The sequence below is a fragment of the Carassius auratus genome, unplaced genomic scaffold (assembly GCF_003368295.1).
Source record: "Carassius auratus strain Wakin unplaced genomic scaffold, ASM336829v1 scaf_tig00215795, whole genome shotgun sequence".
NCBI classification, from domain to species: Eukaryota; Metazoa; Chordata; class Actinopteri; order Cypriniformes; family Cyprinidae; genus Carassius; species Carassius auratus.
Window position 1 is genome coordinate 100,771 of NW_020528247.1, and position 144,179 is coordinate 244,949.

Consider the following 144,179-nt stretch of genomic DNA (forward strand, 5'->3'; position numbering starts at 1 on the left):
AATAATTTAGTACAATGTACTTATTGTGTACATACATGTTTTTACATTGTACTCATATTTAAAAAAAAACAGTCATGTAATTACATATGTATTAAATTTCTGTAATTACATTTAGAATTACACTGTTGACCCATACTTTACACCTTAACCCACCCTTAAACTTACCCATACCTCCAACCCTCTCCCTAACCTTACCCCTATCCCTCAGTAGCAGCAAAAGTGTTTTACAATACAATATGAACACAATTAGTACATTGTACTTATTTTTTTATGTAAGTACATAGTAGTTAAGGCCACCTAATATAAAGTGGGACCAAAAAGATATAAAAAATAACATATAGAAATGATCAAAACATGAAGTTACATTCAAATGCAGAATTACACACATTTAAAGTTTGATTAAACACACAATATAAACTGCAGATACTCCAATTTATATGGGGAAACATCTAATGCACCAAAAAAGCAATACTTAATACATTGAGAATACATTTGAGTATATTTTACCATTCTCTTTCTAAAGCCCCTTTCACACTGCACGTCGGACCCGCAATATTTCCAGAACATTGCCGGGTCGCCTTCTGTGTGAAAGCAACCACGTCCCGGAATTGATTACCGAATTGAACCCGGGTCGGGGACCTAGTAACATTGCGGTAATCGATCCCGGGACGAGCGCTGTGTGAACAAAAGCCAGATCTAATTCCGTGTCGAAGTGATGACGCACGTTATCGCTCGACTCTTTTCCTGGCTGTTTTGAAGAAAGATCAACATTAGCGACAAAAACATATGTGCAAACTGTAATAAAGCAGAGATCAGTTAGTTCCTCACTTTCCGCGCTGACACCGAGATCGTTTGCTTTCTTCAGTGAAAGTATAACGTGCCTAGCGTTGTCGACTCGTACATTACACGTCACGCGCTGATGTCACATGTTGTTACGGGATCTTCAAGGGTTGTGTGTGAAAGCACGCACATATACCAGGTCATCACTGGCAGTGTGAAAGTGCCAAATCTAGCGACCAGGGAACAATTGCAGGAACACTTTACCCCTGTATTTGCCGGTATGGCAGTGTGAAAGGGGCTTAAGAGTTAGCTTTCCTGTCCTGTTTGTTAGCTCATAAAATTTTTACGACCTTGTCAGGAGTAGGGTTACAAAATCATGACTCTATTTGAGAACCTTAAAATGAGGAGAAACATCTCCAATTTGCAAGTCAGCAAAATTATAATCCTCGCATAACAAGGATTAACCATTTTATGCAACGCACAAACATATTCAAAATACATATTATTAATAAAATGACGAAGGTAAAGAACTTTAAGAAAGGTTTGTTTGTGTGTGTGTGCTTATGTGTGTGTGTGTGTTGTGGAATGTGTTTCGTTTCTCCTTTGAGGCTGCTCACGGGTATCCCTGGACAGTCTCAATAGGTGTAATAACTGTCACCCACAGCAGATGTTACCGACTTCACGGCACCCCAAATGGTGAATTATGTTGTAAAACGAAGGTCCTTGTTTACTCACGTTCTGGTCTTTGAGTGCAGAATGTGTTAGAGTCAGGATTCATTAATATGGAACAGATGGAAATACCATCAGCTCATTAGTGTTACACTTTCAACTTGACTGAGTCTTTTTGGATGATGAACCATTTAAACTGTTCATCCAAAGAAGCATCAACATTCAGTCCTTTCTTCAAAAACTTTGCTTGCTTCTTGTTCTTCTTTTCCAAGTACCAAGCAGATATGGTTCTGCTGTTGCAGCCAGTCTCTGATATTTTTGCAGAGGATCTGTGTCTCAGGCTCTCAGCAGCAGGGATATATTTAACTCTGTGTATGTGTGTGTGTGTGTGTGTTGCTGAAGGGATGGGTCCTGCCCTCTACTCTCTTCCTCTTTCTCTAGCTGACAACGCAAAATAAAACAAAGAAAGATAAAGAGAACAAAGTTAAATCCTAAATATTCTTATAATTCAATTTTTTTTCTTTTCAGTTGAGCTGATCTGTCTCTTTCCCAAACATTGAACAGCTTTACTATCAAAATCAGAAGGCCCACGATTCTAGCCACTATAATTCATAAAGGTACCTTTTACTTTAGCGTGTTTAAACGTTTTAGGGTTCTCGAAACAGCACTACCTTTAGCGCAGACCCGCCACTTTAAACTGCTCCTATTCTTACAACTTATAACTTTCCCACACTTTTCTAAGTGCGGCTTTTTAGTGAATAGTCAGGTTTGAGAGTTTAACCTGCCCCTTATAGCAGACTCGCCACATTCTACCACTTCTAATCACAGCTAATTTGCTAAATTGCATTACGGCTTATTCGCTTGAAAATTTGACTAAATGGCCTTTTACTCTAAAAGATCCACTTTTACCCCAGCTTCATTCAAATATCTTGGAGGTCCACCGATCAGAATGACTCAATAAGTTACATCAAATTAAATAACTTTAATTTAGCTATGTCTGACACATTTATTGGCAACACAACTGGTATTTTAAAATTACACAGTTCTTTTCAGCAGTTTTAGCCACCGTCTCAACATCACATATGTCATCAGGCAGACTTAGATTTATTTTTAGGAAAAAGAAAAATGTCTTACCTTATGAATCGTGATAATTGAGACAAATGTCTGAAATGGATATCCTGTTCTTTGACGCCAAATGTTGATCTAAAATCAGTCTTTGTCCCCTTACAATTCAATCACAATACCAGTTGCCTCGTCAGGCATAGGAGAGAAACTTGTTGTCTTTGCCAGCTGTATGTTCTTTTCTCCGTTTCTCAGTTTCTCTGAGGCTTTTACAGTGACCGTAGCTTATATACCGCTGACCAAATTCCTTACAAGGTACAGAAACATGTTTGTTTGTTTAAAATAGAATGTATACTTCATGCTTACATCAGTTGGTATATTTATACATACATGCATTGGTGGAAAGAAAATGCCACCCTATGCATCAGTGGAACACATTACATGTACATACGTTCCTTCGTGTACACATTCTGGTACGGTCAAAATTAGCTCCTCTCCCTGTGTTTGTCATATGATCCTACATATTCATGCAGACTTTAACTCATGCAGTAAAACTTTAACTCATGCACTAAAACTTCACAAATAAATATAAGTAATATTAAAATAAGAAATTTTTGGTCTACAGTTCTCTCTCATGCCAGGGTGGGCTCTCGATCCCAAGTTCAGCCCAGGGAGGGCTCATGATTCTTCGTTAAGCCCAGGGAGGGGCTCCTGATCCCCCAAGGTCAGCCCAAGAGGGGTTCCAGATCCCTGCTCCCGATTGCCCGTTATGCCAGGGGATGGCTGCCGATCCCGGGTTATGACCGGGGAGGGAACTAGGCCCCATGTTCAGCCCCCGAAGTTCCCCCAAGTGTTTTTTTTGGGGGGTGGGGGGGTTAGACATAGGGATCCAGCTATAGGGGCCTCGGAGTCAGTTCCGCCATGGCCTCCTGGGTCTCCATCTCTGCCATGGCCTCCCGTGTCCATCCTGGAGGACCTCCAGAGTGTATTTCAGTATTCTCCTGGGTCTTCTTGTTCCTTCTCTCCAAGTGAAGTATGACAGTTATATCAATATATAGAATTGTTCCCTATTCTAATAAGTTCAATTTATGGTTTTTAATTTATGAGCATATATTGATATTTCATATGGGGCAAACACCTCAGAAGACCACAGATGATGCCAACCCTCAGACAACAAACCAAACTACCAAATTTTGCTTTAAGTTTGATCGTGAGATATAATAATTGCTGCTAATAGTGTTCAGCATCTGTTTGATTGCATGACATTAACTAACTGCTTGATTTTAATCATACATGTCTGCCATATGTACATGAATTGGAGATAGTCACCACTGATAAGCTCTTACAAAATATATGTAGAAACTTACATTTTCTGTAAAGCTGCTTTGCAACAATTTGCATTGTGAACGGCCCTATACAAATAAACTTGAATTGAGATGAATTGAAAGAATTGAGTTCTTCTGCACTGTGTGCTTGATCCTGTACAACACGTTACAGAATACCAAACCTTAAATTACAAAAAGATAGACTCACTAGTAGTGTGCCATCTCCTCCTCCTTGAACAGAGGAGTTTCCTTGAGTATTTGGGCAGGGTATGGCGGTGTTTCCATCACAGCCTGTGACCCCAAACCCAGCCAATCATCACCCTGCTGCATGGGCGCTAAAGCCCACCACTAACGGAAAGCGCAAGCCCGCCACAACATGAGTCAAGCATTTGAGAACGCTTATACAACATATGTGTATGAAAGAACCATTTGTGGGAGAAAAAAAAAACAAACATAAAATAAATGAGTGGCAGGAAAAAAATCCCAAAAAATATTACAACCGGACAGATGCACATGAGAGCATGAAATCCACAAAAAAAAAAAAAATACCCAGAACTGTTAGATGTTAGCAAAACAAGGTCGTATGCAACATTCTGTCATTTTTGTTCTGTTGTTTTTAAAGTTGCTGATGTTGTTCTTAAAGTCACAATGTTGTTTAAAAGAAAGATGCTACTGCATTTCTCTTTCCAATGATATTGTATTAATATCCAAACGGAGTATCACAGATGTGTTACTGAAATTGAAATATGGCTCCATGCTCCTACAAAAAAGCAGCAGGTGTCTAACATGTATTGCACATGTTAGACACATGCTGCTTTTTTATCGGAAATGTGTTTATAGGCCATTATTTGTTTATATAGGTCATGTTTTTGCCAAAGCTCTACAAGTTTGCTTTCCAGTTCACGTTTCTAAATTTACCAAGGACCACCTGCGTTCCTCTTCAAAAAACAATGTACGTTTAATTTGATTGACCTTTCTCCATTAATACCACCTTCATTGAGATTGACTGGATTAGTTCCATCTTGTCATTGTGTCGCTCACATTAGCCTACGAGATCCCGATGCTAACCACAGCCGGTAGCCAGTGCAAGGATATAAAGAGAGGTGTAACATAGGCTCTTTTGGGTTCATTGAAGATGAGTCGTGCCGCTACATTCTGAATCATTTGTAGTTTGATTGTGCTTGATGGATAAATGGAGTGTTACTGATAATACCCTTAAAATTATAACTAAAGGTTATCTTAACTTAAGGTGGTTAGTTGCAGTTGAGAACTTCATTCTGCATGTTTGCATACAAAACCAGCTTTAAATATACTATTGCATAATCTCTGTCTGCTGATTTATATAATTAAGGTTGTGGGCAGAAATTAGCAGTCTCTTATGTGCACCTTATAATGAGCCATCTGACAAACAGAATGTGATTTGGAGATCTTGATGCAAGTGGGAAATGATGATAATTGCTGGAGCCTTAAGTGAGCCTGGGAGACATGACCATAACAATAGTTCTGGGTTATGAACCAGTTTTCTGGAAAAAAATATAAATTAATTCCAAACCACCCAACCTACCAACAAATGCATAAATAATATTATAAGATGTGATATATTATAAAATAATAAGAAATGGAAGGTTAGATAGGTTTGTCTTAAAATGTTTTAGGCCTGAAGTTAAAGGGAGGGGGGGATAAAATGTTTTTTTATGTATTCAGAGTTGTTCGCAGTGTTAAAGAGATGGATTCTCATGCTAAACGATCGTGGATCTAATGACGTAGACAAGAACTGAAGTCCTTATATGAGCATTTCTCCCGGAAAGGCGCGCCCACGCACACACATTGACCAGAGAAGAGCGAGACCGTGCACATCAACGTGCTTCAAAATTGTCGGCAGCGCTGCATGGGATTTGTTTGAGAATGCCTCCAAATAAGTGCATTTTTGAATGTGAGGGAAAGTTTACCGTGTTCAGCTTCCCCAAGAACCCAGTGTTACATGAACAGTGGATGCAGTCGACGCTGGATTTGGACATTGTTTGCTATTAAAACATGGAGACGTCCCTGTGATAAAAGACCCCATTCATATGTACAATTGCATCAGGTTTCTGTATTTTGTTGGAAATCAGCACATAAGTGAATATATGTTAATGGAAACCAAACGAAACATCAGTATTATAACTCCGCTCACGGCATGCCTCCGGAAAGAATTGGAAAGCTGTATTTTTCTTTTATAAGTATCAACTATATGAATAAACTAATAAACTAAACTAAGACTTTTTGGATATATGAAGGATGCAGTACTACTCTATAGGTACTCAAGATTAACATGAGATTAGGTGAAACTGTGTATGTTATGTACCCTTTAAACTATTTTTAAAGGTGTTTAAAAATGCTTTTAATATTTGAAATCAAAGGATCACACCTTTATCTTGATAGCCCCACCCCCAAATTCATGAACATGATATGCAACCCAGGCAACTCCGTCATCATGAGTGAACACGTACCTTACTGGTGAGAAGTGTGTTTTGGTGCTCGGTCTGATACACTTTCAACAGTGTTTTTGAGAAATTGCTTATTGCAATTTTAAACACTCTATTTATTATCCTCAGAGAGGTTGTTGAATTTTTCTGCAGAAAAATGCATTTTACTGCCATCCCATAGAGCATGTGACTTACTCTTGCCTTCCTTGTTCTTCCGAGTTCCCATTCCGTTTAATCCGGTTCTGTCTTTTGTTTTGTTTTGTTTGTCACCTTGGACTGTTTGTTTTTGATTTACCCTTTTTGTTAATAAACATACCAGCATTTGGATCTACCCTCTCCTTGTGTTTTCCTATAACACACCGTCACTGTTTTTTTTTTGTGGGTTCACATCTATAAACCCGATTCCAGAAAAGTTGGGACACTGTACAAATTGTGAGTAAAAAAGGAATGGAATAATTTACAAATCTCATAAACTTATATTTTATTCACAGTAGAATATAGATATCATATCAAATGTTGAAAGTGAGACATTTTGAAATGTCATGCCAAATATTGGCGAATTTTGGATTTAATGAGAGCTACACATTCCAAAAAAGTTGGGATAGATAGCATTAAGAGGCCGGAAAAGTGAAATGTACATATAAGGAACAGCAGGGAGGACCAGTTTGCAACTTATTAGGTCAATTGGCAACATGATTGGGTATAAAAAGAGCCTCTCAAAGTGGCAGTGTCTCTCAGAAGTCAAGATGGGCAGAGGATCACCAATTCCCCCAATGCTGCAGCGAAAAATAGTGGAGCAATATCGGAAAGGAGTTTCTCAGAGAAAAAATTTGAAGAATCTGAAGTTATCATCATCTACAGTGCATAATATCATCCAAAGATTCAGAGAATCTGGAGCAATCTCTGTGCGTAAGGGTCAAGGCCGGAAAACCATACTGGATGCCTGTGATCTTCGGGCCCTTAGACAGCACTGCATCACATACAGGAATGCTACTGTAATGGAAATCACAACATGGGCTCAGGAATACTTCCAGAAAACATTGTCATGACCACAATCCACTGTGCCATTCGCTGTACTGGCTAAAACTCTAAATGTCAAAAAAGAAGTCATATCTAAACATGATCCAGAAGCACAGCCGTTTTCTCTGGGACAAGGCTAATTTAAAATGGACAGTGGCAAAGTAAAAAAACTGTTCTGTGGTCAAACGAATCAAAATATGAAGTTCTTTTTGGAAAACTGGGACGCCATGTCATCCAGACTAAAGAGAACAAGACAACCCAAGTTGTTTTCAGTGCTCAGTTCAGAAACGTGCATCTCTGATGGTATGGGGTTGCATGAGTGCGTGTGGCATGGGCAGCTTACACATCTGGAAAGGCACCATCAATGATAAAAGGTATATCCAAGTTCTAGAGCAAAATATGCTCCCATCCAGACATCGTCTCTTTCAGGGAAGACCTTGCATTTTCCAACATGACTATGCCAGACCACATACTGCATCAATTACAACATCATGGCTGTGTAGAAGAAGGATCCGGGTACTAAAATGGCCAGCCTGCAGTCCAGATTTTTCACCCATAGAAAACATTAGGCGCATCATAAAGAGGAAGATGCGACAAAGAAGACCTAAGACAGTTGAGCAACTTGAGCAACTTGTCTCCTCAGTCCCCAGACGTTTGCAGACTGTTATAAAAAGAAGAGGGGATGCCACACAGTGGTAAACATGTTCTTGTCTCAACTTTTTGAGATGCCATGAAATTTAAAATCAACTTATTTTTCCCTTAAAATTATACATTTTCTCAGTTTAAACATTTGATATGTCATCTATGTTGTATTCTGAATAAAATATTGAAATTTGAAACCTCCACATCATTGCATTGTTTTTATTCACAATTTGTACAGTATCCCAACTTCTTTGGAATCAGGTTTTATCATTAAATACAGAAACATTTCACAGATGATTCCAAAAGGTTTGTGACCAAAGGTTTGTGAACCCCATATAACTCTAGACCCAGAAAAAAGTTCACCCCCCTCAAAGTGATTAGTGCTACTACACTAGTGGGGAGACGGATCACAAAACTTATCACGGATCCGTGGTTTAATTAAAGTCAATTTAATTTTTAAATGCGCTACTTTGGCTGGCTCTGATATCTGCCGCGCAGCCTCTCTGTATTCACCACTCTACAGACTTGCTCAATGTCCCGCCCACAGCTCTATCTGATTGATTACACCTCACGAGTAATACCCTATCAACACTTACGAGACGGTTGAAGCCGGTCCACTGCAAGTATAGAGCATCACAGTCCCGCCCACAGTTTGTGACGGAAGTAAAAATTCAATGCAATTTCTGCCTTGACATTTGGGGTATAAGCCATAAAAACGTAACCATACATGGTAGACTTAAAACCAGCTACGGCTGTACTAAGTGATAGTATATGCTCATATAAATGCAAAAGGATCATGGGGCACTAACCTTGTTTTGACATAAATGCATTTTATTCACAATGTCTTGGCTAAGTACTTCATTACCCACAATCCTGAACAATCCCACAATCCCACAGTGATGCATCTGATTGGTGGAGCTCATGTAACCATCTGGTTAAACCCCGCGAAGGTCCGTGAAGACTGAAGATCATTAAGAGAGTTTTGCAGGGAGGTTGGTAACATCAGTTAGCATTATCGTCAACTTTAGCTAGGCTACTGTAGCCTTCATATGGTATGAGTCATCAAGCATTTTATAAAGCCACTGTCAAAACAATATTTAGCCTAGCCATACCTTTTTGTGTATTTACTGAACATTTGTGTAATGGCAACGACATGTGTTGACGACTGAGCGGTGATTGCAGTCAGGTACAAAGCACTGCACCATGTTGCTGACGTACACGATTAATACTGAAAGAACTGCTATTACTGCACATTCACTATATAAAATAAAATTCACTGGAGGAAAAAGTTCGCGCGGGCGGCCGTCATCAGATTCGAAAGTCGCTCAAAAGGCTCGTTCGCGGTTGTGGCTTCAGTCGAATTCAGTGAGGCGCGGTGGTTTATAGGATGAGTAGTTCCTGCGCTCGAAATGAAAATTTGTACACAGGCTTGTACCTTTGACTTTTTTGGATTTTGTCTTAATTTTTTCACTTGAAATGATATGTTATATGCTTATGAGTTCAGCCGTAGCTGGTTATCCTCACACATGCTCTAAAACTCTTTAGATACGGATTTTTCCAAAAGTCAATGGGAGAAATGAATGGGAAATTTACTTCCGGCACCAAAGCTCTCTTGGGCTGTGGGCGGGACTCTGATGCTCTATAGCTCTCTGCAGGAAAGTAATGGGAGTTACCAGATCAAGGTGTTTTTACACCATGATACCTGATTGGTTGATGTAATAGTGACGTTAGGTTTAGGGGTGGGGTTGGGTAAGGGGGATCATTTAGATTGCATGATTCAGAAACACTCAGCAGTTTGAAAACTCCCACATGGTGATAAATGCCCACTTTTGCTCTACAGAGACCTAAGTCTCGTCCGCTGGGCAGTGGAGTTGCTAACTTGGCGTCTTTGTCGCTAGATTTAGATTTAGCACAAGCATGAGGTCTCTCTTTCCCAGATTAATGTTTGAGAGCTGGTTCTTAATGGACTGCGTTTCAGTCATTATAATATTAATTCCGTTGTCTGACAACAGAAACTTCAAACTATAGTAATAGAAACAGTTTTATTGAGAATTTAATTAAACGGCTAAATTAAATTGCGGTATGTGAGCATATGGAGGCAATACACTTTGAGGCAATGCACTTATGTCATAAATAAGCTAATTAGCGCATGACGTCATCTAGTTCATGTTCTCATGGTTTATTTTTATGAATTAAAATGTTTCAAAACAAGTTTTTTTTTCCACAAATCACACCCTGTATACTACGGTAACCACACCTCAAGACATCGATCAGAAGATAGGGATTCTTCCGGTTTTTGTTCTTAAATCAATATTGTGAGTAGGATTATTACATATGTAGCAGTATAATGCAGTTATTAATGAGATTATTAGAAAGAGAGCGAGAGAGACAGGGACACACAGAGAAAGAATGAGAGAGAGAGCTTGTGTAGGCTACCTCTGTGTGTCCCTCAACAGTGTTCTGCAGCAGCATCTTTAAATTGCACTGTTATTACCTCACTAGTGAAAAATTTCATGTGTACCAGTATTTACTTTAGGAAAATCATCTCATGTTGTTGTTTTGAACTGTAATGCGCTCAAGAGAGCTGCCTGGAACTACATTTGCCATGTTTTCCCCTGAAAATAACTGCACAACTCAAAACGTTAGTCAGCCAATCAGATTCAAGCATTCAACAGCCCCGTGGTATAATACTAATTATTTTTTACACAAGCTCAGGCATTTTTTATTATTCACTGTATTATACATTGTCTGTGTTTTCAGTGACTTAATCACAAAACTTTTTAGACTTTGTTTTCACCCGTTTTTGATGCTGACCACTTCTGAAAATTCATCTTAATATCAGATGGAAAAAGGTCCATCCATACACAACATACAGGTAGACCAGGGGTGGTGAACTCTGGTCCTGGAGAGTCGCAGCCCTGCAGAGTTCAGCTCCAATTCTAATAAAAACTCTTCTGCCTGTAGCTTTCTAATAACCCTTCATACCTTGATTAGCTTGTTCAGGTGTGTTTGATTAGGGTTGAAGCAAAACTCTGCAGGGCTATGGCTTGACGTACACCACCCCTGAACTAGAAAAATCAAAGGAGTCACCATGACACACGGGGCAGCTGTTACCACAATAAATCCTAAACAGATGCAGTTACTAGACTTTTCATGTGTCCTGCTGAGAAAAATAAAACATACACATCCATGTTCATTCAATCACCAGTCAATGCAAGGCCTGCATTTGAACCTCAAGCAAACATTTCCTTAAAAAAAAAACATGTTGGGGAAACCATGGGCCTGTACCATGAAGCCGGATTATTTGGCTAGCCAGGTAAGTTTCAGTTTAGTTTGCACCAATCCTGGGTTTTAGTTACCATCTAAGTGGCTTGGCTTTTAGCTGTTTATTGCCATAGTAACTTACACTCCACGGCTAACCTGCAAGTTATGTTGGTTAGAGATCTCAAACTGAAGCTGGACCAATCAGATGTGAGAGAAGTGACACATGTTTGACACAGTCACTCCAGTTTATCTTGCTCCAAATTAAAGGTCACTAATGCTAAAAAAAAAAAAAAAAAAAAAAAACAACAACAACAAAAAAAATATAATTACTGAGTCTTTTTATGATTTATATAATTATTGTGATTCATATTATTATTTATCTTTTACACACAAGCAATTTTACTTTAACAGTTATTATAAATCGTTTATTTTAAATAGTAATGTATACAGATAAGATACAGATCAAAAGATTGCACTATTTAAAAAATATATATATTTTCACTATATATTTTCAAATGTGTAAACTAGGTTAACGAGATTCACTTGTGACTTCACTGATAAAGCAAGATAATTTATTTTATTTGTCCTCCTTCATATTTCATATGACGTTTAAATTTGTCATGTTCTTCAATCTCTTAACCTTTAGCAAAACCTTTAACCTTCAGTTTTGAATCTCGCTGGGTCTCTCGCGAGAAGTAAATCAAACTTGATTTGTATTGCAAGGCCATGATTGGCTGTTCACCAGTGATGTCACATATTCATGTGCACGCGCTCCACAAACTCAGGATCAAAGCCTGAGTTGACAAAGAAAGTTGATGATCAGCGTCATGGTACCAACAAAGCCGGACTGGAGAGGTTTGGTTTTGTCCACTCAAAACTAATCCTGTAACTCAGAATTTGTTCAGCTACCATCATGGTACAGGCCCCAAATGTGTGAAAAGTGTGTTGGGAGAAGGAAGGGTGTTGGAAGTAAAATGGTATGTCTTCAGTTAAGTTTATTACATCTGTAAATATGAAACAATATCATATGAAACATATTAGAAAAGTAAAAAGAATGGTCAAAGTAACAAATAATAACTTTAATTATACTACATTGTAAAAAAAAAAAAAAAATAGAAGACCTAGTAAATAATAATAAAATATTTAGCTGCACACAAAAAAAAAAAATCCCTTAAAAAAAAATTCTGTAAGCTGGGGTCCCAGAAAAATAGCGTAAAATAAAGAGCACATTAAATAACATTAATTTTCCGTAATTCAAAAAAAAAGTTTTTTGCTGTAATTTTACATTAAATGTTCTGTATTATCTTCAGCTTTTAATGTTCAATAAGATGTTTTACTTAAATATTGTGGGAAGTTAAGTAAAAACCATTGAATTATCATAAAGTTTGAACAGTGCTTTAATTCAAATAATCAGCCGTAAGTGCGGAACAGTGTTTTAACAATCTATTGACCTATCTGCAAGAATATACAATCTTTTACTAATATTTTTTGTTCAAAACTGCAACAATATACCAGTAAATAGATTATAGCACTACTGCAACAATATTCCAAAGCTTTTTCCATAACTGCAATAGTATAAAAAATTTTTTTACAAACTATCTTAACTGCAACAATATTCCAATTTAAAAAATTAGTCCAAAAGTTAAAACTAGATCACAACTGCAACAACATACCAAATCAGTTTGTTCATAACTGCAATATTAAAAGAAATATTAAATATAAAAAAATATATATTTAAAAAATATTAAAAGAAATATCATAACTGCAACAACACACAATAAAAGGAACTGTTCAAAACTGCAACAATATAATAGTTTGGTAAACAAATAATTACATTTTTTTCTTAAAACTGAACCACCTGTGAACAGATTAATTAATTTAGACAGAATAATTCAACCATGAAAGCAAATAATCAGAAAATATTTCAAGTCTGTGACACTGACAGGAATGTCTGCTAGGCAATGTAGAAAGATCTGACACTCAAAGTTTTTACTCCATCTATTCATAGTCCATGATCTTATTAATCAATGAAAGAACCTTTGGACTGACTGCCAATTTCTTTCTCGATGTGATCTTCCCCATTTTCTATCCCTTCTTGGGGTTCATCTTAAAAAGGCATCTGTTGAATGCAAAACAATCCTTAGTAATAAAACATGGACTGTGAAGATGAATCACATTCAATTATGAATGCAATATTGCGTAGCATGTCAGTTAATTACAGCTCTATGTAGTAAATGCTGCTCCGTTTGAAAACCAGTGATGAATATTTACTACTAATCACAGGACCAGTTTTATTGAAGAGACACGCATGACTGTCTTCTGTGAGGGTTTTGTTTGTTTGGTGCCATGTGTTTTTTTCCTGTCTTTTCTGACCCCGCCCACCTTGTCACCTCATTATTGTTTAGTTGCTCCACCTGTGTTTCTCCCTTGCTCCCAGACTCATTACCTTCACTCTGCACACCTGTCTCTCAATCACACACTCAGCTGTTGCTCATTGTCTTGGATATTCTTGTCTCACACACTACTCTGACTGGCTGTATTATTTGTTGTTTGTTTATGCTGTGGTTGCTGGTTTCATGTCTTCATGTCTGCGGCATCCACTCTTGTTACTGCTGTTTTGTTTGTGTTTAGTTTTTTCCTGTGTTGGCTTTTTTTGTTCCGGTTTATAATTAATGAATAATTTCCCTGCATTTGGACCCAGACCCTGTTTCTTCCTCTGCACGTCCTACCGTGCCGTGACAACAAATGCATGTGATTAATCGTGCAGTCCTAGAAACATGTGAGGATGCTCATGTCAGAGTGTGTATGTGTAAGGATGCTTGTGTGGTCATGTATGAATGCTTGTGTGGATGCGTGTGTGTCTATGTAAATGTGTATGTGAGAGTGTCTGTCTGTGTGTGTGTATATATGTGAGGATGTTTCATGTTTGTATGAGGATGTGTGAGTTTATGTGAAAGCATGTGAACGCTAGGACGTGTTTGTGGGTGCATGTGACAATGTGAGTGTGAGGACGCATTTGTGAGGAAAAATGTTGTGAAAGTGTGTACTTGTGTTTGTGAGAATGTGTATATGTGTGAGTATTTGAGAGGGTGTGTATGAGTGTGATGGTTGATGGTTAATGATGACATATAGTGAGATCACAAGGATGCAAGATTGCTGAAGAACACCTACTGAGAAACAGCCAAAGTTCTCTGTGGTCAAAAGGGTAATTTCCTGTTGTCATGCATAAGAAAAAGAGATCAACACTGTGATAAACGTACTGCAAATATTAAAGAGTTTTCCTTTTAAAATATTAAATATATCACACACAATTATGTTTCTGACAGTTAGTAACTTGCAGAGACTCGCACTGTTACGCAGAAGATAACTGCCGATGATGGTGACGGTAAACATGACATTTAATGCATTGTAATTTCTGAACCGTAACTTGCAACCTGCTATGCAACAAAATGTGCCTTATTCATTTCTGTGTAACCCTTAATGTAGTATGTAACCGTTTAGAGTTTTCACAGAAACACTACAACTATTACAAGTGTAATCTGTAAACATATTTGCATTGTGCAACTCTCACCCTTTCAAGTTGACCTTGGTGGGTAAAAATACAATCTCTCTAACCACTAGGCCATGACACAAGGAAAGTTAAAAGATAAGGATTTTTATTTCCCAACAATTATGGCAACAAAAAAAAAGTCAAATAAACAGATGGTAACTAAAGCTCCAAACAAAAAAATTCAAAAATACAACTGACTTCCTACAAATGAAACAACGGGGACTTATATATTGGCTGATCAGACCAATTTAACACTACAACATAAGCTACAAATAAAAGCAAAATATACCTAAAACTTATTCCAAAAGGAATGTACTTTTACTTAACCTTAATTCAACAAAAGTACAATATAAAACTAAACCTAAAATATCTAAGGAGAGAATGAGCTACTCCCCCGGACATAAAAACAATGGTAGTGTCCAAGTAGGCCACCTCGCCTATAAAAATGCTCCAAATGCCACCTGTTTAAGCCAGGGGGCAGAGTTTCATATTTACTTGGCTAACGGACCCCCATCTGCTGTTAGCATTCCATTGACTCCCATTTATTTTGGCGTCACTTCGACAGCGAATAACTTTACATCTGAGGCATTTAAAGACTCCATTTGTCCATTAATTATTTCTAAAGAAACACGAAAATGTATAAAAGGCTCAATTACTTTGTATTTTACGTTATGGTGCCGTAGAAGCAGTTTTTGTAAAAAATAGGCTAATGATTGCGTCGTAACCAGTGACTCTCTGTCGCACAGTAGAGAAATTACCGTATGGACAGGAGGAGAAGCTCGCAGACAATCTTTTACTGTCTATGAGGAAATCGGTGGAGGCATAAAGTCAAGGGAGATAATTAATCAGAACACTTAACAAAATTTGCTCCAGTTCACACTCGCCTTCTCTGGAAGATTCGGTGGGTGATTCAGATTTCACTTGGCACAGCAATTACAAGACTTACAGGTTGCTCATGTGATATCTATTTCATCAAGCTCAGTTTGAGTCCGCGCAGTACGCCCGATCCCCAGGAAGTGCGTGCTTATAATTGACTTCACATGTCTACGTTGAATCTAATGGGGTCGCTGTGTCCATTTCTTTTACTGTCTATGCTTTAAGCCAGGCAACTTCCTGGTAGAGCTGTAATCGGGCCTTTAAAGTTAGGCCCGACAGGACCCGAGCCCGACAATTTTGATTGACAGCTTTTTAAAAGCCTGAACCTGTTTACAGCCCGACATTATTCAAATGTGCACACACACACAGCTCTTTTTCTAAAATTTATCTAAAATTTTTAGATACATTTTAAATTAAAATGGGTATTTGGCAATAACGAAATTTAGATAAAGGCTCCGCCGGATTTCCTTCGCCACTAGCAGCTGACATTTCATAAAAGAATAATGCCAACATTAGCGTAAATACTCTGTCCACATTATTGAGTGTTCGAATTGAGGGGGGAGGGCTGGAGGGACCCCCCATAAGGCCCAAAAAATGACCTCGGGGGGTCCCCTGGTTTTTCATTAAAACTAAAATAGAAACAATATTTGACATAGCCTTATCTATTCTTTATCAAAGTATTGCGCTGCCGCTCCCATTAAAAGCTACTTCAAATTAGATGTGAGTCTGAAAATACGCTCAAGTGTGCCACACACTGTTTTCTGAAGGAATTTACAGGCTGCGGGCGTGACGTCGCTGTGTGGACTGACAAGCCCCTTTCACACTGCAATTCCGGCAAATTCACGGATAAATTGTTTCAGCAATTGTTCCCGGGTCTCTAGATTTTGCACTTTCACACTGCCAGTGATTACCCGGGATATGTGGGCTTTTTACACACAACCCTTAAAGATCCCGTAAGCGAACGATCTCGGTGTCACCATGGAAAGTGAGGAACTAACTGATCTCTGCTTCATTACAGTTTGCACATATTTTTCGTAGCAAACGTTGATCTTCCTTCAAAACAGTCGGTAAAAGAGTTGCGCGATAACGCGTGTCATCACTTCGACACGGCATTAGATCTGGCTTTTGTTCACACAGCGCTCGTCCCGGGTTGAACCCGGCAATGTTACTAGGTCCCCGACCCTGGTTCAATGCCGGAATCAATCCCGGGATGTGGTTGCTTTCACACAGAAGGCGACCCGGCAATGTTCCGGCAATATGCCGGGTCCGACGTGCAGTGTGAAAGGGGCTCAATTGTTCCCGGGTCGCTACATTTTGCATTTTCACACTGCCAGTGATTACCTGGAATATGTGCGTGCTTTTACGCACAACCCATATAGGTCCCATAATGTCACGTGACATCAGGGCATGACGTGTAATGACATGTAATGTTTTCTTGGGTTAAATTCAGTATTTTCTTGCATTAATTTGCCTTTTGCATTGAATTTAAAACCCCTTTCTCCATTTAACCTTAAATACTACACTAATTATTTTAGGCTATACATAATAACGGAAAATAGGATACAATTTTACCGTTTTAGGATACAAAAATGGTTGATCCTGCATGTTTGTCTTCGGTGTAATAATCTTTGCATGTGTGTCTCACGCACAATTTGTGAGTTATTAACCCTGCTTTGTCATCGTTGACACAGAAAAAGCCTTCACCTGATGAACATGTTAATCAGTAATAATGTCCTTAATTAAATTAACACTGTTTTTGAGCAGTTAGGCCCTGTGTCCACCAAAGCGTTTTTAGGCAGCTGAAAAAGCCACGCCCAGCTGTGAGCACTTGAGAGCGCTTTTTGTGGCCTTCTATTTTTTCCGTTGAGACCACTGATCTATACCGTATTTTCCGGACTATAAGTCGCACTTTTTTCCATAGATTGTCTGGTCCTGCGACTTAACGCATTCATCCACATTTATACGATAGTTCATCGCAATTACCTTCAAATAAAATAGCGTTCGAAAATGCATGGAGAGAGGTTGCAACCGCGATGGGAAAACCCATAGATAAAGTAAAAACGGACTGGAAAAGTGCCCGTGACAAAATCAAATTACATACATTCACAAAAAGTGGAAGGTGGCGTGCAGAAGTGGTGCGGGGCAGCTAAGTTTCGGCTACCCAAAAATATTGACTCAACTTAGCTGGCTGAGTGAATTCATAAAGCATAGGACTACAGAATAAATTTTTTTGGTATGTAAACAACGTTGTGTGTGTAGCCTATCTAGAAGTCAATGCTGTGTGCCCTTCTCGAGAAGCTGAAATAGTCTACGACAGGGGAGAGAGAGGGAGGGACATGTGTGTGTACATCCAAATCCATTCAATTTGTACATTTAAATTTAAGTTATATTATATTTTATTATTTTGATTCCTTTATAACTCATTTACTGAGAATGGAAGGCTACTGATTTGGTCAGGACGTTTGAAACAGGAGTAGGCCTACATTTTCTTTCTGTGTAGGCAGGTGAGGGAGACGATGAGGGCCACGATGATAATGATGATGAGGAGGAGGAAAGCATTATTGCACAGGGAGATCAGGCACTTCCATCTACCCCCAATCCCGACTCATCCATATCCCAGTTTCCCCCACTTCTGACCCTCCCACCACCCCAACACTAGTGGCTTCGACCGTTTCTACACCATCTCATCCCCCTACCACCCCAACATCATCAGCCTCCCGTGGTGGTAAAAGGAAGCGCAAAAGCCACAGGCCGATTATGGATCCATGTGAGCGTACGCTCCTCGATAGGCTGCAGGAAATACAGCAGGAGAGAGAGAGGGAGAGAGAGAGAGAGAGGGAGAGGGAAAGCGAAAAGAGGGACATACATATGGAGCCAGAAGAGTCTCAATAAAGATAAATGCACACACTACAGTCACATATGCACACATAGGATTCATACATGCACACACATAATTCATAAATACACACACAGGATACACAAATGCACACAAAATTCACAAATGCACACACAAAATTTAAAAAGCACAGAAGATTCACAAATGCATACAAAATTCAGAAATGCACACAAAATTCAGAAATACACACACAATTTAGAAATGCAAACAACATTTACAAATGCACTCAAGATTCACAAATGCACAGGACAAGATTCAGAAATGTATTTCTGATGCACACACACATATATCTTGATTTACAAACTGCTTGCGGTCTGTGAACTTCACTGCATTTGTGTGTGAATTTTGAGACTCCCCTGACTTGGCTCGACACACAAATGCCTTTTTTTAAACAGGGAATGATCTGCAACCAATCAGATATCTCCCTTGTTTTAGCCAATCACAAGAATGCACCCCACGTGGGGGATTGTTTACTTATAAGCCAATCAGCGAACGACTCACTTTCCTCAGCGAACGACTCACTTACCTCACACAGCCGGCGACTCACTTTGCGCAGCGAACGACTCACTTTCCTCAAGAGTCACGCAGCGAACGACTCACTTTCCTCACCCAGCGAGCGACTCACTTTCCTCACGAGTCACGCAGCGAACGACTCACTTTCCTCACCCAGCGAGCGACTCACTTTCCTCAGCGAACGATTCACTTTCCTCACGAGTCACGCAGCGAACGACTCACTTTCCTCACCCAGCGAGCGACTCACTTTCCTCAGCGAACGATTCACTTTCCTCAAGCAGCGAAGTTGAGCGAACGATTCACTTTCCTCACGCAGCGATCAACTCACTTTCCTAAGCAAACGACAGCCGGAGACCCACTTTTCGCAGCCAGAGAGCCACTTTCCTCTCGCAGCGGACCACTGACTCTCTCTTCATGTAGGGACTGAATATTATAATTAAAGTGACTTCTATATTGCATCCAAAAGAATATTTAGATATATTTAAATATTCAAAAAGGTTTAAACATTTTTTTTTTTACTTTCATTAAAATATTTCAATAAAATGAAATAATTGCAAATTTATGAATCCATGGCTAACTTTTTTTCTGCAGTCACTGGGCTATATGTATTGAGACATTTTTAAATTTATATTTAGTAAAAAATAATAAAAAATAAACCTGAATTGTAATCTAAACATCTGTATTTTCATACAATTTAATACAATTGCTGTGTGAACATGTTCATGTGATTGGCTTATAAGTAAACAATCCCCCCACATGGGGTGCATTCTTGTGATTGGCTCAAACAAGGGAGATATCTGATTGGTTGCTGATCATTCCCTGTTTAAAAAAAAGCATTTGTGTGTCGAGCCAAGTCAGGGGAGTCTCAAAATTCACACACAAATGCAGTGAAGTTCACAGACCGCAAGCAGTTTGTGAATCAAGATATATGTGTGTGTGCATCAGAAATACATTTCTGAATCTTGTCCTGTGCATTTGTGAATCTTGAGTGCATTTGTAAATGTTGTTTGCATTTCTAAATTGTGTGTGTATTTCTGATTTTTGTGTGCATTTCTGAATTTTGTATGCATTTGTGAATCTTCTGTGCTTTTTAAATTTTGTGTGTGCATTTGTGAATTTTTTGCGCATTTGTGCATCTTGTGTGTGTATTTATGAATCATGTGTGTGCATGTATGAATCCTATGTGTGCATATGTGACTGTAGTGTGTGCATTTATCTTTATTGAGACTCTTCTGGCTCCATACATACACACCACTTTTTGTAATTACCTGTGCCATTTTCTACAAAATCTCCCACAGGAACAAAGTGCAATTTTGATGCGTGACATTAAACAGCTCATGCGGCAGTATGAGCCCTTTTAAAATTCGACTTAATTTGTCTACCAATTTTGTAGGCTACATGCTGTTACTGACGTTATTTGTTACTGACATTTTTTAGGTCATGTTCTGTGTAAAACATGTTAAAGTTCAGTAGCCTTCATATGAAAATGAATTACACTGTCACCATTTGGTTTTCACAATGCCATATTAGTTAAAATGTGTAATGATTTTCACAATGCCATATTAGTTAAAATGTGAAATGGTTTTCACAATGCCATATTAGTTCAAATGTGTAAAGTATTAACTAATTTAAAAAAATCATGCTTCAAAGCGACCTTTTATCAATTTATTGGTCAGTGCTACCCAATCGTAGCACACTGTACTGGTGGGGAAACACGCCAACATCTGATAAAAAGAAGTCAGCCAGCTGCTCCCTGACAAGTGCCGCTCTCCGGGAGGGTCTGCTGCTGCCGACCGAACACCGTGGTCCGTCGACCATGTTCTGGTCCCCTGCAACGTGCTGCCTCCACTGTCCAGGCTGGACCTCTCTTCGCATCCACAAAGGTGGCAGGCATATATCTGGCACGTTCAGTGGATGCCAGAAAGTTGTGGAGAGCCACGCACGCCTTCATGAGCTTCACCGCTTTTTCAGGTTTGCAGTCAATCGGGCAGCTGAAAATTCGGAAGCGAGCAGCCAATTTTTCCCGAAGGCATTCTCCACCACGCGTCTCACCCTGGCCTGTCGGTAATTGTAAATACGCTTCCTATCCTGCAGGTTTGTGCCTTTAATAATGAGAAGACAAATAATGTTATTAACTATAAATATATAACAATCTATAAACAAGCTAAGACCAGTGCATTCTTTTTCATTGCTTCTGGGCTATTTTATTGAGCAGGTCTGCTATCAATTATTTTTATTCTCACCTGGATAGGGTCGCATCAGGTTCTCCTGTAAGGGAAATGCCTCATCCCCCAGAAAAAAAAAAAGGACTGGGAGTTGTGGTGCTCGGTAGGACAGCAGGAGCAGGTAGATTGAGACTGCCCTGTGCCAGTCTGGATCCAAACGCACTGCGGCCCAACACACCTCCATCAATCTCACGCCCGAATGCGCCAACATCGACGTAAATAAATCTGTAGTTCGCATCAGCAGCTGCCATAAGGATAATAGAAAAAAAACTTTGTAATTGTAGAAGTCGCTGCCTGATTGTGGTGGTGCTCTGATGCGAACATGCTTCCCGTCAATCGCCCCGACACATAGGGGAAACTGCCACTGTCTCCAAAAGTCCTCCGCTATGTCTTGCCACTGACTGCTCGAAGGAAAGGCCATGTACTCCCCCTGAAGGGCATCCCAGATGGCACAACACATCAGACTCGTCCAGGCTTCGCATGGGAAGCACTTTGATCTCTTTTTTTATTTAAAGGGCGAACATACCACCATACCTATTTTTGGACTGATGCGACTTATACTCAGGTGCGACTTATAGTCCGAAAAATACGGTATATGATATCTATATTATACATCAGCGGTTAAGACGCGTTGGTTGCTATGATACAGAATAACCACTAAACTGTCTGTTTTGGTAAATCTTTTTTTTCTGACTTAAATTCTCTGGATGCTCAGAAACCAGCAATATTAATTTATATTCCATTTTTCTCGTTGTTGCGCTTGTTGACACATCGTTGTAACAAATAACAGTTGTGACAGTTGATCGGTGTGGAATTTGGCCAGCCCCTCCTGCACTCTGATTGGTCAGCTGACTAGAAAGTGACAGTGATGAGCGCAGTGTTTTATCCAAAGTCGAACAGTCCCGTCGGGTTCGGGCAAAGATCTTCAGCTCTACTTCCTGGATCTCTCACGGGGGTAGAATCCAACACTGGTTATCTCAGAAACAAATAGTTATACAAACAGAATGACAATCCAAAAGTAACTAAGGGTGCGTGCTCCCAAAAATATACTTCTGGATGGTCAACTAAATAAAGTATAGTGTATGTGAAATGAACTACGTGTCCTGTGAGTTATTTGTAACTAAATATTTACAGCAAATGTGTATGAAAAAGTATATAAAATAATCCTAAAGAAAAACCACAAAAACTCAAGAAAAATATAAGTGCATGTGTTTACCGCTCTTGAACTGGTTTTGAGGCCATGGCTGTGGCCATCACACAAAGCATTTACAAAGGAGATTTAAAGGATCATTTATCTTCCAAACAGAAAAGTTAAACACACCACAGAGGGATTAAAATCACAGAGATATTTTTTTCAAGATGCAAATAATGAAACTGTACAGCTGTACACTTGATAAAAAAAGAGGACTAAACCTCTGCAATTTCAAAGAAAAAATTATCCGAGTGTACAGTTTCATATTATTGCATCTTGAAATAAATATTTTAGAGTTCTGTATTCCTCTGTGTTGTGTTTGTTTATTTATTTTGCTAGGAAGATAACAGAGGCTTTAATGTCCTTTGTAATATATGTGCTTATAATTCAAGAGCAAGGCATGTATATTGTATAGCTATATTTATAAACTACTAATGACTATATTATTGTTGGGATAAAGCTTTAAAAAGGATGAACTGACTATCCAGACGCGCTCAACACAAAAGCCTACTCGCGCTCGTGATTCTTTAGCTCCGCCCACACGCCACGCCTCCAGCCACTCGTGTTTTTCCAGGAAAAATCGGTACAGACTATCTTTCTCTTATGAATATAATAAAACTAAAGACTTTTTGGAGTTATGAAGGATGCAGTACTACTCTATAGGTACTCAAGATTAACAGGATATTGAGTGAAAACAAGCATTTCACCCCCCCCCCCCCCCCTTTAAAGCTTACCTAACGATTCATATAGAGCAGTTATTATAAAGTGTTACCAGTGCAATGTTTACAAATGAAACGTTATTTTAATGTGTTACCAAAACCTTTAATTATTTATGTGTTATTTAACGATTTTATTAACCTTTAAGGATTTGTGTAATATTTTTGCCTGCATTATAGGTTAGTCTTTATCTGTGACCTGAGCTCAGGGGCGTAGATTACGCGGGGGCGTTTTATCATCACGGAAATTCGTCTCCCGCACTTTCTCGGGCAAATGTGTTCGTATAGAGGTTTTCAAGAAATGGTGTGAATAAATATAGATTTAAACTCAAAGAGACAGGATAGTCTGCGCATGACCTGATGTTTTTTCGGACCGAGAATGCGAGATGAACATCACAGAGCGCTAAACACTCAATGTGTGTTTCCCTATCATAGGTCACTTCGATGCTGCGGTGACGTCACCACGTATGGGAACACCTCTGGTGTGACGAATGTCTGAAGCCCTATACCATCCCGCCAATCCTATTGGCCAAATGGCGCATAGCACCACCCTGCGCATGCGCACGCATGATATACCTGGGTGCAGCGCGCCATTTCGCTCAGATTTCATTCCTTCAGGAATAGCGAATCATCTGTGCCCTATCGTCTCGCGTTCTCCAGCGATCTCTTCGAGCAGTGTTAACTCCTCTTCGCGGACGCGATGAGTTTTCGAAAATGTAAGGAGCCATGTACCAGGTACATCACGGCGGGGGACACTCATGACAGGTGCGTAGTATGTCTTGGTTTACATCACGCACAGGCGGCGCTTAGCGGCCTTTCTTCCTGTCCCCATTGTGATGGCCTGCGGCTCAGAGTACTGCGCTCCAGGGTGGAAGTATTCTCTAATGTCGCCCTCGAGTCTAACCCCCGTCAGGTCACCTCTGCGACTGCCGGGGCACCGCACGAGGCGAGGGCCTGGGGTGACACGTGCGACATGGATTTTGTGGACAGCGCAGCGCTGGAATATTCTCCACATCGCTCGCTCTCCCCTACCCTGCTGCAGAATAAAACTTATACTGAGCCCGTCGTCTTCTCTAATGAGGATTTACTTCCCACACCGGAGGCATGCGCCGCCATCTCCTTCGGTTGTGGACGCTATGACGACGATGTTTTATCCACCGCGGCCTCGGGGTCTGAGGACTTCGCGACCGACACTAGCCCTCTTCCTCCTAGCGGACAGGAGAGGCGTGTTTCCCCCTCCTACAGTGAGCTGTTGGATGTGGTTTCTCGTGCGGTGGGTAAATTGGGGCTAGACTGGGAGGTTGACAAGGCCGAGGCCCAACCTTCTTCCAAGCTGGACGACCGTTTCCTAACCAGTCGGACACCTACACAGCCCCGGAGGCCTTTGCCTTTTTTCCCGGACCTCCACCAGGAGGTTTCGAGGTCCTGGAAACAGCCGTTTTCGGCGCGGATTACTAACGCCGCGGCCGCGGATTTCGCCACCGTTTCTGATATGGCGAACCATGGCTATACTATGATGCCCCCGGTGGAAGAGACTCTCGCCGAACACCTTGCGCCTAGTTCGGCCGCGGCTTGGAAGTCTCGCCCCCTTCTTCCTTCGAAGGCGTGTCGAGTCACGTCTAGTTTGGTGGGTAAATCCTACATGGCGGCTGGTCAGGCGGCTGCGTCGCTCCACTCTATGGCGGTCCTTCAGGCCTACCAAGCGGAGTTATTGAAGGAATTGGATGAAGGTGAGGGCATCACACCGGAGGCAGTTAAAGAACTGCGTAGAGCTACGGATTTGGCGCTACGCGCTACCAAACATACCGCTCATGCAGTGGGCCGTACTATGGCCGGTTTGATTTCGGTTGAGCGCCACCTCTGGCTTAATCTCACCGATATTAAGGAGAAGGATAAATCTTTCCTTATGGATGCCCCTGTCTCCAGGGATGGATTGTTCGGTGAGGCTGTCACGTCAGTAGTGGAGAAGTTCAGGGCAGCGAAACAGCAATCAGCCGCTTTCCGCCAGCTGATTCCCCTCAGACCCAGGGAGGTCGAACGCCGGCAAGCGCCCGCGCGTTCTCGCTCAACCTCCTCTCACCGCCAGCGAGCAGCCTCTCGAGAGGAACCCACACCCATGGCGCCTCCTCGTAAGGACTGGGGCCCTAGGGTTTTTCCTCCGGCGCACCAGCGTCAACGTAAGCGATTGAACCTGACCTCGACGGCTAAAGCCTCTCGTTCTCGGGTGCTGAATAGCAGCTCCTGATCTTTTTGCTGCGTGCCAGGGACTGTGCCCTCTGCTAGAGAGCGCTGTCGGACCGCTTTCGCGCATCCCACACTCTCATTGCAGTCCCCATGCTCAAACATTGATTGTCTCGCCGCTAACAGCGCCTCGAGCAACATTGGATCGAGCTATAATAATAGACGCTCCCTCAGACACTCTGCGCAATCCTGCTTTTGGAGTTCGAGGGACGATTCAAGGACCCTGCACAAACGGCCCGTTTATGACGGCTCGCACAGCCGCCGCTTTTTCGCTAGCGGCAGAGCCCGATGTTCCATCTGTTGGCCTAATTCCTGCCGTGGACACGTTTCAGGATTATACTCAACGGAACGCAACGACTCTGGCGCATACGCTTCCCCGGTGCACGAACACCACGGGTTTTTCGTGTCTGGTCGTTTTAACGCGTATGACGGCGTTGCAGGGAGCGGAAGTTTTGAAACCGCTAATATTGTTTCGGGCCGCGTGGGAACGCTTGCCCGGCATTCCTCAATGGGTGTTACGCACGGTTTGTCACGGATACACCATTCAGTTTCGGAAAGGCCCGCCTCCTTTCCGCGGAATTCTTCCCACTACGGTGAAGTCTACGGAAATGGCGGTGCTGCGACAAGAAATGTCAGCTCTGCTGAGCAAAGGGGCTATAGAAGAAGTACACCCCTCTCAGATGGAGACAGGTTTTTACAGCCGTTATTTCGTGGGTACCGAAAAAAGACGGCGGGTTACGACCCATTCTGGATTTACGCCGTCTGAATCTTGCACTCAGACCGAGCAAATTCAAGATGTTGACGGTGAAATCTATTCTGTCTCAGATCCGACCAAGCGATTGGTTTATTACGATCGATCTGAAGGATGCGTATTTCCATATTCAGATCGTCAAGAGACACAGGAAGTTCCTCAGATTCGCTTTAGAGGGCAAAGCGTATCAGTACCGCGTTCTTCCCTTTGGCTTGGCTTTAGCGCCCCGTACTTTCTCAAAATGCATGGACGCAGCTCTGGCCCCGTTGCGGCTCCAGGGCGTTCGTGTGTTGAATTATTTGGACGATTGGCTGGTGCTAGCGCAATCGCGGACTCAAGCACACTCTCACCGAGATCTTGTGCTGAATCATTTAAACAGCCTGGGCTTACGAACAAATTTCAAGAAGAGTGTTTTAACTCCCTCTCAACGGATAACTTTTCTTGGAATAGATCTGGACTCTCGCGCGATGACAGCGAAGCTTTCTCTCCCGCGCGCTCAGTCGATTGCGTCATGCGTGCGGCACTTCAAAGCGGGTCGCACGGTGACAGTGAGATTGTGCCTCAGGCTCTTGGGTCTAATGGCAGCAGCATCCACCGTGATTCGTCTGGGATTGCTTCAAATGCGCCCCTTTCAGTGGTGGACAAAAAGGCGGAATATTTCACCCCGTTGTCTCCCGCATCGCACGATTTCGGTGACACGGCGGTGTGTGATGTCGCTAAAACTTTGGATGTCAACCGAATTTCTCCTGTCAGGAGTTCGATTGGGAATTTATGCTTTCCGAGAGACTGTCACGACGGACGCGTCTTTGACTGGTTGGGGAGCTGTGTGTCGAGGGCGACCAGCCCACGGAGTGTGGACAGCGGCTCAGCGCGGCTGGCATATAAACAGACTGGAATTTCTGGCAGTTTTTCTGGCTCTCCAGTATTTCGCGGATCTGCTGATCGGCCGTCATGTGCTGCTCAGATCAGACAACACAGCGGTTGTGTCTTATCTGAACCATCAAGGAGGATTGCGCTCTCGCCCCCTGTGCAGGCTGGCGAGGCGTGTTCTTCTGTGGTCTCGGGACAAGTTTCTCTCGATCCGGGCCATTCATGTCCCCGGACGATTGAATTTCGGAGCGGACCTGCTATCCAGACAGGCTCTGGAACAGGGAGAATGGCGATTACACCCCCAGACGGTGGATCTTTTATGGCAGATATTCGGCAAAGCGAAAGTGGATTTATTCGCGTCGAGCATGACTACGCATTGCCCGCTATGGTTCTCCCTACGCTCCCCATCGCCCCTGGGCGTGGATGCGTTAGCTCACAACTGGCCCAGGACCAGTCTGTATGCTTTTCCTCCGATTCGTTTGATCCCAGCGGTATTATGCAGAATACGGCGGGACAGAGTGGAACAGCTGCTGCTGGTGGCTCCGCGATGGCACACGCAGCCGTGGTTTGCGGATCTGATCAGTCTGCTAGCGGGCTCTCTGTGGGAGATTCCCATCAGACAGGATTTATTATCACAAGCACAGGGGCTGATTTGGCACCCGAGGCCAGATCTGTGGAAACTGTGGGCGTGGCCATTGAGCGGAGTGCATTAGTATGTCCCGGTCTTTCTGTTGAAACTACTGAGACTATATTGAGTTCTAGAGCAGCTTCTACGAGACGCTTATATGCTTTCAAGTGGAGACTGTTTACAGCCTGGTGTGGCAATCATAATGTGGATCCAGTTTACTGCCCAGTGGCTTCAGTGCTGGAGTTCCTCCAGGAGCGTTTCTCGGATGGCGTTACACCAGCCACTTTAAAGGTTTACGTGGCAGCCATTTCAGCTTACCACGAATACATAGGCGGTGCCTCTGTGGGGCGTCATCCATTAGTTTCTCGTTTCATACAGGGTGCGCGACGGCTGAGGCCTTTCCGCCCTGTGCGAGTTCCTTCATGGGATTTATCCATTGTGTTGTTAGGTTTATCAGGGCATCCGTTTGAGCCCTTGGAGACCGTCTCAGATAAAATCCTGACACTGAAGACACTTCTTCTCATGGCTTTATCCTCCCTCAAGAGAGTTGGGGATTTACAGGCTCTTTCTGTTTCACCCTCATGCATGGAATTTGCACCAGGCTCTGTGAAGGTGCTGCTGCGGCCCAGGCCTAACTATGTTCCTAAGGTCGCATCTAACCCTTTTCGCTTTCAGCAAGTGGTTCTGGAAGCTTTTTCACCTGCTGAGGCCGGGTCAGGAGATCTAAGTCTTTGCCCTGTGAGAGCTTTAAAGACTTATGTGGATCGCACAGCCCCTTGGCGTGGATCTGACCAGCTGTTTGTCTGCTTTGGACATAAGAGTAAGGGCCATGCAGTTACAAAGCAGCGCATGTCCCATTGGCTGGTGGAGGCAATTTCTTTGGCCTATGAGGCGCGCGGACTCGCTTCGCCCTTAGGGGTTAAGGCTCATTCCACTCGAGCTGTAGCTTCTTCTCAAGCTTTTCTCAGTGGCTCTTCTATGGATGATATCTGTGCTGCGGCAGGATGGTCCTCACCGAGCACTTTTATCAAGTCCTACAGTCTGGATGTGAGGATGGCCCCTGGCTCCCGGGTTCTCTCCGCTTGAGCAGTTGCTTCCTCGGATCTCAGTTATCAGGTACGTCAGGCGTTTTGGTATATCGTTCCCATACGTGGTGACGTCACCGCAGCATCGAAGTGATAGGGAACATCTCGGTTACGTATGTAACCTTGGTTCCCTGAATAGGGAACGAGATGCTGCGGTTCTGGCCGTTCCGTACCTTGATAACTCTTCATCTTCAGTCATGAAATCTGAGCGAAATGGCGCGCTGCACCCAGGTATATCATGCGTGCGCATGCGCAGGGTGGTGCTATGCGCCATTTGGCCAATAGGATTGGTGGGATGGTATAGGGCTTCAGACATTCGTCACACCAGAGGTGTTCCCATACGTGGTGACGTCACCGCAGCATCTCGTTCCCTATTCAGGGAACCAAGGTTACATACGTAACCGAGATGGTTTCATTCATACTCGAAGCCGGAGGCGCTCTCGCGCAGAAAGTCTTAACAGGAAACTCCTAATATGGACAACAGCGTCCAGCTATCGCTGCATGAAAACAGTTGTTTTTGGTTTTGTTTTCTTCAAGTCCAAAACAATCTTCACCAGGTGACAAAGTATATGAACAATGCAGTGCTAATTGACATAGCATTTATTGCGGTATATAAACTATTCTGCCTTATTATGTGATAACAAGTGTTTGTAGTATATAAACAAATCATTATTATTTGTTATTGTCCAGCAGTTTTGTAAGAAAACTGAAACTAAACTGAAACTGAAATCTTCAGATTTCTAAGCCAATTAAAATCTAGAAATTAGAGAAAATTTCAGAAATAATTCTGATATTCTGATTTGCTGCTAAAAAAAAAAAAAAAAAAAAAAAAAAAAAAAACTTGTATTAAGATAATGTTGAAAACAGCCGAGTATATTTTTTTCAGGTTTCTTTGATGAATAGACAGTTCAGAAGAGCAGCATTTATCTGAAATAGAGATCTCTTGTAAAATGATGTCTGTATCATCACTTTTGATCCATTTAAAAAATCCTTGCTAATACAAGTATTAATTTCTATCATTTATTTAACAAAACAAAACAAAAAATCACATAAATGCTGATCTGTGGATCCTTCTATTCATCAAAAAATGCTGAAGAAAATGTACTCCTCTGTTTTAAATCAGCAAATTAAGAATGATTTCTGATTAATGGGACACTGAAGACTGGAGGAATGATGCTGAAAATACAGCTTTGATCACAGGAATACATTATATTTAAAATATATTCAAATAGAAAACAGCTATTTTAAATAGTAAAATATTTCAGAATATTAATGCTTCTGCTGTATGCTTTGGACAAAATAAAGGCAGGCTTCGTGAGCAGAAGAGACTTCTTTCAAAACATTAAAAATCTTACTGTTAAAAAACTGTTGACTAGTAGACTATATAGATTACAGAAATGTTATATCGTAATTATATATATATATATATATATATATATATATATATATATATATATATATATATGTGTGTGTGTGTGTGTGTGTGTGTGTGTGTGTGTGTGTGTGTAATTTTTGTCCCCTCACTTCTGAAAAGATTGCTACGCCCCTGCCTGAGCTGATTTACTGTTACATCCGTTTGTGTAAGATCAGATGAATGTCATGTCACAGGAAGTCATAGGTCATCATGTCCTGTGATGGTTGAGAAATAGTTTAAAATAAAAGTTTTTTGACATCTTTGATGTCATCTGGCAGCAAATTCCATGTGTTTTCTGCACATCCTGTCTAAATGCATCGTCTTCTGGATGTTTAAATGTGTTGCTGCATAGTTTAAGTGTATATATAAGCCTGCATATAAATGAATCACATACCCATCCATGAAAGATGCTTAGGGCCCTATCTTGCACCCAGCGCAATTGACTTTGTACACCGACGCATGTGTCATTCCTATTTTGCACCTGCGCAAAGCGCGCTTTTCCCTCCACAGAAGCACGTCGCTAAACTAGTGAATGAACTTGCGCTCCCTGGGGGGTTCGGCGCAAAAAAGGAGGCGTGTTCCGGCGCAAACAATCCCTGGTGCTATTTTGCTGTTCCATTAAACAATTGCGCCACTGACCAGAAAAAAACCTAGTCTAAAGTCAGTGGCGCGTTGCGCATTGTTCTTTATGCTATTTTAAGGCCGCATGCTTGACCATAATGTATAGCGTGCGCAACGCGCATACACTTTGCTCATGTAATCTACACAGATGCAACAGTTATTTTTGCAAATCATAAATTGTTACACTAAAAAAATATTAACACATGAGATGACGGAAATCATTGTGGTGTATTTTGGGTGGGTTTCTCCCATCCCCATACAACACAACTTCTCTGTCTTTCACTGCTCTTACAAGAACATCAGTCTCCTCGGCTGTGAACCGCTCCTGGCGTGCGCCTGGTAAATACGCCATAATAATAGCAATCCATAATGGAACTTGCGCACCCGCTTTTAAAGGGAATGTTGGATGACGCTCTGATTGGTTTATTTCACGTTACGCCCAAACCACACCTATGAATAATGAAGCTACTTCAGACCAACCCATTTTAGATTTGCATCGGGCGCAAGAGCCATTTATCCTGCCGGGAAAATAGCAACAGCGCCGAGACCCGCCCACAAACTTACTTGCGCTTCGCGCTTTGACACTTGCGTTTCAGATCGTTAAAATAGGGCCCTAAGTGTGCTTGGGCCTAAATCATGCACAAGCAGCGCTTAGTGGCCATTCTTCTGGTCCTCATTGTGAGAACATTCGGCTTAAAGTACTGTTCTCGAAAGTAGTAGTGTTTTCAGGGGTTAAAGTGGAAAAAAATCCTGAGCCTGAACTTTTTTTGGGGGGAACACGTCTCTCCCACGTGTTCAGTCTCTCACATCATGCCTGCACTACTTTAAAGCAGGTCGATCAGTGACGGGTCTAATGGCAGCAGCATCCCCTGTAATCCGTCTGGGCTTGCTTCACATGTGCCAGTTTCAGTGGTGGATGAAAGCCAAAAGATTTCACCTCATTGTTTTCCGCATCGGATGATTATGGAGACACTGAGGTGTGTTATGTCAATAAAACTTTGGATGTCAGCCAAATTCCATCGAACTGGAGTTCGGTTGGGGATTTGTGTTTCCCATGACACTGTCACGACGGACCAGTTGGGAAGCTGTTTGTCAAGGACGCCCAGCTCACGGAGTATAGATGTCGACACAATGTGACTGGCATATAAACAGGTTGGAATTGCTGGCAGTTTTTCTAGCTCTCCATTATTTCTTGAATCTGCTGCTCGGCCGTCATGTATTAATCATGTCAGACAACATAGCGGTTGAGCCTGGAGGAGGGGGAATGGAGGTAGCACCCCGAAATGGTGAGCCTTTTATGGCGAGTATTTGGAGAAGCAAAAGTGGACTTATTCGCATCGAGTATGACGCATTGCCCGCTGTGGTTCAATTCAATTCAATTCAAGTTTATTTGTATAGCACTTTTTACAATACAAATCGTTACAAAGCAACTTTACAGAAAATTATGTTTCTACAATATTTAGTAGTAGCTTATGGTGGTGACTGTCAGTTTGTGCACGTTTGACAGGATTTTTAGAAAAAATTAATACAAGACGTAGTCAGCTAGATGATGAACATGAAATAGTATTAATTAATAATTATTTTATGATGCAGTCACACATGTAGCAATAATTGTTAGTTCTGTTTGTTGATTCAGGGTTAGCATCATCTGAGGTCCTCTGAGGGTCAGCATCATCTCTTCTCAGGTTTTCTGGATCCAGAATGGAGCTTGTGTATATCCTAGTACATCCCTGGCAAAAAATAGAAACAAAGTAGCGACATCATTAGCATAACTGATGATCCAGTAAACTAAAATTAGTTTAACCAAAGCTAATATATAAAAATGCACATTTGATCAGATGAAACTACACTCACAATTTAAGAGATACATTATTCGAATGCTTGGCGAAAGAGATGTGTTTTTAATCTATATTTAAACAGAGAGAGTGTGTCTGAACCCCGAACATTATCAGGAAGGCTATTCCAGAGTTTGGGAGCCAAATGTGAAAAAGCTCTACCTACTTTAGTGGACTTTGCTATCCTAGGAACTACCAAAAGTCCAGCGTTTTGTGACCTTAGGGTGCGTGATGGGTTGTAGCGTGGTAGAAGGCTAGTTAAATACGCAGGAGCTAAACCAAGGGCCTTTTAGGTAAGTAAGGATAATTTGTAACTGATACGGAACTTAATAGGTAGCCAGTGCAGAGACTGTAAAATTGGGGTAATATGATGATATTTTCTTGACCTGGTAAGGACTCTAGCTGCTGCATTTTGGACTACTTGTAGCTTGTTTATTGACGAAGCAGGACAACTACCTAGAAGTGCATTGCAATAGTCCAGTCTAGAGGTCATAAATGCATGAACTAGCTTTTCTGCATCAGAAACAGATAACGTTTCGTAGCTTGGCAATGTTTCTAAGATGGAAGAATGCAGTTTTTGTAACATTGGAAATATGATTTTCAAAAGACAGATTGCTGTCTAATATAACACCCAGATTTCTGACTATAGAGGAAGTAACAGTACATCCGTCTAGTTGCAGATTGTAATCTACAAGATTCTGTGTAGTGTTTTTTGGTCTAATCCGAATTTAATTGGAGAAAATGAATTGTCATCCAATCTTTAACATTTTTAACACACTCTGTTAGATTAGATAATTGAGAAGTTTCATCTGGTCTCGTTGAGATATATAGCTGAGTATCATCAGCATAACAGTGGAAGCTAATTCCATAATTTCTAATAATATTACCAAGGGGCAACATGTATATTGAAAATAGAAGGGGACCTAGGACGGATCCTTGTGGCACTCCATATTTTACTGATGATAAATGAGATGACACCCCATTTAAGTAAACAAAATGGTAGCGATCGGACAGATAGGATCTAAACCATCTTAGAGCCTGCCCTTGAATACCTGTATAGTTTTGTAATGGATCTATGAGTATGTCATGATCTATGGTCTCGAACGCAGCACTAAGATCAAGTAAGACTAGAAATGAGATGCAGCCTTGATCTGACGCAAGGAGCAGGTCATTTGTAATTTTAACAAGTGCAGTTTCTGTGCTATGGTGGGGCCTGAAACCTGACTGAAATTCTTCATACAGATCATTTTTATGCAGGAAGGTGCTCAATTGAGCAGACACAACTTTTTCTAAAATGTTTGACATAAATGGAAGATTTGAAATAGGCCTATAATTTGCCAGTACACTAGGGTCTAGTTTTGGTTTCTTAATAAGAGGCTTGATAACCCCCAGATTGAATGGTTTTGGGACATGACCTAAAAATAACGATGAGTTAATGATATTGAGAAGCGGCTCTTCGGCTACAGGTAACAACTCTTTCAGTAATTTAGTGGGTACAGCATCTAATAAACATGTTGTTGGTTTAGATACAGTGATGAGTTTATTTAGCTCTTTCTGTCCTATAGTTGTAAAGCAGTGCAGTTTATCTTTGGGTGCGATGGATGAAACTGAAGTGTTAGACGCTGTAGAATCTACATTCGCTATTGTATTTCTAATGTTATCTATTTTATCAGTGAAGAAATTCATAAAGTCATTACTATTTAACGTTGGTGGAATATTTAAATCAGGTGGCATCTGGTAATTTGTTAATTTAGCCACTGTGCTAAATAAAAACCTTGGATTGTTTTGGTTATTTTCTATGAGTTTGTGTATATGCTCTGCCCTAGCAGTTTTTAGAGCCTGTCTATAGCTGGACATACTGTTTTTCTATGCAATTCTAAAAACTTCCAAGTTAGTATTTCTCCATCTGCATTCAAGACTACGAGTTTCTTTCTTGAGAGAGTGAGGATTACTGTTATACCATGGCACAGTACAGAGTAATTTCATTTAAAGCAAAAAGTCTACTGAACCTTTTGTGTCCTCGTCTATACATGGGCAGTGGTCCTGACACAATGATCGTCGCCGCGGGCGTCATGCTGCGAACCGTCCCGATCAGGCTGCTGAAGTCCCTCTTCAGCGTCTCCGTCTGCAGCAGCGTGGTGTCGTAAACCCCGGCGTGAAGCATGACTGCTCTGGAGCTCTCGTCGGCCTTCAGGATCGCGGGTATCTGCGCAGAAATGTCGCGTCCTGTCTCGCGGAGGGGAGCGAAGCGGTTCCGGATGGAGATCTCGAAGGCAGGAGGGGGAGAAGTCGTCGCCCGGGGCCCAGCTCGCGTCCTCCGCTGTGGATGCACCCAGGGTCCGTGGTGTCCCGGCGTCGGAGTGAAGGACATCTGGGAAGATCGGTTCCTGGGTGCACCAGGCCTGTGCAGAGAAACACACGGAGTAGACGTGGTGGGACTTGTAACAGAAATGAGTCGAACCAGACAAATTAAAGAGTCTATCAAAGCGATGTTCGAAACACGAGAGCCGAATTCCTCAGGAAGTCATAAATCAGTTCTAGTGCCACAAGAACCAAGCAAGATGACCAACCAACTTGTTAAAACAACAGTTTTCAACATGAACACCACTAGAGCAATTATTTACAATTTCAATTAGAAGAAGAGATTGTCAAATTTGTTTTTCGTAATTGAAATGCAACGCTGGAGATCACATGAAAACCCATGAGAGTACTGCACAAGTCCCATTGACTCCCCCCCCCCCCCACCTAGCAGAACCAGACTGAAATTCCTAGGGGGGAAGGGCTTTAAACCTCTGTCTTCACAGAAAAGTCTTTTGTCAAGAGAATGGCAAAGAAACTTCTTTTGTACATATATATGGACCAGAATGAACTCAAAAAAACTTATAAATGAATCATTCCATTGCTTAACTCCATATTCATTTATGTGTAACCCACACATTTGACTATCATCTATAATCACTTATTGTGTATGTCTTTTGATAACTATAGGATACATAGTCATGTCTAGAATTGATATAATCAAATTTTCTTGCTTGATATTGTCCTGACAATCATTTATTTGTAAAATATATCATAATCGTGTTATAGGAATCATGTCCAAAATTAGACCCTACCAGAGCAGGAACATTCGGACCACATGCTTGGTAAGATAAACATATGATTTATGATACCCCCCTGAGCCAAGACAATATCTGATTGGTTAAGACAACATTTGAGGTGTGGCCAACAGGCCAGTTTAAATACCTAGGACATCGTAAAATCTTTGCTTTTAGTTCTAGCATTGCTTGTGCTATCAGTCATGCCTTGCTTTCAGTCTGCTTTTTAGTCCCTGCTATCAGTCATGCCTGCTCTTAGCTTGTAGCTTTGCTACCTAGCTTTAGCTTTTAGCTTCTAACCATGCTGTGTAGTCATCATTGTTCTTTGAGCGCGGTTCTGCGTGCTTCAGCCTGCACGCCTGCTGCTACTTAGCCACGATGAGAAGGAACACGACCTAGTCTCGTCAAACTTTATTTCTTTTCTTTTCCGTTTGAGAGTTTCATGTTCTGAGTTAAGTTTTGTAACGTCCGTTCAACTTCAACCAGCCCACACGACTCTGTACTTTCAGCCAACGCCCAACAACCACGGGCTTCCCAAGACGTCACTTCAGCGACTGAACTTCCAGCCAATGACCTCGGGATAGCCCTTTCACCGAGGCTCCTTCTTCACAGGAGATGCAAGTAACTTTACCTCCAGACTGTGACCTTTACTGGTGTATCTAATATAATTTTAACCTCATTGAGGAACTCAATGCGAGCGCTAATTAAGTGATTGATGGTTGTTCATGTCTATGCAATTTAACGTATTGCTGTAAACCTGGGATTCCATCTTTCCATTCTCTTCCATATTTCCAGTCTCTTAAACTCATCTTTCCTTAACTTTCGATCTTCCTGCAACTTGTGTGAATGTGTGAGTGCGTGCGTTTATGTGTTAGATTAGCTTATATGTCTTAGATTTATCTAATAAAGCCTTATTCATATTGAAAAGAGAAGTATCTTGTGTTTTGTGCTTACAAGTTAATGTCTTAAACTGCCGATCTTGTTACTGTGCTAATTGATAGTGTTTCACTATAGTGTGGATATCCGTATCCAGTGCAGATTTAATGTTAAATGGCTCGTTCACTGAATCGCAGGGCGCCTCAATGATCAGCCGTGAAACAGTGATTCTGTTCAAATTCCCTTTAAAATCTTAAATGATTCCCTTTGAGCTAAATTGACCTGTTTCCCTTACAGACTGTTAAAAGCATGCTGTATATTAACCCCGGACTTGTGAGCGTCAGCCCAGGATGATATATTCACATAAGCTAACAAAATAAAACTAGTGATAGCGAGGCGCTCCGATTGTTTTTGTTGTAGAATACAATAGAAGATATATTCACACGTTATATAAACGGGAACGATGGTGTATAAAATGTATTTTTAAGTTAAAAATAGTTGATAAAAAGAATATAGAGATGGAGCTCAAACGCGGTACAGACGCCGACAACAAACAGGAAGTGACATGCAGGTTCTCCCTATGCCTCCATCGCCCTTAGGCTTGAATGCTTTAGCCCACGATTGGCCCAGGACCAGCTTACATGCTTTTCCTCCAATTCCACCAATTTCAGTGGTGCTATCCAGAATACGACTGGACAGAGAGGAGCAGCTACTGTTGGTGGCTCTGTGGTGGCCCACGCAGCCGTGGTTTGCGGATTTGGTCAATCTGCAAGCGGGCTGTCCATGGGAGATTCCCCTGAGACAGGACATACTATCGCAAACAAGAGGAATGATTTGGCACCCACGTGGCCTCTGAGTGGAGTGAGTTAATATGTCACGGTCTTTCAGTTGAAACTACAGAGACTATAATGAATTCTAAGGCAGCTTTTACAAGACGTTTTTATGCTTTTAAATGGAAACTTTTTACTGCCTGGTGTGGAATTCATAATATGGATCCAGTTTACTGCGCTGTGGTTTCAGTACTGGAGTTTCTTCAAGACCGTTTTTCTGATGGAGTAGCACCAGCCACTCAAAGTTAACGTGGCAGCCATTTCTGCTAACCACATATATATATGGTACTTCAATGGGCTGTCATCCGCTGGTCTTTCACTTTATGCAGGGTTCGTGACGGCTGAGACCTTTCCGCCCTATGAGGCATGCGGACTCGCTTCGCTCTTAGGAATTAGAGGTCATTCCACAAGAGCAGTGGCTTCATTGCATACTTTTTTCAGTGGATATTCTATGGATGATATCTTTGCTGCAGCAGGATGGTCCTCACCTAGCACTTTTGTCAAGTTCTACAGTCTGGACGTGAGGATAGCTCCTGGCTCCCGGGTTCTCTCTAATTGAGCAGATGCTTTCCTTGGATCCCAGCTATCACAGGTACATCAGGCATCATGGTATAGGGTTCCCATATGGTGATGTCACCGAAGTATCAAAATGACCAATGAAAGGGAACATCTCGGTTACGTATGTAACCATGGTTACCTGAACAGGGAATAAGATACTGCGGTTCCAGCCGTTCCATACTTTGATAGCATTTTCTTTAGTTCATGAAATCTGAGCGAATTAACGCAAGGCACTCAGGTATACTATGCATACACATGCATAGGGCGGTGCCAAGTGCTATTTGGCCAATAAAATTGGTGGGATGGTATAGGGATTCAGACATACATCACACCAAGATGTGTCCCCATAAGGTGACGTCACTGCAGCATCTCGTTCCCTTTTCAGGGAACCGTGGTTACATATGTAACCGAGATGTTTTTCAGCATTTCTGTGTATTGGAACTCTTTCTAACAATGAAGAGTTTTCATTGTGCATGCATTGTGTTCCCTTCTGAAGCAAATGTGAGTGTTTTTCCACTTCCAATTCATATTGATTATATAATAATAAAATATATGATTGTAAACCAAATTAATAGCAAGTGATGTGGTTTGGCATTGGTAAAACACAGAAAATATGATCAGAATGTTGACTTGCCTTATAATTATGCAAGCACTGTATATGCTTTTCCACACCATAAATGTTATCCATGGTTAGCATTTTTGATTTACCTGTAATCAAGTTATTTTGTCCTGCTTTATGTGTAAAAAAGATAATGTTCATTCTGCTTACTGCCCATTGGTGTGAAGTATAATAACTGATATAAGAGAGAAGAAAAGCAAGGGGAAAGGTGGCATCTGCTTTATATAATAAAAAATACAACTAATTGGATATTACACAGATATGTTATGAATTGATTAGTTTAATTTAGTATTAGAAAGCAAGGAAGGCAATGTTTAAGCCTTACACATAAGTCTCAGTTTATTAACATGCTCTACTGAGGAAATTAGTGCATCAGTGTTGCACACACTTCCTTTAATGACCAACTTGAATTTAAAATAGTTTGTGCCAAAATGACACACAGACTTATTATAGCATTGCTATAGGATATGACTCATAACAGGGTGTTTTAGCTTCCACATTCTTAGTTTTGTAAATGCAGTTGCAACACACAAACGTTGTTTTTCCTCTACTTTTTGAGAGTGAGAGTGAAGATTAAGGTTGTGTATAAGGTCGTTGTTTTTAAATAACCTCAACTAAATAGGCTACATAATCTTGTATAAGTTTTATGATGAGAATATACCGCAGTCATATATGCATATGTCTGAGATCAGCTGCAATGGCTCTGTTCTGCTTTTATAGCTGCTAAATGCAAGCATACTGTACATGTACAGATGCTAATCTCTGCCAAAACACATTTGACTACAACACAAACAAAGCTCAGAGTATTTATTTATCTTTATATGCTACACATTTCTTTTGATATTCATATGTTTTGTAGTAACCAAGAGAAGTCTCATCGCTGAAGGAATGGCTGATGTTACTCAGACACTTGTGAACACTGAGCAGGAGCTGGAGTCCAAGACAGTGGATATCATCTTTATTATATTTCTGACTGAACTAGCAAGGAGCATTAGAGCCAATGAGAAAGTAAGTTCAAGTAAAATATATTTATTGACCATTTCACCATGTTATTTTCTCCAGTAACTGCAGGGAATGTTAACTGAAGAGACCTGATCAACAGCAAGCTTTGTTTTTTTTTTGTTTTTTTTTATAAAAATGACTAAATTCACATTGTTACAATGTTTTTGGGACTCAAACTGTTGGACAGCTAATTCAGAAAAAATACTTTCAAAATTTAAGACTTTATAAAGCTGTGATAAGACTTTTTAATACTTTTTAAGGGTCTTAATTTTCCCAAAATTGATTTATCACCTTTTAATACTTTTCAAGACCCCGCGGATACCCTGGGACAGTATGAAGGGGACTAAATTATTTGAATTTTTGGGTGAACTCTCTTTAATTAGCATGCAACACACTAAATATTAATCATACTGGGCACAGCCACTTAATTTGCTGTCATTGCAGTTAGGAAATAGTCTGTCAAATAACAGGTACATTGTAACATCATACACTTAATGTAGTTCACATTGATGCATTACGTTAGGCACAACTTTTGTTCTTAATGTATTAGTAAATGTTGAAATGTAATATATTAACTACAGTTAACTAAGGTTAATGTTAAATATTTGCCATGTTAATCCATGCTGGGTAATGTTGACAAATGGAACCTTATTGTAAATTGTAAAGTGTCACCTGAGTGTTTATTGTTTATACATGTTAGTTTCCAAGCATAGGGGAGAGCGGGGTCGAAAGTATCGTGGGACGAAAGTAACAAAGCGATTTTCTCTGAGCCGCTTTCTGCATTTGCATTCCCAGCTATGACAGCATCAGCATGCAATCCTTGACGGAGCTGAGAAATATCACGTGATTTCCTCATCGTTCCCCGAAGTTAGGTCCATTAAACTGTCGAGTTCAAAAAGTAAATACTGAAGCGGTAATTTTTTAGTTTATGTTGTTTTTCTTGTTTCATGCGTCACAGTAATGATCAATCTACAGGTTATTTAGTGCTTTAACACATCCTAAAGTTTTCATTTTCAGATTTTTTCAGTATAAAATTAAATCGAGTTTAAATGTTAGGAGTTCCTGTCTGGAGGAAAGTAACAGTTATTACTTTTGTTCTGCTACAGTGACAAAAAGTATTTATTTTGTTCCAGTGCATGCTATATTGTGAATTTCTGTGTCTTGCATCATTTCTTACAAATGTTTATGTCATATTATACCAAAAGAATATGTCTGAGTGAGTGTCAGAAAGACAGACAGAGGTGTGGTTTTATCCAGATGTTTTTGAGAGGACGTTTCTGGACATAGAGGAACATCACTCTCTGGGCAGCTGCTACATCACATTTATATTTAAGTTTTAGCCTTTACACCTCCACCTATGAATTTGCAGTGTTTCCTGATGTTTTAATGCACATTTTCAATTTATGTATAAAAAAAAAAAACTGGATGGAAACATAAACAGGCCTACTGTTACATTATGTTTAGAGTTTTTTTATTATGCTAATGTAATTAATTTTTTATTTTTTACATTCTGTTGAAAAAAACATGTTTTATAAAAATACATTGAAATTGACAATAAAAAATACAGTCAGGTTTTGAGACATCTGATGAAACTTACATTTAAAATGAAAATATGAAAATGTAATTTAATTTTTAATTTATTTTTTTATTTTTTTTGCAAAGATAAAGGACAAAATATGTTTGCAGTTACATATTAACAAGGTGACAATCAGGTATACTTAAGAAAAATAAGAGTAACAAAAAACAGAAAAAAAATCTTATATTGTTGTGTTGCTTTCGTCCAGGGCCGTGCACAGACATTTTGAGGGGCAGGGGCTCAAGTGAAATAAAGGGCACTTCTCATAATTACGTATTTTTTTTCTTTTTTAAAAACAAAAAAGTATATATATTAACGCAACACTGACTTCCTTTTAAAAAAAATAATTAAAAAAGTTAATTAATTTTATCTTCCTCAAACTCTAATTTTCAAAAGATGTCTACTACTCTTGGCTGTTTCCTGGCGATCCTTCTCCTTCCATTTCTGTATCCTCTCTTTTTTTGGCATTATGCTGCCTGCCTGGCCCTGCACTGCAAGCATGATTAAAATTGTTTCACAAGCAAAATAACTTTTTAGCTTCACACAACTAAGCATCAGAATACTGAATTGCCTTAATGTTTTAATCAAATACATTAATATTATTATTGCTATGCATGTACACATACACAATAACTGATGGTGACTGACAAGGACTTAGTTTCAGATTTGAGGGAGGACTGTATCATCACCATCATCAAATAAAACCTTCAAAATCCACATTTAGATGGAGTTTGTTTTAAACCTACTACACTCAAAAATATTATGTGGCTTAGTAAATATTTAACTTAATTAACTTAAAGGGGGGTGAAATGCTCGTTTTCACTCAATATCCTGTTAATCTTGAGTACCTATAGAGTAGTACTGCATCCTTCATAACTCCAAAAAGTCTTTAGTTTTATTATATTCATAAGAGAAAGATAGTCTGTACCGATTTTTCCCGGAAAAACACGAGTGGCTGGAGGCGTGACGTGTGGGCAGAGCTAAAGAATCACGAGCGCCAGTAGGCTTTTGTGTTGAGCGCGTCTGGAAGCTGTGACACTGTGAGGACAAAACCAACCAAAACAAACCATGGCTAACAGTCAGATTCAGCGTATATTTATGATCCAGAATCAGATCCAGAGGCTGAAATTGAACAAGAGCAGCATCAGCAATCAGTCTCTATGTGGTATGTACTGAAACTGTATATATTTGCTTAGCGGTTTTGGAAAATGACTAAGTTCCACTTTGTCATCTTTTTTATTTTTTTTAAGCTGTACATGTGGAAAGTGCAGTTTGATGACAACATCGCATGTTGTTTACTTGATGTGCTTACGCGCCAATAGCTAAGTTAACAACACAGAGATATTTTAAGCAGTTTTACTCACCGCCTGCGGTTCCAACACACAATTGTGACCCTTTTTCGTTGGGATTGCATCATCCTTAAGAAATAAACGATACGCAAATCCGTCGTCAAACTGGGCTTTGTTTGTAAAACAAGCATCTTCGAAATGCAGGGAACAAACACAAACACTTGCACAACTCTGTTGATGCTCTGTAAAAATAAACTCCATCCACTGGTCCCTTAATGCTGTTTCTCTTTTGGTAATCTGTGCAAGGTTGTCTTGCCCTGGCAACCAAAAACACACTCCTTTTGTGACATTTCGCGACGCTCTCGCTCTGATCAGTGAAGTCTGTTGTGCTCTCAGTGCTGTGCTATATGGGAGCGCGCGCTCTTCCGGCAGACGTGCCTCAGGACCCATATAAGGAAATTCCGCTCCATCTAACGTCACACAGAGCCATACTCGAAAAAAACTTTCCGAAACTTGTGACAAACCGGAAGTTGTATTTTTGGAACAAAAATACTCCTTCAAACGTACAACTTAATTTTTGAAACTTTGTCCATGTTTAGCATGGGAATCCAACTCTTTAACAGTGTAAAAAACTCAGGATGCATGAAATAGCATTTCACCCCCCCTTTAATAAAATTTCTGAAAATCTTACTTGATTGTTTGAATTAAACTTACCAAAATAATTGAGTAAAAATTAAATAAAATTAAATAAAAATGTATTTGTGGTTGTATGGAATACTATTTTATAAAGGTTTAGAGGAAATTAAAAAAAAAGTTAATAAATAAAAAGTTAATTTATAAATATTGTTATTTTTAATGTTAACTTATTTCTACTCAGTTTTATTTATTAATGTACAGATGCAGTTACTCTGATTTACTACATTTTTTAGAGTGTAGCCTATCCTCCATCTGTCTGCATCTGTAGATTTCTTCTTGATTCACCAATTTAGATTTCTAAATTTCAGGGGGAAAGACTCTTGATGTAAGTTATTAACTAACTGGGGACTTTCTTATTTTATTAACTTATTTTATTACATGGCTTGGTTGATCTCCAATGTAGAATGCGGTCTGTTATTTCTTGATAACAGACCGTTGCCATGAAAAACAGAGCGTTGCTGTGGACTCACAGGATTCTAACCGTAGAGACGGAACGTACTATTTTCTTTAGCGGAAGCAATACAATCGGGTTTAAATCAATAAACTCCCTTTTAATATTTTGTGTCAAATTATTTATTTATTTGGTAGGTAGCCATGTAATAAGCAGGAGGATAATGTATAGCGATTATCCCTTACACAGCTCTAGTCTAGTAGCTCATGAGGCATGCATGCTAGCAAAACACAGGTTAACTAAGTTATATTTGCCTTTGGCTAATCAGCAGTAAATTCGAGCATTATTCGAGGCACTGGTATTTTAATCTTTTGTTCATCACCAGCTCCACTCACCTCAGCACAAGCCAAGAAAAACACTGCTGGGAGGGGCTGCTGCTGCCTGCAGGTGTGTGTCTGTGTATCTGATGTGTGTCGATGTGCGCCGCTGCGCGCAAGGGGGTAAGGGGGGGTCAATGAGCGCTTCAGAACTCCTGACCTGATATTTAGATACACTATTCTTCAATAAATATATTTGTTTGACAGGGAAGCTGTGCGCAAACAGGAATATATATTATTTTTTCAACAAAAAACAAAAACAAAAAAAAGCACCCCAGAAAAAAGGGCACTTTCTCTCCAGGAATAAAAAGGGCAGGTGTTCAAGCCCCCTTTGATGTCTATGTGTGCACGTGCCTGCTTTAGTCCCAACCGATGGGGTCGAAAGTAACAATTTGCATTTTATGTTCAAAGTGAAATTATTCTGAAGTCTTTCTACATTTCTACAAAATACCACCTGGTATTGATAGACCACACTTCTGAGTTACTGGCCACAGAAATATATCTCTGTCTACAACATTATCTTTTAAAATGATGTTTTTCTGAAAAATAGTACTTTTGCCCCTGCTCTCCCCTAAATAAATGCAAAGGTAATTTTGCTAAATGTTTTGTTTTATATAGCTATATATGTATAACTTTTTACTTTTTTTTGTTTTGTTTTTGTTTGCTGTAATTTCATAGTTTTGTAAATAAAATGTTCTCATGCCAACTTAATCAAGTGAGTTTTTTACTTTAAAAATGCATTCATCAAAATGAGATGTATTTATAATTACAATGACAGTATACATCTTGGCTACGTATCAATTTTAAATGAAAGATTAGTGAACAGTAAAGTAGAGATTAGAAATCAATCCGTGTCACGTCCGGCGGGCTGGTCTGTACCACTACCTGGTTGCCTAATCCTAACCCCTCCCCCAAACCTACTCCTAAACCTAGGGGGGTAATAATTTGGCAGGGGGTCAAAATTGGGCACAACACCGGAATCGGGTAGTAAGTCCACAGGCATCCGACCCGCGTGCAGCAAACGGAGTCTCCGGCAGGCGAGAATCTAACCGGAACTGGCCCGAGTGTGTTTTACTATCTGGGTGAAAACCGCTGTCATTGCAAATGTTGGAAATATTCTGTAAATTACAACCCGTTGAAGAGGCTTGTCGCCTACAAAAATGATTAATCTTACCGTATTCAGTGCATTGTGGGTATAAACACACCGCTTTGGTCAAACCTACAGGAACATTACTATAAAACTGTGATAAATAAGCGAACAACAACAACAACAACCAAGTAGAACGAGCAGGGTGGTGATGTGACGTCACTTCAAGCTGGGATTGACTTTCCCGACCAGGAACGAGAGAGATTATTGCAGTTTTGCTCTCGTAAATCACAGGTCTGGTCGAATTATTTTGAGGTCACTTTTTAGTCAACTCTAGGTAAGCAGCACGCTTAATATGAATTTCGTATTGTGAAATGCAACTTTTAAGTATGATTACATTTTCAAATGAATGAACATTTTAGGCTACAGTCAATTGAGCATCATTAGTTATCAACTGATGTGTCTCTTACAGAGATCAAACCACAAACTGAGCTGTGTATATCGTTTGCATTGTAAATACAACCGTTTTAACAATAGAATGAATAAGTCTAAAATACATTTTGGAGACAGCCTAGAATTGTCTAGGGTATATGAACTCATGAATGAAAAGCATATTTCATATTCATGAACATAATATGAATAGTTCATGAATAGCATGAACTCAGTTTAATACACTGTAGAGACAGATGTTCATCATAGAACAGGAAGAAAATGTGTATTTTAAGGCGAGACACTGCAGGTGAACAGGGCACAAAAAATAAAAATAGTTATCACCTTACTTACCCAGTTGATTGATTACATTGATTATTGCAAAAAAAATTTGTATTACAAGTTTTCAAAAATGTTATGTTTAAATATGCAAATGAGGCATTATTTAATAAAATATGTGCTAATTCGCATAAATGTCTAGTACAAAAATCTGAACACTAGATGAAGTCAGTTTTAAAATTTTTGTTTCATTTTTGAAGAAAAAACTCATTTTGAGAAAACGGCCTTTAAAAATATGTATTGTAATTGAACTCTATTGACACAAACAGATAAAGTGCTATAAAATAAACACTTAACAGTGTCTTTTGGATGTTTTCCTTCCACTAGTTTGAAAAAACACTTTATGAAAATCCAAAAAGCCCAAAATCTCCAAATTGACGGGTGCTAGAAAAAACAGTGTTTTTGCCTGCAGTGTCTCACCTTAATAGATGGTTAATTCATAGATGGTGAAATTTGACATGGCTGAGTAGAGAAAATGCTTTCAGATTTTGTTTAGAGCTTTTCTCTAATGCAAAGACTCACTTTACTACAAATAATCAAATAATGGCCTCCAGTGGACAAAAGCAGAACAACATGTGAGCAAATGAGTTTCTTTTCTTTCTATATCCTCCTGGGACCCAGGCATTTACTTCTTTTTTCCTCTGTAAAGAACATTATATTTTAGTGAATTTCTCTGACACCCACAAATTAAGTCTGGTGGTCCTGTACAGCACATTCAGGGCTTTTAGAGGATATCAGATGTTTGGATGTTTGATCACTAAACAATCCTCCTAAAAATTACTGATATTGACAGAATGATCAAAACTTAGCCCTCTTAGGAAAATATGTATTATGTAATTATCATTTAAATCTGATTAATTTTTAAATCGTTTGTCTTACAAAAACATCTCAGAAAAATAAAGTGGGGTTTCAGATTGAATTAAGACTTTTTGTAATGAAACAGGGCATATGTTTCATACATGACTTCTGTAGAAGACACCAGGACAAATGGCATATTAAGTTACACATTTTAGGGAAACCCAACAATATTCATAGGAAATATGCAATACTCTTATGAAAATGTTGACAAGTTATTACTCCCAGTATAAGACTTGTTTTTTTTTTCATTATGCTTTGCCCCAAGAACGCATTAAAATGCAAATTAGATGCAATGTATAGATACATGGTATAGAATGAGAATACCAAATTATGGACATTATACAGACATATTGCATAAAGTAAAATAGTATCATTCTGTTATATCTTTCATAACATAGTTGAGAAACATCTTTGTACAAAGTTGTGTTAAAAATAGCCTGAAACCTAAAAACTGATTGGTGAATTAAAAAAGCATTGTTTTGCCTTTACATGCCTTTTCATATCTATTCATTTTTTATTAATATATCAACTTAGTCCTGGCGTCCTCTACAAAGGACATAGAATAAAATATGAAAAATGTTTTCATCAAAAAAAGTTTTTTTTCCCTCTCTCCTTTTGTTTGTTATGCTTAAAAAATGATGGTTTTTAGTCTAGGTATATCTTGACTGCTTAAATTTGACTACTATAATTCTTTCAACGTAGGTCTGAAGATTCAATGATGGATCCATACAATTTTACAAACAGTCCTCTCAATAATAACTCCAAGTATGAAGATTACTATGAAGATTATGATGAGTATACAGATCTCAGGAAATCTGTTAACATCATGTCAATCATTGTATACAGTCTGGATTTTGTACTTGGAGTGGTGGGCAACGGCATTGTCATTTGGGTTACTGGATTCAAAATGAAAAGGACGGTCAACACAGTCTGGTTTCTGAACCTTGCTGTAGCAGACTTCCTCTTCACATTCTTTCTTCCTCTCAGCGTGGCTTACACGGCTATGGGCTTCCACTGGCCTTTTGGCCAGTTCATGTGCAAATTCAACAGCACACTTAGTTTAATCAACATGTTTGCCAGTGTGTACATCCTGGTTGTGATCAGTGTTGACCGCTGTTTGTCTGTGGTGTGTCCAATCTGGGCACAGAACCATCGGAATGTGAGCCGAGCTTCTGTGGTGAGCTTCGGAGTTTGGTTATTTGCCCTGGTGCTGAGCTCACCCTCCTTTGTCTTCAGGGAAACTGCACTCCACAGCAACAAAATCATCTGCTACAACAACTTTGCATTCTCTGATCACAATGAAACACTAGAGGTGGTGGAGCTCCGTAGTATACGGCATCGTGCCATGATCATTACCCGTTTCATCATAGGCTTTGTGGTGCCTTTTGTGATAATCATCTCCTGCTATGCAGTCATCATCCATCGTCTCCAAAGAAACCGTTCCATGTCTGGCCGAACTGGACGCACCTTAAAGATCATTGCTGCTGTGGTCACCGCCTTCTTCATCTGTTGGGCTCCTTTCCATATCCTGGTGCTCATTGAGATGGTAAACCACACGGAAATGGAATACAGCTCCACACTGCAATATGTCACCACTGTTGGAATTCCCATTGCGACCAGTTTGGCTTTCCTAAACAGCTGCCTGAACCCATTGTTGTATGTTTTCATGGCACAAGACTTTAAAGTCAAGGTGCGCAAGTCAATCCTGAAGGTTTTGGAAACTGCTTTCACAGAGGAAGCTTCACGTACAAATACCTGCACAAATTCAATCCTCACTATTCAAAACAAAGAGAAAGGGAGCAAGTCTTTTTCTGATGCAGAAGTATAACATAAATGAAGCACTTTTTCTAAAGAAGGACTTTACAGAGTGACTCATTTGGATTTTAATGCCAACATAAATAAAAGTGAGACACATTAACCTGAAGAACTGGAACAAAATAATTTTAGTTTGTTTGAAGCTTTACTGCCATTCTCTATGGGAAATTCTTATGTAATGCAGAATTTATATATATATATGTGTGTGTTTGTAAGAGAGAGAGATTTATTGATATACCCATAAAGTATTTGACAAATAAAACTTGCTATTGTAAGCATATATGAGAATGATTTTTTATTGCATTTTTGTTTTTTATTGCATGCATTGTGCATGTGATGCAAGTAACTTTTATTATTATGTCTTTACTGTATAACTACTGTCTGCATATAAATTTTTATAAAGTAGATTTTATTTTATATAAAATAGTCTTAACTTTGTTGATGAAATTTTAAGCAAAAAACTGAAGCTAAATAAACTTATTAAGCTCTTACTTTGGTCTCATTGTCTCAATTAAGGTGTAATCAAAAACTGAACACTAATACAATACTTTTTTTTTTACATATTATTTTTCAAATAAAATTACATGAATCATTTTAGTTATTTGATGTAATTGGTTTAATGCATGTTGCTTCTATTCAACTAAATTATACTAAGTGTCTAAAGAGGACAGTTCACTGAATTATTCAAAGAACCTATGGATCTCTTACAAGGCTGTGTTGTACAAAAGTTAAAACCAAAAGAAGCCTTTTAATACACTTTACAGAAATTTAAATCTTATATGTATTTTTTTTTAAAACCTAAAAAAAATCTAGAGTTTTAAATCTAGTTGTGTAATATATGTAAAGTGTAGTAAAAAAAATGCAAGAATGCTAAATGCAAAACTGCTTTTTGTTAAAGAAAATTAGAAATTGCTGTTTCAGTAAGTCAAAGTATATTTAATCATACTTAACAGTACATGATAACATGATAAATGTAAGTTAGTTTTATTTTTAATATTAACCCCCTCTTAAGAGATTCATGAAAGATGGTAGTCCTTTCAATTTCTGTTTTTGAAATGGGTAACAGATTCTGATGCTATATGGATGAACAAAGAAAGAAAGGCCAGCCTTGAGATTGTGAGAACCAATGAGATTTGCTCCATCTACAACACTCGTTTGCAGTGTAAAAACATAGTAATGTAATCCATTAATCCAGCAACTGAATAAAATGTCATATTGTTTATGATAAAAAAAAAAAATCATAGGTTATTTTCTGAGTCTGTTTATAGTGTACCATAATGTTTTTATTGTCTCCACCTGTAGCCCATTGATTTAATATTTTTGTATGCCCAAAACTAAATTGTCCCTTAGGATTAAATTGTAAGGCTTATTTTGCTGAACTATACAAGCACAGAGAACTGGGCAGGGACATTTGGCCAATAACACAGGTGACCTTAAGGAGTACTGCTATGACTCCGTGATGACTGGAATTACAACATAACACAATCATTACTGCATTGGCAATACCAGCTAAACAGACCCTCAATATCCTGTATCCTGATACTGTTGCTTTGATGAAGTTAGGACATTATCTCATTACTAAAAGCTGTGTGTGTACTGTAACTACATGTCCAGCAGATGACAGTAATCAACCTACCAGGGTTTTTTCAGTTTAACTCTTAAATTGACGCAACTTGCAGGTTCTGAATTTGTTTATTCAGCTCAATATTTTAAATGGGCACTGTCTGAACTAGTAAGTTGACAAAACTAGAGTATTGTCCCCCTCATTCTGGAAATTACTTGTTGCTGTTGACCTGATAGCCATGCTCATGTAACTTATGACTTTGTTTTATTTTGCCTCTTAATTGCTTGTTTTTATTAAATATTTTAACAGAATATATTACTACAGTTGAAGTAATGTACAATAGTACTCTATATTGATTCAATTCTTATAATTGGTAAGGCCCAACCCCCTTAGTTACAGTTGTTCACTGTCTTACAGTGACAGCAGTCATTGAAAACCTTCTTCCAATGTGTTTCTGATAAATGTAGGACACAGATGGACCTTTAAGTGGGACTTAAATATGCCATGGATTGATATATAAACTACATTAAAATAAATATTTAAAAATACAGATCGATATGCAACCGGGAAAATTATGTTATAGTCGTCACGATCGCAATGACAACATCCCTGATCAACACCATTCATACTGAAGAGTAAGATTACATTAATTTACATTTAACCAGAATAATATGGAGGGGTACTCTCATATACCACCTTGTTTTTGACTTTCATTGCACGGTACATAACGTGAGAACAGTTCACTATTTAGGTTTGCATGTTGGACTGACCAACTTTGGTATACCAACATACCTTGTTACCGTTACCTTGTAAACGCGGCCATAAATTAATTCTAAATTCTAAAATGATCGTAAAGAGTTGGGAGAAAATCGGATATGTTTCAGACCCGAGTCACGTGCATCAGGTTTTAACGAGACATCTCTGGTTTTAAAGTGAAACCTGCTGAAGTCTGTCACTGATGTAAATCAAAGAACAAAAGTAAAAGAGAAATCCTTGGACTGTTCTATAGTCGCTGATTAACTTTTCTAGCTTGAATAAAAATTACTCTGTATAGTTTATGCATATATAATATAGTTTATGTGAAGATTGTTTTAAAATCACTTAAATTTAAAGCTGTTATATATTTCAGAGCCTATTAAATGTGATAAATAATTGCTTTCAATTATAATATAATGTTAAATGGCTATAATTCATAGGTAAAACTGAGGGGAAATGCACCAGCAGGACAAATTAAAAACATTGTCAATTCATAGTAATAACTGCCTGTTTTTGCAAAATAAAAAAATAAAAAAGTTTCATGGCCGGTAAATTTTATCATGTCACTGGCCATTGGCAGGTGTGGCAAAAATTAAGTTTTAGGCCCTGGTTACAAGTAACATTAACTATTTTTTTAAAAGTAACATGGCTGCCTTGAAAAGATAAATTAATTTAATAAGACGCTTACAGTAGTTTAGCCAACTTTTTTATGTAGTTTGCAGAACTTATAAATGTATTTTTGATGCTTCGAAACATTCTAACTGACCCTCTCATGTCACATGGACTACTTTGATGATGTTTTTCTTACCTTTCTGGACATGGACACTATACCGTACACAGAGTTTAAATGGAGGGACTGAGAGCTCTCGAACTAAATCTAAAATATCTTGTGTTCAGAAAATAAACGGAGGTCTCACTGGTTTGGAACGACATGAGGGTGAGTCATTAATTAAATAATTTTGATTATTGGGTGAACTAACCCTTTAACAACTTTTTAAGGCAGCCAGGTTACAGATTATTCTAAGTTAAATTAGCTTGTTTGTTTTTACAGTGAAAAAGAATCTGTGTAAATGTCTTAACTAGCTCATTTCAAATGGTTCTGATGTATTTAAAATCAATTAAATATTTCATGTAATCTCAAAAAATGTTAAGTCGTAAATCTGCATTATTATACAAATTATTTTCTTCCAGCTGTTTTGCAAATAATTTTATATGAAGCCTTATGAAAATTAATGGTTTTATTATAGTAGTTTATTAAGTGTACTTGGCAGTGGTGCACTGATTATTATTTGCATAACCATGGTTAAACTGTGGTTAGTGTAACAAAACCATTTTTTACTACAACATCCATGGATTTATTTGTAGTAAAAACCAAAGTTAATTTTCATAAAGGAAGTGTTGGATGTCAGATTATTAGGTAAAACAGCTTCCCATAATATATCATATTTAATTCTTCCTAAAATTATATCATGACAGCTACCCTCCTACATGACACAGCACATGCAAGATAAATCAACTGTGGGATTAATATCGTTAAATTTCAATATCATCTTACAATGTTCCCGCACAGACAAATGTATACAGTACATAAAACAGTGCAAATTATCTCAAAGCAACAGATTTAGATAACATGACTAAAGTAGTACATGCATACACCAAATATCAAATTAATTCAAAACAATGATTTATATTGTAGATTTTCCACCCCTTTAGGTGATCCTGTAAACTGGCATCTCCGCTCCAGTCCTGTGGGTGGCGTTAATGCAGCAAAACACATCTCACACGAAGAAGAATGCCAACACGAAGCTTTCGATTTTATTTCCCATTTCCATTCCTCGAGGATTTATTGTTGTTTGAGAAAAACTACAACTAGTTCAGTTGACTGATCAAAACAATATACGATAAACGTTGAACTCGCAAGATATTAAACAGAAAGGAGACGGAAAGTTGCTACCCGCGTTTGAGCCTCTTCAGAAGTGTCATTTATCAACGAGGTAATTCGCGGATGCATGTGACTGTTTGTACATACTGTGTTATGAATTCATGTTTTTTTTAATATATCCATTACACAAAACCAGTTGGGTTTTACTTACGTAGCGTAACAAGTGTGTAATCTACAAGTAAGTCAACTTCGCTAACGTTAGCGTGTTGTTTAGGCTTGTAATGTGGGGTTAACAATGTACGTTAATGGTGTTGCCTTTTATTTGCCTTGAGCTGTACATTTTCCCATAATCTTCCCGTTGTTATAGATGTGTACATTAACCGCCTATTTAGATTTAATGTATGTGTGGTTCATATTGTTTTTAAGGACACCATTCATTGCCTCGATGAGCAGCCTGATTTGGTTGCTGGACTCGTAAAGATCCTACGGTGCCTTAACCCTTTAAATGCCAGGAACCTAAAATACCTCAGCATTACTTTTTGCTACTCGATACTCAATTGAGCTTATAGCTCTTAAGATAAAAACGTACGAAGTTCCACGTTTTGTAAGCTACTTTGAATAAGAGTCTGCTGGTTAATATAATGATACTATTGTTTCACAATTGCTGTGTATTGTGTAACCATAATTGATTTTAGCCCTTTATGAGAGTAATACTGTGTTACTATGTTGTGTTTTTTTTCTGTGCATACATTTCTTTTAACTTTTTTTAAATTGTTAAAACAGTAAGAAAATGTACCAGACCCTTGTTTAGTATTGTTACATGTTTATTTCAACATTTCTTATCTTTGTCACCCTTTAGAAATACTGGGTGATTTCTGTTGTTTGCCCTGGCTGTGGTAAAGGGGGAGTAATCACAATTAAAACATCAGGTTTGTGGTGAGTAAAACTTCCTTTCCTATTTTGTACACTTGTTAGGTATTTTATAATACAAATTTTTTTTATGTACAAAAAAAGGTATTTTCCATTGCACCTGAGGAACTCATGCCACATTCATCACACATTCAAGTCAGAAACATAAAGAAGTAGCCTAAACAAAATAAAAATATTAATTTGTGAACAAACGCAAATAAATTCATTTATATTCAAAATGAATCTCTTATTTATGCATAGTATTATAACTAACTGTTACATGAATCAAACTGTAAAAGTTGAGTAATTAACACTACAACTTTCATTACAGACTTGCTTTCCTCTCCTTGATGTCTAAATAGATTGATTGTATCATATGTAGTAGGTGCTGTCAAAAGTAGTGTGTTAGCGCAGGTGATAATTTTTTTCTTCAGGTTTACGCGTTAAAAATATTTTAACAGAACCATTGCAGGGGGCGAATCACATTGAAGAACATGTTTCTGAAATGCTGTGGTTTTTAAAACTGTCCTGGAGAACAGCACTATCTCCTTCATCCAACACGCCCAATTCAACTTGTCAGCTCATTAGAAGAGACTTTAAGACCTAAAGTCAGCCTGAAAAGGTAAAGAGTTATCTGATCCGCATCATGTTCAGCACTGGCAGTGGCAGCTCTTAAAGGGATACTCCACACTAAAATTTTAATATTGTCATTAATGACTTAACCCTTAAACCCTTTAAAGCAGCCAAAATAACCTAATATACAAGCTGGGGTCCGTTCTTCATACGTTGCTTAATATATCCGAGATGATCCTAATTCAGTTCTTTGAACGCATCTATTGTTGATTAGATTGAGTTATGAGATAATTGCGCGTTCATGGTTTGGTTTAAAAGGGGCTATGTATCGATACTCAAAACCACGATCAGCAGTGCAGCGATTGGCTGGTGGCAAGACAGCCACGTAATGACATCATATAATTAAAAAAAACACATAAATGTTATAATAGATAAATGAAAATGTGGAAATGTAAATATTTTTACATGATTGTCAATTATTTATATTAATGACTTCTAATATTTGTACAAGCTTTAAATTTTTATTTAAATGTAGTAATTAGTAATTCATATTTCAAATTAAATGTTTTATATGAACAGATTTGTTACATGACGGCATTAATTAAATTGTAAGTTTCACCTAATCTCATTTTAATCCTGAGTACCTATAGAGTAGTACTGCATCCTTCATATCTCCAAAAAGTCTTTAGTTTTGTCATATTTATAAAAGAAATGGAGGCGTGCGGTGGGCGGAGCTAAAATAACTGTTGTTTACATTAACATATATTCACTTATGTGCTGATTTCCAAACAAATACAGAAATCTGATGCAGTTGTACTTACATGAATGGGGGCTTTTCACTGCGATTGCTCCATGTTTTAATAGCAAATGATGTGCAAATCCAGCTTCGACATGCGCCTTGTTTATAAAACATTTGTCACTCAAATGACCAGAACACACAAAGGCACTTGAAACACTCTGTCGGTGCCCTGGAAAAACAAACTGCATCCACTGTTCGTGTAACGCTGTGTTCTTTGGAAAGCTGAACATGGAAAACTTTCCCTCACATTCAAAAACGCAGTTATTTGGAGACATTCTCGAACAAATCCTATGCAGTGCTGCCAACGATCTCCCGATGAAACGTGTTGATGTGCTTGTCTCTCTGTTTATGTCTATGAAGAATCACAAAGGTACTGGGTTACTCCGCCGCGGTACCCCTGAAGCAATCTAAAATAGTCAGAATATAAATACTTATTATAGGTGTACCCTAGTGATTCAGGACAGGCTAAAAACACGGTTTGGAAAATGGATTCATGGTTTACTCGCTTATTATATACATTTTGTAAATCTTGAACACAAAGAAAAGTTATGGACCGCAGCTCTGATTGGTTGTTTCTTACCGGGAGCGGTAAGAGAAAAAATCAATCAGAGATGCGGTCCGTAACTTTTTTTTGTGTTCAAACTATACAAAATGTATATAATGCCAAACAACAACCAAGAAACCTTAAGGATTTAGGGAGGATCTATAAAGGGGAGTGGATCAAAATCCATCCTGAGATGCATGCAAACTAGTGACCAACTAAAAGAAACATTTTGACTGTGTGCTTGCCAACAAAGGTTTCTGCACAGAGTACTAAATCATGTTTTGCTTGGAGATCAAATACTTATTTCATTCACTGAAATGCAAATCGATTTCTAACCTTTATATAATGTGGGGGGGGGGGGGGGGTTCTGGATTTTTTGTTGTTGTTGTTGTTTTGTCTCTATACGTTATAATAAACCTACCATAAAATTACAGACTATTTCTTTGTAAGTGGGCAAATTTACAAAATCAGCAGGGGATGGTTTGTGAAACCTGCCCATTGCCAGTTTACCCAATGGTATTTCAGAATCCAGGGTTGCCAGTTGGCAAGTGCACTTGTTACTGTTTGTCATAAATCTGTTAACCTGCGTGTGCATCAAGTCTGAGTAGGAGGGGCTGGGTGAAAAAAACCCTCTCTGATATTTTGAATTTGGACTGCAATACCTAGTTCAGCCACTCAGTGTCAATCATACACACAGCACCTTTAAAGTGGTGGTTTACTGTTTTTTTTTTTTTTTTTCTAGGCTTGATTGTGTTCATGGGGTGCAGTCTAACATGTTCATGCCTCGTTTTTAAAAAAAACTAAATTTTTCACATAATTGACCTTTATTCCACACTGATCTGTCCCTTCACTGACAAATGCCTTGATTTATTTCCTTTTATAATGAAGTAACTGCTTCTATTAGCTAGGGCTGTCGCGGTTAAGAAATTTCCCCTGCGGTTATTATGGGTGGCTCAATAGCGCAATATGCCATATTACCGCCGTGTATTTTTTTTATTTTTTATTTTTACATACCTAATTTATCCTGATTTTGCTGCATACAAAGCTCTATCTTTTTTAACTGACAGAGAGACACGTTTTAAAACATTTTTGTTTATTGTTAAATGCCAAACAGCAACAAGAACATGCGTTTTCCAATACATTTTTTTTTAAGAAATCAAAGAGTTATAACATGTATTACACATACACCCACCAGGACAGTGGATTCGCGCTGCAGTCGATGCACTCCTCATGCAGATAGCGTGTGTGAGCTCGTTATCTGCTCACGCTCTCTTGGGTATGGGCACTGAGGCGGAGGTTATCCGTGACTTCAGCAGGTATGCCTGTTACTTTCACGGCTGTATTTTACAGATTTCGCAAAGGCTTCAGCTACTCTTCCTAACTGTCGGCCGGTACCTGTCTCAGCTGTTCTTTTTGATGTTGCTTCGCGACCTGATGCTTGAGGGGGCAGCTGCGCTGGATGACAGGGGACACTTTAAAACGCTTACTGTGAAAAACGCTTAACATGGCTTAATGTACTAAGACAGTGAAAAATAATTCTAATAAAGTATACTATCTATAAAAAAAATCAGATGAGTCCTCCGCGGTATTACAATATTGCGGTTATCGCGACAGCCCTACTATTAGCTTTTAATATACAGTTTTATTCTGATTAAAGCTAGGGCTATGACGGTGGCTGATCTTTACTAGTTGTTGATATAAAAAAAAAAAAATATATATATATATATATAAGCCCGCAGTTGTTTTTCATGTCCACGGGTCGAAGCGATCCCAATAACGTGATATTGAGCCCCTAAAATGCTAATTTAACCAAGCCAACCCTGCCAAAAACGTGGATTTTTATTGCCCGGAAGGTTACACGATTGGACTAGTAGAAGCAATTGGGCAGGTTTTGTTTTGTTTTTTCGCATGTGCTGGAGATATACTACTAATCACTTTACTGAGGAAATGCACATGAAGATCGCATTCGATTTTTTGCACAGCTCTAGTACACAGTAGAACACAGAACAACAGGCTGAATAGGTGTCCGGTATTTTAACATAACACATTAACAGTTAGCTACACAATAGCATAAAGAAAATACCCGGGAGGCTGAATAGGCTAAAATTAACCTAGCAAGCCAGCGAGTCCAACAGTTCCCAATAACTTTAAGCAAGTTCACCAAGCTCCCGCGATCTTATTCCACTTCACTGTATCTCTGAATCACTGAATTTTCAGTGGTAGGCTGCAGGAGCACTGAGCAGCATAGAGCGCCCTCTTGCGGATGTAGACGGTAATGTTTTATCTTGGTTCATGTATCTTGGTTCATCTCAACTTAATTTTGATAAATAAGTCGCACCTGACTATAAGTCACAGGACCAGCCAAACTACATCAGACAACAATTTTGACAATCTATATATATATACCTAGTGGTGCAATGGATCAAAAAACTCACGGTTCGGACCATATTACAAATTTTGAGTTACAGATCAGATATTTGTTCGGATCAGCAAAAAAAAAAAAAAAAAAAGCTTTTCATTTACAGGTATTACTAAAAGCTTACTTTAAAGGGTTAGTTCACCCAATAATCAAAATTATGTCATTAATAACTCTAGGGATGCACCGGTTGACCGGCCATAAATTGGAACCGGCCGGTTTTTGCTTAAAATACGCGATCGGCAATCGGCCGGTTTTTGGTCTTTTTCCGGAAGTGCGCTCGCGTGCACAGACTACATTGTAATCGTTCCCTATGTCATTTGTGTGGAAGTATTTCGAAATCGCAGGACACAGGCAGCCGATCAGTACTGGAAGTGCAGCGCTACATGTCTGAGGCACAGATAGCAGGAAGCGATCAGCCGTTGGTTCACTGGCGCACAAATAAGAGCCTTTCCTGCGCACTGAAGCTGTGCGAGCGTCTACTGTACCGGTCCGCGCCCTGAACACGCGGGGACTGTGAAGAGAAGTTCAGCTCAACTTCTCACGTGTTGGATGATAAACGAAATGGACTAAACTGTGACAAAACTGAAATGTTTTTATTTTTTTTTTATTAGAACTTGCATACACGTTTGAAAAGCCAGAAATAAACGTCAGTTCTCCATTAGGATGATTATTTTTATTTTACCTTAAAATTACATAGACTTTATTTAATTTAAAAATCACTGAGAAAAACTGTTTCATTCATCCAATTAAAACATTTTAGGGTAATGATTCACATCTATATTTTTTTAGTTGAGAAAATAAGTCATTAGTCATTTTCATTGGCTCAAGTAAAACTATAGATGTGAATTCATTACCCTAATTATTTTTTTATTTTTATTGGATGAATGAAACGCTTTGCATCTTTGTTTTATTCCCACAAACATTATTTGATTTTAACATTTTGGAAAATGTATTTATATTGCATACTTTTATTTAGTCTCACTGGTAAAGACCTTTTTTTTTTTTTTTTAAACCAAATTTTAAAACTAAAATACTGAATGCTGATTAAGAAACATGTTACTGAATGTGTGTTGATTGTGTTGTTTGGATTATAGAACTATTCAGTTGTTGGCTTTAATTTCACATGGTTACAGTTAATCTTTTAATTAAGGCCAGTTCAATATAGTTTCAACCCAATTCAAAAACAAAAGCTAAATGCTGATGTCCATACCATCTATGTTTGTATTAAATGTAGTCTACTTACTGTGCAGACACTGCTGTTAATTTCAGATGGTTACAGTTATTGTTTTCAATAGACAAAAGCAAGTTTGGCGTATTAAATACCAAATATCTTGTTTATGCACACTTTCCTTCTTTCTTGTTTGTTGCTTAAAATATATTTTTAAAAAATCGGAAATTGGTATCGGAATCGGCCAGTTTGCTTGTAAAAAATCGGTATCTGAATCGGCCATGAAAAATCATGATCTGTGCATCCCTAAATAACTCACCCTCATGTCGTTCCAAACCCGTGAGACCTCCGTTTAACCTGGGAACATAGCTTAAGATATTTTAGATTTAGTCCGAGGGCTCTCAGTCCCTCCATTGAAACTGTGTTTACTCCTCTGGTAAACAAAATCAAACATATAAAAAAGTGTCAACCACACCTTTAAGACATAATCGACTGTGTTTACCATAATACTTGCCAAAACTGATTTATTGTATGGGTATGTGTCCATTCAAAGAGAGTGAAAGTGTGATGGAAGTACATTGGGCTCCTTTAGGTAGTGTAGATGTTGCTCTAATAACTGCCCTGGGCTGAATTTCCCAGAAATATCATAAGCCTATGTTGATTATTTAACTGTACGTATTATGAATTTTGAAAAATCTAAACATTTTAATTATGCAAAGACACATCACTTGCAACAAAATGTATGCGTGTCTTACTTTTCCTCTCCTTTCTTTCCTTTTTTTTCATTTTACAGATGGCAATATCTGAATTGTGGGCCAGCACCTGAAACAAGGCAGGCCATATGTAACGACGTTTACATCATTGTATTATGCTCAAATGTCACATTTTTCTACAGATTTGGGGAATTGATGATTGAATTGACAATGAAAGACTTTTAAGAAAATATTTTTATTATTTTTGGAATTTTCTATTTTATTGAACTTGTTAGAGTTGCTATTTTAGAAATGTTGTGAGCAGGTGTGGCTTTTTATTAAATGTACAGATTTTCCCTTGTTTTATAGCTGCTGAAGTGAGATTGGACTTTATTTCCAGTAGTCAAAGTTATCATATTTTGATATCTTTTTTTAAACATCTCACATAATGAGAGATATATCTCACATGTTCCCTGTTTCCTAAACGATTGAACTTCAACTCAAAAGAGGCTACATTTGACTTTGTCATGATGGCTTATTCAATGGACTCTGTGCTAGAGTTAACTGGAGGAGATGCCTTCATCTGCACAGAGTGTGGTGAAGGGTTTAGTCAGTACCCAAAACTAGTCGAACACATGGCCATTCATGGCCTTACTGAGATATTTTCTTCTGATGGTTTAAGCATTAGTAATGGAAATTGTATCAACACATCCATTGAGGTTGCTCTCCATGAAAACGGAATGCTCACTGTGGTGGATCGATCTGTGTTGTCCAACTTTACTTTCTTGTTTGGAAAACCATCAACCAAGTCATTATGGTCCCAACCTCCTAATCAAGAAGCTTCCACTTCATCTAAGATGCCCAAGAAGGAGTATACTCAGTTTACGTGTGAAAGATGTGAACAAGTGTTCAAAACTCCACAGAGCTTACAACAGCATCAGCAGTACCGTGCCCTTGAGCAGGGGTTCAAATGCACTCTGTGCTGCAAGGTGTTTAATGACGGGGAGAGTCTGCAGAGCCACCTTCAAACCCATGCTCATGAACGCTTTTATAGTTGTGGTCACTGTGGAAAGCGGTTCTTAAGACAAGAGACCTTACTTTCACATCAAAAACAGTGGCATGCATCTGATGGTTCCAAGACCTTGAGTAGATCTGAGGTAAATCAGGGACATAATATGGACAGGTCTTATCTTTGCAAAATTTGTGGCTCACACTTCTTTTGGTTGTCTGACTTGCAAAGCCACCTGAACAGTCATACTCGCATCAGCAGGCCATCCAGTGATGTAACACAAAAACAGGAAATGCTTGGGGAAGAAGAAAGTGAGAAAAATGGAAGTAATTCAATTAATGAGCCATGTCGTTGTGGCCTGTGTGGGGAACATTTCAACCATATTTCAGATTTAAGAGATCATCATAAAAAACAGCATCCAGATGAGGATGAAGTAAAGGACTCTTCGGGTTTACCGGCTAAGATGAAACGGCAGTGCCATGGTGTAATGCGACAAATGCAAGAGCAGAGAGTTGATCCACTAAGGTCAAGCATAAGAGGAAGACCTAGAGGAGTGAACAGAGTCAATTTTAATGGTGATATATTTTCCTGCAAACTCTGCAATCTTGCGTTTTTACACTCAAGCAGTCTTTCTCGTCATATGCGTTACCATAAGGGAACTTTGCATGCCTGTGTTCATTGTGGAAAACGCTTTCCACAAAGATGTGATGTCACAAAGCATGTTGCCATGTACCACAGTTCAGCGATTCAACCTAGGGTTCCTGGGGAGTCAAAGACCGAACATGAGGTTAAAAACCGGGATCAGGGACCTGCGAAAGCATTAACACAAACAAAAAGTCATGGTGAACAAGAAGAACTTGAAGAAGAAAATCAGCCCACATCCAAGACAAATGATCTGTTACTTGGGTCTCCTTCTAAAGGAACTTACAAACAAAGGATGGAATACAAATGCAAAGAATGTTGTAGAGTCTTTGGGCTACTTAGTGTTTATCGGCGACACACTTATTACCACAAGAGAAATCCATGCAAGGTTTTGCTCCATTGCCCCCTCTGTCCAAGCCGCTTCACATTCCGCTCTGCTTTAGATCGCCATCTTGAATATCATCATAAAGTAGAGTCTGAAAATGATGGCACAAAACCTTCTGAGACTAATATAGTTGATTCCGAAAGTCAGCAAGGAGATGCTGAAAAGCCTAATAAAAATGATGATAATGGCATGTTGTAGGAAATAGTAAACTAATACACTGTTTTCAGACCTAGAGATCCACAAAATGACCTAAAGTATATGGACACCCTTATCTAATTAACAGGTTTGGCTATTCCAGCAGTTTCTGTGAAGACAAATATAAATTCTCAACTATAAAATGGAAAAACTGTGCTTTCAATTTTGTTTCAACAGCAAGGACCCTTTTTCTATTCCAGCAGGGCAATGAACCTGTGCACAAAGAAATGGTCTACTGTTTCTTGTGTTGAAGAAAGTGAATGACATGCACAAATCCACTACTGGGAATATATTGGGATGGATTGGGAAAGCATACTGTGAGCAAGAATTTATTTGCTTGATGTCATTGCCTGACTTTCTTGATGCTCCTGTGTCTGAAGCAAGTACCTGTAACATTGTTCCATTTCAGAAGAGTGGAGTTTTGTTATAGCTGCAAAAAGAGTGATTAATGTCATACTTTTTAAAATAAATTGGCTGACAAGAGCGTCAGAGCGTCATTAGGTATGTTTCCACTGTCGGGCCAAAAGTGGGCATACTAGTGCGTGCCTGGGCCAGTCACTTCAGGGGCTTGATTGTGCCTCATTGGTGCTTCCTCAGGGCCAACGGCCAGGGTTTTTTGACCCGATGATAACCTTGGGCCAGAGCAAGCCAGCTTGGGCTGGAGGAGTAGTTATGAACAAAGGCGGAGTTTCTCCGTGTCTGGAGAGCGTTAGCGCCACAGATCATTTCATAAAGCTAACAGCTATAACACCAGTATTAAAAACTTTTTAAAATAAGTTGAGCTAAAAACTCACTTTCAGTCAGCAGTGAGGGTTTGAAATAACTTGATTCGATGTGGATTATAATCAACATACCAGACAGAAATATTAAAAGACGCTAGGCATTAACGTTACCCTAGTAAAAATGTGACTGTCAGCTTCTTATTCTTTGTCACAATCAATTATTTAGTAACCTTTTTCTTCTGTCATAAGTCTCATCTCGAGAGTCAAGCTCTGCGTAGCCTATGTCATAAAAATATAATAATGTTTTTGGTTTGAGAGCTTTTATAAAAATATAGAAATGATTATTCTTTCTAAATGTGATGTGTATAGGCTACGGAGACTACAAAGAAACTGACTCTACTAAATAAGCAGGCTATCTTCATAACACTTTAATCAGGATTGAAAATTATTCACAGAAATGATTAATTATGATGCATCACCTTATTATAGGAAAACATTGATGCTTTTGGATTTAAACATTTAGTTCCTGTGACTTATTTCTTATTAGTTTTCTGATAACTTCTCTTTGTCGGTGAAATGATGGCATTGCGTGACGTTGTTTCTGAGAGGCGTGTAAAGTGCAGGTTTTGGTGAAGAACAGCGGAGCTTCTGGCCCGACAGTGGAAACGCAGTGCTATTTTGGCATCGGGTGCTACAAGGGTCCGAGGCTCTGTTCAACTCACTGCCCGCATTGGCCCAACATTTGAAAAGCGGCTATTTACCCCAAAGGCATTTATGCCTTCATGCAAACTGGAAAATGGCCCTCCCCACATAGTTGCAACAGTTGGATGCACATAATTCTCAAGTAGATCATTGAATAATATGGTATTAAGATCACAATTCTGAATGGAATGCCTGGAGAAAAGCCTTTCTAATAACTTGGAAATTAGAGGAGAGTGTCTAAAATGAAGATTTTTGAGTATTGTACATGTGTAACTTTTGGCTCCTTTGATGTACAAAATTAATACTGTTGTGTCATGTTTGTTGCATTTGTTGTATATAAAAGTTTCCCCCCAAAATTCTAATTTGCGTTTTCCAATTTTTGGATAGGAAATTCAAATTCTTATTCAAAGTAGGTGTTGACACAGTATGCATTCACAAACCAACGGGGGGCATATAATAACCTTTATAATGACCAGAATGTTTGAAGCTGTACTATTAAATAAATGAACTGATAAATTTAGAGCAAAGCAGAATTTATTAAGCTTGCTACTCATGTCATTTGAAGACTTTGCTAAAAGTTGATTCAAGAACACATTTCTGCAGTTAGGGAAGTATTACTTTAAGCTATACTTTTATTTTTTTATAACTAAGTGTAGATTAGTTATAAAAAATAACACATGATTTTTTTTTTTTTCCTAAAAGTTGTATTTTGTGTTTTTTATAAGTGGTGATGCAAAACATTATGATCTTAAACATCAGTAACATTTTGTCTAGCTAGTTCCACTTTTTTATAAATAAAGATCACATTTTGTATTATCCCTTCTAAAGGCCTGAATTTATTTTTCATGCATCAAAGTTATGGTTTTATGCATGCAAATATTGGTAGCCATTTCTTTGAACTTATTTCAGGCTATGCTAAATAAACACATTATGGTTTATTTCGTGGTGACGCAAAATACATTGTTTACGGCAATACATTGTCCAATACTAAAGTCTCAAACCCAAAAAGATATTAATACAAGTTAATACTCGTCCACACCCTCCTAAAACACCTCATTTAAAAATGCCTACACGTGTCTGTCACAATGTGAGAAGATTTGCATAATGCCACCCAAATGTTCAAGCAAAGAAAGAAAGTGTAACCTTTGATTCTCACTGTTGCCGCCGACGCCATGTCGTTGAGACGCTGTTTCGTTGTGGAAGTGAAAATGTTGGGCCTTCCAAAAGAGGACACAACTAGAAATCAATGGTTAAGTTCTATTTACAACACTGTTCCAGAACATTTTAACCCAAATATTCAGATGTGTGCAGCAAGTTTTATGGAGGACTGTTTCCTGATCCTTGGAGAGAAGACTAAAGTGCCGGCTGTTCTGACTCACATTCTGTAAGTACGTTTACATATGTAAAGGATTTGCCAATGATAATCCAAAAGCGAGTTTTAAATAGTGTAGTGAAGGTCATTTCTCAGATCAAAAATGCAGACATGGTTTTATGTTTACGTTGTGCGTAAGTCATTGTAATCCGTAATTATGTCCCCACTAGATGCAACAAATGCCTCATTTGTAATGCGTTTTTTTGCTATTGTCTTGTCACGTTCTGACCAGGACAGGCATCAATATATGGCAAGGGGCAATTTTTCCCCTCAGTAAACAGTTATATGCATCTAAATGGCTGGCTTTGCATGTATCCTGATAAATGCAGTCATTTAGGTCTTAATGGAATGGTTGCGATAGAAAGCGCACGTGTAACAGTATTGGATCCAGACTTCTATCTTAAAGGGGAAGCTGTCATAGACAGTAAAAGAAATGGACACAGCGACCCCATTGGAACTCAATTGAGACAAGTAAAGGCCATTTTTAGCTATTTTTAGCACTTCCTTTTCTGACACGCAGGCTGAAACTAAGCTTGATGACGTCAGCAGCCTGTCTGAGAGATGTAAATCTTCTAGTAGCTGTGCGTGAAAACTGCCATCGTTAATCTTGCAGAGACGGTGAGCTTGAGCGGGGAGTTCTTTGGCGTGAGTGAGCAGGAGTAAGTATTCTGATTAATTATTTTGTATAGTATTTTAAAATGTAATGCCAGTACGCCATATTAAGTTAATTGCCTGCGAGCTTCTCCTCCTGTCTGTACGGTAATTTCTCTACTGGGCGACAGAGAGTCGAGTGTTTATGACGCAATCTTTAGCCTATTTTTACCCAAAAAAAAAACAAAGTTTTCTACGGGGCCATAATGTAACATAGAAGGTAATGGAGCCCTTTATACATTGTCATGTATCTTTAGAAATAAATAATGTACAAACGGAGTCTTTAAATGCCTCGGATGTAAAGTTATTCGATGTCAAAATGACGCCAAAATGAATGGGAGTCAATGGGATGCTAACGCAAGTGAAGTTCTGCTACAAGATGGCGGCATGTGGCCGACTTCAACTTCCGGTCGACTTCCTTGCCGCCTGGAAGCTGTCCAGTGTTTGCCCTACCTGCCTTTCATGTTAATCAAACAACAGTGAGAGAAATTTTTGTTCATATTTTAGAGAATGTAGTTAATATTTGCACCATTAATTGTCTGTCTCATCCACCCACAATTAATCAGAATTAAAAAAATGATTACCTGACCGCTGTGACTGAAGAGCGAAGAGCTAGCCTCCGTGTTTTGAATGATGAAACATAAAGACAATAAACACTCGACTGCGACAATATATAGTTTATCAACATTATACAGTACAAGCCATCTCGGGCATTTCCATTATAAGTATATTTATAATCCATATTTTTTCCATTGCTTATCAACATAGCGTTTTTACAGAATGTAATATTTTTTGGCTCATTCTGTGATAAGAAGCCACAAAAAGCAAGCTTTGACTAATGTGGCATAAAAAAATTTTTATTCTCCTTTGCTGGACTGGACTACAGGTTTAGAAACATTTCTCATTTCACAAGGAAATGCAGCTTTAGACATTTATTTTAAGCATTTTCAATGTAGCTAGCCATCCATGACATGCAGAGTCCCACAAGGCTCAATTATTGCACCACTCTTGTTTAGCCTGTATATGCTCACACTAAGTCAAATAATGAGAACCAAATTGCCTATCACAGCTATTCTGATGATTCCCAGATTTACCTAGCCTTATCGCCAAATGACTACAGCCCCATTGACTCCCTCTGCTAATGCATTGATGAAATTAACAGTTGGATGTGCCAGGATTTTATTCTGTTAAACAAGGAAAAAAAATAAGTCATTGCATTTGGAAACAAAGATGAAGTTCTTGTAGCATTTGGACCAATCAGACACACAATTTTTCATTAAATTAACAAATGATCACAAACCCCTCTTAAACATACTAGGTGCCAGAATGTCTGCAAACGACTCCAGCCCCCTGGTTCCATGGCAACCAAGGCACCTCAGCAAGACAAGATAACTTTTGCGACTAAAGAGTATGTGGAGAGAATCTTCTTAACAGAGTGTGTGAGCTAAAACTCTCTTGAACTCCTAAGTCTGTGCCAGGCCTGATGTCTCTTTTAGCTCTTTTCACTTTCCGCTGGGAAGAAATTCCCAATCACCATTGAGTCAGGACACCTTTGGAATTCATCACACTTAAAAACCAGAAGAACGTGATCACAACTCCTACACCACCGAACCTACAAAACCATCAAGACTTTGCATCCAGATGCTCATTCCAATCCAAGGAAATGCAAGTATCACACATTTAACTAAACGAAACAGAGGTATAGTATAGCTATAGACGTCGTTATGAATGGCGCTGATGGTTTTACAGAGGTGGTTAACTGACTCTTTTCATAGCTTCATTCTCTGGTTTACCTGATGTATCATCTATCAAATATCATTTGCCCTTTCTCCTGTAAGAGTGATTGTATGTATGCATGTATGTTTGTTTGTTTATTAGACTAGCTTGTATTAGTGTTTATTTAATACAAATCTTGTGCACAAATTACATGAGTTACTGATTCTGACTTACAAATCATTGTCTCTTGACGATTCCGATTTTGCCACATGCTCTAATGCATTAATACTGTATGAATGTATTTCCTGTGGCCACGGAAATATCCTTTCTTAAGAGTTGATATGAAATTGTGCTAAGGGTTCGCTGGATGAACAGATTAGTTGATGGCAATTTAATTCTGCTACAGTTACTACCGACAGCTCATATAAATAATTGTAATGAATCATAATTAATTGTAATTATTTATATACAATTCCCTTTTGAGCTTTAATTTACTACATTGTCAAGGTGAATGCATACCTTGACTCTAGGGGTCTAACAACTAAAAATCAAATCAGGAATTTTGGTGTGATTCTGGAGACAGACCTTCGTTTCAGTTGTCATGTCAAAGCAGTAATTAAATCAGCATACTGATTTAGCATCATATAAAAAACATTGCAAGAATTAGATCTTTTGTTTCCAGTCAAGACTTGGAGAAACTTGTTCATGCCTTTATCATCAGCAGGGTGGACTATTGTAATGGGCTCCTCACCGACCTTCCCGAGAAGACCATTAGAGAGCTGCAGCTCATCCAGAACACTGCTGCCAGAATTCTGTAGAAACAGAAAATCTGAGCAGATCACATCAGTCCTCAGGTCCTTACACTGGCTTGCAGTTACATTTAGGATTGATTTTAAAGTACTTTTACTCGTTTGTAAATCATTCAATGGCCTAGGACCAAAATACATAGCAGATATGTTCACTAAATATAAACAGACCACTCTGATCATTAGGATCGAGTAAGTTCGTAAGGGAATCTGCTTTTAGTTATTAATATCGCCCGCAGTTTTTCGTATTTAGGTCATGGTGATTTTTAAAGTGGGTCTGGTGGATTACAAAGTTTGTCTTAAATTTTGAACACTTAAATGTTTCCATGAGTATATGCACACTGACGGCACCCAGGTTTGACCAAAATGCTGCTCAAATTCCCGCTGGCATTATACTACTGGAAACAAGTAATGTAAACCGAAACAAGTAATGTAAACCAAAACACCCAAGCCAGCTATAACTCTTTCAGATTCTCTCATACTGGACTGTTGATCAGCCCAGTCATGTCATTAGGAAATGTATTTACTGCTGTGAGTAGCTGTAAATGTGAACATATAATCGCATAAAGGATATAGGAAAAACCTGTTCAATTTCTCATTAATGCAATTATCTAATCAACCAATCACATGGCAGTTCAATGCATTTAGGGGTGTGGTTCTGGTCAAGACAATCTCCTGAACTCCAAACTGAATGTGAGAATGGGAAAGAAAGGTTATTTAAGCAGTTTTGAGCGTGGAATGGGTATTGGTGCCAGATGGGTGGCTCTGAGTATTTTACAATCTGCTCAGTTACTGGGATTTTCACACACAACCATTTCTAGGGTTTACAAAGAATGGTAAACATCCAGTATGCTGCAGTCCTGTGGGTGAAAATGCCTTGTTGATGCTAGAGGAGAATGGGCAGACTGATTCAAGCTGATAGAAGAGCAACTTTGACTGAAATAACCACTCGTTACAACCGAGGTATGCAGAAAAGCATTTGTGAAGCCACAACATGCACAACCTTGAGGCCTATGGGCTACAACAGTAGAAGACCCCACCGGGTATCACTCAACTCCACTACAAATGGGAAAAAGAGGCTACAATGTGCACAAGCTCACCAAAATTGGAGAATTGAAGACTGGAAAAATGTTGCCTGGTCTGATGAGTCTCAATTTCTGTTGAGACATTCAGATGGTAGAGTCAGAATTTGATGTAAATAGAATGAGAACATGGATCCATCATGCCTCGTTACCACTGTGCAGGCTGGTGGTGGTGGTGGTGTAATGGTGTGGGGGATGTTTTCTTGGCACACTTTAGGCCCCTTAGTGCCAATTGGGCATTGTTTAAATGCCACAACCTACCTGAGCATTGTTTCTGACCATGTCCATCCCTTTATGACCACCATGTACCCATCCTCTGATGGCTACTTCCAGTAGGATAATGCACCATGTCACAAAGCTCGAATCATTTCAAATTGGTTTCTTGAACATGACATGACATGGCCCCCACAGTCACCAGATCTCAACCCAATAGAGCAGGGATCCTCAAATCTGGACCTCGAGATCCACTTTCCTGCAGAGTTTAGCGCTAACCCTAATCAAACACACCTGAGCATGCTAATCAGTGTCAATCAATGTCTTTGGGATCATTCGAAAATTGCAGACAGGTGACTTTAATCAGGGTTGGAGCTAAACTCTGCAGTGCATTGGACCTCCAGGGTAAGATTTGAGGAAGGGGGCAATAGAACATCTTTGGGATGTGGTGGAACGGGAGCTTCGTGCCCTGGATGTGCATCCCACAAATCTCCATCAACTGCAAGATGCTATCAATATGGGCCAACATTTCTAAAGAATGCTTTCATCACCTTGTTGAATCAATGCAACATTGAATTAAGGCGGTTCTGAAGGCGAAAGGGGGTCAAACACAGTATTAATATGGTGTTTCTAATAATCCTTTAGGTGAGTATATATTAAGGAAGCATATAGGTATAGTCCAGGACTAAAGTTGGTCAGAAAGTTGAGTATCCAACTGTAGACAGAATTGCATTAGGTCAAGTTTTAAGGTTTCTAGAAAAGCTTATATATATATATATTAAAAAAGACCTCAAAAAGTTCACCCAAAAATGAAAATGTTATGTTTATGTGCTTACCCCCAGGTCATCCAAGATGTAGGTGACTTTGTTTCTTCAGTAGAACACAAATGAAAATGTTTAACTCAATCCGTTGCAGTCTTTATTTCTCACACTTTTAGAGTATAGCTCCTTACAGGCTGTGTGACTTATGAGATGTTATTACCACAGTTTTCTGCTCTACACAAGCATACATGATTCACACGCAACTCTTTTGTCCTTTCCTCTCTCAGAGTCTGATGTTTCCAGACAATTATACTATGATGTACCCTAGATATATATCTTCTCTCATTTTTCTCGAACCATCTCTTTTACATTCTTTGCTCTCATACACATCATAAACATCTCGTCTCGTTTCTCTTAGTTCAGTTATCCCCACTGTAACCCAATCAAACCAATACTTGACACTGCAGTAGTAGATTTCCTTTAATGTATTCAGTAGGGGCATTTATCCAAAGCCACTACTAGTGAATTCAAAATTCAATCAAATGATGGCTGTGTAGCTAGTGACTTGCTTTACCAGTTGAGCTGTAACTGAAAAGTATTATAAAACACAGGCCTGAATTTTCCGATTCCTGTCCAAAAACATTGAAAAAGGTTGTATTCAACATTTTGCATTCCTTTCACAGAGAAACTTATTGGATGAAACCATTCAGAATTCAGAAGAGGACATTTACAGGCATATCTTTCTGTATAGTGTTTGAATCACACCTAACCATTAAGCTAAACACTGAAGAAATCTAGAGATCACTGCTTGGCTCTCTCTTCTTTTGTATATATATCCTTAACCAAGCTTTACTGGTCATTCCAACCTGATAATCCCATACTTTCATCCTGTCTTTCTAACATCATGGGCTAAATGAATTAATGTCATGTCCAGGTCAAACTTGGAAAGGCTGTACTCCTTGACGTACCAGCCAGGCCATCAATTGTACACCACTCCAACAAACAGCTAAACCCAACAATAACAGGCGTCCTTGGGAAGTATTTCACAACCACACAAACAACTGCCCTGTTTATGCTCTTTAATGTAAAGAAAGTTAAACCCCAGTTCTCTGATAATGCTGTTTAACTCTTTTCATCTGAAAATGGAAAATTGGAATGCTTTACTATGTGGCCTTCCAGCCATCAAACCATGCAGATGATCCATAATGTATGAGAGCATCTGTTCTTCGGTCAGCCAAAACTGTGCACCATGCCACACTTCTCTTGACTCAATGCCTGTAGGCATCTGATTCTAATTCAAGGCTCTGATGCTAGCTTACCAAACCACCACTCAGCCTATCCAGTCTCCCGTACCCAGGAGACAGTCAAAGAATGTGTGATGGTGCCATCACAGTGTGGTACAAGGGAGCTTCCTAAAGCCTTCACACTAAGCATCCTCTAAATCAGTGTGTCAGGGTTCTGTCACTTTGGTCAGTTTATTTTTGGATTGGCGATAGAACTCTGATACTTCTATTGTCTTGTCTTTGTAAACATGCAATTCCAAAGGGTGTGGTTTCGAGTTTGCTTGAGCCAAATGATCTGTCCACTTGTGTTGTGTTTTGTGTGTGTGTGGCAAATGGTTTGTCTTTACATTGGCCACATGCCTTAGTGTTATGTTTTGTCTTGTGCTGTGTGCATGCAGTTTTCTTTGGCTGTGTGCTTTCATGTTGTCATGTTTTGTGATTGGCTTTGGCATTGGCCATGGGTTTTTGTTTTGTTTGGAGTGAGCTTTTCATGGTTGTGTCTATGTGCCATGTGCTCTCCTGTCTGTTGTATAATCTCTTTTTGCTGCCTGATGATTTGTTTATTTTCCCCACCTGTCCTCCCTCATTGCTGTCTCTTAATTTATTTTCCTTGTGTTTTCAGTCCTGTGCTAGTTGGTCATCAGTTATCCTGTAACTGACACAGTGGTTCCCAAACATGTTCCTGAACCCCTAGCCCCCAACACTGCACATTTTGTATGTCTCCACAATCAAACACACCTGATCATTGACTCTTTAGTAGAGACTCCAGCTGTGTTTGAAATTGCCTCCTATATACTAGTCTTGCTTAGTCTACCTCAGTCACTATTCCGTACATTAGTTTACTAAAGCCGCATTTCCACCACTGGAACTTTACCCAGGAACTAGGGACTTTGGGCTAGTACTCTGTGTGTTTCCACCACAGGAAACAGGAACTAAATAAAGTTCAGGGTAAAAAAAATGCACCTCAGAAAGCCCCCGCTGGTGAGGTTGTACTTTTTGAAAGTTCCAGAACTTTTGGGGGCGGGACTTGGGCAATAAACATGCTGATTGGTTAAGATCAGAGTTCATGCAGCACTGTGATCTCAACCACCATTTATTCAGATCATTTTCAAATTACTTTTATTGTTTCATGAAATGTAATATTAAAAGTATTTCAGGCGAGAATGTAGTTGTTTAAAACTCAAATCTGTGGTTTATTTATAAAAACAGCGCCTATTTAAAAATGTGTTTCGCCGATTTCAGAGACGTCAGCTCCACGCGATCAGCAGGAGCTCAGTGATCATGTATCCACCTAGAGCAGTCTCAAATCGGCTAGTCCTTCTGACATTCACCACTGGCTCTGATGTCTCTTTAGTGGTTAAACATACAATATAATGTTTTGGGTAAATCAAACAGGTAATCTTTGGTTTGTATTCAAATTATGTAATTGATATAATATTTTGTTTCATTGTAATGGTTGTATATATAGACATTTCCCTGAACTAAGTACATTTCTGCTGCTATTATTAATTTTAATGAAAAACGAAAGGAGGCAGTGATATTTGATATCCTATTTCATTTTATTGTAATTATACTGTGAGGGAGATTGCAGAAGCCAAGGCGAGCTGACTGATCTTATCAAGTACTTGCAGAATTACCCGATTTGCGTGGTCGCGCGCGGCCATCGCACTCCAGAGTCGAATGTGCAAAGTTTGAACTACCTAGTATGTGTGTCCAAAATTTGCATACTTTGTATTGAGAAACACGCACAGACCTACGTCACCAGATTATTTGCCTAATCTTCCCGGTACTTTAGGCTGTGGTGGAAACACAGAAAGCAACAGGTCTGGGGGGAAAATCGTTCCTGGGGGGAAAATCGTTCCTGGTAAAAAAAGTTCCTGGTACAATTGTTCTGGGTAATCTCGGGGGAAACGCATCATAATAAGAAAAGGAGTGCGCGAATGTGGATGCTGAGTGCACCAGAAGGGCTGCCACTGTAGCAGTTTATGCTTGCTGTAATAATCATTTTAAATGTGCAGCTCTAGTATTAAATAAAAGATTGATCTTCATGAAAACTATCATTTAATAATCCACTTAAAATAAATGTATAACTGTATATTACACTGTCCCCACATTGGACAAGTGGTTTGTAAAATGGATGGATGATTCAGCTGGAGGCGCCATTTTGTGAAATACAGGAATTAATTCTGCATGACCCTTACATTGCATTATGGGTATTCTATAGCCATTGAGTGTACATCAGTTGTACACCCGTTAGTGCTGTGCTTTATGGGATTGAATAAGTGTGCTTGATAACTTCCAATATGGCTTGATAACTACAAATGGCTGTCCCCGCAAACAGTGCCATATTTAAGGTTAACAAGCTCGAAGTCCTGACAAGGTTGTGTCAGACAAAAGTGTCCTAGCAAAATGTGCAGTGTTCACCTCCAGGGCTTCATGAACACAGTTGGGAACCACTGCTTCAACCCCCGGCACTCTATATTTTTGATGGAGGGGGGGTCTGATCCTTAGGATAGGTTTTAGAAGTACTAAAGTACTCGACCTGGATAATAGGTTTTGTGATGGAAATTGGCAGTGTTTCAACCCTTTAAAACATTGATTGGTCTACCTCATCAACAACTCAACAACTCTGTCTCAGACAAGACTAACAACAGAAAGGCCATTACTTAGCACTGTGATCTGTAAAGTATTGACTGGTTTTTGGTCCTTTTACAAGTCACCCTCAATATTCAGAAAAAAACCCAGATACACTAACACCGAAACAGCCCAACTATACTGTGAAGAGTTACTCAACCTCCTCCATTGTAGAATTGGGCAAGGGTTGTTTTTTTACCTGACAGCATAAAAAGCCATTTAAAGTTTTAAAATGATCCAAATCATGATTAAATGGTAATATGTGTTCTGTAGAAATATGTCCTTACTTTCTTACTCCTCTATTCTAAGCATTTTTGTATTAAACTTGTCCATCCTTCATAAAAAGTGATCACCATTTGCTACGTGTTGGAACATCACTTGCACATTAGTACATTGTTGTAGGATATGCTGTTCTGTATGATCTTATATGCTGTACTGTATGATTTTGATTGATATAATGTTTCCACAATTCACAAACATTTTTGTTGTTTCGATTGATATAATGTTTCCACAATTCACAAACATTTTTGTTGTTTCGATTGATATAATGTTTCCACAATTCACAAACATTTTTGTTGCTTCGGGTGAGGTTTACAATGGGATTACACTCTTGAGTCTTCTTTTACCACAAGAGAATATCACAAGGGAGTGTGGTATTCCCAAACATCTGTGGATATCAGGTATCTAATGGACTTTCAAGGGCTACACTTGAGTGAACAAACTGATCTGTGAAACTTGCCCATGTGCCCCTTTCTGAATGAGAGTATGTCAATGGATTTTTAAATACACTTTTCTTGTAGTCTTATAGGCTATACGTGTCCAATGACACATTGCCCGTACCTACCATTTAGAGTCAATTCCTTGTACAGTGTCCTTTCTGAATAGTCTTATGTAAAGACTTGACTAATCTTATTTCCACCGGAGTCAAGGACATGTACTGTGGTTCAAATGTTTTGTATTGAGCAAAGGCTGATTCATTTAGGTTTTTTAAGGCCATTTTAGTGACTGAAAACTGGTATAAGGAAACTGGTATAAAAGGTCCTTACTGTTTGCCAGAGTCAGTACCCTACCAAAGTGAATACAATCTTATATTTTGGTAATACATATCAATATACCATAATTACATGATATACACCCCATATTCACGGTTTATAATAATATGACCTGAATGTGTGGTTTTGATTTGAATTTTTTCTATTTAGTTGTTCCCTTTCACTGTGAGTGACAGCTCTCTAGTATTGTATTTATGCTTCTTGGAGGTACAGCTTGGGAATAAGAGAGAGGGATTAAGTCTAAATAATTGAAATTCATCTAAGAATAATGGGTAAAGTGTGGTGAATCAAGAACAGTCAACATCAAGAACACTATGGTGGAAATGAAAACCGTTTCAGTCCCTGAACAAAGTGGAGCCTTTCTCTTGGTGGTGCATGCATGCATCTTTGCCAGGACCTCCCTTGGGGTTAAAAGACAAGCATTTACATTTGTTGAGCCTTTGACTTGCTCAAAGGAAAGGAGTGAATGAATGGTCTCAGTGCCAGGTTTTTTAAATGTATTGTTTTATTTTTAGAGACTCAGTATTAATCTGGTTTATTACCTTGAACCGTGAGCAAGAGGAACCACATAAAAATATTATTATTTGTTTATTATAATTGCCTTTTTCAAATCTAAAATGTTTCTTGAAACAGATAACAGTCCACGTTGCGTATTAAGTGTTTTGGTTACTAGGTGCAAAGGTGTGGTTGATTCCAAAATCGGTTCTGTGACATTTTTGTCCCAGTACATTTAGCAACAGTATGGTAACTATGGAATATCTCGCAGCACTAAAGAACAAGATCTTCTCTGGGTAAACTGACGTCCTCGAGTTCTTTGACAAGAAACTTTAAGGAGCAAGACTGCACCCTGCAACAATCTCAAAGGCATGATGTAGGATGGTAGACAGTTTTTCTAACAAGCTCCTCCCACGACATCGGCAGCCATTTTAAGGTACGTTCCTTAGATACCATGCGCATAACATGCTTCCACACATTGGACTTTGAAATGGAGGCCCGTAGAACTGGAGGCGGGTCTTCCTCTCCATTCGCTTCTCATAGGTTCCAGTGGTCGGGTGTCACCAAAGAGTCCGGGTTGATCCACACTGTTTGGTGAATGTGCACCGAGTTGTGCTAACATCAAACATTTAATGATTGATTTTGTTTTAGATAATAAATAATGGTTCAAGTATCTTAAACTTGCATTGAAAGTTTTGGAATATCTTACGTGCGCATTGCGCATCGGGAAGGTCCACAGTCTTACAAAGGAAAACGGCAGCAGCAGGAAGCCGAGGACGACGGTGAGTACCAGCAGTCCTAAGGGGGAATGAGCTCATAGGGAGAAGCTTATACCGATTTGCTGCGGAAATAAACGGGGGGATATAACACCGAGTCTCTAATGCGCTACTTAAGATTTAAAACTAAAATTAGGATGTTGTTGATGTTTTGAAGGATCGCGAGTTCTTGTTCGTGTGCTCGAACTCCAGGTTTCAAGTATGCAGCCCATTTTGTTTTGTGACGTTGGACTTCCATGTCCCTAGCCTGCCAGCCAGCTTAGCTTCGTGCGTTTCTCTTTCAGCTTGCTCTGTTAGCATAATGTAAACAATCATATAAAAATTTAAATGGAACCATTTACATTTTAAGCATTAACACTGGTGTATTTGAGTACATTTACTGTACTGCTGATCATTTACTGACTAGCGTTAGTCGTAGATTTTAGTCTTAGTGACACTTGCATCACTTTAAAAAAAGCCACTGGGTTTTCACTGTTCAGCTATGAGGAGGGATTCCTCCTCCATCGCTTATTGTTGAAGGTTACCATGGTAAACCCTTTACATATATGTATTTTTTTTTCACGTTTAAAAAATAGGTTAGTTTCATAGTTGAAATAATTAGAAACTAGTATGTTTAAGATGTCCATAATAGTAAACTGATTTTTTGTATAGTTTTTTTTTTTTATCTTGATACTTACATAAGACAAGTTTTCCCCCCATATAAATAAATGCTTGACAATGATGTTAGCCTTTTTTCTTCTTTAGAGTGGATGACCAAGGAGAAAACAATGATAACAGGACTGCATTTGCTTTTGGAATGTGTACTAGCATATTAGGGTGAGTAGACTTTACTAATATTTTGGGTTGTTTTCAATTCTTAACAATATGATCTAAGCTCATAGAATGCACAGATAAAGATGAATTCCCCTGATGGGAATGAGAGGAATTATTACTGCACATTGCCAATGAAACTTCCTCATTTATTTTATAAAATAATAGCCATGTGCTGCTGTTTGTTTACATGCCAATACATGATGGGTTGTTTATAATAGAATATTCTATATGTTAAAAGATATGCTAATACTAGGTTTTGTTTGTATGGCAACAGCACTGTGCAGCTTAATTTATTTATACTGTTGAATTAGTTCTTACATTTAGTTTACACATTTAGTAGTCGCTTTACAGGGAATATATATTTAGCTATTATATCAAACCACATCACACATTGTTTATTTTGCATATTATAGGTGTCTCTAATTACTTTATTTTATGAAAACAACAAAAAACTCTGAATGTGGCTCATGCTATGTGTGGTATTGTGTCTTTAATAATAATTACAGTTCAATTTGTTCTATAATTAAAGCATACTGGTCTTATTTATTAAGCCATGTTGTAAAACATGTTTATAATGCATTTTAAACATGTTTTCTGCCGAGATCGCAATATGCTGTGCTACGAAAATAGTGCTGAATTTTTACTATCTGTGCTGCATCTGTAAATGTACCTCAACAACCTCCTGCATTGTGAGTAAGTCACTCGCATATGTGACTAAATCCTCAATCTGGGCGACAAAATGACGTCTGATATTAGCCAATGGCTAATAAATTCTCAGATTTTAGTCACCAGTCTGTGAATTGGAGGCTGAAGTTTAGCACAGATATATTTTCACTCGGCTTACACTGACTGAGTGCTTCAGGGTTTCACTGTCCGTCTAGCGATCAGTGATATTTTTCAGTTCATCTCAATGCATGTGTAGCGTACCTGTATTTGACATACCATAAACTGTAGTGTGAAGGTGCACGCCCTCGCTATTGCTTTCTCGTGGTCACAATTGAGAATTGACGTGGTGCATGTAAACAATATTCTTTGTATTTTCCTGTCAAAATAACAGCGTTCCTTTTTGGAATTCTTCAGCTTTTTATAACTGGCATTAAACTGGTTTTCTGGTAGTGGGCGGAGCTAATGCACAAATGCAATCTCTTTGGCTGGTGTTGTTCACCTTTTATCGTTCGTTTTGATTTCAGCAATTCAGCTTGAGCGAATGCACACAACCTGATAAATATTCATGAATCCAGCAGCTCATTAATCCTTAGCGTGTTTTATATTGTTGTTCTTAGTAGATTTTTTATCATTAAATGTCTTAGCAGTATGGGTGGGCGATATGAGCTAAAATTCATATCACAATATTTTACACACTCCAGGTGATATCGATATTATTATATTGCAATATAAAAATAATTACTGGCTAAATATTTTAACCTTTTATATAACTAGAAAAAGTGAGGGACTGGACCTAGACCTGAAAGTATTTTTTTTTTTTTTTAAATGCAAACGTAAAACATGAAGTAGGCCTGTATGATTTAAAGTAAATAACTTATGTTTGAGTCGGCCACTGGTTCCAAAACTTTTTCTTCTGGGCCCCCCTCTTGTAGAGAAAATATTTTCAAGAATCCGAACGATCTTTTATGCTTTATACAGTACACACTGCCATATTGTGTATATGTATTTTTATGATCAAAGCTGAATTTTCATCATCATTAAAGGGGGGGTGAAATGCTCGTTTTCACTCAATATCATGTTAATCTTGAGTACCTATAGAGTAGTACTGCATCCTTCATAACTCCAAAAAGTATTTAGTTTTATTATATTCATAAGAGAAACATAGTCTGTACCGATTTTTCCCGGAAAAACATAAGCGCCTGGAGGCGTGGCGTGTGGGCGGAGCTAAAGAATCACGAGCGCCAGTTGCTTTGAGAGCGTTTGGAAGCTGTGACAGCTGTGAAGGCTGAAACTGAACGAGAGCAGCAGCAGCAAGGACTCGCTCCGAGCGGGGCTCGAACCCGGGTCTCCGATGGGAGGCGGACGCACTAACAAGGAGGCAGAGATATTTTAAGCAGTTTTACTCACCGCCTGTGGTTCCAACACACAATCGTGACCCTTTTTCGTTGGGATTGCATCATCCTTAAGAAATAAACGATACGCAAATCCGTCGTCAAACTGGGCTTTGTTTGTAAAACAAGCATTTTAGAAATGCAGGGAACAAACACTTGCACAACTCCGTTGATGCTCTGTAAAAATAAACTCCATCCACTGGTCCCTTAATGCTGTTTCTCTTTAGGTAATCTGTGCAGGGTTGTCTTGCCCTGGCAACCAAAAACACACTCCTTTTGTGACATTTCGCGACGCTCTCGCTCTGATCAGTGATCGTCTGTGCACAGCCTCTCTCTGCTCTGCTATATGGGAGCGTGCGCTCTTCCGGCAAACGTGACCTCAGGACCCATATAAGGAAATTCCGCTCCATCTAACGTCACACAGAGCCATACTCGAAAAAAACTTTCCGAAACTTGTGGCAAACCGGAAGGAGTATTTTTGGAACAGAAATACTCCTTCAAATGTACAACTTAATTTTTGAAACTTTGTCCATGTTTAGCATGGGAATCCAACTCTTTAACAGTGTAAAAAACTCAGTATGCATGAAATAGAATTTCACCCCCCCTTTAATATAGTCTTCAGTGTCACATGATCCTTCAGAAATCATTCTAATATGCTGCTCTGCTGCTTAAGAAACATTTGTGATTTATTATCAATGTTGGAAATCATTGTGATGCTTGATATTTTTTTAATGTTGCTGAAAGTTGCTTATCACTTTGCAATAAGGTTCAAAACATTAAAAGTGCTTTATGTAGTATTAATACAGAGTGGTTAAACTAGGTATTGCAGTCCAAATTCAACAAACAGTAACAAGTGCCCTTGAAAATGAATTAAATGAAATGTGCTTTGTTTCCACCAATAGGGAACCCAGGGTGCTAAAATACAATTGGGTAAACTGTCAGTGGGCGGGTTTCACAAACTAAAACAAAGACCGGAATAACCGCCTGGAACGCACATTTTCGAAGGAGAACAACTGACTGTAGACTAGGGATGGGTCATGATTTTTGAATATTTGATTAATCAATTTAATGACAGATTATTGATTAGGCTATGCAATTATTTTCTAAGAATGTGAACCGTGCCCAAGCGCTTCTTACCCCAAAGCCTGGCTCGGTTGACTGTGATCGCTCTGTGCCGTTCTCGGACGCGGTTGTTTGGAAGAAGTGGACCAGAGCACGGTTCAGTTTAATTAGTGTACTGTACACCTGCAGTGTGAGCAACCGTGCCAGGGAACTACAGACAGGTGCAGCATGATTATGTGAACATTTCTGAGCGGTAAATGCAATAGAATTATAAAGCAATATGTTGTGAGAGGGTCTTCTATGTCACCGCGTCCCAAACGACTCAAAATAATGAACAAAGTTAAAAAAAGATGCACTCCATTGTGCTGTCCGAGAAACTTCCTGTTTCCCACGTATGTCGTGATTAAGAGCTAGCTGCATTTAAAATTTGTTATTTGTTGAAGGAATAAAATGTAATATTCCACTGGTTTGAAAACCATAAACATTTTTTAAACCATTTAAAAGTTTGACTCTTTTATGGTGATTTTTCTGAAGTAAATGTCACACGTTGTGTGACTATTCACAAGCTTTTAATTATGGTATGCTTGGAAATAATATGTAACATTTTAATCGCGATAAGCTTTGGGCTTTGTTACTTTTTATTATAAGACAAAGCCTCAGGCTTCTGTCAATTTTAAGATAAAATGCAAACAATTCTTTTTTGTACACTTATCTGTAGTGAGATATTCGCCTCCTGAATCAAACATATTTTCCTGTTTAATATTTGCAGCACGAAAAAATTATGAATAAATATTTCAGTGCATGTTGAAAAAAAACAAAAACAAACATTTAATACAAACGAGTGTCTCGTGAAATGTTTTTATGTGAAGACTGACAGGTGCACATACTTTTTTTTTTTTTTATAGATAAATTTTTTGGCGGAGTGTACAGGTTTAATATATACAATTTTACTTCATGCAATGTAACATGATTTCATTGTCGTAATTTTGACTTAATTTCTAGGGCAGAGGAATCTGATTAGCCATGTGCCGGGGTGTGTAAGGCTCAATATTAGTTCTCTCGTTTCAATTAAAAGCTCCCCCTCAGTTTGGCGGGCCCATATAAGTACTACCGACTTTTTTCATGGGAGGAAACAAAATCTGACAGGGTAGCAGAGATGGACAGAACACCGGCCCGGAGCATGCAGTGCTGGCCAGCGGGGGAAGGGAGAAAACGCCAGAGGGTAGAGCCGCCAATAACTTTTTTTCATAAAAATATTAAATGGGTTATAGTCATAAATGCAGACATTAAAATTAATGTTCAAATTAGTGCCGTCATTTAGGCTGTTCACAATGTGTTCTAGCACGTACTGTGTTTTGATATTCTGTTTTAACTCGTAATGTGTTTTAAACCTAATATTCATGTCTGAATTAATCTGTTCTAATCTTAATTAATCTGTAAATTTTTACAAAAAATGTTATGAATGTTCAAGCTCATTTTAAAAATAGAAATGTCCTAGGCTCCTACAGCCTTTTCAGTTGTTAATAGACGGACTGTATGTTAATAAGTGCCGTCATTTGGTTATGTTATATTAATGTTTCAGCAATCATACAACCATTCATTTGTTTGGGAGTAGAATAGACCTTTCTCTGATGAATTACACAGTTTACCATGTACAGATTGAAAGCCTGAATAGTCATTCCCTCTCTCTCTTTTTATGGGTGTGTGTTTATGCATGCATGGGTGCATGCACGGGGAGCGGGGGCGATTATCGACTACTAATCGAATAATACCCAGTGATTATCGATTATTACTTTTGCTTGAACTGCACATCAATACTGTAGACGAGAAGGCCATAAAATAAAACTGACAAGGAGAACAGTTAAATAATGTGACCATTTTGGTGCAGCTGAGACAGAATAGCATACGCTGTTTATGTTCAGTGGATTTTCTCCAAAATGGCCCCAGGGTAACGTGGAGGATTAAGTCATTCTTTTTATTTTCTTTGCGTACAAAAAGTATTCTCATAGCTTCGTAAAATAATGGTTGAACTCCTGATGTAACTGGATTATTTTACTGCTTTATTTGCAAAATTTCTGGACCTTAATCATGGTAGTTACATTGCTGTCTATGAGAGGGTCAGAAAGCTCTTAGGATTCATCAAAAATATCTAAATTTGTGTTCTGAAGATGACAGTGATCTTACGGGTTTAGAACAACATGAGGGGGGTTGGGGGGGTTGCTACATACAGCCAAGAATAGCGAAACTTTTACACTTTACTGTTGTTAGTTCTTCTGGTGTATGTCTTTCGATCTCATCATCTTTTTTCTGACTGGGCCAAGTTTGTGAACATAAATGTAGCTTCTTTCAGTCAGAGTCAGTATATCATTTCTTCTACGGGCCCTGTTTTGTGCATGTTTTATCATGTTGTACAGTATGAGATGGCCCTCCCTAAGCGGTTTCAGAAAAAGTTGGAAACACACCTTCTATGTAATTGTATGCAGCAGTATTAAGATTTGTCTTCCTAGAGTTTCTTTTTTTTTGTTTTTTTATCCATAATATTTGGGGAATCTCTGCTGTCTAATGGTGCTGCTACACCGTACCAGCTCGCCTCGCCTCGTCTCACCTTTTGTTTGGTTTTTCCACTGTGTAAAAGTTGTACCTCTACCTGCTTCCAGGTACTTTTTTCGTATCACCTCTGGTGAGGTTCTGAGCGAGCTGACGCGATACTAAAATGAGAGAGAATCGTCACTATACACTATTCACGAGCCAGAGAGTATCCTGAATAACCCTGCCATTTTTAAATAGTTTTGCTGCCCTCAGCCTCTCCTGAAACAATGTTTGTCTTCTTGCTGTGAGAAACAGCCACATCCCGAGGATCAAAAACAGCATACACTCGATTTCCTCCATTGTCCTGTGTGTGTGGGTAGCGGGTGTGTGTGTCACGTAGAAGATTACTTCACAGCAGTTTTCTGCGGCGTTGCTATGATGACCAGGTACTATTGTGGAGGTACTATCTGCAATGGAAAATGGAGCGAAAAGTGAGCAGAGTCGAGTTGAGCTGGTCCTCTTAATGGAAATGCACCATTAAGTCCCGAGCATGGGTCATGGGATTGAAAATTGCATTTTCAACACTAAACAACAGTCTATTGTTTTAAGGCAGAGATCCAACTCATTATATCCATTTATTAATCTTCAACGTTAGGTTATTTTGTTTACCCTGCTCTGCTAAAACTTGTGCATAGAACTGGCACAGCCCAAGGGTACATCAGGGGCACATGGTGGTTATGCCTGTGAACATCCTTATCAAATTTAGAAATTTCAAATGGGGCTCCCTACAGTCCCATGAAATTGTACACACACGCTGCAGTGATCGCGAGTCCACAAGATTGCAAACACACATCTCAATGTTTGGGACAGATCCCAGGTTTTCCACAGGCCTTGCTAAAGCCATGTGCACTTTCATTATTGTTTAGTTTCTATTGGCTGCAAAGACTAAATCTTTAAGTAGGCTTAGTTAGAGGTGCACTTTGGCTGGTTCTTTGCTTTCACAGTACTGTCTATGGTCTTGGGTGTCATGCATCCACTCCAACAGATATAGACTGTATAAAGTTTGTTTGCTGCTACACATCAGTATTTATGATGTAAGTTTTGTTCTCTTTCTCAGTTTCATACTCCACATCAATAATGGACATTCTTGGATTGAATCTCAATTTAATTTTGTGTTTTGGTGGTGGTCTGTGGTGTTGTAAGGCTGCTTCACTGTATGGCGATGGGATAGCCGTAGGTTTTCTGCCTGCAGGGGCGGCTGTGACCCAGTGCATGTTCAGGCTAGTTGTTGCTGCTGAATCTCTCATTGATATGTTCATGGGAGCAGCGGATCATTATGGTTGGTTTCATCCAACAGAAACAGAATGTTTGGGCATTTTCACTCATTCTTACTTTATTACAATTTTACGAGTGCCCATATTGGTGGAACTCTTGCAGTGGACTGAATTAGAATGTCATAAGCCTTTCATCATTTGGAAACTGCTATGGAGTTGAAATATTAGATATGCTTGGGCTGTTTAAGTTGTGTGTTGTTAGACTTAAACCTAATTTAACCTGTGGTTAAAATTAAATTTAAGCACACTCTGCAGAGATGTCGCAGTCTTGTTGCAGTGTGGTATATGGTGCTGCCTGAAGTGTACATATGAAGTGATGTGACATACAGCCAAGTATGGTGACCCATACTCAATTCGTGCTCTGCTTGCGCACACACACAGAGCAGTGAACACACACACACACTGAACACACCCAGAGCAGTGGGCAGCCATTTATGCTGCGGCTGCCCGGGGAGCAGTTGGGGGTTCAGTGCCTTGCTCAAGGGCACCTAAGTCGTGGTATTGAAGGTGGAGAGAGAACTGTACATGCACTCCCCCCCCACCTACAATTCCTGTCGACCCGAGACTCGAACTCACAACCTTTAGATTGCGAGTGCAACTCTCTAACCATTAGGCCACTACTTCCCATATGAAGTAGTTGTTCCCTCTGTCAAAATTGATGGGGTTGAGGGTCTGTCTATAAAAACATTCCTCATCCACTACACAAAGTGGAATGCATTTTAATGGCAGTAGGGGTATGTCTGAAATTGAAGTAAAACACAGCTTATTGCTTTTCAAATTTGTCCTGGAGATCCCTCCACCACAGCACAATTTTAGCTGTCTCCCATGTTGGACACAACAGTTTTGAGTCCTGTGGTCTTAACTAATGAGCTGATGTATTGAATCAGGTGTGTTAGAATGAGGCATGTTGCCTGTGATAGTAAAAGAATCCTTGAAGTTGTTGGAATGTGGATGGTATATCCATTTGACATGGGTATACTTTGGTTGATTGACAGGTTTGAGAACCACTAGTCTAGCCCAGGAGTAGCCAACCCTGTATTTTGTTCAGGGTGTGTGTGTTTTTTTTTTTTTTTTTTTTTTTTACACCCAACAGCCTCGCAGCTGATTACATTCGTCATTTTGATCACACATTCAAATGTCAAGAAAAAGACTTTATGGATATAGTTTAGAAAAATTATGGATTGATCTGATTACAAACATGAAATATATCAAGCTACCAAGCACAGGTGTTGGAGCAGGGTTGAACTTAAAACCGAAGTCTGCAGTAAATTAGCCCTCCAGGAGCAGGGTTGGCCACCCCTGATCTGAACTTTTCCTCTCATGTAAACATCTTTTTTTTTTTGTACAAATTAAATGTTAGCATCTGTTTATTGGAATATAATTAAATAATTGTCTGAAATCCCAAATCGTCCCAAATTCTATGCCCTATGTGTAGTATTAAGTAAAAAAATAAAATAAAAAAAAAAACATTGCAAGTTGGTGTCTGTAAGTTAAAGGCTAGAATCCACTACCAAACTTTTGCACAGGGTTTTGCCCCATTTTGCGGTCTGGGTAAGACAATGGTAGTCGCTGAAAGTCAGAGCTATTCTGTTGATATTGGGCAGTCTTAGATCGGCGATCAGTGAACAGGTGTAAGATATGGGATCCACAACACATTGTCATTCCTGGATGTGGAGTAGCAAAGTAGTAGTCTTCTAAAGGATACCTGGGAGTGGCTGAAGTTACCCCCATTTAGCAAGAGTGTTAAGTAAAATTTTGCCTTAATAATCCTCAGTATGTATAGGCCTAAGACAATGTGCAGTTAATTACCTAGAAGTTTAAAGTTAGACTTGAGTGAGATGAATAGGATAAAAAAAAAAAAAAAAAAACTTGCTTTTAGTTTTTTTTTTTTTTTTTTTTTTTTTTACCGAAACCATTCGGTTCACCACACACGGTTCGTGCTGGGAACACGGTTCAATTTAAATTTGGCAAATCATCTGTAATATGGTTTGCTATAAATACCATGTAAAACAAACTGGGTTTAACTAATATATTTTTCTATTGATGGATGCGCGTTCTGGATTCCCAGACATTACAACAATAGTGATGAGGAAAAAAAACTAGAAACAAAAAAACCCTGGATTCACTCTTGATCAATGTGAATTACTGCTGGAATATGAGCAGTCATTTATTCCATAATCACCAGGGCCCAGTTTTTCAAAAGGTTTAATCCGGATAAAATTGAGCCGGATTAAGTAATCCTTTTTTTGCGATCCGTGATCACGTAATCCATCTTACTTTTGGAGCCAGTTTTTTAAAGCAACATCGGATTGGATCAATCTGATCCGGATAGGAACTTTTCAGGATCACCAAATCTGGATAACCAGTGCTGGATAACCAGTGCTCAAACAGGATAGGCAATAACAATGTAGAACTATAGATATGTAAAGAGCAACAAGCCAGTGTGGGGTCAATATAAATTATTTTTTATTTGAAATGAAAACCCACACATTTAAAAAAAACTAAAAACAAGAAAAACCCCACCCCATCCTCTTCCAGCAGTCTGCTCATCTGAGACCTACAACACAAACACTGTACATTGAGGATATTTATAACAAGTATAGATGTATTAAATAATAAAAAAAAAAGACTTAATGTCAAATACTCCACAATAATTTGAGACTTCCTCTTCTGATGTGGAGAGACCAGCTTGTCGGAGCGTAGCCTTTAGGAGGCGGATCTCAAGTCTGGCCTTGGTTTGCTGCAGTTTGGTCAGAGTCAGTTGTTCCTCTGCCAGACGAAGCTCTGCTTCTGCCCTTTCAGTCTCTTTTTGTAGAAGTGTCTTGTAAACATCATCTTTGTTTGATGAAGGGCGCTTCAAGCCTTTCCTCTGAGATCCTGTGGCAACTACCACTGGCTCAACCAATAAGGATCCAGCTTCAGGAGGAACTGGCAGATTTTCCTCCTCCTCCTCAATCTAAGGCTCGCCATCCCCTACAACACCTTAAATATCATGGAGAGCTTGCGACTTCTCACCTCCAATGATGTCGACGACCACATATGTGTAATCTCCCCTCTTAAGGGGGGGGGGGGTGAAATGCTCGTTTTTACTCAATATCCTGTTAATCTTGAGTACCTATAGAGTAGTACTCCATCCTTCATAACTCCAAAAAGTCTTTAGTTTTATTATATTCATAAGAGAAAGATAGTCTGTACCGATTTTTTCCGGAAAAACATGAGCCGCTGGAGGCGTGACGTGTGGGCAGAGCTAAAGAATCACGAGCGCGAGTAAGCTTTTGCGTTGAGAGCGTTTGGAAGCGGTGACATTACCGTGAGGAAAAAAACATCCAAAACAAACCATGGCTAACAATCAGATTCAGCGTATATTAATGATCCAGAATCAGATCCAGAGGCTGAAATTTAACAAGAGCAGCATCAGCAATGACTACAGCAGGACGTCTCTATGTGGTATGTACTGGAACTGTATATATTTGCTTAGCGGTTTTGGAAAATGACTAAGTTCCACTTTGTCGTCTTTTTTTTTTTTTTTTTTTTTTTTTAAACTGTAACGTTACATGTGGAAAGTGCAGTTTGATGCCAACATCGCATGTTGTTTACTTGATGTGCTTACGCACCGATAGCTAAGTTAACAACACAGAGATATTTGAAGCAGTTTTACTCACCACCTGCGGTTCCAACACACGATCGTGACCCTTTATCGTTGGGACTGCATTATCCTTAAGAAATAAACGATGTGCAAATCCGGCGTCAAACTGGGCCTTGTTTGTAAAACAAGCATCTTCGAAATGCAGGGAACAAACAAAAACACTTGCACAACTCCTTTGATGCTCTGTAAAAATAAACTCCATCCACTGGTCCCTTAATGCTGTTTTTTTTGGTAATCTGCGCAGGGTTGTCATGCCCTCGCAACCAAAAACACACTTCTTTTGTGACATTTTGCGACGCTCTCGCTCTGATCAGTGAATGTCTGTGCTCTGCTCTACGGGAGCGCGCGCTCTTCCAGCAGTAGTGCCCTTAGGACCCATATAAGGAAATTCCGCTCCATTTAACGTCACACAGACCCATACTCGAAAAAAACTTTCCGAAACTTGTGACAAACCGGAAGACCAAATCAACAAAGTTTCAAAATCAACAAAGTTTCAAATTAAGTTGTACTTCGACTTTGTCGATGTTAAAGAGTTGGATTCCCATGCTAAACAGTGTAAAAATCTCAGTATGCATGAAATAGCATTTCACCCCCCCCCAGTTTAAATGGCTTGTTGCCTGTTTGTGGGTTTTTGGCTTCAGCGTGGTCCTTTGTTGCCCTGGCCTTAAGATTCTTCCACCGCAATTTGATTTGGTCTGTGGTCCTCCTCTGGCCAGACCCTATGACATTCACATTTTCTGTGATTTAAAATCCAAACATCATTTTTCTTTTTGTTGGTATCCTTAGCAGAATTAAAACTTCCCACTATTGTTCTATAATGGAACCGAACACCCTCTAGTAGTGCGTTGGTTTCAGCAGCAGTGAAGTTACATCTTCTTGAGTCCATGGTTCCGTTGCTTTACTATAGTGAACATTGATCATCAATTATAGGCCTTGGGTCCAATTGCCTCAATTGAACGCAAGCCAAAACTAATCAGTTGTAATAGGTGTGTTTGAAAAAACCAATTACACTGCCATATAAATCAGCCTTTCTCAGAGGATTCACAGAGAGACAGTGAAATGGCAGGTGTTGTCCACCACCACCACTTTGCCAGGAGAGGATACCATCAAAGGGTGTATGTTGAACGTACCAAGCCACTGGAGAAATACACCACTGAGGAGCTGTATGTCCGGTTTCACTTTGGGAAGGCCTTGTGAACCTTCTCAGGCCAAAACTTCAACACAGAACCCAAAGGAGTCACGGTCTGTTCTGTGAAAGACCAGATCCTCATTGCTCTCCGATTTTGTGCATGTGGGACTTTCTGTCAAGTTGTTGGTGACTATATGGGAGTGGTGAAATCAGCTGTGTGTGATGTTGTGAGAGATGTGTCAATTGCACTGTCCAGCCTGGTCATTGAATTTGTTTCTTTTCCAAAGGACAACCAGATTGCCCAGGCCAAGCGCGGCTTTTTTCTTTTGGGGAATATGCCCAATACTATTGGAGTAATCGACTGCACACATGTGCATATACAAGCACCTTGCGAGAATGAATGGGAGTTTATAAACAGAAAGGGGAGGCACAGCATCAATGTCCAACTTGTGTGTGTGATGCTGACCTCATCATCACCAACTGCGTTGTCAAGTGGCCTGGGTCTGTCCATGATGCACGCATCCTGAGGGAGAGCGCTCTATATAGAGACCTCCAAACCAACCGACTGGATGGCATAATATTAGGAGACAGTGCCTACCCACTCCTACCATGGCTGATGACACCTTTTCTAACAGCAAATACACCGGCGCAGGCACGCTTCAACACTGCTCATTGCAGAGCAAGATGTGCAATTGAGCGTTTAAATGGAGTTCTTAAGAGGCACTTTGCATGCCTTAACTACCTGAGAGCGGAACCACAGAAAGCGTGCAACATAACCCTTGCCTGTATTGTCCTGCACAACATCGCTACTAAGCGCAATGTCCCTCTCTGTGCTGACAATGATGCACCTGAGCCCCTTGGAGACCCTAACCAACCTCCTGCATTCTGCCAGAATGAGCAAACGGGACGTGCAACAAGGGACGCAATAGTTAGACACTATTTCTGATTTGGATTTGTTTTGGATTTTAAAAATCAGTGATTGCCATTCTTTGCATTTTTTTGGTTAATTTGTAATCATTGCATGCATCACTAATAAATATTCTAAAAACAAAAATATTTTCAATTGTGATTGATATATATATCAATTAGTGACAGAATATTTTTTTTTTGCTTTTGGTCAATTTTGACAGCTGTTTGGGGGATTATTTTATGAGGCCAAACTCTTTATACTGATGTAGGCCTATACTGAAAGGCTGAATATGCTAAAGCCTACCTAATCACTGTAGCCTGACAGATGAACAAATAAAATTAAAACCTTATGATTCAAGATTCAAGATTTTTATTCATCACATACAAAATTATATATAGCATATATAACCAGCAGTGAAATGTGAGTCAGGTCCGCTCCATGGACAGTGCAATTATTAAAGAAAACAACACGGATGGAAATATACATAAATATAGTTATGTAAGAATTAAATAAAAGTAAACAATAAAAATATAAGAATAAAATATAAAAAATGTATATTGTAGAATTAAATATAGAACGCAAAATAATGTGCATGAATAGGGGTGTGACGGTTAGTATATAACCGTGAGACCGGCGGTTATAGTTGAACACCGTCATTAGAACTCTATAACCGCCAAAACCGTGTCATTAAAATATTTTTTACAAACATTTTTTATCAAAAATTATTTTCATTTTTTAGATAGGATCATAAGATGCGCAATATATTGGGAGACATGGTTTTTACCACTTAATAAAGTTTTGTAAATCGTCAGACATGATATTTACCACTTCATAAAATTTTGCTTTGTAGAAAACCTTTCTTAAAAACGAATTTCGTTTTGTACAAATTTTATCTTAATTTTAATGTTTCATCAACCAATTGCATGTATTTTAATAAATAAAAAGCAAATATAGCAGACAATGATAACCGACATGGAAGCACCAGCGCGCCGCGTTCACTTGCACTGCACTGTGAACTAGAGCACATCTCATCGTAAATGAAACTCAGCGTAGGCCTATGCTTCATACATTAGCATTAAATATCTTTGCTGCATCCTTTCTAGAACAGACAATGGCTTTTTTGCGGCTCGCATCAGCAAAGCATTGCATCGCAAAACAATCAGTGGATGGCAGGCGGGTGCGGCTTAGAAATTTGCTCAAAAAACGTTGGTGCGGATGATGAGTTTTGTGACAGATCTCCTTAATAAACGGAGGTCTGAAATCTCTGCCCCTTTACCGATCAGAGTGGCGCTGATACGGAGTTAACCCGCTATCTCCAAGAACAACCAATTGACTCTACGGCAGATCCACTAATCCCCCCCCCCGACGGTTATGTTATGGACCGTCACTTTTGACTTACGTCATAACCGTCATCACCAATTCTGAAACCGGCACACTCCTATGCATGAATGTAAACTGTAGTCTTAAATATTAAGATGTACAGGGATGTACAATGTGCATATATGCATTTTACTGTAGTCTTAAATATTAAGATACACAGGAATGTACAAGAAAGCAAATGTGCAAAACAGGGTGACACTGTCAGTGTGTCTATGTGAGGTAGTGAATAAAGTAAAAAGATAAAGTGAACATTTAGTGGAGGCATGAGGATGTTAAGAAGCTGGTTTAGAGTTTAAGAGCCTGATGGGCTGGGGGAAGAAACTCCTCCTGAGTCTCTTGGTTTTTGCCATCAGGCTACGGTAGCGCTTAACAGATGTCAGCAAAGTGAAAATATGACTACTGGGGTGGGTGGAGTCTTTGATTTTTGCAGCTCTACTTCTGCAGTTTGAGGTAGATGTCCTGCAGAGAGGGGAGAGCAGACCCTGAAATGCGCTCAGCTAAGCGCACAACTCTCTGCAGGGCTTTGCAGTCTTGACTGGAGCTGTTCCCATACCACACTGAGATACACTGAGTCAATACACTTTCTATAGCCAATTTCAGGATTGCTGGTGAGACCCTGAATTTCCTCAGCTGTCGCAGATGGTACAGTCTTTGCCTGGCTTTATTAACCTGTGTTTGGATGTAAGTAGTCCAAGTCAGGTCCTCAGAGATGTTTACACCAAGGTACTTGAAGCTGCTCACCCTCTCCAAAGGGGTCCTGCTGATCATAAGAGGAGTATAGGGCTGCTGCTGTCTCTTCCTGAAGTCCACAATCAGTTCTTTAGTTTTGCTCACATTCAGAGAGAGACAGTTGTCCTGGCACCATGATGTCAATTTCTCTACCTCATCCAAGTATGCGGTCTCATTATTGTTGTGAATGAGGCCCAGAACCACAGTATCATCAGCAAATTTGATTATAGATGTGGAACTGTGCAAAGACACGCAGTCATGTGTGTAGAGAGAGTAGAGCAGGGGACTCTATGCGTTCCCTGTGTCTGTGTTTGGCGGCTCTTACTGCGTGCCGGAGAGCATAGCAGAAGACCAGCGTTGTAAGCAGCAGTGCGTTTGTTTACTGCTGCACGGATTGATCTGTCCACCCATGGTTTCTGATTTGAGAATGTCCTTATAGTTATTGTTTCCGTAGCTTGTTCGGCTAGCATGTTTACAAAGCTTAACGCTACATCCGTGAACTCACTGACGTCAGATGAACTTGCGCGAAACATGTCCCAGTCTACGTCATCAAGAGCCGCCTGTAACGTTGCTTCTGATTGGGCTTGGGCGGACCATCGCGTCACCACCCTCTGCACCGGGGGATCTTGAACGAGCCGTTGTTTATTTTCCGGTGTGAGGAAAATGGCGGCATGGTCCGATTTGCCGAAAGCCGGTAGTGAGCGTGCTTTGTAGGCAATCTTAAACTGAGTGTAGCAATGATCCAGTGTATTCGGTCCTCTGGTTGGACAGGATACATGTTGATAAAATTAGGCATGGTTTGCCTGAGTTTGGCTTTGTTAAAGTCCCCAGCAATGATAATAGCAGCGTCAGGATGTTTGTTGATGTTGCCGCTGAGCGCATCGTGAAGCTCAGACAAAGCCAAGCCAGTGTCTGCTTGTGGAGGGATGTAAACAGCAGTTATGATGATCAATGAAAACTCCCAAGGCAGATAGAATGGACGGCAAATAATGGATGTTCCAGATGAGGCAAGCAGGAGCGCGACAGAGTGGAGATATTTCTAGGCTCACACCATTTCTTGTTAATCATGAAACAAACTCCTCCGCCTTTGGATTTGCCGGCCTCGGCTGTCCTGTCCATCCGTTAAACAGAGAAGTTTTCAGGCGGCGTTACAGCAGCTTCCGTGACCAAGGAATAAATAGGATATCTTGTAAGATACTGCATGGTCCAAATATAGTATTATTTGATACATTTTTTAAGTTTTCAGTACATTTCTGCCATGAAATCCACGCTGAATCCACCCTTCTGATGGGATCAGTTTAGTCCAGATTTTTTTGGATCAAAGTGATCCAAATCCTACAAAAAAAGTTCTAAAAAAAACCCAAACTAAAGGTTTGATCCGGATCAAAACCGAGATTGGATTACGTGATCTAATCCGATTATGTAATCCGTTTTTTTTTTTTTGAAAAACACATTTTCAAGATTTGATCCAATCCATTATCCAAAATCCTACTGGATTACTTTTGAAAAACCGGGCCCAGGGTGCTGACAGCGCGCGAGCACAGATGAGATCTGAACAGCACACGTTAATGTGTTTAAGAGCCAAAGGACGCGAGCTCGCACGCACGCAGTGAGAAGAATTGTGCATGTGCTGCGCACAAATTTTAAGATCTTTCTGAAGTAGCTATTGCGTTTAAATGGACAAATTCACACAAAAAATTATGTCAAAATGTCCGTCTTGGTAAGTACCCTACAGCAGACATAGCCGGCTAAACATATGCCTGTTGTATCAGTGCATTCTCTTTATATGAATCTAACAGCAACAACAAATAAATCACTCACTGTTCTTGATTAAAAAGCTTTTATAACTTTAATAAAGAACAGTCTTTAATATATACAGTCCAATATACAATGCTGTTTTAAATTTGATTACTTTATTCAATTTCTGTACCTAAAAACCTATGCTAGACCTGCCCAAAAAAATAAATAAATAAACAAATGTAAATCACTGTTTGTATCTTTACTGTATTTTATTTATTTGTGCTGTTGATTGTAGTAGATTTTTTTATTTTTTTATTAGAAAGTATAGTTTTCCATAAACATAGCACATACTGAACTGTATCGAAAACCGTGAAACAAACCGAACCGTGAAAAAGTTGAACCGTGCCACCCCTAGTTTCTTTGTATTTATTTTAAATGTAACATTTATTGTCAATATTGGGCTTGCGGATCATGTGGGTACTAGGGTACTCTTTGCTGTGTGTGGATGACCATGTCTGTCAGCCACCACCGAAGACCAATTTTGACCCAGGAAAAACCCTGCTTATAAAAAATAAGCTGTGTGGTTTAGCTAGTTGAGCCGTTTTGATTAGTTAAAAATTAGCCATTAAATAGCCATATTCAGCTGTTCAAATTTTCTATGATTATTAGTAATGTCAGAGTAGGTTGAAATTGCAGGAAGTTGGCCATTCAGGAGCAGGATTAGACACCCCCTACCCTTGTCTAATACAAATTAAATCTGTGTTTTGCCAGCGTAATTTCTGGCTCCTAGGGTGTAAATAGTAGTTATTTATTATATGGCAGAGTGGATCATGTGTTGGATCCTGAAAAATACAGAGCTGCATATTGTTCTACAACCAGGAGCAATGCAACATTTGATGGACTGCCCTTATCTTATCCTAGTTGTTGAGTATTTAGAATATTTAGAATATATAGTACATTTCCTACTTTCCTGTTTATTGTTATTAGTTTGATACTGTCTAGTTTTGTTGTGAGTTGGCATTTTTAAAAACCTTTCTCAGTGCGGGCACTATCATGATACTGACTGGTTTCTCAATCCTGAGCCCTCCTTGAAGGTGCCAAGCTGATTTTCCTGCCAAGAGCAACAATTTCTTCCATCTTCCATCATCCATCAAGCATTCTTCCACAGCATCATGGCAGTAGAACGGGGTGAAATCTACCCAGATCTATTGATTTTATGCATTTAACACCAGAGCTACTAAAAGCTGTATGCTATAACTTTTGGATAAATGTGTTTGTGGTTAATAAAGAAAATATACTATAGTGTTGTTATTTGTTTTAAAGGAAGGTATACTACAAGGATATTAACTTGTCCACATTATGATTTGGGATACATGGGTTATATCAAATGTTTTCGGGAATATATTTAAATGGGTCAAATGAGATCAATCACATATCTTTTAATGGACTATAAACTGTATTCTGATCTTAAAAAAGGTAGCTGGATGACAATTATCAACATTTTGTTGCAGTTTAATTAACTCCATTGTATTCATACAGCATTTACTCATTGGAACATCGGTTTTGCTTTGGGAAAACTTGGTGATATTTGTGACCAAGAATAAGTTCTTTATCATCAGCAGCATTTGTCATCTGTGAACAAAAATCATAAGTCTTCAAGTTAACAATCAGCTACTATATGAAATTAGTATGGTAAGGAATATCTTTCTGTCCTTGGGTTTGCTCCAAGGCTGAAAAAAGCCTGGCACCAGAATCAAATCACCAAGGACATTTTTAAAAAATAGAGAGTGTGCTTTAGCCTAACCTCTAGCCCTAGCACATCTGTTTTGTCTTGATATGTCCATTTCTGTGGTTGTCACTACATCGGCCATTGCAAATTCAAGAGTGAATCCAGCATTTATAATCAGTAAAAACTGTCACTTATCATGGTTCTTTGTGATATCACAACATCTGGTTATACTGAATCAAGCTCTCTACACAATAAATATCTTATTTACATTGTGTCTACACTTTATTATGTGAGCACATATGTCTGTGCTTGTCAACATTGCTCAGCAAATATGCACCAAATCATTTGCCATTCCGTTTTGCAAATATGCTAGTATTACAGTTTCAACTGAGGGGGCTCTTGCTTTCATTTAAATGTGCATAGCACCCTCTACAACCCCCAGAGATCTAAGCCTGGGAAGTGGAGAAGTTGAAGATCACCTTAAATATGGTGAAAATGCTGCAAATCACATACTATTGAGCTGTTTGCTTTTTCTTCATTTTTTTCTGATAGGGAAGCATTGATCTCCTTTCAAATGGCTTAGTAGCCAAGTAGACAAACCTTGAACAGTCTCACACTGTTGTACAGCAAGTCATCTGCTGGCACTGACCTCTGTGTGAGCCTCTTTGTAGACAAAACTATAGGGATGATGATGCTCTTTATCAGTTTTTTTTTTTTATGACATCAGCATACACTTCTACCAGATTATTACAGAGGACGGACTGGTAGAAAGTGCAGTGGTAAAATAATTGGTCAGTTTGGTCCTTTTTCCAGTGTACAACTAGTCCCTCCCTCTTCATCTATGGTGATGGAGACCACTTATTTCAAGTTTAACCCTCCTCTTGCCAGTTTCCCTTTGATGAGCTCATGGATGTCTTCTCCTGTGAGAGGGTGTGTGTTTGTGTGCTTCAAGAGTTGTTAAAACCAGTAGGTATTCACTGAATTAGTTCTTTGTTCTCATGTTCTCACTCATTCAGTGAAAAATACATCGTGGGGCAAAGACTACGTTACACTGAGTGATTACGCGCCGACATACGAGAGAGCTCAGAACAGCTTACTGGGTTGCTAACCGTTCCGTATAATACGGAATCGTTCCGTATTGAACTGATATGGAACGCACTTTGTTCCATATTTTTGAGAATCAATTCAGTGCAAATCCATGACAGACACACACATAGCTTCTAATATATCTCAGACTATGAATGAATATATTTGTAGGCTACAATAAGAAAAAAAACCTGACAGTGGGTTAGATAGGCCTACTAATTTCTCCCCGTTTGTCTATGATCAGCATAGCTTTTTAACATCTTGGAACATCATCAGAGAATGACCTTTTAATTGGTCGTTTCAGTCATTGTGAGTCACGTATCGTAGCAATGATGACAAGTGACCACAGCGGGAAATGTAAAAATGACTACCTCCGAACGGCCGGTGAAAAAGAAAAGAGCACAAAAATATAGAATTGAATAGGAAAATTACTACCCGTGGCTGGAATGCGTGAGGGACAATGAATACAAGGTCAATTTTACCATATGCCGTCACGTTTTTTCACGGCGGAGTGTGTGATATTAAGCCGCATGCATCAGGCGATAATCACAAGAGGAGCGAGAGGCTGCGGGTGCAGGAGGGAGCGATGTTAAGGTTCCTTGTCCGTCAGACGACTCCAGAGGCTGATATGGTAGGCTTTGTAATCATGTGGATTTTTAAAACTCAAATATAGTTGATAAGAATGGGATTATATTAAAAAAGATAATACAGGTTTAGCCTAACATTCCATATACACCTCCCTAGTGTTCCCTCTTGTTGTGGTTTTCCTATCTCCCGCTCCCTCATAACTTGTCAATCATTTCTGATGGGTTTCTGGAGGAGGGAAATTATTATTATTGAATTAATAATTGGTTTATGTATCGTTTTGCACTGGAAAGAAAGTTGACAATAATGGAAGTATAATTATATAAAGATATTTGCACTCCACTTCCTTTTAAAATGTTGTCTAATTAAATTAAAAATATAAAATTTTTCACTGGAAAGAACATTCTACAAGTCAAATTCTATTGAATAAGTTTGCACAAGGCTACAGGAAACTGTTATTTTTCTTCAAATGCAGTCTAAGCCAATGAGTTTTGAATGATATATGTTGTATTTAAGTTAAAAATAAAACGTATTATAAACTGAACATATGGTTAATTGTTGGCAAAACGATTATTATAGCCTTTATATGTGGTTCAGTCTAGTATATTGATTAGACCTACTTTGCTATTCAATACATATATAGGCCTATTAAGTTGCATTCTAATATACTATAATGTATAAAAATCTATTCATCTTAATGTATCAATTAGTTTCCACAATATTCCACAATAAGTCATCATTTCAGGTTTTTTTTTTTTTTTTTTTTTAAATTTCTTCCTTAGCGGCATGTCACCGGGAGAGAATTAATTGAGTAAATACTCGTTTTGAGACCATGGTGAACTTGAGACTGTTTTGCTCAGGACACTTGACTTGAATTCAGACCCTGAGGTCTTAAAGGGTTAGTTCGCCCAAAAATGAAAATTATGTCATTAATAACTCACCCTTATGCTGTTCCAAACATGTAAGACCTCCTTTTATCTTCGGAACACAGTTTAAGATATTTTAGATTTAGTCCGAAAGCTCTCAGTCCCTCCATTGAAGCTGTGTGTACGGTATACAGTCCATGTCCAGAAAGGTAAGAAAAACATTATCAAGGTAGTCCATGTGACCTCAGAGGGTCAGTTGGAATTTTTTGAAGCATCGAAAAAACATTTTGGTCCAAAAATAGCAAAAACGACGACTTTATTGTCTTCTCTTCCGTGTCTGTTGAGAGAAAGAGTTCAAATCAAAGCAGTCTGGATATCCGGTTTGCGAACGAATCATTCAGTTCACCAAATCGAACTGAATCATTTTAAACTGTTCGCATTTCTGTTTTAGAAAAATGCGGGTATTTTTTCCTCTCTCTATAGTTGGTGACCTAAAGTGGTGGAGAGGGCCCTGCAGTAACTCATAGCCCTGGGGCCCAGTGAGCTATTAATGCAGCCCTGCAGACAGCTGTGTCCTTGCCACAGTGGAACTGTGAAATGAGTCCCCTCTCAAACGTGTTATGAACATTATTGAAATGACACCGGTAAAATGATGAACGTAAAGAGAGCGCTGGAAACGCACAAGTCAGCAATATTTCTTATTTATTGGCATGAACTTTCGTGAAGAATAACAAACGGCAACAGGAGTGCAACATTCTCTAAAAAATATATATGCAGAGGGGATGGCTGCAATAACAAAAGAAAAACACCACTGCAGGCTTCATTTATGATTTAGGCAATTCAAGATCATTTTTTAATAATGGTTCAATCCATTTAAAAAAACTGTTCAAAAAATGAAACTTTAAATGGACTTGAGAAGAGGCCATGTGTGTGTTTTTTATTGAACATAACCTGCGCAAGGTGGGGGTATTACTGCCAATTTCCACCACAAAAGCCGGTCGCTCTCAGCTTGCAATGGTCCTTTTCATAACTCGTCTACTGCGCCGGGAAACCTCCAGACGCATGTAAACGCGTCTTTACATTGAAATCATTCGCGCCAGAGGAAGAGGTCGCAACTTTTCAGTGTTTTCAACCACATACTGTTTATTTTAGTTTTCAAACAAATAAATTCACATAAGTACTAAAAAACAATACATTTAGAGTTTATAAAATACACACTGATGTCTATGGAAGAGGTAATAATAATCCTTTCCAGTATAATTCGACACGTTTTATTCATATCAGATACACATTGTGTAAGTAACTTTTTATGTTTACTCTATTCTATTCCCAGTTCACCAGCCACTTATTTTTAAGTATTTCGGGAGAAGTGGATGAATTCACGTGTTGTAAACATAGAGGTTGTAAATCCAACAGATCCTATTCTCTGAACTGCGTCTGCAGCACAAACTAACACGGCGGCGCCCATTGTGCATACAGCTCAACTAACGCGATTGTTATAAAGGTGTTTAAACAACAATATACTTCCACTTGCATGTATTTGACAATCGGAATATCAGATATTTCATGCCATAACTAACACATTTGTGAATATTCTGAATAAAAAAGGAAAAATGATATAAAAGCAGATCATCATTCATTCAGCGCTGTTGCTGCTGCAGTGTGTCACGTGACAAGCAATGACGCGTCACCATGGAAACACTGCCCCCCTCTCACAATATAGTTCCCACGTCTCTAGTGTGTGCGCGCTGGCTTTAGTGGTGCAGTCAAGGGCACTCGTAAAACTGATGTTTGTTGTGACTGCTAGAGTTGTATGCAGGGCGAGCGCGGAGAGGGGAAATCTATATCGTTGCTTTTTCCGATATTAATATCTTGAAAGTTCATATCTAGATATAGATACGATAACGATATATCGTTCAGCCCTAGTGCAGAGCCAGTGGAAGTTTTGTAGGCAAACATCAATGCCTTGAATTTTATGCGAGCAGCTATTGGAAGCCAGTGCAAATAGATAAACAGAGGTGTGATGTGTATTCTTTTTGGCTCATTAAAAATTAATCTTGCTGCCGCGTTCTGAATTAATTGTAAAGGTTTGATAGAATTGGCTGGAAGACCTGCCAAGAGGGCATTGCAATAGTCCAGCCTGGACAGAACAAGAGCTTGAACAAGGAGTTGTGCAGCATGTTCCCAAAGAACGGGCTTGATCTTCTTGATGTTGAATAAAGCAAATCTGCAGGATCGGATTTAGTAATATTTGTGTTTTTATTGGTACACTACAGGTTAATTTTAGAACCCCTTAATTCTTTTTTTTCTTTTTCTTTTTTTAATGAATACGGTTTCATGTCTTTGTCTTTTTGGAAACACTCTTGCAGATGTTTTCACATGTCTTGTACTTCCATGGGTTTCTTTCACTCTTTTGTCTATTCAAGACTAGCCTTCAGCTTTTTTTTTTTTTTTTAGCAGAGTTCTATTTTTGGGCTTTTTTCCTTTATTGCCCTAGGAGAGGAGAGAGTCATGGTATCAGGAAGCTTCAGTCGCCTAAAGCACTGTTGCGCAATATGTTTAAGTACACATGGTAGTGGCTCCAAAGCCTACAGTCTTATTAGGTCTTATAAGGTCAATCCTCTACGCACACCTTGGTAATAGAATCACCATTGGCTAGTAAATCTTTACTTGTTTACTCAACAGACTTGTATACCATGTTTGTAACTTGTAGCTTACAGATGGGCCAAAAGTTTTGGCAGTGACAAAAGTTGTCTTTTCTGAAGTTTTCTGCTTCAGTAGTTGTAGATTTATTTTTTCACATGTTTCTATGGTATGCTGAAAAACAATAAGCATAAGTTTTAAAGGCTTTTATTGGCAAAAATCTATTGCCTTTTCAGGACTGACCAAAGGTTCTCTATGGGATTGAGATCCGGGGAGTTCCCTGGCCATGAATCTATTTTCAATGTAAGGATCTTTGTGCAACTTCTTTAGTTTTGTGACATGGTGCTCCATAATGCTGGAAAATGCATGGATCATCACCAAATTGCTCATGGATCGTCTGAAGATGTCGCTCCCTCAGGACGTTTTTTTCGGACTGAATAATGAGAGAGCCTACTCCCTTGGTTGGAAAAACAGCCCCACCCATGGATGGTCTCAGGAGGGTTCACTGTTGGCACAATGTAGGACTCATGGTAGCGTTCACCTTTTCTTCTCTGAAAAATAAATTTTCCAGATGTCCCAAAAAGTCAGAAAGGGACTTCATCAGAGAAAATAACTTTGCACCAGTCTTCTGCTGTCCAATCCTTGTCAGTCTGTCCTTTACATTTTTCTTGAAGAGAAGTGGCTGCTTTGCTGCCTTTCTTGAAAACCAGGCCATTGTTCAAAAGTCTTGGCCTCACTGTGTTTGCAGATGCTCTCAGACCAAACTTCTGCCATTCCTGAGCAAGCTCTGCACTGCAGGTAAAACAATTCCGTAGCTGACTCCTCAGGTCCTGGTGCTTGCTGGACACTCTGGGACGTCCTGAAGACTTCTTCACTGCAGTCAAACCTCTCTAGTGTGAACAGGTATTTAGTTGATTATACAAGTGATTTACTCGCATTGTAGAGGGTTGAAGGTAAATCTGATGTAATCTGGACATATTTTTAAAATCATTTTCTAGCTGAATGATAAACCATTGACCACCTAGGTATACCAGTTTGGTTCACAATAAGAAAACCAATATTTCTTCTCTTTGATAATTTACAAATATCTTGTGTGTGAACCGAAGATTTCAGTAGACCACTGGTGTCATGGTGGAGTCTTCTCCTATAATGCCTAATGAGTTTGTAGAACACCTGACAAGAGATCAGAGAACATTCCTTCATTCAGAATCTCTCCAGACCCTTCAGATTCCCAACTACATGTTGGTGCTTCTTCTCTTCAGTTTACCCCACTCATTTTCTATAGGGTTCTAGTCAGGGAACTGGGACAGCCATGGCAGAGGCTTCATTATGTGCTCTGTGATACATTTTTGTTGATTTTGATGTTTGTTTTTGGATCATTGTCCTGATGGATGCAACCATAGCCTTACATAGGCAGTCAGGTTTAGATTTTTTTTGTTATCTGTTGGTTTTTGATATAATCCATGATGCCATTTATTTCAACAAGATGTCCAGGACCTCTGGAAGAAATATATGCCCACAACATTAAAGATTCTGGAGTTTGTTTTTGGATAGAGGATTTTTCTTCAAACCCAAACTTCAACTCCTTATCCCTACGCTTCTCTGGCTGTGATCCTAGGAAAATCTTTGACCACTCAACCTCTTTTCCTCACCATGCATTAGGACGATATCTTCCAGGCAGATTTTTAACATCTTTAGTTTATTGGAACAACTTAAAAGTCCCGTTATTCGCGCTTTTTTGAAGCATTGATTGTGTGTACAATATAACATGTTCATGTTTCGCGTGAAAAAAAAAAAAAAATTCTGTATGCCGCTGTTTTCACTGTTATAAAAACGGGCTGATGACTTCCTTGTTCTATAAAGTCCCTCCTTCAGAAATACGTAACGAGTTCTGATTGGGCCAGCGGTTCCTGTGTTGTGATTCGACAGCAGCTGAGCTCACTCTGCCCTCCTGCTAACGTGATTGGGCTAGAACGCACGTGCTGGAGATGTACTTATAATCACAGGAGCGTTTTTACTGACGAGATGCGCATAAAAATCACATTCGTTTTTTTTTGCACAGCCCTAACATCTAGTTAACAAAGCTAAACAGCATTGCCATTTGTGTAATAAGTTACAAAAACTGTTAAATGCACCAACTTAAATAATAAAATACACTTACCGGTTGTGGTCCATAAACAACGCCTTCTCCAGACAAAGAGGGAACTGCTCCATCTTTCAAGAATAATCTTTGTGCGAATCCGGCATTAAACTGATTGAGATTGAGAAAGTTGTCCTCAGCAAACTGTCCTCAGCAAAATGTTCTGCACAGGCTTTTACATGTTAAACATAAATTGTAACCATTGACCTTTAATTATTGCCCTAATGGTGGGAATGGGTATTTTCAATGCTTTAGCTATTTTCTTACAGCCACTTTCTATTTTGTGAAGCTCAACAAACTTGTGCTGCACTTCAGAACTACTCTCACCTAAAGGATTATTAGGAACACTTTTTCATTTTAAATAATTTAAACATCGACACCATCATGTCAATTGATTAATATGCGCGAGGGATAGAGCAAGACCGCGCTCGTGTTATTTGAAGAGTGTGCGGCAAGGGCTCTCGTGCTCGCTCTCTCACTCTCTCTCTCCCTCGCGTGCGCGCTCTCTCTCTCTCTCTCTCTCTCTCTCTCACTCCCTCTCTCCCTCGCGTGCTCTCTCTCTCTCTCTCTCTCTCTCTCTCTCTCTCTCCCTCGCGTGCGCTCTCTCTCTCTCTCTCTCTCTCTCTCTGTCTCTCTCTATTATGATAAACTTTCACTCTATTATGGTTAAGCTGTTCAATTAATCGGCGAATCACATTCGTTTAGGGCCGGTGAGCAGCTGGCCCGTACAGTTAATGAATAACGGATCAACTACGACAGCCTAGATCACACATCCTGCGATGTGACTATCGTGGATTCATACATCGCGGTATCAATGCTTAAACAACATATCGTGCAGCCCCACACTAGTGAGGCTTGCTTGCAATGGTAATCTGACCCTCATTAATGTCTGATTCTGGCTTTGTGCTAATTTGTTAACCCATTACTTGTTCCCTGAAAAATAGATTTGAAATTAACTGCAGAGTACTGAAGTTTGTTTCATAAAGTACTTGAGTGACACACAACATGAAATCAGTACCAACAAACTGCTATGTGGTGTTTCTTGATGGTCTCTGGCTGTGCTGCTTCATTCCTCTGAGCTGTCAGTCATCCCCATACTCTCTCTGGGATTGTTTGCTGCTGTACTCCAACAACCACTGTTTTTTCCCCACCTGACTCGAGTTCTGGAAAATCAGTATATGGTGTATATACTTTTGTTTTTCTTGCTATTCTTTATAATGGCGGTAGCAATTACATGTACTACTGGTCCCCCTGTCATCTCAACAACATGAGGGAGCAACCCTTCCATGTAGAATGAATCACTTAAAATGACTTTTTAAAATGTTATTTGTAGCAGTTTATCATTTTTTTAAATGAGGAAACCTCTTTTTGTCCAACTCCAAAATTAAGTTGCATAGTTTGTGCTTCCATTACCTCGAGGTCACATTATTTCAGTGCTGCTGTTTTGGCTTAAAGGGGGGAGTGAAATGCTATTTCATGCATACAGAGTTTTTTACACTGTTAAAGAGTTGGATTCCCATGCTAAACGTGGACAAAGTTTCAAAAATTAAGTTGTACGTTTGAAGGAGTATTTCTGTTCCAAAAATACTCCTTCCGGTTTGTCACAAGTTTCGGAAAGTTTTTTTCGAGTATGGCTCTGTGTGACGTTAGATGGAGCGGAATTTCCTTATATGGGTCCTAAGGGCACTTCTCCCGGAAGAGCTCGCGCTCCCATATAGCAGAGCAGATAGAGGCTGTGCACAGACAATCACTGATCAGAGCGAGAGCGTTGCGAAATGTCACAAAAGGAGTGTGTTTTTGGTTGCCAGGGCAAGACAACCCTGCACAGATTACCAAAGAAAAAACAGCATTAAGGGACCAGTGGATGGAGTTTATTTTTAAAGAAAATCAACGGAGTTGTGCGAGTGTTTGTGTTTGTTCCCTGCATTTCGAAAATGCTTGTTTTACAAACAAGGCTCAGTTTGACGACGGATTTGCGTATCGTTTATTTCTTAAGGATGATGTAATCCCAACGAAAAAGGGTCACGATTGTGTGTTGGAACCGCATGCGGTGAGTAAAACTGCTTCAAATATCTCTGCCTCCTTGTTAGTGCGTCCGCCTCCCGTCGGAGACCCGGGTTCGAGCCCCGCTCGGAGCGAGTCGTTGCTGATGCTGCTCTCGTTCAGTTTCAGCCTCTGGATCTGATTCTGGATCATAAATAAACGGCTGAATCTGACTGTTAGTCATGGTTTGTTTAGGATGATGGTTTTTTCCTCACGGTACTGTCAGCTTCCAAACGCTCTCAACTCAAAAGCCTAATGGCACTCGTGATTCTTTAGCTCCGCCCACACGTCACGCCTTCAGTCGGTCGTGTTTTTCCGGGAAAAATCGGTACAGACTATCTTTCTCTTATGAATACAATAAAACTAAAGACTTTTTGGAGTTATGAAGGATGCAGTACTACTCTATAGGTACTCAAGATGAACAGGATATTGAGTGAAAATGAGCATTTCACCCCCCCCCCCCCCCTTTTAATGGTGTTGCAGTACTACTAGTTGACCGTAATGTGTGCATGTTTCTTTGAACATGGAGATTTTTATGCATCTTGTAGTTCATAAAGTGTTATTTTTTTATTATGGTTTTTATATGGTGATTTGTAAAAATAGATTTTCTTTTTCTTTATGCAGGTCTTTGGTCAAATCGGCTATAATGTTCCCACTGATATGTAGTGGATAAGTGTGGTGAGCATTTCATTTTTCTCTTACTGCATATATCTACTTCCAAACGTGCGCTTTTTGGTAATCACATGGACATTTGTCTTTCAGAGTTTATGGAGAATTAGTCCTTCGAGGAGAAAACCAGGATGGCTCAAACATGGAATGCACATCAGCAAGCGCAGATTCTAAAGCAACAATCTAAACAGAGCCCGGAAACTTCAGTTGGATCTATGGACTGTAACGGAATTTCAGTGGAATCAGAGGAGAGCTTTGCTCATGAGATAGAACAGTTGATTGAGAAGGAGAACTTTTCAAGCATGATGGATTTGCAAGACATTGCTGAATCAGACATAAAAGACTTGGTGTCTGGTTCCCTGCAGCACACATGCTATGAATCATGTTGGCAAGATGTAATGAATTCAACTGACCTTGAACAGGATAAGCCAGGGGATAAAGAAGAAAATAGTGGTAACATTAGACCCTCTATCTTGCCTAACTCTGTAGAGGTTGAGTCCACATTGAAAGCACATTCAGACAAGGCAATATTAGAACCTGCTTTTGAGACCGATGCTGGTCTTGTTGAATATTCCGATATTAGCAGCTGCTCTGACACAGAAGCAAATCTTGATTGCAATTTGAGTTCATCAGGCCTAAGCAACCAGGCTGGTCAGCCTTCAGATGGAGACCTTGATTCAAGTAATGCAATGCACTTATCTGTGGAAGCGGATATGAGTGTAATAAATGAGCAACAGGACACTGGACCTCCAGTAGCCACAGGTGAGAGCAATGAAAGTGTAAACCAAACTGGTAGTGACTGTAGTGAGGGGTTACTTACAAATGCTGAGGTTCCATATACAGAAGTACAAGATGTGGACAATATGAATGGTGCAGTGCCTTTGTCAAAAGATGGGCAAATGGAGGAAATGACTTGTGAATTGGAATGTTTTTTGGATCATTGCAAAGAGATTAGTACCTCTCAGGATGGTTCAACTTGTGTCTCAAATCATGCAAATATTGATACTTTATTGACTTCTAATAGGGATGAAAACATTTGCACAACCATAGATTCATTAGGTTTTTGCCAATTGGAAAGGACAAACCCAGATCCTGAAAACACATCATCAAACCCTGACCTTGAGAAAACATTTGTGATTTCCGGTGATGGAAAATGTTCACTTGGTGACCACCAATTAGATGTAATTAACCAAAATCCTGAAAACACATCCTCAAAGCCCAACTTTCAAGGGAAAATTGAGATCTCTGGCCATGGAAAAGATTCTCTTGATGGCTGTCTATTGGAAAGTAACCACCTAGATCCTAAAAGCACATCATCTAAACCTGGATTTCAAGAGACAATTGGGTTATCTGGACAGGGAGAAAATTCTGTTGATATCTATCAATTGGAAAGCAACAATACCGATCCAAAAAGGATCTCTTCAAAGCATGTCCATGGAAATTCTTCTCCACTACAAGGACAGAAATGCTTTACATCAGATAGTGAACAAGTCGAACGAAGTAGTTTTGGATTCCTCGAGTCTTGTTTTGGTTTAAAAACTACAGCGCAGAAGACTGAGGAACTGAAACACCTGGAACATGCACATGTAAACAAAATCAATGAGTGTAGTCCATTTAATCACACTGAACCACCAGTTCTTCTGAAAACTGCCTTTGAATTTAATAAAATGGATGAGGGAACTGATGTGCCAAAAGATCCACCAGAACTCAGGACAGACCTAACGTCCAGGACCTCACTGGATCCTGGACAGCAAAAATGTCTGACTGGCAATGGCACCATTTTCAAGACCCAAAATAGAAAACTGCAGCCTGTTGTTCTCCTTAAGACAACTGCAAAAAAAACTTGTAATGGAAAAAGATACCATTGCGTTGAGTGCCAAGAGTCCGTTCAAAGTGTAGATGAACTAATTGAGCACCACCACTGCATGCATTCTCTTCATAAGTTTCAGTATTGTCCAACTTGTGAAAGTTACTTTGCTGGTGGTACATTGGCTGGACAACACTTTTGTGGGAAAGTCGAGCTTAATGACAAGATAAAACCATCCCTCTTGCATACCAAAGGGCTAACTGAGGATAAAGCAAAGTTCATATGTAGGTACTGTAGGAAGTCCTTTGTTCGACAACCTTTTTATATAGAACATGAGCTGAAGCACACAGTTGTCACACATCATAGATGTAACCGTTGTGGATTATACTTTCCTAATGCTCACAAATGTCAAAGACACAAGCATAAAGCAAGATGCACACCTTTGATACTAGACCCTTCTATACAGACTGCAGATCAGTCAGAATTAAGCCATGAAAAGAGTGAAATGGCAGACGTAGTTGAAACAGTTGGCGCCGATGTAGAACTTCATAATTGCTTTGTGAAACTAATGGATGTTTGCAAGACAAGCCGATCACCTGAACGAATACATTGTGAAGTATGTGGAAAGACTTTCAGGCTCAGAGCACAACTGAATGCACACCTTAGATCACATTCTGATGAGAAACCCTTCAAATGTGACAACTGTGGAAAAGCATTCAAATATACCTGGAATGTTAGCAAACATAAACGAGAGCAGTGTTCTCAAAAGATTGTCCCACATGAAAAATCTTCAGTTCCAGATAGCAAGTTCCCAGCAAAGTTTAAATGCCCAATCTGTTTTCACGTTTTCAAGTACTTCTACAATCGTGCACGTCATTTGCGTCAACAGTGTCTCAATGACTACATGAAAAAAGGCAAAGGAAAGATTGGTGATAAATATAAATGTCCTTTGTGTAAAGATATGTTTACTTTGGCCAGCAACCGCAATAGACATATCAAGCAAACCTGCATTAAACTTAAAATCTATACAGCCAAAGGAAAGGTAAAACAAAAAAAACAGTTGGAGGAACTTAACAATTCCAAAAAAGAGGACAAAGAGTCACCATTGACAGTGTCCTTACAAAAAGCATCGGGATACAAATGCAATTTTTGTCCAGCGGAGTATTCTAGCAAGTCTGGTTTCTACGGCCATCTAGCAAAGCATAAATTGCTTGGACATGCCAAAAAGGTAATCAAGCACAAGCATGGCAATGCTGTTAATTTTAAAAATTCAAGCTCTCCTGGGCAAAGACCATCTAGCCAAGAATGTGCTGATGACACAAGACTTCCTTTCTCTTGTCGCTTCTGTGGAAGAGCCTTCGCTTCACCGGACTCATTAAAAAAGCACTTACAACTTCATAAAGGAAACAAACCTTTTCGTTGTTTAGACTGTGGTAAAAATTTTGCCAGACATGGACACCTAATGGCTCACAAAAATGTGCACAGGAGGAATGTACAGTGTTCAGTCTGCTGGGAAGTTCTGCCGTCTATTGGAGATTTGCTAAAGCACAGACAGTCCCATCCAAAAAAGGGCATGCTTAAGTGCCCTGATTGCCCTTTGCAGTTCAAGTTTCCAGTATTTCTGCTTCGACATGTGGCTGTGCATGAGAGAAGGCGCAAACTTGAGGAACTTCTCCCTCCAAAGAACCAAGCTACACCTCAAAAGGTACAAGAAAATTACAAAGAGGAGTTCAAATGTGTTCTCTGCCAAGAAGACTTCATGGACTCAAAGGCACTTAGTGAGCATTGTTTATCTCATATGCCTGAACCTTCTGCATCCAAATGTCAGTTCTGCAAACATCATTTCTCAAGTCGTACTGCGCTTATTCGTCACATTCGCCTTCACACTGGTGAAAAGCCTTTTCCATGTCTAAATTGTGGCAGGCACTTCCACAGAAAGGAAGTTCTTAAATTCCATCAGAAAAAATGCACAATGGAGAAACCACCTCCATTACAAACATCAAATGCCAAACAATTACAGACAGGACATAGTGTAGGCAGTTCTTCAAAAAAGGCAAGCAAAGCCTATAATTGCTCATACTGCCCACATTCCTTTCGCTTTCCAAACAATTTGAAGCTCCATGAGAGAGCCCACTTGGCCAAGACAGTTTTCCCTTGCTCAAAGTGTGGGAAGTTTTACAGGAAAAGAAAATTCAAGGATCATGATGAGCAATGCAATGGAGACCAGATAAAACCTGCTTGCAGAAAATGTGGGAGAGTTTTTACTAGAAAAAACTACCGAAATGGTCATGAAAAGCAGTGCCAGGGCAAGCATAACAAAACTGAAATGGAAACTGGAACAGGAACAAATGAGAAGGGCAAATTTAAGCAGCAATGTCCACAATGCTTTAAATGGTTTAGATCTAGCAGTTTTCTACAGAGACATCTGTCTCTTCATTCAAAGGAAACCGCATATGCATGCATGCACTGTGAACAGAAATTTGACAGTCAGGATCAGTACTTGCAACATGAGGCATTTTGTGATGGTCTGTGCAAGGAACATAGACCGGAGAGTTTAAGACGGTCTGAGAAAATTAAATCAATGTTTGCTGTAGTAAAAAATAAGAAAGAGGACACTGTGGTCCCTGGAGAAAATGGTGAGGCATTGAAGTGCAAATTTTGCACTAAATCATTTTTGAGGGCCAGATATCTTAGGCGCCACATTCTCACCCATACAGATGTCAAGCCATATCGGTGCAAGACATGTGAAAGTTGTTTCTCACGTTATGATCACTTAAAACTGCACCAATCACGCTGCAGAGGAAAGCGTCAACTTGAGGTACGCGTTGTAAAAATGAGTCTTAACAGCTTGAGCACAAGTCCCCATAGCAAGACCCAGGAAGATGGTGACATGTTGCAATGCAAAGTTTGCTCAAAGCGGTTGTCAACCCTGAGTGATCTGAAGCGTCACATGGCCATGCTCCACATCACAGATAAACCTTTTCCCTGCAAAAGATGTGGCAAAACTTACAGTACTATTAAGACTTTGAGGAGGCACAACCTCACAATCAGATGCAAAAAGATTTCAAAGAAAATTGTGCCGCCTGCCAAGAATGATGTTCAAATCCAACCATGCAGAGAAACATCCAAACTTCTGCAACGTATACAGGTGCACTACATGAATAAATTTAAATACCAATGTGAGTTTTGCCCCCGACGCTTTAAATTACCTGGACAACTGAAGGTGCATGTACGTCTTCATACAGGGGAAAAACCATATGGCTGCGCCAACTGTGGGGAGCATTTCATCAGAACAGACTACTTGAAACGACACTTGGCTAAATGCAATGGAAAGGGAGAAAATCAAGAAAAAGTTCTTTGTGATAAGTGTGGTGACCTTTTTACCCGGGATGCACTTTCTGTACACCAAAAGACATGTGTCATTAGCTCAAAATCATCCGGATCACCTCAAGAGGCAAATCACAAAGACAAGAGCCCCACCAAGATAAAAGGTTTTTCCTGTGCTAACTGTAGTGACCGGTTTTTGTTGTTCTCCCAGCTCCAGCAACATTTTTTAGCAAAGCATAGATCTGATCGGCCACAAGAGTCAAATAACGCTCAGCAGCAATTGGAATCAAGTCACATGCAAGTCATAAAGCAAGAGCAGATTGATGATGAGAATGGACAGAACCAAGAAAGCAGCAGTCAGATAAATACAAGTGAAGAGCGTGCATGTACAAATACAGACCTTATCAAGCCTCTTAAATGCCCAGAGTGCAACATGCAGTTTTTAAAAAAGCTGGCCTGAGTATGCACATGCGCATACATACGGGAGTGTACCCACTTTCTTGCAAAAAATGTCATGTTGGTTTTTGGACCAGAAAGATAATGGAGAAACACAGAAGAAAATGTACAGGTCACACCATTGTCTCGAATAATGGATCTGCGATGGAAAGTGCAGGTGAATTAAATGACACTGTTCTTGTATTTAACAAGGGTTCTAATACAACAGGGACTGGAGTACTGCAGACTAAATTCTCATGTAAAGATCAAGACCAGGAAAATGATGCAGAGAAAGAAGATGTTTCTATTCACAAGTATCAGTGTTCTGAGTGTGATCAGAGTTTCACCGATGGACTGAGGCTCATAAGTCATTTGGAGGAGCATGGGCGTGAGGATCAAGACCGCAGATCCGATATCCACAGATGCCATGTGTGCAGTAAAGTATTTGCTCAAGCTGGTATATTGCAAAGGCATATGAAATTGCAACATCAGGAAAAAATGGATAATACTTGTGAAATTTGTTTCAAGAATTTTCGTTTTCCATCTGACCTGGACTTTCATAGAGCTTGTCATGACCCTAGTCGTCCCTTTGTCTGTAACAGTTGTAAGATGCGGTTTTGGACGGCTAAAGCTCTGACCGTTCACAAAAGGATGGCTCATTTGCATGTACACCCACCCAACTCCAAAGAATCTAGTGTGAAAGCAAGACCTGAGCAGGCCGAAGTATATAGGTGTGAACCATGTGACAAAACCTATACGTTAAAAAAGTCATACAGGGAGCACTGCAGAATAAAACACAAAGAGGGTTTTATCAAAACCCTCTCTGATAATGAATTGAAGAAATCATCTGGCAGTCCAAGTCAGGAATCAGATGAGGAAGACTCCAGAAATTTTGAAGATGAAGATGACAGCGACAATGACTCAGATTCAGCACCGTACTTTCCTTGCCACGTTTGTGGTAAAACATTCTTAACTTCAGAAAGTCTTGAGGATCATCAAAGATGTCATCTCGGTGAAAAACCGTTTGAGTGTGAAGAATGTGGGAAGTGCTTTTTCCAGCTTGGGAACTTGCAACAACATCAGCGGAGCCACAAGTCGGAGTTTCAGTGTCAAATGTGTGGTAAAGGCTTTGTCTCTCTCTTCTCCCTGCGCAAACACAAGCAGACACACATCAGAAAGAGTCCTCACCGCTGTACCAAGTGTCACCTGAGCTTTACACGCTCAACGGAACTAGCTGAGCACATGGTTACCCACCGTGATGAAAACTTTCCATGTGACCTTTGTGATGAAACCTTTTCCTGCAAAACAAGTCGAGCAGAACATCGCAAGACGCACACAGAGCAAGAAGAGGAGCTTCCACCATTGATTCCCCCCAAACTGCCTCAAACAATGCAAGTGGCCCCTGCCATCTCAAGTAACGTTGAGCAGTACAAGTACCGCTGTGGAATTTGTCAAGTAAGATTTCCAGATCCAGAACAGCTCTCAGAACATGGCTGCAATCAAGCAAAAGAACGCCCATACTCATGTCCTGAATGTAACAAGCATTTTTTACATGGGTTCCACCTAAAAAAGCATCAGCTCAGCCATCAGCTGTCGGGTCCACGTTCTTATCAGTGTAATCATTGCAGCATGAGCTTCACACACCACCACCTTTTTCTCACTCATTTACGAAGCCATGGGAATGAAAATGCTTCCAAGGACACTAACGTTCCTACCAGTGAAAAGATGGTCCATGTAGAAACTGTAAAACGTGCCAAAATTTACCAGTGCCCCATATGTCCAGAGAGTTTTTACCAAGCCTTGGACCTCGCAAATCATCTCTCTGTTCATTCTCACATGTGCAGTGTTTGTAATATGACTTTTCCCACTAAGAAAGACCTTGATGAACACGAACAATGCCATTTAACTGCTGCTACTCAGTATGAATGCACGGAATGTGGAGACAGTTTTCTTGGAAGTGATGCTTTCCGCAACACCACTGTAGTAATAGAAAGTTGACCTTTTCAGAAAAGCACCGTTCAGAGCCATCAGGCTCTTTCTCCAAGAATCAGAGTTCAGGGACTCTTTTTCAAGCAGGTAATGACGAAGAGGTGGAGGTTGATGTTGGAGAAGACTTCATTATCTGTCCCATCTGCAAAAGACGATTCTCCTCCAATAGCAGTTTAATGGAGCATCATAAAAAGCATCATGAGGATCCACGTCCTTTTAAGTGCTTGGTTTGTAAAAAAGACTTTACGAAGAAACGCTACCTTACACAGCACCAGCAGATACACAGTGAACGCCCTTACCAGTGTAATGTATGCTCAGAATCATTTAAAACAGAAACATCTCTTGTATCTCACTGTAAAATACATGACGCAAAAAGACAGCACCAGTGCCCAATATGCAGCAGAACCTACCTTACAGCAAATGATCTCGCAAAACATAAAAGGAAACATGTTGAACATCAAAACCTGAGTGAGGACAACAGAGAGTACCGGTGTGATATGTGCTATAAATCCTTCACCATGTTTGCTCATTTGCAAAAGCATCAAGAAACCCATGTAGGACAAGTGGTCTATGAATGCACCGAGTGTGACAAAGCCTTTGCTTTTCTAAATCTTTTGGAGGAGCATCAGAGGACTCATGGTGCTGCTTCTACAGAATCTCTTCAGTCTCAGTCATCAATCAATTTTCCCTATCAAAGCTCAGTAAATTAAAGGTCGAATTACTGATGAATCAATTTCCTGCAATGCAGGTTATTCCACATCATTCAGTTTTCTGAACATTGTTATAAGATAAATACAATTCATTTGTTGTTTTTACTTGGGCCTAACTGCTTTTATCCACTCTGAAATATGATGTTGGTGTTTTACCCTTCTGAAATGGTCTGTTAATGTTCATACAATTTGCTCTGTTCTACAGTTCTATGAACTGCTCACTAATTTTTGTTTGTACAGTACTCAGACTGATGTAAATTGAATTTATGTAATCTAGATGAACTATAGGCAAATGTGCATGAAAGTCATTGGAGAAGTTTATGTTCCACAGTACAGATCACAAGGATGTGTAGATGTAAATCTTTTTGATCATTTTTTTGATCTTGCTAAATTTACTAGCCATATAATGCATTTTTTATATCCTTATGAAGGTTAGAGGAAATTGGTAGATCAATGTTAATGTCTCGTAGTAATGCCCAGCCATGTTAATTTTGTTCTGTTTGTAAACATTTTAAGGTCAAGTTAAGGGGTCATTACACAGTAGTTTTATGATGTGAATGCCTTTTAATGTATTTTGTTTCATAAAAATCCAGATGTACCTTTTTATTGAGAATAGTCTTACTTAGTCTTACTAAAAAAATCAATTCGTGCTGACATACATGGCTATTAAAACCTGATGTTAAGTTTCACTTTTATATGGCAATATTGAGAATTTCTTCAACTAGTAAAAACATTTACATCTGTTTTGTTGTTTGAGCAGTTTCTTTCATTTTTGGAATGATTTGAGGTACATGTCACAGTAAACCACATTGTATCCACTTAAAGGGTTAGTTCATCCAATAATCAAAATTATGTAATTAATAACTCACCCTCATGTCTGTTGTGAGAGAGTTCAAAACAAAGCAGTTTGTGATATCCTGTTCGCGAACGAATCATTTGATATAACTGGATCTTTTTGAACCAGTTCACCAAATCGAACTGAATCATTTCAAACATTTTGCATCTAAATTAGCAATAGTTTTGCTATTTTTGGACCAAAATGTATTTTCGATGCTTCAAAAAATTCTAACTGACCCTCTGATGTCACATGGACTACTTTGATAATGTTTTCTTACCTTTCTGGACATGAACAGTAGACCGTACACCGTTTTAATGGAGGGACTGAGAGCTCTCGGACTAAATCTAAAATATTTTAAACCATGTTCGAAAAATAAACTGAGGTCTCACTAGTTTGGAACGACATGAAGATTATTAAGTTATTAATTACCCAATTTTGATTATTGGGTGAACTAACCCTTTAACTACGGCTTCATCTAAGGAAGTCTAATAAAAAAATTAAAAAAAAGAACTCCACATTTATTAACTTGGTGTGGTTTATTGAAAGTATAAACTATTGTTACACAGGATTGATCTCAATCTGGCACATGGATTTTGTAGTAACTTAACAACTGAATTTTTATGACTGGAGACCAACCTGTTGGTTCAGTCAGGTATGCATAAAATACCCCTCCATAGAGCAAATGAACAAGTTACAAATGAATAGGGAAATTAATTATTTCAATATTTTATGAAATACCTATTATTTATTATTATGAAAATCTGTTCAATTATAACTCCCATTATTACACTTCTTTTTTCATGTAATGCATGTAATGAGAAAACCTGTTTATGGTCATTTTACAAACATTTGGCTTAAAAATGGTATATTGAATCATTCTTTTAATGATAATCCAAGAAAATGAAAGAAAGAATGTCACTGCTATTGACTGTATTACTTTGTAGTTTTAACAAGAATTAAACTACAATCAAACCAAAAATGATTCAGACACCAAATATAAATGTTTATATTGTTTAACTAGTTGGTGCAGGACACTATAGTTCATTTATGCAAGTGAGTATAGCAAAATAAAGCGAACTGTTACATATTATACCCAAAGATTCTTCATAAAGTGGACTACTAGGGAATTTTTTTTTTTTTTTTAAAGAAAAAAAAAACATTATTGGGACCAAAAATTATTCAGTCACTTTGACCTGACCATGTTTTGTTAATGTGTCTTTTTTCTTTAATTGATAAAGAAATTAATTTTGAATTCTAAAATTGATTTTACAACACAGACTGAACAAAATTAAGCTTTGCTTGGTAATTGGTCAACAAAGTATTGATAGTTGTGTAAATATTGTCATACTAGCATCTATCTGAAGTTTTGGTTGATTGTAATCCATATCCATTACATATCTTACTGATGATGCAAAACGGTGGTATGCTCTAACATGACTATTTAGCAGGTTAACAGGGCTAAATGTTGACGTTTTTGCACCTAATGGTGCTTTCACACCTGTAGATCAATTGCTTTGTTTTGAAACAGGGAATAAAATTATAACAATGTTGCTTTTTATTCGTGCTGTGGATATCTTTCACATGGCAAAGTTTTTATACGGACCAAAATTCTTTATTGAGAGTGAGGAGTCACGTGCCGATTTGGGTTGATTTGATCAGGGTCTGAGCATAGACAGTAAAAGAAAGGGACACAGCAAACCCCATTGGATTCAACGGAGACAAGTGAAGTCAATTTGAAGTATGCACTTCCTGGGGGTCGACTGAGCTTGATGACGCAGAGGTCACGTGAGCAACCTGTCTGACAATTGTAAGTCTTCTAGTAGCTGTGTCAAAAGAAATCTGAATCACCCGCCGAATTCTTCAAAACATTGTTGAACAATTTTGCCCCATTGCTTTTATGGGCTTCTCCCTTCACTTTATGCCTCCACGTCCCCCCAATTGCCTCCTAGACAGTAAAAGATTGCCTGCGAGCTTCTCTTCCTGTCCATACGTTAATTTCTCTACTGTGCGACAGAGAGCTGCAGGTTATGACGCAATATTTAGCCTATTTTTACAAAAACTACTTCTACGGGGCCATAACGTAAGATACAAGGTAATGGTGCCTTTTATACATTTTCGTGTTTCTTTAGAAATAATGAATGGACAAATGGAGTCTTTAAATCCCTCAGATGTAAAGTTATTCTCTGTCAAAGTGACGCCAAAATGAATGTGAGTCAGTGGAATGCTAACAGCAGGTGGGGGTCCGCTAACCAATGGTGGCGCCCTGGGAAGCTTCAATAAAATATGAAACCCTGCCCCCTGGGTCTGAGCCAGTCGGCCATGATGGTAGGAGACGCTATCGGTTGCTAGGGGCAACGCCTTCAGAACTTCACAGAGGCACGACTAAACATTCCAGAGCTCTTTAATTTTTGTGCATTTATTATTTCGGCAGGACAGAGCCTGAGAGGATAACGCTACTCATGGTATAACAAAAGGGCTCAGGAGGTTCACAAGACAAAAAAAGGTTGGGAACCACTGGTGTAGAGAACAAAGAGACCGAGACAAACGCACTACAGTGACCATATTCCACCAACAATATTCCACCATCAAGGTAGCATAATGTCAGGAGCAGAATCTCAACTACATTTTGATTAACAATAATAGTTGGCAATTGAGCATTTTCGAAGAGGCAACAGTTTGTCAGATAGTTAGCAAGGCAGCAACTTCAGATGCAGGGTGAGGGTTTGCAACATTAGGTAACCTACACTTCGTAGCTTTTCCATATGTATCGTGTGAGGTACTGGAGCAGATTTTAATGCAGCAGTGACTTCCAGGCATGGTAAAACCGTGCGGAATTTGCGAGAACCTCTACTACTGAGTTAACAACACACGTAAACAATCATGTTTTGTTTACGTGACTACAACTCATCACTTTCAATACAAGTTACATGCAAGTAAACCCTCTCACTGGTCAAAGTTCCACGGTTTATTTTCAGGAATTACACTCGACAACAGCTTTGAGGGTTTATTTATTTATATATTTATTTTGTAGCTGCCATTATATTAATTCATCATTTTGAACAGGAGTCCAGGATTCAACGGGAAAACATTTTTCAAAAATGCAGGTAAGAGTTACTAAAAAGAAGAGAAATAAATTCATTTATGTTTTTTAAATAACTTATTTTGTGATCAGACATGGTTTTGTATCACAGAATAAGGCAGAAATCATACTATATTATAGCATTATATACAGTGATAAAGGAAATGTCGATTGCATTATAAATGTACTTATAAAAATATCAAAGATTGCTTAAAGAACGCATCCACTCCTTCAGAACCTAGCTAATGGGGAAATGCACAAACAATGGGCCAGGTGTGAAAGCACCCTAAGTTACAGTACTGTGTGCAGAAGTCTTAGGCCAACATTTAGTTTGTTTCTGTTTTTAATAGTGCCTATAAATGTTATAGTATTTTCTGGTTGTAATCTAAAAAAAACTCTTGAGATCATCAATATACCATTTCCAAAACAACAAATGTAATGGCCTAAGGCATTTTCACAGTACTTGAGTTTTCTTTGCTATAGAGAATGTTTTTGTAGCACAGGCATCACAATTGTAGTTCAAGTATAAATTGCTCTAGGTTACTCACGTAACATCGATTCCTTGAGATGAGGGAACGAGACGGACCAATGGCATTCAAGCATGTGAAATATGAGGGGCTCTCATTCTGTATAAAGCTGCGCTTGTGCATCATATATTTCGAATCTTGACTGAAGCACTATAGATAAGAGCAATGTCTCATTCCCTCATCTCTGGGAATTGAGGTTATGTGAGTAACCGAGAGCATTCCCTTTCGATTTGGTCACTGTACATTACTATAATTGCACTCTACTTCACATATAGATTAGTTGAAGTTTGTTTAATTTCAGTGAAATTGTGTGTTATGATGCAATGGCCATACCAGTGCTCAGTAAGCAGAGTATGATGGTGATCATGTCCTAAAAGACGTAATGAACAATATCATAAAAATGTGAAAAGCTGATAGGGACAGCTTTGAATTAGTGGTACATCAATACAGGGGTTTATACAACCTAGTAGAAACCACTGAGGCAAGCAGCTCAGATCATAACTGAGGCTGAGTAGGCACGTGCGCTGCTCACACTGACACACGTGAGGGAAGCGACGACACCTATAGGTTATATAACCTCGCGAAAGTGCTGGGTGACGACCAGCTTGCTATCATCCAAATGTACTGAATAGATATGCCATTTGCCAAGGTCCACGAAGACGTGAGTCTGTGGGGGTTAAGTGGGCCAAAACCCCAATGGGAACCCTTAGAGTCTAGTGTTGTCATGGTACCAAAATTTCAGTCTTTCCAGTTTTTCCACAAGTAATATAATTCGGAAAAACAGTAAACAAGTTTCACCCAAATGTAATTTGTCTTTTAATTAATGAAATTTAAACACAAATAATTTTTTTGGCAAATAAAGGGGATTTGATATTAAAATTAAAACATGGAAGAAATATTGTGTATTTTTTTTTTTTTAATAAAGTTTTATTATTTTGTTCAGCAGTAGTAGCAGTCTCACATACATTCTACTAAATAATAGTAATATTTCTAGCACAATGCCTTTATGTCAAAAATGTACTTATTTTGATGGGATACCTTGCATACCTTTAAATTGACACTGGTTTTTCTCAAATTAAATGGTAAAATGCTTGTGAAGTGACTCAGAACAGTTCTGGTGATGTTGTTTATGTATTTATGTCCTCACTGAGACGGCAGATGCTGAAATTACTGCAAGCGTCACGCGATTGGATTGAGAGGAGGTGTTGATATACCCACAGAAAAAGGTCTCTCGCCAGCCACAGCAGCAGCCACAAGCTCACGCCCCCTCAGTGATTTTATAGATTAACACAGAGCGGAGCGAGCAGACTTTATCAGTGGCTCGTCTATGGCGCTGGGTGCAGATTTCCTCTGAGAGACAGCGTCAGGAATGTGGCTTTTTTCCTGTGCTGGTGGCCTGCCGTCTCTTTTAGGCCGGGGTCTTTGGCCCTAACGGCACTTCGGCCAAGGCTGTCTTGGTTTCCCCATGTTGTGGCCGAGCATTTGAGCTGTCACTTTTGTCTGTCTGAGGGCCGTATCCATGGTGCATCAGAGCTCTTTGAACTCTTCAGGATCTGGCCAATCCTCATCCAGAGAGTTTAAGATGCCCCACTTGATCAGTGCCATCCACAGAAGACAGGAGAAAGGATTCCGGGTTATGCACTCAACTGTTGAGCAGCATGTTCCACGACTTCATCTCATTGTGCACCTCAGGGGGAAAAAGGGCCCGGGTCTCTGCGGGGTGTACTTTTGGGTTTTTAGACCAATCTCTTGCAGATGCAGCCACTGAAATTGCATCATCCTCCTCTTCAGCACCCTCCATGGCCTCAAAGGACACTACATCTTGAGCGATGAGGGAGGGGCAGAGAACAGAGAACATTAAGTGGACTGGAAGGGGACCTGCCGCAGGGGGGTGAGGAGCGAGTGAGCACTGAGCCGGCGTGGGCTCATCACCTGACCCTAACAGATTTGCATCAGAAGCTTGTGACACTTTCCTCCTTGGCTTGAAAGAAGCTGCAGAGGAAGAGTGCAGCAGGGCTTGTTGAGCGAATTCATCGTCTTGAACAGAGCTTGGGATTCCAGAGGCTCCACAGTGGTCGCAGTCCAACCCCCAAGCACCACTTCTGCATGGGCATGACCCAGGCAGAAATCAAATGACTAGAGAGTTGGATTGGCTCTGCGCAGGAGAGGTAATTGCTAGTCATCCATGTTTCCGAAGCTCACAAGAACACAACAGTGGAAGAGAAGGCATTTTCCCTCTGGCATGATGAGTTGTCTTGTGGATAGGCTTCTTCCTTCAGACTCAAACTCCTCTTATTCCGGTGAGGAAGCTTTTTCAAGTGGCTTTTGCTCATAATAATATTACTGCTGCAGATGCATTTTGCAGCATTAAGTTTATTGTTTAATTGTGTGTTAATTTTAAAAGACGATCGATCATGGAAATTATTGAAAATTGACATCCCTAAAGGCAAATAAGTTGGATGGAAACCCAGCTATTGTCTGCATCAAACCATGCTTGCGAACAAATGTATGGTGCTGTCTATGAGTGGGGCAGAGTAATGAACCCCTCAATCACGGTGCAGTGTTTGTGAGAGCTGCCACCTTCACCCCACGCACAGAGTGAAATCCTCTGACTCTGACACTTTTACTAAGTGAAGCAACACGTCATAGTCTACTATTAATGTATAGTAAATGTATGTCCATAGGACTTTGAAAAAGCAGAATTTAAGCCTTACCTGTTGTTGAATCTTCCAAAAGTTTTGGCTTGGGGTCCTTTACATGCGGCAGCAGCACACGCAGCAGAGTCGAAAACACTAGGCACGTTACTTTCACTGAAGCTAGCAAACAATCTCAGCATCAGCGCGGAAAGTGTGGAACTAACTGATCTCTGCTTGATTACAGTTTGCATATATTTTTCGTCACAAACGTTGATCTTCCCTCAAAACACCTGGTAAAAGAGTCGCGCGATAACATGCGTTAGATCTGGCTTTTGTTCACACAATGCTCGTTTCGGGACTGAACCTGGAAATGTTACTAGGTCCCCGACCCAGGATCAGTCCCGGAATCAATCCCGGGACGTGTTTGCTTTCACACAGAAGGCAAGCCGGCAATGTTCAACCACGTCCCGGGACCTAGTAACATTGCCGGGTTCGGGAGCGCTGTGTGAACTAAAACCAGATCTAATGCTGTGTCGAAGTGATGATGCACGTTATCGTGCGACTCTTTTACGGGCTGTTTTGAAGGAAGATCAATGTTCGCAACGAAAAAATATGTGCAAACTGTAATGAGGCAGAGATCAGTTCCTCACTTTCTGCGCTGACGCCGAGATCTTTAGCTTGCTTCACTGAAAGTATAACGTGCCTAACATTTTCGACTCGTACATTACACGTCACGCCCTGATGTCACGTGTCGTTACGGGACCTTTACGGGTTGTGTGTGAAAGCACGCACATATCCCGGGTAATCACGGGCAGTGTGAAAGTGCAAAATCTAGCGACCTGGGAACAACTGCCGGAACACTTTACCCGTGTGTTTGCCGGAATGACAGTGTGAAGGGGCTCAAGACTCACATAATAACCTCTCCCTTCTAAGTATGACCTGAACCATTTGAGGACCATCCCAGAGAGCCCTATAATTGCTCAAAATGGTGCTATCAAGATTCTCTTTTTCAGGAAGGGCTTAACAACTGCTGTTTTTAGGGGAGTTTGGAAATGTACCAGAAAAACTTTAGGAGTTTACCACTTCTAAGAGAGGTTATTATGTGAGTCTAGGAGAGCATAAGTCTAAGTGGACGTCCATGACATGTGGAGTCCCACAAGGCTCAATTATTGCACTGCTCTTGTTTAGCCTGTATATGCTTCCACTAAGTCAAATAATGAGAAAGAACCAAATTGCCTATCACAGCTATGCTAATGATACCCAGATTTACCTAGCCTTATCTCCAAATGACTACAGCCCCATTGACTCCCTCTGCCAATGCATTGATGAAATTAATAGTTGGATGTGCCAGAACTTTCTTCTGTTAAACAAGGAAAAAACTGAAGTCATTACATTTTGGAAACAAAGAAGTTTTCAAGGTGAATGCATACCTTGACTCTAGGGGTCAAACTATTAAAAATCAAGTCAGGAATCTTGTTGTAATTCTGGAGACAGACCTTAGTTTCAGTAGTTATGTCAAAGCAGTAACTAAATCAGCATACTAAAAAACATTGCAAGAATTAGATGTTTTGTTTCCAGCCAAGACCTGGAGAAGCTTGTTCATGCCTTTATCACCAGCAGGGTGGACTATTGTAATGGTCTCCTCACCGGACTTCCCAAAAAGAACATTAGACAGCTGCAGCTCATCCAGAACGCTGCCACCAGGATTCTGACTAGAACCAGAAAATCTGAGCAGATCACACCAGTCCTCAGGTCTTTACTCTGGCTCTCAGTTACATTCAGGATTGATTATAAAGTACTTTTACTCATCTATAAGTCACTCAATAACCTAGGGCCGATATACATTGCAGATATGTTCACTGAATATAAATCTAACAGACCACTCAGATCATTAGGATCGAGTCAGTTAGAAATACCAAGGCTTCAAAAACAAGGGGAGTCCGCCTTTAGTTACTATGCCGCCCACAGTTGGAATCAGCTTCCAGAAGAGATCAGATGTGCTAAAACACTGGTCACATTTAAATCTAGACTCAAAACTCGTATGTTAAGCAGTGAATTTGTTACATGAGCACTGTGCGATGTCCAAATTAATTGCACTGTCATCATTTTCATTTCATTTCATCACAAATCTTTTTCTATTTCTCCTTTTTTTAAATTCATTATAAATAAGTCAATTTTTAATTAATTTCCAAAGTCTTAAAATTGCTTGTTTTATTTTTGTTCTTCATGATTAGTTTACTTTCTTTTATGTTAAGCACCTTGAATTACCATTGCTGTATGAAATGTGCAATATAAATAAACTTGCCTTGCCTCTATTATCTATACATCACATTCACTTTTCAGTTTCACTATTTCTGCAGTGTGTCCATCTAAAAAAAAATCTGAATCTGAAGCTTCTGACATAACGCTCACATCAACCCAATCACTTTATTTAGCCTTTACTTTAAATCACTTTATTTATTCATCAGTCAGAATGAATTCAGTCCAATTTAACTAAAAATTGTGCATATGTAAACGTAGCCATACATTTTTTGTGTTGTCTCCCCAAATAATAATAATCTTGTTTTCTGTTAGGTTGCTGCGGTGGCAGAAATTGGAAGGAAGACTGTAAATGAAGCCACAAGAAGAATAAGGGCCTTCTTTTAGGGCCACCTTTTATCAAGAGAGTTCAATTTTGTTAGCCGGCATTTAAAGCACTTCAGGGGCTCAAACTGTTTGAGGTTGTATAAGGTAAGTTTTCTTGCTGTTGGATTATTTATAACATTCATGTGCAAATAGAGGTTATTTGGTAGAGTTGAGTTTGTTCTTTGTAAATCAGTGGAATCCAATCATTTTGAATGTATGCAAACAATTGTCCATATTTGCACAAGCATGTGGTATGCAATATGATGATTTCTGATCGTGGATGATAAAAATGTATCCACGATCTGCTTTTGAAGAAATATTGTAGTATCATGCTACAGCGCACATTATATCAGCTGCAGTTCTGGTGCCTCCGTCATATACTGTACAATGCCACATCCATTCACAGCAGTGTTAACTCAAGAGTAGAGTTACTCTCTCAACATTGCATGCGTTTTTAAATGTTTCATTCGCGTGCTGGTCTGACCTGTGCTTTTTCTGAGCACCTCATGAACCCGAAGTTTACACGTAGACTCAGTTGGTTATGTATAAAATGAAAGTAAACAGTTGAGAGAAAAATTTATAAGTGCCTGTATATCAGATGCATGCAGGTCTTAAAGGGACAGTAGGCCTATTAAACATGTAGCCTATACTGTCATTACTGACATGGGATAAACCAACCTAGAATTTGTCATTATTTACACATTTGTCCCAAACCTGTATTAATTTCCTTCTTGTGCTGAACACAAAAGAAGATATTTTGAAGAATGTGGGTAACCAAACAGTTGCTGGTCCACATTGAATTTGATAGTAGAAAAAAAAAAATTATGGAAGTCACTGTGTGTGTGAATATATATATATATAAAACTATGACAGAATTGACAGACGGCTGACAGAACTATTTAATGTTACTAAAAAATGACTCCCTGCTCTTGACTGAAGAAATGTAATACAGTTGCTTTAGGAATCAGTTTATATAGTGTTTTATTTTTATATTTGTTCATTCAATTTCTTGAATGCTCCTGCTTAATACCCTTATTGTGCCTGAGAATAAAGCACTGTTTGTTTTATTTGTATATTATGTGTAGTTGTAACGTGTATCTTTGTCATTCTTTTATCTTTGTTATTAAAAAATAAAAATAAAAATAAATTTCTTTATAATATCACCAACCCATGTATGCAGATTCATATAGGCACCAAATGGGAGGTACCTGGTTAACTTGTATGAAGTTCATGAAGCTCCATTCATCAGTCCATCTATGGAAACTGAGGACAAAATTAGCTGGATCCCAGATACTGGCCCAGTTGCAAGTCGGCTGGGAAAAGGACATGCCCAGGAAAAAGACAATGTATGGTCACCCTATTTAAAAGCACTGTTTTCACATACATTTTTTTTTTTTTTTTTATGTAGGACTACCGCTGTTTTTAGTTATTGAAACATTCTGGCAAGTGATTTATATGGATTGATAATTTCTAAAACTTGAATTTTGTTCACATATCTTTGTTTTTGTTTTTTTTCTGTTGAAGAATAGATAAATCAACAAGTGTATTGTTCTGCAGTTCTGTGGATGCTTTTACCCGCCAGGTAGTCGGGCCAGTCACGTGAATGAAAAACTATGGATTAGTAATATTTGTATTTAATGAAAAAGATGTAGGTCAGTTTATGAGGGTAAATCGGACTGGTCCCTCAAACCAGTTGATGGCGATATATTAAAGCCTTACATGTGGGGAATGGGAGTGAGCGCTCAGACATACTGCCCTCTATAGTGAACAGCGGGAATTACATGTCTCTACAGAAACTGGGTGCAAAATACATACAGCCATTCGGATTTAAAATAAATAACTTATTTCATTAAAATCATGCAAGTTTGCCAATTGTACTTCCCCAAGGTGAGTGCAAGCTAGTAACTATTTGAGTTACTTGTCACAGTTCGTCTTTATTTCGTGCATACAGCCCTTAGCTGCTGTTTTTGTCATTGAATTCCCTTGTGCAGCACGCAAATGACATGTTCCGCATGCGCTGTATCCCCCAAGACGTATTCGCTACAGAGCGCGTTTGATACAGTAAAGAGGTGTAAATCAGCGTTGAGATGATGCAGGCTAATTGTATAGTTCTATCAGTGTATATCCGAAGAGCATGCTAAATCTGTATTATCCATTGCAATGCTTGTTATTAGCATTTGTTAGATTACATTCACGATTTTTTTTACTTTGGACTAAAAAGTATGCAGATGTATGAAGATTAGTCTGCAGGTTACCCTGGTGTTGCGTTTTAATTGTTTTTATACGGCGTTTATTTAAACATTTTAGTGAAGTGCAACGGTAAGTGGCCAGGCCTATCAAAATCGGTAAGCATGAGCAGGCTTGCTTTTTTCCGCCTTACATTGCTACATTTGAAACGTTGTGTAAAACGAATACTTGAACACTTAACTTAAAAACGGAAGCGGTGAAGCAATTTTGGAAAACAGCTGGAGAAATGAGTTTTCTCATTTAAATATGCATGAGCTCACCGACAGTTGTATGTGATTGGTTGCATGCATCAGTTCTGTCACACAAAGGCACAGTATATAGTTATAATCACGGTTGCCAAGTTTTAAGAAAGGCTATATTTGTATTTATGATGGTTTTGCACAAAGTAAAGTACTTTTAAAAAATCAGATTAAATACGCTTTTAAACATTATTACGTTACTCTAATATTATTCATATCAAGAAATGTTCAGTATTTAAACATCACACTTGTTATGTGTATAATAATAATAATAACAGTTATCTAAAACTATTCATTTTGTTACTGTATTGAATTTTGTGCTTCGCTGTATACTTGTTTCAATTTCATGCATCCTAGAAAATAGAGTGAAGAGTTTTTTATGTTTTCTTGAGGAACAGTGCAATTTCTCTTTCGTGCTTTTAAAAAGTCAATTTTTTTTGAAAAACGTGTTTCAAGATTTTACTGATTTGCACGTGAAGTTGGGCTTTTATAGAGTAGCAAAAGTGCACAGCTGGAAGGGGGTGGAATGTGGTGCAATATTCATTTTATCTAAATTATTGTATTTTAATAATAATTAGAGGCCGAAATCGAGACTGTACTTTGATTAATCGCACAGCTCTATCTCATAGGGCCCTTAAAATAACTGCATATGTACATAAAATATTTTATGTTTCATTTCTGAATTGAAAACAATTGAACTCATGCTATGCCACTAATGTTTGTTTGCTTTTTTTTTAGGAGATACTAAAAAAATAACAAAGACGGCAACATATATTCAATTTAACATTGGAAGAGGAATCACCTGGAGCCTACAAAATGCTTGGACTTCAAGAAACATGCTCTACTGGAAGTCCTAAAACATACAGCTGTGTGGCATGCTCAGCTACTTTTCATAGTTTGGCATCACTCCTGGTGCACCAACCGTCTCATGCAAGAGAAATCTCTCAACAGCCAGAATCGGCACTACCTACTTGTGTCAGCTGTGGAAGCTTATTTGCGAGCAAAGATCTCCTTGAAAAACACCACTGTATAATGTTGCCCACTCCAGCATCTCCAGCCCACACCTACATATGTGACTGTGGTGAGGAGTTTAGTGGTTTTACAGCTCTTGAGGACCACAAAAAACAACATGGTTCAAAAAATGAGGTCAAATCATATTTGGAGATTATTCCAGTTGTGCCAGATGGCAAAACATACTCCAGCCATCCTGTCTCAGACCAAGTTTTTCACAGTTTTTCAACATCCAATTCAAATGAAAAACCCCTTGCACAAAGTGCACCTCCTACTTCAAACACTGACATCAAGGAGAATGAATCCACTGCAGATGTGGAAAGCAACATCTTGAAGCCATCTGAATCCCACCCTGTGACAGAAGAACAAGTGCAGTTATCTGAGAAGGACAGTGATGTTTTAAAAACCTCCAGTGTGGTAAACCATTCTGAGCAAGATCATGAGAAATCACCAGAATCTGGTGAAGATTCAGTTGCATTTAATAAGAAATCAATCCTGAAAATGCTAGCATCTGCTTACATGAGTCATAGACAACCCGTCCAAATGAAACAGAGGAACTTGCCCCCCAGAAAAGCTTCACCGAGAGCACCATTGCAACCTGCGATCACCATGACGATATCAAAACCCAAGCCACTGGAGGATCAATTTAAGATGAAAAAAGACACAGTGGTTGGTGTGAAAACTGGAAAAATGTTGCCTAAGAAGGGCAAGATTATATCTGTGACACAAACTCTCTGTCCTGTAGTGGTCCTTGAGACTCGGCAAAAATTATTTGGCCGGGACAAAGTGGAAGGCAGACATCAGTGCAGACTCTGCCGTAGGGTTTTCCAGGACATAGACACCTTGATAATGCATCATGCCCTGCATAAAAAAGAAAGAGTTAAATTTTGTCTTTGTTGTCAACAATTTGTGATAACTATAATCTCCGTCCCTGAAAGCCATGTCTGCTCTGATGTATTTTCTAGAAACCATCAACCTTTGATGGGAAAAATGTCCCAGAAACCAATCAGCCCTACAGCTCAAGAGGCAGAAAAAATGTTCTACTGTACTTTATGCAAGCGTGGCTACACACGGATACGCAGCCTCAAAAAGCACAACTGTCCATGTAAAGCTTCTCTGAAATCCTTGACCACTGTAGGCACCTGCGGTAATGTCAACTCCAAAACTTGGAGGAGTGCAATCCGGCTGTTCCAAACTCAAATCAAATGTCAACACAGCATATAAATATAGGCGTAGGTACAGAGCCGATAAAGATTGAGGAACAGAACATAGAATTCCCTAATGGCAAGAAAGATCAGATTGGGTTGAAGATGCAGCTGAAGGATCAGCTGAATCCCACAGAAACCCTTGAGTCAATCTTTGCCAGTGTTTCTAACTCCAAACCAACTGAATCAACTGAAAACTCCACTGAAGTACCAGCTGACATGATTGGAATAAATCAAGAGGAAAGCGATAAACTGGTTGAAAAGCAGTGGACCATGCCTTTGGATGATGCTGAAATTGATGTACTAATAGATGTGGATCAAAAGGACTCCGATGAGGAAGATTTGACAGACGTGGCTAGAGATGACTTTGATGAAGGTGAGGATGTTGTCATTGTAGAGTCTCATGAGGACAAGGAAATGTCAGCTGCATCTAGTAATGGCTTTCAGGTGCATATGACTAATAAAGGCTTGAAGAGGTTTGTTTGCAATGGGTGCCAGAGAAGCTATTCCCGCCTATTTACTCTAAAGGAGCACCTGAAGATTTGCGGGACAAGAAAATTAAAGCCGCAAAATAATACATTTAATATGGCTGGGCCAATTAAAAGCTTTCCATGCCCTCAATGTGGTAAGTTCTTTAGCCGCAAAGACAATATGAATAGCCATCGAAAGAAGTGCCATGCATCAAACACTAATTCAGCAGTAAGTAACAGAACTGTGGAGTCTAAAACACCTGCAGCTCAGGAAAACTTATTCGTCCTGTCACCATCTACAGGAAACCAAGCAGTCCGACAAGAAAGCACTCAGAATGCTAGCAGTAACAGAAACTGGGGGATTATGTCGCTTCCATCTGTGCTTCCAAGAAGAGTGACGTGCGAATGCGGAGCCTCGTTTACGTGTCCACGACTTCTCTTTGAACATCTGCAACAGCATGCGCAGGAGTCCTATATTTGTCCACACTGTGGTGAGAACTTGCAATCGTGGATGGACTTTGAAGCACATCAGCAATTGCACAACCAATCTCAAAGCTCTACAAGTGAGCAAAGAGCTTCCCAGCATCAACAACAGTCATTTTCCCAAGTGTTGCCATCACACGTTCTGACTCGGCCGCAACAGTTTTCCGGTTTTTCTGATCATAACATAAAAGCACAACCTTCTGCACTCTTGGCACCTCAACATTTGAACCAGAGGCCATTTCCTCAGACATTGACTTGCCAAAAGTGCAAAAAGCACTTCAGTCAACGCAGTTCCTTGTCGAGACACATACGGTTGCGTTGCACTGGCGATACTTCAGGTCAGAAGAAACACACCTGCTCTCGTTGTGCTACAACATTCCAAAGTCCATTGATGCTTAAAGTTCACATTCAAAGCAATACGTGTAAACCCGCATTTAAACCGATTCGGTGCCCAGTGTGTGTGCGTTGGTTCAGTTGTCTAGATGGGCTCAAGAGGCACCTGGTCTCACACAGCAGGCAATCCGACTTGACGTGTTCGATTTGTGACAAGAACTGTCCAACCCCTCAGGCACTCGAGGAGCATAAAAGAAACATTCATAGAGTCAACAGCAGAATGATGCCAGCGGAGAATGCACAGGAACATTTACACCAAGCAGATGCACAAACCAATCCATCTACTTTATTTCAATGTCACATTTGCCTTCGCAATTATCCAAAGCTTCAATCCCTGAAGGATCATTTGAGGAAAGTTCATCGGCCTAAACAGCCGAAACAAACTAATCCGGGAACCATGGAACCAGTCCGTTCTGGACCGTTTCAGTGTCAGATCTGTGACCGCTCCTATCCTAACATAAAATCCTTGAAAAACCACAGAAGAAGAGTGCATCATATTGTGGGTGGCGTGTTTCTGCCATCAAAGGGAACTGAGCAAAGCATCACTCCCAATCAGTTTCAGTGTCATATTTGCCCACGCAGCTATCCAGATGAACAGTCCCTCCGAAACCACAGAAGAAGGGTCCATCATATTGTGGAAGGTCTTGGGCTGTCGAGGGGAATCACTCAACCCAATCTATACAAGTGTCAGATTTGCCAGCGCAGCTATCCCGACGTAGTGTCCCTTAAAAATCATCGGAGGAGAGTTCATCGCATATTAGGGCCAGTGCCTGAAACTACACCATTACCAGTACCACTACCACCACCACCACCACCAATAACAACAACAAATCATGAAACAGAAGATGCTCTAGAGCAGAAACCGATACCTTTCCTGTGAATGGTGTCCATGCATTCATAAAAGGTGGATCTGCTGCTTGCCTTTATTGCTGTTTATGCAATAAAAATTTTGAAATTTTAGTCATAAGGCAGCACCTGTTAAGTATGTTATAGCATTATAGTAAAAAAGAAAAGTTTGAATAGCTAAAAAAGACAGTAGTGTAACAGTCTTTTGTTTGTTTGTTTTTGTCTTGTTAATATTATTGTTCAGCTTCCTCTGTATTTCATTGATGTTGCCTTAATTTAATCTATTGAAAAATTCAATACAGACCCCCCCCCCCCCAATATAAATAGAAATATTTTTGGTGAATGCACTGTATGAATGTAAAATAGAACAGTTGATGGCTGTTTTTAAGGTAGCCAATGTGTATCGTCAGTGTACTGTAAATACATTTAGATGTAAACATGTCCTACATTCCCTCAATAAACCCAATAGTGACACCTTTCCAAGTCTCCTGTAGACCAATAACAGGTGTGGTCATGCACACGTTTATTTAAGATTAACTTTGAGTGTGTTATACTGTGCTAAATGTTGCTGGTAATTGTAAAACTGACTGGACAAATCTAAATGATTATTGATTTGTTGAGCTGATCAAGTACGAAAAATGATGGAGGACTGAATGAATAAATGCATTAATTGCTAAAGGCAGAAAGCTTAGTCAAATAAATCTGATACGAAGCCTTGGGAGGGACACAAAAATGTCAGAGTTGTCTTTCAACTATCATATGTGGTAGGAGTTCTGTAGTGCTTTAACGGTTTACAAGTTTCTATATGTTAAAGTAGTAAATGCAACAGAAAACATGAAAAACAATGAACAATATTTGTACATTTTGCAAGGATAATATTCATTTATATGAACTAGTAAATTTTTAAAATACAAATATGTAAACTAGCATTTGTTCATAATATGTATTAAGAACATACAATTAACAATGAGCAATATTTATAATTTTACATTAACTTTGATTAATACATTATGTAAATATTGTTCATTGTTTGTGATGCCTGCGTAAATGTAATGCAGCATCACATCAGCCCTAATCTTCCCGTTGTCTTGACATGCACACAGTAAATTTAATAGCTTACCATTTATGGTTCTATATTTTTCATTTATGAATTCATGCTTTCATGTATACTATCATATGTAATTTAAATCAATTTCTGCAGCTGTAATTTTTGTTCAATTTTTGCGGTGTCAAAACACTTTGTTTTCTGAAACATTTTAATGTATCTATTAATTGTTAATAAAACCGATTAAAATTACCCATACCCAGCCTTTATATGCAATTGTTGGTATGTCATATGTTGCGCGTTAAAGGCAGTAAACAAGAATGATTTAACATTTATTTTTTTCAAACTGGGTGATTGCCTTCACACAGCTACACATCCCGAAAGAGGTCATGTCGAAGAGGCTTTTATCGGAAACGGAAAAGGAAACGCCGTTTGTTTAGTCCCAAACCGTACGTTAGTTCATTGGTGCTAAAAAGAAAGCATGAAAGGTTGGTGTATACTGCTTAGCTTTGTTTTGCTTTTTTTGTTCTGTACCTTCTACCATATTAAGTAAGGATCTAATTTTATGCCGTCGAGCAAACAGTGGGCGATTTTGCATAAGTGGTGTTCTTAAAAAATAAGTTTTGAGGTTTTGAATTATGATTCTGTAGGTCCAGCGTCGGGTAGCCTTTATGGAAACATTAATTCATATAAATGTATAAATACGATCATTTCGCTTTTCAGAATAAACTCATTCTTAAAGGACAGGTTGTGCTGTGTTGATAGATGCATGGCTGACTGTAATAGAGCATGCATAATGCATTACAGATCCGTGCATTGTTGATGGCAGGAACGGCCTATGCAGACGCATGCAGAGCCCCATCACTCTGTGCCGCTATCTCCTGCGGGCACGGGACAAATATTTTTAACCGAGTTGAAGTGCGTTTGCAGACTGAATTGAACATCATCAAATAAAAAATACTGGATGAGAACTAACAAATACAGACGCAATGAATAGAGAACACTTCTCTGTTTTTTCTCTCTCTTTCTCTTTCTTCCTTTCTTTCTTTATAGTTCGATTCAGTAACGAATGACTCTTATGAACCAGTTCTTTGAATGAATCACTGGCGGAATGATGAGAAACATGTGAAACAAACGCATCTATAAAAAAAATAATCAGGACGTATTCAGCTACTCATTCTTATTATTATTATGAAATTCTCAGTTTGGTTATTATGGATATTTTAACATAAATTATCAAAAATCCTAATACAGCAATGCTATTTCACCCCAATATAATTTTTTGTACATGGGGTAACAGCTTTTTAAAAATATACCAATAAAGTCAAAATTTATGTGGCAATAAATATAAATGTATATCAACCACGTTTATATTATGATCACATATAGGTATATATATATATATATATATATATATATATATATATATATATATATATATATACATATATATATATATATATATATATATATATATATATATATATATATATATATATATACCTATATGTGATCATAATATGAACGTGGTTGATATACATTTATATATATATATTTATATATATGTGATAATATTCTTCTTTAAAACGGTTTTGTATGTTTATCTTAAAGCTGTTGAGTTATGTGCTTTCTCAATAATGCACTACACCTATCTATATTAATTATTAATTAATCTCTCCACTTGGATAACAGGTGGAGCATAGCATTAGATGCAATATAGCTTACAAGAGGTTGTCTTATCTTTGATTCTTTTCTCTTCTGTTTAGTTTCAGCTTGAGTTGGGGGAAACTCAGGCACTAGCAGCCAGTTCGCACATCATGCTCAAAGGAGAGGCCAAGAAACAAGAAACCAACTCTGATGAGGGCGATACCAAGGAAGAATCAGTGAAGAGAGGAATGGGGGAATTAATTTCTAAAGGTCTGGCATTAGGGTCCCAGAACAGAAGTGTGGAGGAACCTTCGTCTGTAGCCACTAGTGTCCTACCCAACTCCTTGACCTGTAATGCTGAGGAAAAAGAGAGAGAAAAAGGCTCCTGTGAAGCAGATGTAGATAAACTCCCTCAGCAATTAAACTCTGATTTTACCCCAGTCAACAAAGCTGATATGGATGCACAGAAATATTCAGAAGACCGTGAGACAAATTCTCATGGTCTTTCCAGCACCACAGATAATGAACCAAAATCACTGCTGCTTAATGAAGAATTAAATGAGCCACAAATCGAGACTCGGATGTCAGTTACAACTGATGAAATCTCAAGTAGTCAGTCTGAACGAGAGTCTGACGGGAATCACTCAGCTGTCCAAACATCTGAGGAAGCTGTCTGTGATGCATCCTGCCCAAATAAAAGTAATCGCCAATGCGAAGAATATTCTGACAAAAAAATCCATGAGGACACTGTAGATGTGAAAGTTTCTGACACTGAAAATCAAGGACAAAAAAATGTAACACTGAATGATGCCTCTGTAGATGATTTACCTGAGAAAACACAGGAGGTAAATTCAGAGAATAATAACCAAATACCTTCGACCGAAGATAATGCTGAGGGAAGCAGCATGGAAATCACAGAAAGCAAACATGGTTATCCTTCCTTTTCTCGTGGACGGCCACGCAAAGAAAAACGGATAATCAAATGTGAACATTGCGGACGCCCTTTTAATCATGCCTCTGCGTATATCATTCATCTGCGTGTCCACACAGGAGAGAAGCCCTTCACCTGCCAGGACTGTGGCAAAGCCTTCGCTCAACTCTCCAACCTTCGATCCCACAGCAAAGTCCATAAATCCAAAAGTAGGAAACACAAACTCCAAGATAAAGCCATACCTGAGAAAATTGTGGATGAGAAAGAAGTAATCATGACTGACAAACTCGAAAGTGCGTGTCTTAGTAATCAAATCACCCCTAAAAGGAGGAGGCGGCGAGGAAGAGGGAAAGGGAAACCCCATACATGTCCGATCTGTGGCAAAGTCTTTTGCTACAAGTCGGTCCTCAATACCCATCTTCGTATTCACAGTGGAGAAAAACCATACTCTTGTAAGGTGTGCGGCAAATCATTTACTCAAGCGTGCACTGCACGTGTCCATGAGAAAGTACATTGGCCCATTAGACCTGTCTTATGTTCAAGATGTGGTAAGGGATTTTCTCAGATTGGGCCATTAAAATTGCACACTTGTGAGGGTAAAAAACACCCACATGCCACCTTGAAAGAAATGGAATTTGAAGGTGTTGTCCGCTTCAGGTGTCACCTTTGCAAAAAGTGCTTTGCAACCAGAGATGAGTATGATTTACATTTGCAAGGACACACCGATACCCAGCGTTACAATTGTGACCGCTGCAAGCAGACGTTTAGTCTCCTCTCAGAGCTATATACTCACAAGAAGCATTGCATTTCCATGCGGCCTACGAAAGCAAAGTCTTCTGGTTACAGTTCCCCTCACAGACTGCAACCCAGAAACTCCTTGAAAAGAAGAACTCCTCAAAAAATGCGGAGTCCAGTAAAATCTCCTCCAAATGATTTTTCCTTTCAGAGGAATCTCAAAAAATGCTCCTCCCTACTTGTTTGCCCAGTTCAGGTCATGGCCACCACTGCTTATGACCCTCAGAATAACCTCTATTCAGTCAGTCAGCCGATCAAATCCAGCTATTTCACAACACAACTGAACAGTACTCACCAGAAATCAGATCCAAGAAAGTACTTCTGCCCGCAATGTGGACGAATATTCCAGCACATAGGAAGGCTGAGAGCCCATATGCTCACTCATTCACGGCGTCAAAGCTTCACGTGTATTGATTGCAACAGGATGTTTAAAAACTGGAACAAATTTTGGATTCATCAGCGGCTGCATAGACAGAAAAGAGGGCGCTTTTTTTGTCCCAAGTGCGGTCAAGGGTTTCGATTTGTGGGACTGTACAATAAACATCTGCAAAAGCATCCAGAACTCAATGCCCACGCTTGTCCCTTCTGTCCTCACACGTTCTCAGATGCACAGAAGTTGAGGAATCACCAGCAAGAGTGGCACCGCTCGACTATGCCCTATATTTGTGAAATTTGCGGAAAAGGTTTTGAAAGTGCAATTACTCTTAAGCGACATGGAGTTGTTCACTGCACAAATGATCTGATGGGGATGCATTGCACCACTGATTCGCAGTCCACTGTGCTTCCTTATGAATGCGGTACATGCAGTGCCAGTTTTGAGAACTTGGACTTGCTTTTCCACCATCAGCTCCGCCACAAGCCTGTAGATAAAGGCTCAATAGCAATGAAAGGCAAGCTACTTATGACTGACGAACGTCGATCTCACCGTCTCCAGCATCAACACTATGATTACAGCAATTATGATAATCAGATGCAAGAGAAGCTCCTCTTACACCCCCGTTCAAATGGAGGAGAAATGCCTGGTCGGTTGTCACATTTTAGTCCCTCAACCTTACATCTATCACAAAAGCCAAAACGAAAAACTGAAGCCCCAAGCACCAGCAGAACAAATTCTCAGAGTAATGAGCGGCGAATGGTTGAAAAACACACTAAAGAAAGTTTTTCAGCAACTGAAGAATTAAATGGTTCAAGACAGTCACCGTCCATATTGAAGACAGAAGACAAAACTGGTGACTTAATTTGCTCTGAATGTAATGCTTGTTTCTCCAACCTTATAGAACTGCATGGACATTACTTGGAACATGCCAGAGGCGAAATATAAATATTCTGTCAATGTTCTCTTTTTTTCAGTGAGTGTGTGATGAACATTTGCGTGGGAACCACTTATTTCTGAAACTTGTGAGAATGTTTAGTGTGTATGTTTGTTTGTTTTCCATGTGATATCAACATTACTAATGTTCTGACACCCAATTCTGTTATTATATATATAATTCAACTAGACATTTCCTGTTATGAACAGTATTGTTTTATTTAGTGATCCTATTGAGTTAGATATCTGCTAGTGTTGGTGCTGTAATTGAAGTTTTCTTGGAAGATGTTGCTATTAAAAGATTAAACATCTTGTCTGACATTGCTCAAGTCTTATTCATTAAGAGAAAGTTGTATAGGATTTTCAAAGAAGGCATTAGGATATTTTCCCCCCATAAATACTGTCATTTAGCAAAGAGGTTTTAATATTTCATCACATACTACTTGTATAACCGTTTGAATTCAAAACTAAATTAATGGCGTTTAATTTAATAAGGAAACATTTCTCATAGAACTTCTGTTTATATTGAAAAAAATACGAAGAATACTGTGACACAATGTTTGTACTTAAATGTTTATTGTGGTTTGCCAAATGCAACATGTCATGATTATGGCCTCAAAAAATCTCAAGAGCTCAGTTGGAGTTCATGGTGTTTCTGATCCAGGTGGTGAAGTTGCAGACCTTGGCATAGACACCAGGCTTGTTCCTCTGCCGCACAGCCGTAACCCCAGGACACAATACCCTGCAGCTGGTTGTTGCACACCACTGGGCCACCAGAGTCTCCCTGCAAAGCAGAAGTGTTTCAAATAAGTTATTCTTATTGCCTTAAAAAAAGATGTTTATATCTATTAGCATGAAATTAACGCTGTAACTAGCAGTGATCTTACTTGGCAGGAGTCCTTGCCTCCCTCCATAAAGCCAGCACAGAACATGTTGGAGCTGATCTGACCAGGGTAGGCATTTCTGCAGGTAGTGTCACTCAGGATAGGAGCCCACAGGCACATCAGACGGCTGGGGTAGTTGCCTGAGAAAACATCAAGTGTCCACTAGGTGAGTTTGCATGTGTTCACCGTGTTATTCTAAGAATGCCTAATGATTTATGCATGATGTACACACTTCCGGAGGCGCTCATGTTTCCCCATCCAGAGATCAGGCAGTTGGTACCAGATGAAGCACAGCTTGAAGGCAGAGAAACGGTCTGAACGTAGCTGTTCAGAGTGGCGGTGCTGGCCAGCTTGATCAGCATGACGTCATTGTCCAGAGTATTGCTGTTGTAACTGGGGTGTCTAATGACCTTTTCGGAGTTGATGAACTGCTCGGTGCCCTCAGTGGTGTCAATGTTGTGCTCACCCAGACGCACCTGGACACGTCTGAGAAATAAGTCCGGCAAGTTAAATTACTTTTAACATCTTTCTGCATTTAAATTGTATTCAACTTAAGAAAACGTGTTACTCCAGTCTTCAGAAATCATTTTAATATGCTGATTTGCTGCTCAAGAAACATTGTTATTATTATCAATTTTCAGAACAGGTATGCTGCTTAATATTTTTAATATTATAATATTACCATTTAATAGCTTTCAGAGAAACTTAAAGGGTTTAAAAAGAAGCACAAAACAATTTAAAACATGAAATGTTAAAAGTAACTGAAAATTTGAATCTTCCTTCATTATATGGTAAAAATCATTAAACAAAAATATTATTCATTCAAATCTAAAGATCTTTGTGCAACTTAATTCAAAACCTTAAAGTTACTGAAATATAATCATTTTGACAACGTCCTAGTGTGACAAATAGTTCCAGTCTTCCCAATATATATGCACATGCAAAAAAAAAATAATAATAATAATTTCACTTACGACTTGTAGCAGTGAGCAGCAGACACAACCCAGCGATTGCTGATCAGAGAGCCACCACAAAAGTGGTAGCCACTGTTCAGGGAAACCTGGTATTGAACACCATTCTTAGTACACTCAAATCCACCGACAATCTTATCATCGTCATCCAGAGGAGCGGCGTCTGGGAAAACAGTTTTTCTGTCACATACATATTTGACAAAAACAACTGAACAAAGCAGTAACCACTTGGAATTAAAAGAGATTTAAAGTATATTCTGCTGTACATGATGAATTTCTCTTAAGAAAACCCCTAAAACCTTAAGTGACCTGTATTAATTCCAGTCTAGATTCTCCCTGCCAAAGTTACTTACAAGCCACAGCGAACAGAGCCAGAAGAATGAGAGCCTTCATGTTGAAGCTGCTAATTAGTGTGTTCTAAGGCTTTTAAGACCCACCTTATATACTCTGTCTACTCTACAGATCTAGATCATTTTCAAGGGCATATACATACATTTGTTCTTTACGTAAGCAAGAAGTGTGTGACTCCAGCATGTGCTTTAACATAATGTACATATGCTCTTCTAGCACGTTACTGCAAATCATTTTTGTATGGTCATGAAAAAACTACAATCATTCATTAATGGATGTTTCTTGTTATTTATAATAAGGAGTTTTTGCAGCAATTGTTTAAAAAGGGGACATTTTGGTTATATATTTGTCGTGAGAAGTTAACATTAATATGTGTTTCTTAAAAAAATGTTCATGTTATAGCATGTTTAGGCACTAATAAAAACATATTATTTATTTATTTATCATTTTGTTATGACGAGCTCTTGAATTTTGAAGATAAGGCACTTAATTGTAATCATATTGAAGTCTTGACTGATGTTGCAAATATGTGTGCTCGTTAAAATTGTTGCTTATGTTATATTAGTTGAAATTCTATTGTATAATGTGATTGTCTGTACAGTCTATGGTGTTAACTTTAAAAAGCTCTTTTATTATTTTTAAACAAAGTGACAATTTATTTCAAACTGTAGACAAATTGCACCGATATGAGACGTGAAGACATTTCATTGAAAGCGGGGACTGATAAATATCTCTTTGTAACATTACATTATTTCTCCTTGATCATACAAAAAAAAGAAAAGAAAAGAAAAAAAAATCTGGCTTATAGTAACCATGTTTTCCATGTTAATATTAAACCATGGTCTCAGCTACAGTGGATAGCTCTTTAAAATTAATTTTTAAGCATTGTTACAGTTACAATCCAAATGACCTTTCACATACACCTTTCACCCTTTTTCATAATTCTATATGACTGTCCTCTTATATTTCTGTTTACTTATGAATATTAGTGTACATATATTATTAACATAAACATAATTATTAGTTTAAAACAAATAAATTAACATTTATGTGTGGTTTATATACATAAATTCAAAGTGGTTAAGGAAAGTGAAGAGTCCTCTATAATATCTACCACCTTGTGTTCTAGGAGACACAGACAGGTAATGACACTTTTATTAAGATATTGTTAATTATTTATACTAGACATCATATTGGGTTGAAAGACAAGTCACTTTTAATATTCATATTTTAAAAGGCTATGGCCGCTAAGTGAACAATGATATTTTTGACAGACAAAGGAGGTGGACGAAAAAAAAAAACCTTTACAAAATAGTTACTTGTTGGCACTATGTGATGTGAAATCTTTGGTGATTCCATGAAATCACAGATAAATCATTAACTCTTGTGAGAGAGTACAGGTGGCAAATGAAGGCTATGCAAAGATAAAAAAAAAACAGCTGAATCTGTTTTTCTTTTGTTTTACGCCTATTATTTTATAGACTTTATTGTCTGCCTTTATTGTCTTTGCCAAAAGATTTTGTACTCTTATAAATCAATATCACTAGTTTCCACATGCACCTGGACATTGTCACAAGGGATATCTCTCAAATCCAGTTGCTAAAAATAGGCCATCTCCATAAGGGAGGTTGATTTTAACCAAAGGCATCCTGAGAAATGTTCACACTTCGGTGAGAGCAAGAAATAAAAGTATAATCCAAGCCATTGCATGTTTTTTCTTTATGAGAACATGGAACAGCATATTATTCTAATCAAGTGCATCATAAATTTTTTCCCCTAATATTTCTCAATTAGACAGCATAGGCGGCTACTTTTATTTCATTGCATATTTTATGCATTGATATTCGTGGAAGATAAATATAAGTATTCACATAAATGTGCATACCCGGAGTTCTCCAGAAGAATTACGTGGTAACATCTGGAATCGTACCAGATTAAGAACGAAACAGCTACTTTGGCACCAAGCCTGCTTTTTGTTTCCCACCATTTGAAAATACAATGTTTCAGATAAAAACTATTATTTATATTGTTTATCGTTAAACTTGTAGGCCTAATGCACCTCGCAGCTTTCGGTATTTATTTTTATTTATTTATTTATTTTGTGCAAGAAGATAAAAGACTGGCGTGTTCAAATATACTCTCGTCCTTTAAATTTGTAAAATATCACTTTCAAAGTTCCAGATAGCCACACGGCAAATATCTTTGTGTGATGTCATATTCCTGCGACTATTCGGCTTCTGTGTACATTTAGGATTATAAGAGGTTAGCATTGCACATATGCACTTATCTTTTAAGCATTCTGTTTTAAAGCCAATTGTCACAGTACGGCGTGAGCACGGATAATTTTCTTTCCAAAGCTAGATCTTTCTCTTAATGCGGGCTCGTTGCAAATATGACTTTTACACAAACAGCAGTATTTGCTTGAGAAGAGCTAGTGGCGGCTAACGTAATTTATGCGGAATGCGCAACCATTGCGGATGTGGTGCAGAATATATGCGCATTGCTGCGACACAGGTAATTTTGGCCTTTATATTTCATTATTTAATTCCATTAATTAAACAATTAGTTAAAGGCGAATACAAGTATATTATTGTTTGTTATTATTTCTCGTCCTCTCCTCTGTAGCCTCGGATCTTTACAAGTCATTGCTAGATTAACTGTAAATTAGGAGAGCTCTAAGATGTTTGTATTTAATGAATGATTCAAATACATAATGTCAGACATAACCGAATTTCAGAAGAACATCTTCGAGTTTTGCTTTTGGACGGAAGCCACAGGTTTTGCTTTTCTTGGTCTAATAAGCATAAACATAAACATCGCAATAATTGCGTAGAATCAGTTTAAATGAACACAGCACCTTTCTAATGACACGTTAACCTATTATTGCTCCGTAGCAAATATCTGTTTTCTGTGGCTGTGTATTACTGAGCCCTTTATTAAGGCTGTTCTTGTTAGACATCACAATGAAGCAATGAAAGGCTTGCTATGGAAGAGCATGGTGGCTCTTCACCCTGCTTGTGAATGGCACGCTCTCCATCAGTCACATTGGTGTGTCTGTAAGCCACGACATATCCATGACTGAATACTACGAGGAGGGGGGGCTGCTGTATGAGCACTCACCTCCCATGCACATCAAAGTGGAGTCTCCAGAGGGGCCCTTTGGAGGCGGGGTTTCAGAGGACGGTTTCCCCAGGGAAGATGACGACTCAGAGGGGAGTTGTGACCACCAGAATGGCGGTTGCCAAGCAGCCTGCCCTTTAATGTTGTGGTTGTGCCATCCTAACAATAGTCGCACCAGGAATGTCTTCAGATGAACTCATCCCAATCGAACAAAGTAAGTCTTTAATGATATGCAATTGACTTTACTGAAATAATACTGCTAACATTACAGTCGATACTTAATGGTGTGCCTTGTTATTGTTCCCTCATTACTTACAAATTTAGAAATTAATAGTACATGTTAAATATTTAAAATGATATACACCCACATAAGATGAAGGTTTTAGTCCGTGGTGGTAGCGTAAGTGTTGAGATCATGTACTACTCAGTTTTTCTCAGTAATATCCTAATGGATGACTTCTACTCGGCGAATCATGGGTTATTGCAAACATCCCGCTTATGATTATTGTTGACAACATTTTCACAACTTTTGCTCTTTGACTAAATGAAACATGTTTCAGTTTTAAAAACCAAATGTAAAAATATCTAGTTAGTGTAATCGTTTGATGATAGTAACAGTCAATATCAGTTTTCAGGTTTCACAGTTTTTATTTTATTTATTTTTTGTAATATTGAAAATGTTTGCTATTTTACAATATTTTGACTCAAAGATATATTATATGAATATATATAAAATTGCATAAAAATGACTTTTTGGAAAATTATGATATGTACACCTAAGGTGAATAGTAGTTTATATTTGTGTGTTTATTTATAATATGTGGTACCACAATGAATATAAAAAACCTGGCATTTGCATTTTGAACCAGATGGAATTAGCTAGAAAAGGTGTTTTTTTTTGTTTTGTTTTGTTTTTAATTTATTATTTATGGAACTACCATGAATAATAATAAAAAATGTCAGTATGCTATATGTTAGTGTTAGCCCAAAAGGACCATAAGTGCCATATTGACCATTGGCAAAATGGGACAAAAAATTCACTTTTGAATAGAAATGCAAAACCAAGTTTTGTGTTATATAAATATTTGCCTTTTATTTAAAGACAGGGGGTGTGTCTTCATCATTAGCTGCGGGAGGTGTAGGGAAAAGGAAGAGCCGCTTTAGCGGGGCAGAGCTAGAGGTCTTGGTATCAGAGGTGACTCGCTGTGAGGGGGAGCTGTTCGGTCCAGCAGGGAGGCTCCGGCGCCGAGAAAGAGAGCGCATTTGGGCTGGCATACTTGAGCGTGTCAATGCTGTGTCTAGAGTACCTCGGACTCTGAGAGAAGTGAAGAAACGTTGGGATGACCTGAAGAGACGAAATGGTGGTAGACTGGCTGATGCGAGGCACCGCACCTGCTACCTGCCATCAAGCAGAGGGTCTGCAATTTTGGGAAGGCCGACCCAAGTCAGTCCCAGGCTCCAGCAATCTCGTCAAAAGGCAGAGCACTAGAGGAAAAGCCAGTTTCAATGTGTTGTCAGACACTGATCCAGGTAACCGTTTTGGGTTTGGATTGATCCCCAAATATGAGTCTACAGTAATGTCTGAAAATATTGAAAGTTTATGTATGTTTTCACTCTTTCAGTTACAATTGGAGATAGTTCTGAAAGAGATGGTTTCGAAAAGGATGATGAAGCTGGTGAGCAAGAAGGTGAAGATGGAGATGATTGTGAGGGGTGTGGATAACAGCATGGAGGATAAACTGGGTTTGGGCTTGGGTCTGGGAATAGTTCCGCCTCCAACATCAGAACGCTGGCTACCTCCTTCACCCCTTTACAGTGCCCCGTTCCTCAACGGCACTCCTGCAACCAAGCCCAGAACCATCTTTAGGGACCCCACCAGGGCCCACTCGAGCCCCCTCCACCACGCACTTCCTGGCTGGAAGATGAACTTCGTGGGCTGGGAGAAGCAGCCATGCAGCTTGGAGATCGCATGGAGCAGAACCTGCGTGAGTTTTGGAGAAGGCTTCAGACGTGATATGCGGACGCTTGTGGCTTCGCAAGAGGCCCTTACAAGTTGCTTGCAGCAGAATAATGTACTTTTGGCAACGTTTGTTGGGTCTACTTGAGATGCAGCATCAGCCGTCTCAGCAACAAATTCCACAACAAACAACAAATACAGCAGCCTGCACAGCATCAACAGCAACAGGAACCTCCACAACAGCAGCCTTATGAACCAATGTTATTGCCACAGGAGCAGCCACAGCTAGAGCAGCAAATCCCAGCAACGGTTCCACCTCTTCCACCACCTCCAGATATTTTAGATGGTACTCGGCGTACTGAACCACCAAATGACATAAATGGAGTAAACTCAACAGCCACGCCGTGGCAGAACAGTAGACCTCAAGACGAAGACGCAGACGTTGATGTTTACCGTGAGATGTGGACAAATGAAACTGTATTCAGTTACAAGAAATGTATTTATTTAAGCAATGTTTTATACATAAGGTTAACTAGTTGCAGATTGTGCCATGTCATATTGCAGCCACTTTTTATGTTATGCCTGGCTCAGATATATAATAAAGTGTATAATATGTATGCCAAAAAGCTATATAATAAATTGACTTCTCCACTCTTGTTGCTGATAGTAAATTACTAACATTTTATGGATCTGTTTTCTTAAGTTTATATATAATAACTGCAAGTTTAGAAAACAAATCCTCTAGGCAGGCTTAGAAAATATTCATTATTCATGCTGTGGCAAAATAAAACATCATTCACTTTTATTTTTTGATTAAGGCACAGAATATGCAGTGCAAAATGGCATTTTACTTCTGCTACTATTAGTGTTTTAAGAAACATCTAAATGCAGTTTTAGGGGCTTGACATTGCATAGAATCTCTGAATTTCCTTG

At 39.1% G+C, this 144,179-nt stretch overlaps 5 protein-coding genes and 2 pseudogenes across 5 annotated transcripts; 6 read left to right on the forward strand and 1 right to left on the reverse strand.

Annotated features, from left to right (window-relative positions):
• The first annotated feature begins 44,884 nt into the window (after positions 1-44,884).
• On the forward strand, positions 44,885-48,758 carry LOC113095814 (chemokine-like receptor 1). Its single transcript, XM_026261184.1, has 2 exons — positions 44,885-45,373; positions 47,365-48,758. Exon 2 carries the CDS (start codon positions 47,378-47,380, stop codon positions 48,488-48,490), a length of 1,113 nt encoding a protein of 370 aa, XP_026116969.1. The 5' UTR covers positions 44,885-45,373; positions 47,365-47,377; the 3' UTR covers positions 48,491-48,758.
• Positions 48,759-52,573: 3,815 nt separating this feature from the next.
• LOC113095809 (zinc finger protein 91-like) lies at positions 52,574-64,239 on the forward strand. Its single transcript, XM_026261177.1, has 3 exons — positions 52,574-52,791; positions 53,539-53,615; positions 59,885-64,239. The coding sequence occupies exon 3, from the start codon at positions 60,311-60,313 to the stop codon at positions 62,015-62,017; it is 1,707 nt and encodes a 568-aa protein (XP_026116962.1). The 5' UTR covers positions 52,574-52,791; positions 53,539-53,615; positions 59,885-60,310; the 3' UTR covers positions 62,018-64,239.
• Positions 64,240-76,300: 12,061 nt separating this feature from the next.
• LOC113095806 (uncharacterized) lies at positions 76,301-114,380 on the forward strand. The gene is given in 6 exon segments (XM_026261176.1): positions 76,301-76,807; positions 77,024-77,095; positions 105,325-105,378; positions 105,463-110,943; positions 110,946-112,907; positions 112,910-114,380. Coding segments are annotated over 3 exon segments (8,133 nt in total). The 5' UTR covers positions 76,301-76,807; positions 77,024-77,095; positions 105,325-105,378; positions 105,463-105,500; the 3' UTR covers positions 113,638-114,380.
• A 10,233-nt stretch (positions 114,381-124,613) lies between these two features.
• On the forward strand, positions 124,614-130,714 carry LOC113095808 (uncharacterized; annotated as a pseudogene).
• Positions 130,715-131,635: 921 nt separating this feature from the next.
• Positions 131,636-136,287, forward strand: LOC113095810 (zinc finger protein 93). The gene is made up of 2 exons (XM_026261178.1): positions 131,636-131,769; positions 133,048-136,287. Exon 2 carries the CDS (start codon positions 133,099-133,101, stop codon positions 135,973-135,975), a length of 2,877 nt encoding a protein of 958 aa, XP_026116963.1. The 5' UTR covers positions 131,636-131,769; positions 133,048-133,098; the 3' UTR covers positions 135,976-136,287.
• Positions 136,288-136,528: 241 nt separating this feature from the next.
• On the reverse strand, positions 136,529-138,268 carry LOC113095813 (trypsin-3-like). The gene is given in 6 exon segments (XM_026261183.1): positions 136,529-136,674; positions 136,676-136,747; positions 136,851-136,987; positions 137,080-137,333; positions 137,822-137,981; positions 138,172-138,268. Coding segments are annotated over 6 exon segments (741 nt in total). The 5' UTR covers positions 138,212-138,268; the 3' UTR covers positions 136,529-136,596.
• Positions 138,269-142,647: 4,379 nt separating this feature from the next.
• LOC113095805 (uncharacterized) lies at positions 142,648-143,627 on the forward strand (annotated as a pseudogene).
• Positions 143,628-144,179: the final 552 nt, after the last annotated feature.

Coding starts and splice junctions, on each gene's coding strand:
- LOC113095814 (XM_026261184.1), top strand. CDS start 47,378: ATGATGGATCCATACAATTTTACAAACAGTCCTCTCAATAATAACTCC.
- LOC113095809 (XM_026261177.1), top strand. CDS start 60,311: ATGATGGCTTATTCAATGGACTCTGTGCTAGAGTTAACTGGAGGAGAT.
- LOC113095810 (XM_026261178.1), top strand. CDS start 133,099: ATGCTCAAAGGAGAGGCCAAGAAACAAGAAACCAACTCTGATGAGGGC.